The sequence below is a fragment of the Jaculus jaculus genome, chromosome 10 (assembly GCF_020740685.1).
Source record: "Jaculus jaculus isolate mJacJac1 chromosome 10, mJacJac1.mat.Y.cur, whole genome shotgun sequence".
Lineage (NCBI taxonomy): Eukaryota > Metazoa > Chordata > Mammalia > Rodentia > Dipodidae > Jaculus > Jaculus jaculus.
In genome coordinates, this window is record NC_059111.1 from 29,214,735 (window position 1) to 29,348,932 (window position 134,198).

The 134,198-nt window shown below is 41.0% G+C and overlaps 2 protein-coding genes, 2 long non-coding RNA genes and 1 other non-coding gene across 6 annotated transcripts; 2 read left to right on the top strand and 3 right to left on the bottom strand.

The window, feature by feature from the left end:
- Positions 1-18,202: 18,202 nt before the first annotated feature.
- Positions 18,203-94,338, bottom strand: LOC101595545 (cytochrome b5 reductase 4). 2 transcript variants are annotated; one of them, XM_004660464.2, is made up of 16 exons: positions 94,131-94,338; positions 88,290-88,443; positions 75,531-75,631; positions 70,622-70,703; positions 65,940-65,969; positions 63,906-63,966; positions 62,530-62,587; positions 60,640-60,733; positions 56,054-56,086; positions 54,062-54,184; positions 42,692-42,832; positions 41,228-41,380; positions 38,368-38,518; positions 37,974-38,060; positions 28,422-28,586; positions 18,203-18,672 (listed from the first exon to the last, which is right to left on the bottom strand). In XM_004660464.2, exons 1-16 carry the CDS (start codon positions 94,203-94,205, stop codon positions 18,618-18,620), a joined length of 1,563 nt encoding a protein of 520 aa, XP_004660521.2. In that variant the 5' UTR covers positions 94,206-94,338; the 3' UTR covers positions 18,203-18,617. The 2 variants fall into 2 exon arrangements, with proteins under 2 accessions (XP_004660521.2, XP_045016742.1); XM_045160807.1 differs by lacking the exon at positions 65,940-65,969.
- On the bottom strand, positions 45,273-45,436 carry LOC123464313. The gene has a single exon (XR_006639539.1). It is a non-coding gene; the product is annotated as a U1 spliceosomal RNA (small nuclear RNA).
- On the top strand, positions 66,089-73,629 carry LOC123464088. The gene is made up of 2 exons (XR_006639346.1): positions 66,089-66,134; positions 73,458-73,629. It is a non-coding gene; the product is annotated as an uncharacterized LOC123464088 (long non-coding RNA).
- A 2,259-nt stretch (positions 94,339-96,597) lies between the features above and the next one.
- Ripply2 (ripply transcriptional repressor 2) lies at positions 96,598-101,873 on the bottom strand. Its single transcript, XM_012949192.2, has 3 exons — positions 101,664-101,873; positions 101,322-101,386; positions 96,598-96,810 (listed from the first exon to the last, which is right to left on the bottom strand). The coding sequence occupies exons 1-3, from the start codon at positions 101,871-101,873 to the stop codon at positions 96,654-96,656; spliced, it is 432 nt and encodes a 143-aa protein (XP_012804646.2). The 3' UTR covers positions 96,598-96,653.
- A 1,795-nt stretch (positions 101,874-103,668) lies between these two features.
- LOC123464087 lies at positions 103,669-108,136 on the top strand. Its single transcript, XR_006639345.1, has 2 exons — positions 103,669-104,436; positions 107,364-108,136. It is a non-coding gene; the product is annotated as an uncharacterized LOC123464087 (long non-coding RNA).
- The last annotated feature ends 26,062 nt before the right edge of the window (positions 108,137-134,198 follow it).

A 134,198-nucleotide genomic window follows, 5' to 3' on the forward strand; every position in this document is an offset into this window, starting at 1 on the left:
GAGTTTGTTTGCAATGGCTGGAGGCCCTGGGGTGCCCGGTCTCTCTCTATCTGTAATAAGCAAATAATTAAATAAAGACTATGCTAAAGTGATAAGAAGAGTTAAAATAACATGTCAGTCACATTTATGTACACTGATAAAAGAAAGCTTAAGTATTCGCAAACAAGTCAAGCATTAAAACACTGACACCAGGGGAGGAGAGAGAGCTCAGCAGTTAGGTGCATTTCCTGCAGAAGCACGAGGGCCTCCAGGCAACTTATGCCTGTACCCCCAGTGCAAACAGCCAATAATCTTCAGAGTTCTCCAAGCTCCAGAAGAAGTAAAAAGAGACTCTGGGGTCTGAGAGCGGGCTCAGTGGCTAATGGTACTTTTTTGCAAAGCTTGATGTCCAGAGTTCAATTTCCCAGCGTCCATGTAAAGCCAGATGTACAAAGTGGTCTGGAGTACATTTGCAGTAACAAGTGTCCCTGGTGTGCCCATTCTTTCTCTCCTTATTCTCGTTCTTGCTATTTCTCTCTCTTCCTCTCTCTCATCTTGCTCTTTCGCAAATAAATATTTAGAAAAGAAACTCTGGCTCAAAATAATGCCAGGTGGAAAAGCAATGGAGCAGACACTCCACATTGCACTTGGGTTTCTTATGAGGAGCTGGGATTCAGTAATAGTCCTGAACCCCAGACCTTGAGCTCGTGTCTGTTACTTACCCAAAAACTTGGATAAAATCAGACTAAGAAGAATGATTCTTTAAACCACCACATCTTTATTCAAAAATATCAGGGATAAGAGGAGTAAGGAAAGTGGCTTGGTAGAGGGAGAATAATTCAACATGTGGCCTGACAGCCCATGTAGGAGAACAGACATGGACCCTGGAGACAACAATGTGAAAGGTGGTTTTTTTTTTTTTTTCCCTAAAAGTTGTGCATTTCCAAAGTAATTAAAAGTCCATAAAAACAGTAACAAAGAAATCAGACATAGTCTTACTGGTATGAGGGGCCCAGGTGTGGAGTTGTGAGCAGCCCAAGAGCCAGAGGGAGAAGTTCCCCTCCATGAGCCCAAGTGAGATATTTGGTGTCAGCGCTTGGAAGAGATTGGCAAAATTGTGTCAGATGTGTCAGCCAGTTGACCTAGGCTCAGAGTAAAGGTCTCCAGGTCTGACTGGGTGAAACTGAGATGAGCAGATGCTGAGGATGTCAAGGAAGGCTGGTGAGGATCCGACATAAGGTTCCTCCCTCAGGAGCCTATTCCCTAACTCCCGGAACCAAAAGCTATCTGCCAAGTCCCTCTCAGGCCACAAGTGCGCAACCTCCACTACAGTAGGGCTCAGCAAAGGTGCACACACATGCATACACCACACAAACTATGCCACACTACACACACACAAGCAAAACACTGAACCATACTTGAAACCTATCCGAGTTTACAATGTTGTCATTATTTTCTCACTGCTTGGCAAAAACATCTGACCCAAAGCAGCCAATAGGAGGAAATGATTTTGACTTACAGTCTCAAGGGGAAGCTCCGTGATGGCAGGGACCAGCACAGCAAGAGCACAGGCTGGACGTCACCTCTGCCACAGAAGGTGAACAACAGCAGCAGGAGAGTGAGCCAACTCACACTGGCAACCCCAGCTGTGCACCTCCTCCAGCAAGGCTCCACCTCTCAAATTTCCAGTGTCTGGGAGCCAAGCATTTAAAACACATGAGCTTAGGGGAGACACATAATTCAAACCACCACATCCCAGCATACAAGTATGAGTTAAGTTTAAGACAATCAATTGTATCCCATATATGTTTCACCTATTTCAACATTAACTAATTAGAGGAGAAAACTCCTAGTAGATAGAGAAAAACAAGCTCAGGGGTAGGCTTGGGATGGAGCTCAACTGGAAGAGTGCCTGACTAGCACTGGGAAAGCCCTGGGTTTGATCGTCAGCACTGCGTACAACCCGATGTGCTAGCACATGCCCGTAATCAAAGCACTAGGGAAGTGGTGGCAGAAGGATGACAAGCTCAAGGTCACCCTGGCTGCAGAGTGAATTTGAGCCCAGCCTGGTTACCTGAAGTCCCGCCTCAGAAACAAAAGGTCCTAAACCAAAATTCAGTAGTTCCAAAAACACATCATATTTATTTGATAATTTAGGACTAAAGAAAATTTTCTCAAATTAAAAGTTTTACTACTGCAGTAAAATTGTATTTGGTGGACAAATAGAATAAAGGAAAACACAAATAAAATAAGAAAAGTCAGCAACCTTGCTATTAGAGGGCACAGCTCAGTGATAGAACTCTTGCCTCACATGTTATAAGCCTGGACTTGACCTGTTGCACCAGGGAAGAAAGAAAAACCAATACTGGCAATAATTTAAAATCCCTTGCAAATCACAAGTAAAAATGAGCTTTCCTAAAAGTTACAAAATTAGTAAAACTATTATAGTAAACATAGTATTTAATAGGAAAACATTTATTTAAAATTTGATATAAGCTAAGGACTTTCCTCTGTCACTGTTTTTGGTTAGTTGGTCAACTTCTAATATAGAAAGAAGAAATAAATTCTAGATAGAACTTTCAAGAAGGAAATTATATCATTTTTAATCACAGATGGCATTATTGTATAAATAGAAAGCTAAGGAAAAAATAGAACATAGAACATTTGCTAGAATAATTGAGGTCCCTGAGAGGGGAAGAAGAGATAGAGCTTAAGGGACAGGGGAAAGAGAAAATAGAGGGTAATGGATGCATGTAACATGAACACAGAATGGGGACTGTTAGGGTAAGGAGGATGGGTACCAGGGAAAGGAGTTAGGGGAATGGGAGGGCAGCGGAAGAGGGGGACAAATAATAATAAAGTATGTATGAAAATGTCATAATGAAGCCTAGTACTTTGTATGGTAACTTGAAACAATAATTAAAAAATAGAAAAAAGATTGTCCTCAAAAGGTAGAATTGCTCACTGCCTTTTAAATTATTTATTTTTTTTTTAATTTATTTTTATTAGATATGGATATATTTACTATGTAAACAACAATTGTTGGTACCATCCTTTCTCTCTTCCTTGCCCCTTTTCTAAAGAGGCCTTCCTCTTTGGGGATGCAGGTCAATGCCATGGGGATTGTGGGTCATGCATTGTGGGGGCAGCAGTCAGTTATGGGGGAGAGGCAATGTCTCTGGCTCACTTTCTTTTGTGTGGCTCCAATCAACCCTCAGTCAGTAGAGTTCTGATACAGTACAAAAACATCATTATCTCAATATTTCTTTGTATTTCTATCTCTGACTAGTTAATCCACTAAAGGGATCAGGATCCTCATCCTGGTGGGTATGCAGACTTCCCTAAGGCAAAGAAAGAAGCAACCAGTGATGCCACACAGGGCCTGGGTGGGTTCAGAGAACTACGGACAGAACAAAGAACCCACGTAGTGCGTTTGCATGCAAAAACTAACACAGATCTGGAAGGGAAAAACAACCTAGTCCAGGTTTTTTACATTTTGTTTTTTACCAAGAACCCAAAATAAGCCTGCATTTATGTTGCAATACAAAAACACTGAAAATGTGGGCAATGCATTTTGGTATATTCTATTCAGACACATTTTCTTAAAAAATACTATTGTGCCTTATAAAAATTGATATCATAATTACTATAGAGTTGTGACCTTCAACTTTTTCCCGATGTACCACATCTTAAGAGTGGTGTGTGTGTGTATGTGTGTGTGTGTGTGTGTGTGTGTGTGTGTGTGTGTGTGTGATGTTGGAGATCAAAACTAGGTCCTCATGCTTGATGTACTCTACCACTGATCTGCAGCCCCAGCTCACAACAAAATTCTCAACAGAGAGTTCTGGTTTGTTAGAGAGTTGGCTCTCTGGGTTGAAGAGGGAGTTAATTTGTAGTGTTGGCTAACTCATTTCTGCAACTTAAAGTATTCCTACCGTGGCTGACAGAAACTGCTAATGTTTTCACAACCAGCTCTCAAAATCCTCAAAATGTAACAATGGACTCTCGTGAGCTGGTGTGAGGCAACCCGAACACATTGCTGATTCTGAGATAATTAGCTACCTACCTGGAAGAACTCACCCTCAGACTTCTACATCACATCATATGTTAAAGTTAAGTTCAAGGCTGGAGAGATGGCTCAGTGGTTAAAGGCATTTGTTTGCAAAGCCTGACAGCCTGGGTTTGATTCCCTAGTACCTACAGAAAGCCAGATGTACAAAGTGACACATGTGTCTGGAGTTCATTTGCAGTGGCAAGAGGCTCTTTCTCTTTGCAAATAAATAAATAACAAAATATTTCAATATTTAAATTTAGATGTACTGAGCACTGAGCTGTGTCCAGTAAATTTAGCTGTGAATGTAAAGTGTGAAAAGCATTACTTGAAAAGTTAAAAATTAAGCAAAAGAAAAAACTGGATGATTTCATTTATTTGTGTGTGAGTGCATGTGCATGTGTGTGTGTGCGCACATGTACACATGCCTTGTGCTCCAGGGCCTCTTACAGCTGCAAATGAATGTTAGATGCTTGTGGCACTATTTATGTCTGGCTTACATGGGCAGCTTGGAGATTGAACTCAGGCTGTAGTCTTGGCAAACATGCTCCTTTAACCACTGAGCCATCTTCCCAGCCTTGAATTTTAAAATGGAAGAACAAGCCACAAAACAGTTAGTATATTTAATTTGAATAATTTATCTTGCCCATTAAAACATATTTTATTTGTTTGTTTTATTTGACAGAGCATGTGGAGCAAGGGTGGGGAAGAATGGGAGCTGGGGAGTGTAAGAGAGGAAGCTCTGAGGGGAGCATTTCTGAAGTAGGCAAGGAGAGAGCCTTTAACTTCTCCCTGCAGTCTCCTTCCTGTGCCTCCACTTAGGGGAATGTAAATGGGAGCTACTGGCAAGGGCCCCAGGTGATACACAAGGATCAGAAAGGGTGGGAGGGCAAATAACTGCCCAGTTCATGGGGGTGAAGGAGGAGAGGAATTAAAGTTACAGAGACTAATTCACCTCCAGTAAACCTGGAAGGTTTCTAAAATCAGTGGGAAGCATTTTCAAGGTATAAGTTGGTAAGGTTTGCACATAATGTAGTGAGAAGGAAGATTGATAAATATGACCAGTTGTGAAAAGTAGGGATGTTATTTCCATAGTAAAATTAAAGATTCACGTATCTTTCATGACCTGGAAATTCTATTCCTAGGGATGAGTTCCAGAGAAAATTCTCACATATATTCCCAAGGTGACATGTAGAGAGTAGAATTCTACTGTTGTGGAGTGATAAACCACTTGAAACAATTCAAATACCAATAGGAAAATTTCTAAAAAATAGCCTGGCGTGGTGGTACGTGCCTTTAATCCCAGCACTCAGGAGGCAGAGGTAGGAGGATCACTGTGAGTTTGAGGCCACCCTAAGACTACATAATGAATTCTAGGTCAATCTGGGCTAGAGTGAGACCCTAACTCAAAAAACAACAACAAAAAAATTCTAAAAATTGTTGTGGAATTGGGGGGGGGGTCCTCATTGATGAAGAGCTTGCCTAGCATATACAGGCCCTAGGTTCAGTTCTCACCATTAAATACAATTGTCATATAGTGCTTTAGTAATAGAATATTAAGTGATAGTCAAAATGGATGAACGTGGTTTAATCCCCAAATCCACATTATTAAAAAATAATAGCATATCATATGAAATATAAACCATGTAAAATTTAAAAATTAAAAGGCAGTGCTAGAGAGATGGCTTAGTGGTTAAGCTGCATGCCTGCAAAACCAAAGGACCTAGGTTTGATTCCCTAGTACCCATGTAAGGCCAGATGCACAAAGTGGCACATGCAACTGGAGTTCATTTGCAGTGGCTAGAAGCCCTGCTGTGCCTCTTATCTATCTGTCTGTCTCTCTCTCATATAAATAAATAAATATTAAAAAAATTAAAAGGCAATTCCATATCTTGCATGGGGTTTATATCAGTTACTGTTTTGCTGCTGGGACTAAATACTGGTGAAAGCTGTTTCAGGAAGGAAAGGGTTTGTTTTCCATTTACCATATCCAGGGGTAATCCACCGTGGTGGGGGAAGCATGGCAGGAGCAGGAAGCCACTGTCACACTGTCACATCAACTTGGAGGAAGTAGAGGACAGTGATCCCCAGTGACACACTTCCTCAAGCAAGTGTCCACCCCCTAAAGGTTTTACAATTTTCCTAAACAGCACCACCAACTGGGGATGAAATACTCGAACACATGAGTCTATGGGGGACATTTTACATTCAAATCACCACTGGAATATAGTTTAGCAGCAAAAGTAAAATAGATGTAGAAATGATAAACGTAAAATTCACTTCCCAGGGGGTAGTCCTGGGGAATGAAATCCTTCCTGGAGGAGTCTTTAACACTTACAATGCTCTATTTCTCAGGCTGTGTGAGTGGTACTTCCCAGCCTCCTGCATTTTCTCTTAACCTTTCTCTGTGCCTGACAGAGTTGGCTTTTATTGAAAAGATAAGGGTGTGTGACATGTTAAATGATCACTCATGAAGAATGTCAACCCTGTTTGTCAAATCTCTGAAAATTTGTTAGATCTCATCCCACACAGTTGGTGTTAAGACACAACAATATTGATCACTGTCTGTTCATCATCCATGTGTATCTTAATTGCCAAATAACTTATGAGTTTCCTGAATGGAGCTCACTTTCTTTGTTTCATCAAACATGAAAAGCCAGATTGTTTTTGGAGATAGCACTGGGGAATTATCAAGGAGTAGTCTGGGAAAAATGCAGGTCACCCTAATGTATAAACAGAAAACATGACATCAAGAGGCAAGTACTTACCCAGGTCACAGCAAACTAGGAAGAGCAGGCTCAGAGCCGTCTTTGAACTTCTGCTTCTCCCAGAATAGCCATTGCTTTGCTGTCTCTCTCCCAGCTACTTCCAATCAAGTGTGGATGAATACCAGTGCTCTGACTGTATTTGGACATGATCATGACATATAGCATGGACCGGAAGCATGTTGGCGGCGGGGGGGGGGAGGGGAGGCTGCCAGGGGAGAGGTGAGGCCACCAGTAGGACATTTGGCTCTGAAGCCTCCTTGCTGGAGCTATCCCAGGTGTGTGCAGCCAGGCACTTTCTCCAGACAGAATTCCAACCTTGGCTGGACCATGCTCTAACCTGGGATTTGGCTTCTTCAAAGTCACTGTCAAAAGAGATAACAAAACCTTCCTCGTCCGGTTTGTCAGAGGGAGTTCATGAAAACATGGAAGATGCCCTTGGTGGGATCTGGCCTGGAACCTCTATGAGACTATCACCCACCTAGCACCACCAGCGGTGCCGATCTCCCCACACCACACTCACTCACTTCATGTGGGGTCCACAGTGGCAGAAATATTTACACCAGGAAAACTGGCAAATGACAAATCAGACTTGTCTTTCTTGTCCTCCCTCCCTCCTTCCCACCTTTCCTTCCTCCCTCTTTTCATCAGTTGCTGAACCAGCACACCATGGAAATCTTGTTAAAAGCTGTTTTGCCATTTGGAAAGTATTATACAAATATGAGTTATTATTATTTAAGGTTTCATGATCAAGAGAGTGGAAACTTTTGGAGTAGAAACTCCTCTCATGAGACCATTGTCTTACATTTCATGGAACATCTTGTACACACATTGAAGGCCCTCTCTGGAAGCCCAGATTTGTATATTTGTGCTTAGGAAAGCTCTAGTTTTTGTTTTCTTGGGATATGGAGATTCAAACCCAATGTCTATGCTAGGCAAGCACTCTCTGGTTCAGTACCTTCTCCAGAAAGCCTAGCACACTGGTGGTATCTTCATGTGACGTGGTATCTGGAATAAGGGCTTCCCCAGCAATGCAGGAGCTTTGCTTTGGGTTCCTTGTCACTTCCCCACTGGGCCAGGGAGAGTGCTGCTTCTTCTCATGGTTTATGTGCAGGGCTCCCACCCTGCAGCAGGTTTGGAGTAACAAATGCAAGATGCTAACCTAGAGGTGGATATATTAAGAGTACATAGTGAAACCCATGATTGTCTGCACATTTCCTGATTACATATATATATATATATGTATGTATATACATACATACATACATATATATATATATATATGTATGTATGTATGTATGTATATTGCAATATTAAATTGCTCAGAAAGTGGGAAGTCTTCCTTACACATAATAAACACCTAAATGTACTTCCCTGAAAATCCTAGGAGCCCTTTCCTGTGACTCACTTTGACAGCAGCCGTGGAGCACCAATGACTGCTGTGGTCAGCGTGCCATCAATGGGCAGAAGTGGAACTGAGCAGTCTGCACAGCAAACACTAAAGAAAAGATACTCCCTTGCTCTCTGATCTCCACGGGCTAAATGGCATTAGAAAATACAAACTCAGAATATAAATTCTGTGATCAGGAGACGGAAAGTTGTCGGTTCTTGTTCAGATTTACCTCCAAGTGCCCAGTAGCTACAAAGCAAAGGACAAAATGTAAGTGGATTGTCCTGTGGGGTCTTTGTTTGACTCCATGGTGACAGTTATGACTTCAGTTACTTAACGTGTGTTGCATTGAACCAAAATTGGAAGTGTCTCGTGGTTGTGTTTGCCACCTTCTGCCTGCCTCTCTCACTCTGTCCCTGGCGTGCCCTTCCTCCATCATGTCCACAATCGCTGCCTGTGTTATTCTATCAGTTTTAGATCGGCTGAATCAAAATTGTCTTATATCTCTAAGCTTATTTTTGCCCCAAGACTTAAAACCTGTGAAAGCGCACGTGATTTGCTGTCACAAGTTGAAAGAAAATATTCACAAAATATATGTGACAAAGTGCTTGAACCCGGAATATATAAACAACACCTAAAATTCAATAAACAATAATAACAAACTTAAATGGATAAAAGATTTAATGAGATACTATATAAAAGACAACATATTGAGGGCCAATGAGCCTGTGGTCATTTATCTAACATTAATAGAAATCAGGCAAATTCAAATTAAAACCACAATGAGGGTTGGAGAGATGGCTTAGCAGTTAAGGCACTTGCCTGTGTAGCCTGAGGATCCATGTTCGACTCTCTGGGTCCCGTGTAAGCCAGACACCTAAGATGACAGAGGTGAGCAAGGCCACACATGTGCACAAGATGGGACCTGTCTGGAGTTTGATTGCAGGGGCTGGAGGCCCAGGCATACCAATTCTCTCCTCTCTCTCTCTCATAAAAACACAATAAAATATATACAAAAATATAAAGCATTAACTGCTCAGAGATGAGGACACAAAGTAACTAAACGTTTCTAATGGGGCAGGTGGGAATGTGAAAGAGTACAACCAGCTGGGAAAAATATTGAGTTTCTTCAAAGTTACAGCTGTCGGGGGAGAGAGGGAATTACCATGGGATATTTTTTTATAATCATAGAAAATGCTAATAAAAATTAAAAAAAATTAAAAAGTAAGAAAAAAAAGTTACAGCTGTCAAATGACACATTAATTGTACTTTTAGTTGTTTATTGAAGGGAAAATAAAAATTTATGTGCACCAGTTATAGACATGAGTGTTCTTAGCATTTTTAATCAGATTAGCTCAAAATTGTAAACAACTTAAATGTCCACCAACAGTTGAAATGACAAAAAAATCATGGTTAGTGAAACGCTGAAATATTAATGAGTAAAGAAAAGGAATTAATTACTGTTACATGCATTCAAACAATATGTATGAATCTTAAAAGTACTACACCAAACAAAACGAGCTAGACACAAATGTGTGTATATTAGATGATTCCTCTTTTACAAACTGTAAGACTATACTTATAAAAAAAAAATCTAACCTGTAGTAACTCAAAATTGATCCATAATTTTATGAAGCCAGAGATGGAAAGAATGGCTCAGTATAGATCCCACTGAACTTTTTTTTAAAGTTTTTGTTTTGTTTATTTATTTATTTGACAGCGACAGAGAGAGGAAGAGACAGAGAGAGAGAGAGAGAGAGAGAATGGGCGCGAAAAGGGCCTCCAGCCACTGCAAACAAACTCCAGACGTGTGCCACCCCTTGTGCATCTGGCTAACATAGGTCCTGGAGAATCGAGCCTCCAACCAGGGTCGTTAGGCTTCACAGGCAAGCGCTTAACTGCCAAGCCATCTCTCCAGCCCCCCACTGAACTTTTGGGTGATGGAAATGTCCATTATTTTGCTATTTAGTTGTGGCTACAAAGGTATGTAACAAAGACTGAGTGAATGAAGCAAGGAGGATTAAGTGAAAGAGAAAGATCTCTGTGGCCAAGGGGAGACTTAAAAGTGGGCTGATGATGAAGGACTGTGTGTGGGGTTTTTATAGGCTTAAGTGGGTTTTGATTGGTTTGTGTGTATGCAAATTATGTAAGATGCAAGGACCAATCAGGGGTGAGCCCACCAGGAAGGGTTCTCAATTAGGTGCATGTTGTGATCTCCCTGTCCCTTGATATAGGAGATATGCAGATATTAGGGAGGAAGTGGTCAGTTGTCTTTAGAGTGCATCTCTTCTGTTAACTGGCTGAATCACTCACTTACTTTCCCATTGCTGGGAACAAATACCCAACCAGAAACAACTTATGGAAGGAAAAGGGCTCCATTCAGCTTACATATAGTTCCACAGGATAGAATCCATTCTGGCATGAAAGGTGTGGCAGCTTGGAAAGGGTAGCCTTAGTCACCTTAGGATACTGGAATCAGAGGAAGAATACCAATTAGGGCTGAACTTTTTTTTTTTTTTGAGAGAACGAGACAGAGAGAATTGGCAATTGAACTCGACATCTGCACCAAGTAGTGGGCATATGCGACCTTGCACTTGCCTCACCTTTGTGCCTCTGGCTAACATAGGATCCAGAGAGTAGAACATTGGTCCTTAGGCTTCACAGGAATACATCTTAACCCCTAAGCTATCTCTTGGGTTGGACTTCTTAATAAAACTTCAGGACCCACCTCCAGTGACCTACTTTCTCCAGCAAGACTCTATCTCCTAAGGGTTCCACAATCTTCCCAAACAGTGCCACCAAGGAGCAAGAATTCAAACCCATGCGGCAATAGGGAGCATTTAAAAAATTATTTATTTGAGAGAGAGAGAGAGAGAGAGAAAATGAATATGAATGGGCATGCCAGGATATCCAGCCACTGTAAACAAACTCCAGAAGCACTCATCACTTTATGCGTCTGGCTTATGCGGGTACTGGGGAATCAAACCTGAGTCCTTAGGCTTCACAGGCAAGTGCCTTACTGCTAAGCCACCTCTCCAGCCCTAGGGATCATTACACATTCAAACTGCCACATGCTATCCCTTACCCCTTATGCTCTATGGCCAAATCATGATTCAAAATGCATTCAGTCACCCTTTAAAAGTTCCTATAATCTTTTAGTCGTTTTACAATGTTCAAAAGTCCAGTCTCATCTGAGACCCAAGGCAATCATTTAACTGTGAGACCTGTAAAATCAAAATACAAGTTACATACTTCCAACATATAATGGCACAGAAAAAAAAAAAATCTCACTCCAAAAAGGGAAACTAGGGTCATAGCAACAACAGATTGGACCAAAGTTAGATTAAAACCTAACAGATCCAACGTGAGATCTTGCAACTCCACATCCAGTTATCTTTGACACGTGATGAAATCATTTGGGCTTCAAAAGGCTTCCGTAGCCCTGTCCCTCCAGCTTTGCTGTACCCTTTCTCGTGGGCTGGATCCATGCTGTGACTACAGGTTTCACTGGGAGAAATCCCATGGAGCGGGTATCTCCAATGTCCTGGAAAGTCCTGTGCAACTCAGGGTTCACCTTGACAGCTTCATCAAGCTTCATCATGTGTCCTCACACTCTGCAGGGACTCTGACCCTGCCTCGTGTTGCTTGGCCACAGCAGCTCTCTGGAACTGCAGTGAAATGTTCCGTAACACCCTGATTCCCAGGTCCCCATTTTGCATTTATGCTCCAAAACCAGTGTCCTGTGGGCCATGATGCTAAGTTCTGCTGCCAGGTAGGGATGAAGCTTGGTGCCCAGGGAACATAGCTGTAGCAGCTTCTGTATAGATATGTGGTAGATATGCACAGATGTCTATCTCTGATAGAATGTGGTAGTTTGGATGCAAAATGCTCCCTAGGGAAAGAGAGGCAGACATTGGGGAGCAGAGACCTCCTTCAGAATTCTTCTTTTAGGCCTTTTCCTTTCAAAAGAATTTGCATTCTTACTCGTGTTGTAGTCACTTCCTCATTGAAAACGCACAACCAAAGCAACTGATAGGAGGAAAGTTTTTATTTTGGCTTACAATCTTGAGGTGAAGCTTCATGATGGCAAGGAAAAGATGGTAGAACAGAGGCTGGACATCACCTCTTTGCTAACAGCAAATGGAAAACAGCAGCAGGAGAGTGAACTCTGGCAAGGGACACCTGGCAATAATATCTCTAATTTCACTCCAGAAATACACCTCCTCCAGCAAGGCTCCACCTCCCAGATTGCCTGTAGGTAATTTTTAGCCTGTCTTAGTAAAAGATTTCCTTTGCAGAAGAGTTTGTGATTCTGCTGACTCTGTTTTGAGAAAAGGATGCCTGTGTTGGATCCTGAAATGCTGGGAACAATGTTTGAGGTGTCTACACTACAGCTTTTAGGGAGGTTTAATATTCATCTACAGTTTCAAGCTAGCCAGAATGTCTCCTGCTTCTGAGAAAGGGAACTTGCCATCTACTTTGTTTTGTTTTGTTTAAGCCATTACCTGCATAAGCTCTGCATGAACCCTTTACACAGAGCTGTTCTAATAAAAGTTCTGCAAGTTGTTGCCCTGGAGCTCCTGTGCAGAAGAAATCACCTGGAGTCTCCTGGTTCTGTTGAGTCACCCCAGTCTCAGCTCAATTCTTTGGCACAGGTTAGTCAGGACCTGGAAACAAGTTCAGTTGGTGGCAGAAGGTGATGACAACTACTGTTATCAGTTGGAGACTAAGCATTCAGAACACATGAGTTTATGGAGGACCACTGACTCAAACCATCACAAATAGCTTGAACCTTCAATGGGTTGTATCTTGGCTTTGGGAATCTATAACGTTATCCCAATGCAGAGCAGCAGGCTTCTCTTTAATGACAATCTCATTAACAACTGCAGCCAAAGTGGCTATGATTCCTGCGCCTGTGACTTTAAACTCGCTCCCATTTCTTTCTGTGCCAAACCACAGTTCTTCATGCTGCCTTTTGATCCTTTTTTGTAGATCTGCATGAGAGCAGCTAACAAACCATTCCACAGACTCAATGCTATTCTGCCTTGATATTTCTTCTGCAAAACACATTAATTAGTCTATTACTTTAAAATTCAACCACACTCAAGTTCACAGGACATGAAGAGCAGAATGCTGCCAGATTCTTTGCCAGAATTTATCACGAATTTCCTCTAACCCTGCTCCCAATAGTCTCTGTTCTCCTTTGAAACCTCCTAAGCCAAGCCTCCACAGTCCACTTCTCTCTCAGCCTTCTGGGCTTTCAAACTCTCATCAGAGTAACCCATTAGCCTCTGCTTAGAGCACTGTAGGGCTTATAAGTCCTACGTTCCAGTCTTCTACGTTCTTTCTATTATCTAGTTTCCAAAAATGAAAAACTGCATGGTCAGTTTTATCATAACAATAGCCCCATCTCTTGGTACCAACTTTCTGAATCAGTTACCTTATTATTGGTGGGAACAAATATGCAACCAGAAGCTACTCAGGGAAAGAAGGATTTAATCTGGCTTATAGTTAGTTCCAGAGGACAGAGCCCATCATCATGGTGGTAGAGGCAGGGCTGGCTGTAGCAGCAAACCTTAGTCACCCCACTAGACAGGATACAAAGGAAGAACAGTAAGTGGGGCTGGACTATGAGACCTCACGGCCCTAACATGTCCCCTACCAGCTTGAAGCAGTTTTAAGTGGTCATAGTCTTATCTCCCTAACAGTAGTTAGGGTGACTTCTGAAATGGGGAGGATTGAAACACTGAAGGAGACAGGTGTCCGGGTTAAGTAGATTAGGTAAAGAGCCCTTGGTAATACAACACAGCAAAAAGAGGTAATCTTTTCTCCTTCTTCGGGCTTGGAGGCCTGATGAGCTTCTTAAGACCTGGGCATTACTGGATGCTCCATAAACCAATCAGCACCTCTCACCTTCACTCAAGCCAACCAATCACACAAGAATACACATGAAAAAGTTCCTTCTGGGGCTGGAGAGATAGCTTAGCAGTTAAGTGCTTGCCTGTGAAGCCTAAGGACCCTGGTTCGAGGCTCGGTTCCCCAGGACCCACGTTAGCCAGATGCACAGAGGGGCACATGCATCTGGAGTTTGTTTGCAGTGGCTAGAGGCACTGGCGTGCCCATTCTCTCTCTCTCTCCCTCTCTTTCTCTGTCTGTCACTTTCAAATAAATAAATAAACATAAAACAAAAACAAAACTTAAAAAAAAAGTTCCTTCTGGAAAAATGTATATACTATGCTTATCAAACTGCCCAGTAAGCACTTCTCTTAATATTTATACCCTTATATTAACGCTACTTTCACTTTGGGTAGAGAATCTTCTCTTTTCAGATGGCAGTGACTTTGAGATGACTCAGAAGGTATCACAGTGCTGGAAAGAAGTGACTGGAGTACTGAGTAACATTTCGATCACACCTTCCAAGGCTTAGGGTCTAATGCGGAAGAGGTGGTGGAAAGAATGTAAGAGCCAAAGGAAGGGTAGGACTCCTTACAATGTGCTCCCTCCAGACATAAAATGGCCTGGATATCCATGACCTCATAGTGCCTGACACTACGTACACAAGACCATCATAAGAGGAGGAAAAAATGATGACATCAAAATAAAAGAGAGACTGATTGAGATGGGGAGTGGATATGATGGAGAATGGAATCTCAAAGGGGAAAGTGGGGCGGGGGGGGAGGGAGGATATTACCATGGGATACTTTTTATAATCATGGAAAATGTTAATAAAAATTGAGAAAAAAAAGTCTTATTTTGCCTCATAGGGAATAAGTTGAAAGTAAGCATGGTCCAGGAACACTGATTTAGGTTACCCCAAATTCCATGTCCCAAAAGTGGTAACAGCTTGTTTCATGAAGTTTTTATAGTAAAAGAACAAAGTGCCCCAAAGCAACAAACAAAAAATAGCCTCCTCATCAAGTGTACTAGGAAAACTGGGTGTCTACAGGTAGAAAAATGAAACTAGATCCCTATCTCATCCTGCACAAAAATCAATCTCAAATGGACCAAAGATCCCAATGTAAGACCTGCAACTACTAGAGGAAAATACATGGACAACACTAGATGTAGTGATAAGCAACAACTTTCTGGATAGGACTTCCAAAATTCAGGAAATAACAGCAAGAATTGACAAATAGGATGGCACAGCAAACAAAAGGAGTAAAGTGGCAGCCTATCACATGGGAGTAAGCTCACTGGCAGCTATTCATCTGACAGAGGATTCACGTCCATAACAGAGAGAGAGTTGAAACAATTAAACACCAGCAAAGCAAATTATTCAATCGCTCAATGCAAATAAGCAGCGCAGGCACTTTTCAAGGGAAGTGCAAATGGCTAACAGCTATGTTAAAATAAGAAAACAAAACATCACAAACACTGGCAAGGTGCATGGGAAAAGGCAACCCTAAAACACTACAGTGGTGGAACATAAATCTAGTTGTAGCTGTGAGAACCTCTGTGGCCCATAAGCTTACCTTGAATGAGGGTTTTTATGTTTCATTAGATTTGTGTCCTCAATGCCTCAGCTGAGGTTTGCATTCAGTATATTTTATTTTTAAAAATATTTTATTATATTTTTGAGACAGGGAAAGAGGGGGATAAAGAGAGAGTGTGAAGAGTGGGAGGGAAAGAATGGGTGCACCATGGCTTCAGCCACTGCAAACAAACTCCAGATGCATGTGCCCCCTTGTGTATCTGGCTTACATGGGTACTGGGGAATTGAACTGAGGTCCTTTGGCTTTGCAGGCAAGCACCTTAACTGCTAAGCCATCTCTCCAGCCCTGCACTCAGTATATTATGAACATCAGAACCTTCATAACTTTGTTTTTCTGAGCTGTCATGAGTGGCACTGCAACTAGTTTCTGAAAAAAAATTACACTATTTCCAATAGTTGCTTTAGAAATGTATGACCGATGATGCAGTAAGCTGTGCCAAGCACTGATGCCAACCATTAATTTTCTTGATGAATTAAGGGAAATTTGGGAAACCAGGTTCCAAGTTAACACCAGGTTGTGGGACAGGTAGCATGTCACAATAAGGTGTAGGACTTGAACTCAGGCTTGAACAAAGGCCATTGACTCACCAAAACCTGGTCAGCTGCTTCAAATGGCAGCTTGAGGCAGTTTCTAGTTGGAATTTATGGACTGGTTTACCAAGTACAGCCAGCGTAGTCACCCTCCACTCCACCCTAAGCAGGAACAGGATTGCAAAAGGCAAACGTGGCTACCACGCATGCTCACACTACTCTCCCGTGCTCCCATCCTTTGCCCTGGGCGCCACTGTGGTAACTTTCCCAGACGACATTGGAACATCTCCCACCCACCGTGAAGTGAAGTCACCGGCGGATGCCTTTCCGTTCCTCCCTGCGAAGCGGACATCCTGCCCTTCCTACAGCCTTCCGACTTAGAAGCCAACAACACGTGCCTCCGATGCTCTGGGACTCGAACAGAGTTTTGCCAGTTGTCAATATGGCTGCTGACAACCTGCTTTTCTTTACTTTTGCATAAAACTTCTTTGAATAAGATGCCAAGAACCCTGACACACTGGTCCAGACAAGACCACTAGTAATAGTTACTTTCAAGAGGAGACATAAGCTTGCGGAGAGCTGAGCCCAGTGAAGTTGACTTTTGGTGGCTGTGAGGCGCATACAGATGGTTTTCAGGAAGTAACAGGATAGAAAGCTGAAGTTCAACGGATTCTCAAATTAGAGACTCCAACTTGGGAATTATTGATGTTTAAACTGCTAAAATCATGGTAGAACGTATCCAAAAGATATACTTGAGTTTTCTTTTGCTCTAAAATACAATCCAAAGAGGACTACAGAAAAGATATACAGTGAAAATAATAGGAGAATCTGTTTGCTTAAGGTAACTGGAAAAGGACTAGAGGAGAAGAAAAAGTTAGAAAAGTTGAGAAAGACTTTGACTGAGGTAATATTAACGACATATTCCTAATGAACTACCACAAGGCAGGAAAAGAAATATGGTGCATATAACCTTTAAAGGTAGAAGAGAAAATGGCGGACATGGAGCTATGGAAAATTCCTGTCAGCATCAGGGGACACCCGTGGTGGAAGGAAGATGAGAAGGGGTGGCCACAGAGGGGAGAGCACAGGAGGAGGGATGGGCCACCAGCCCTCTGCAGAGTGCTTCACAAGCTGTGTTTGTCCTGTGGGAACTGTTAATACTGTGTTCCTTTTGAACATCACTCATTTAGTGAAGAAACTGAGGACTTCTCACCCCACATCTGTGAGAACTTTGCTGCTGTGTGGCTCAGGATGGAATAATCAGAGGCAGCCTGTGCAGTGGCCACTTATGCATTCAGGAGACATCCCCCCGAAAGGCTCGTGATGTCTTCTGCTGAATCCCGGCCGGTCTGAGAACGGATTTTAAAGCTGTCCACACACCAGAAACTGCTGCTCCCAGCTGACCAGCCAGGAAAGAATGATTCAGGACAGAACATTCCCCCTCCTCCCGGCTGCTTTTGATGTGCTCACATGGAATTAGTGGTTATTTAGGCTGCAAACTAAACTCACTCTTTCCTCAGGTCTTTGGTTCTCCCTGGGAACAGTAGTTGTCAGGGATCTCATCAGCTCTCTAACACACCTGGTCCAAAGCTACACGAGTAAAGTATAACCAAGAGTTTTGCTTTTTTTAAATTGGTGCCTTTAAAAATTAGTCTTTAAAGTGTAGTGGTGCATACCTGTGAACACAGCCCTCAGAAGCAGAGGCAGAAGAATCACCACAAGTTAAGAAGGATGGGCTGGTGTACAGAGCTAAGTCAAAGCCAACTAAGGCTACATGATAAGACGCTTGCTGAAAAACTTTTAAATAAAATTAAATCAAATTCCCTTTAGGACAGCCATTCAATATTGTCGCATTCAACAACATTTCTACCACAAGGATTAAAAAGTACTTAAGTATAATTTTATTCTACTCTGCATCAGTACCATATATACCCACAAAGATGTTTAGATTGCTTAATAAGTTGTTTTTGTATTAATAACAAAGACATAAATCATTTCCTGAGCAAACAGTGCAATGTAATTTTAATCTGTATTGCTAATAAGAAGACATTTTACAGCATAGAAACGTGATCCAAATGATCATTTACGTTATCTTCTCATAAAATACAAGTGCTCGTGTACAACACTGATACAGTTTCAATGATGAGGAAATCTGTCATTCGTAACAGAGAGTCATGGAGGGACTTGCTGCCATGACTGGTTTTCCAGGGCAAATATCAGTAGTAAAATAAGTTAAGGTACAAAATAAAACCAAGAAATTACCTAAACTGCAGGAACATATGATTTCATTTAAGAAACTGAAGCCTGGGTTCTAGTTAACCTTTTAGTCCATACAAAAGTGTTCTCTTAAAAAACCCCAAGCAACTACAGATTCAGATAAGCTGGTGGAATAAAAACGACAGCTCTCCACTATGCCGTGAAGCCGTGGATCTCGTCTCTGGAAATGTGAAGATCATGCAGCATCCTGAAAAACACACATTCACATTTCATTGCAGATACAGAAGTAAGATCAAATTTACTCACACACTGTATTGTCTCTGTATTTTCTCACTTTCATATAGATAGATAGACAGATAGACAGACAGACAGACAGATATACATACATACATACATATATATATATATATATATTTTTAAATAGGACTGGAGAAATGGCTTAGTGGTTAAGATGCTTACCTGCAAAACCTAAGGGCCAATGTTCAATTCCCCAGGACCCACATAAAGTGAGATGTATAAGGTGCAGCATGTGCCTGGAGTTCACTTGCAGTGGCTGGGGGCCTTGCTGTACCCAATCTCTATCTGCCTCTCTCTCTCTCTCAATAACACACACACACACACACACAAACAAACACACACCACACATTGAAAAATCAAAAAACAAACAAACCCACAAATTTATTACATCTGGACAAGGTGACAATTATCACATGAGGTCTAGTCAGCATTCAAACCTTCAGTGATTTTGTAATGGCCATGAATTTTCAGTTGCTTGAGTCTGGATCCAATGAAAACTTATTCATTATAATGGGCTGATGGTCTTTTAGATATATTTTGATCTTTTGGTACCTTCTGCTCCCCACTCCCATTAGGCCTGCAACTTATTTGTTGAAAAAAGTCAAGTTTTTAAAAAATTTGTTGAGTCTCACATAGTCCTAACTTTGATGCATATTATTTCTATATAACATATTTCTACAGTTTAATAACTATACATCAAGGCTTCATCAGAGACAGGCTTAATTCTTTATGACAAGGCTATTTCATAGCTAGTGTTCTTCCTGCGAGAGGCATATAATAAAAAGACACAGATGTCTTTCTTATTAGATGCTCACAATCATTGTAGATCTATGAAATTGGTGAGATTCAACTTCTATCATTCTTTTCTTATTAATCATTTGAGGGGTTCTATAAAGAAAACTTGGTTCATTAGTCATGTGGCTGTGTAGTAAGAGAGCTCACACTAAGAAGGCAAAATAGAGACTTGATTCCTAGCATCCTACCTTCATTCTCCTTCGCTGAACAGGAAAAGCAGACAGAAAAAAACTGAATGGACTTCCAGGTAAGATGGTGGCATAGGAGTCATGCCAAACCAGCCTAGGGAGGGATTTAAGCAAAACCACAGCAAAATACACTCTTCTACCAAAAAGTGAAGGTGTATAGGTTATTACCAGCCACAGCAGAGAAGGAGGGAGACCAAGGTCTGCTAGAAAAGAAGAAACCTGCCAGAATCCCACCGAGGTGCTTGCGGCAGCGAGCTACAGGAGCAGAGACCAAAGGAGAGGGTTTTCCAATCGCATCGACATCCTCGCAAAGTCAACAAACATGAAGAAAAGAGAGCAGAGACCGGCTGAGGAGCTGCTGAAGGGGACACAGGCAGGACCAGCTGAGCAGTTGCAGTACAACTCCAGGCTTCCTGCACTCTCCCTTCTCCCAGCCATCAGAACCACAAACCTCTGGAAAACTCAGTCCCTGGTGGCAGTGCATCCAACACAGCTGATCAGATCCACAGTGCAATACAGACGGACTGAGAAGGGCACTCAGCATTGGTGAGATTGGAAGCCACCAGAAAAGGTAAGGAGGCCAATTGACAAAAAGGCAGGTACACAGCCTGCGCTAAAACAAAAATAGGCTAAAGGAATTTATGACAACTAAGCCAGCTCTACCGAAAATACTTGAGGAAATCGTTCATGCTGAAGAAAAAGCAAAGCACACATACGAGGAAACAGGAAAAAGTAAACCACACTCAAGAGAGTAAAGAGAAAACAGGATGCAGTACAAAACAAGAAGAATGGTAAGAATAAACACATACCTTTCAATAATAACTCTTAATATCAGTGGCCTCAATGCCCCAACCAAAAGACACAGGCTTGTAGACTGTATTAAAAGGCAGGATCCTGCTGTTTGTTACCACCAGAAAACTTATCTCTCAATAAAAGATACACATGGTCTTGGGGTGAAAGGACAGAAAATGGTATTTCAAGCAAATGGGCCTAGTAAACAAGCAGGGGTTGCTATATCTGACAGGATAGACTTCAAACCTACATTAGAGAGGAAAGATAAAGAAGGTCACTTTGTACTGATCAAAGGAATGCTCCAACAAGAGGACATTACAATCTTAAACTTATATGCACGTAACATGGGGGCTCCCAATTTCATCAAACAAACACTATTAGACTTAAGGTCCCAGGTAATACCAAAGACAATTGTAGTGGGTGATTTCAATACCCAACTCTCATCAATTGACAGGTCATCCTGTCAAAAAATAGAGAGAGAGATAGAGACATCTGGATTAAAAGATGCCATGCATCAAATGGACTTAACAGGTATCTACAGAACATTCTAACCAAATGCTGCAGAAAATACATTTTTCTCAGCAGCAAATGGAATCTTCTGTAAACAGACCATATATTAGAACACAAAGCAAATCTTAACAAATACAAGAATACTGAAATAATCCCTTGTACTTTATCTGACCACAATGGGATTCAACTACAAATCAGCAACAGGAAAAACTACAGAGCACACAGATGTTCATGGAGACTAAACAGTACATTATTGAATGATGAGTGGGTCATTGAAGAAACCAATAAATTCATAGAATCAAATGATGATGAGAATACAAAACCTTTGGGACACAATGAAGGCAGTCCTAAGAGAGAAATGTATAGCTCTGAGTGCCTATATTAAGAAATTACAGAGTTCACACTAAGCAATTTAGTGCTTTATCGTAAGGCCTTGGAAAAATAAGAACAAGCAGAATAATCATTTGACAAAATCCAACATCCCTTCATGGTAAAAGTCCTATAGAAACTTGGAATAGAAAGAACATATCTCAACATATTAAAGGCTAGTTATGAGAAACCTACAGCAGGCAACATAATACTAAATGGGGAAAAACCTGAAGCTTTTCCACTAAAACCAGGAACAGGACAAGGGTGTTCACTGTCCCCACTGTTATTTAATACAGTACTGGAAGTCTTAGCTATAGCAATAAGACAAGATACATTCATAAAAGGGATACAAATTGGAAAGGAAGAGATCAAATTATCATTATTTGCAGATGATATGCTTCTGTTCGTAAAGGACCCTAAAGACTACCTGCAAACTGTTAGAGCTGATAAACAATTTTAGCAATGTAGCAGGATACAAAATAAATACACAGAAACCAGTAGCTTTTCTATATACTAACAACAAACATGCAGAAAATGAAATCCAGGAATCACATTCACAAATGCCTCAAAAAAAAAAAAAAAAAGTACTTTGGAATAAATCTAACCAAGGAAGTGAAGGATCTCTACAATGAAAACTTTAGAACACTCATGTGAGATACTGCAGAAGACACTAGGAAATGGAAAGACACACCTTGTTCTTGGATTGGAAGAACCAATATTGTGAAATGTCAGTCTTACTAAAAGCAATCTATACATATAATGCAATCCCCATTAAAATTCCAATGGCATTGTTCATAGAAATAAAAAATCTTAAAATCATTTGGAAGTACAAAAAAACCTTAAATAGCTAAAACAATTTTAAGCAACAAAAATAAGGCTGTTGGTATCACCATATCCAATTTTAAGCTATATTACAAATTCATAGTAACAAAAACAGCATTGTACTGGCACAAAGACAGACAGAGATCAATGGAACAAAACAGAGGACCTGGATGTAAATTCAGGCTGCTGCAGCCATTTGATTTTTGACAAATATGCCAAAAATATGCATTGGCAAAAAGACAGCCTCTTTAACAAATGATACTGGGAAAACGGGATATCTATATGTAGAAGGATAAAAAACAGATCCTTATCTCTCTCCGTGCATAAGAATCAAGTCCAAATGGATAAATACCTTAATATCAGATCTGAAAATGTGGAACTGCTAGAGGAGAAAGAAGAAACTCTTCAACATACTGGTAAGGCAATGACTCTTTGAATATAACTCCAGTTGCTCAGGACATAAAACCAGTAATTAACCAATGGGATCTCATGAAATTACAAAGCCTTTGTACAGCAAAGGACACTGAATACAGCAAAGAGGCAACCTACAGAGTGGGAGAAAATCTTTGCCTGCTATACATCTGATGGAGGATTAATACCTAGGATATACAAAGAACTTAGAAAACAAAATAATAAGAAATCAAATAACCAAATTAAAAAATGGGCTAAGGGGACTGGGGAAATGGCTTATCGCTTAAGGAGCTTGCCTGTGAAGCCTAAGGACCCATATAAGCCAGATGCACAAGGGGGAGTATGTGTCTGGAGTTCGTCTGCAGTGGCTGGAGGCCCTGGTGTGCCCATTCTCTCTTTCCTCTGCCTCTTCCTCTCTCTCTCTCAAATAAACAAATAAATAAAATATTTTTAAAAATGAGCTAAGAAACTAAATAGAGAATTCTCAAAAGAAGAATTACAGATGACATAAATATCTAAAAAAAAAGTTTACATCCTTAGCCATTAGGGAAATGCAAGTTAAAACTACTGAGATTTCATCTCACTCCTGTCATCCTACCATCAAGAAAAAAAGACAATAAATGCTGGTGAGGATGCAGAATAAGAGGAACTCTTCTACATGTTGGTGGGAATGTAGTCTTGTACCATTATGGAAATCAGTGTGGAGGCTCCTGAGATAGCTAAAAATAGATTTACCATATGATCCAGCTATAGCACTTCTAGGCATATATCCTAAGGACTCTTCTCACTACCTTACTGATAACTTGCACAACCATGTTTATTGCTGCTCTATTCACAGTAGCTAAGAAATGGAACCAGCCTAGATATCCCTGATGAGTGGATAATGAAGATGTGGTATATTTATACAATGGAATTCTATTCAGTAGTAAAGAAAAATGAAATTATGAAATTTGCAGGGAAAAGGATAGATCTGGAAAGGATTATACTAACTGAGACAACCCAAATGTCACATGATTTCTGTCATATGTGGATCTGTTGCAGTCAGGTTCTCATTGCTGGTAGAAATCACTCAACCAAGAACAACTTGTGGGAAAAAAAGAAGTTTATTTTGGCTTATAGTCTCGAGGGGGAAACTCCATGATGGCAGGGAAAACAATGGCATGAGCACAGGGTGGACATCACCCCCTGGCCAACATAAGATGGACCATAGCAACAGTAGAGTATGCCAAACACTGGCATGGGGAAATTGGCTATAACACCCATAAGCCTGCCCCTAACAATAAACCGCTTCCAGGAGGCTTTAATTTCCAGTTGCCATCAGCTAGGGAACCTAGCATTCAGAACACATAAGTTTATGGGGGACACCTGAATCAAACCACCACAGGATCCTAATTACTAATCCTAGTTACAAGTGTTCAGACTTGTGTGTGAGTTGGAGTAAAAATCAGTAACAGAGGCCAGTAAGCAGAAAAAGGCTATAAGGGAGGGAGGAGAGGGGTGGACTTAAGGGGATGGTACTGTACATATGTAAGTAGATGGACAGATTACTGAGAGTGGAATGGCCTAAATGAGGTCAGGAAAAGAGACTAAGCAAAAGGTATGTGTGGGGGGGAGGGTTAATCAAAATTCAGGATACTGTGAATAAGCCACATGATAGCCTACTTTTTTGGATAATGGCACACCCAGAAGCCATAGACTGTTAGTAGAAAAATTCCAGTGCCAGGGATGGGATGCCTTCCAGTGAATTGTTGGCCAGGGAGGTCCCTGTTGCCTCCAAAACATTACAGGCTATTGCCAAGGCTCTTGGTTTCCCACCAGGAATAAATGATAAGACCCTATTGCTGAAGACTCCACATACCTGAGCTACAAGGTTACTGAGAAATCAAAGTGGGGCTGAGCTGAAGATCTCCTCTTGGTAGACCAGCTAACAGAAAGCTGGGAAAAGCTGCACTGCATGTAGCCTTATGGGAGACAGAAGGCATCAGTGGTGAAAACAGTGGACACTGCAAGCCTCAAGTTTGGCTAGCCAGGCCAAATGAGCCAATGTGTGCAACAGTAGCATGTCTGTTATGAGAGAAACCAACTGTTCTCTATTTGCAATGGAGACCTGCTTGATGGGAGGGAAGACATGCCTGGTACTGAAAACCTAATCAAAAGCCTATGGTGGGGGAGGTCATGAGCATTAGGAGTGTCATGCCTGCTCTTGTCTGGTTAAATGCATATATTATGCTCACCAACTGCTCTGTAAGCACCTTAATGATCATACCCATATATTACTGCCATTCTCACTTTGGGTGAGAAAAGCTTCTTTTTTCAGATAGTGGTGACTACTAGGATGACCAAAAAGGAACCATAGAGCTGAGAAGACATGATGGAGGAACGTTCTGCACTGAAACATCTCTACCACACCTTCCAAGGCTCAGGGTCCACTGTGAAAAAGGTGGTGGAAAGAATGGAAGAGCCAGGGGAAGGGTAGGACTGCTTACAATGCAATTGATCAGACAGAAACTGGCCTTGAATATCTGTGACCTCACAGTGCCTAGCACTATCTTCACAAGATCCTCATAATAGGAGGAAAAGATAATGACATCAAAATAAGAGAGACTAATGGAGGGAGGGGATATGATGGAGTGTAGATTTGTGAAAGGGAAAGTGGGGGAAGGGGAGGGAGTTATCATGGTTTATTGTAAGTGTGGAAACTGTTAATAAAAAGGAAAAAAAAAACTGAATGAAGGAAAGTGGACACAAGAGTCCAAGAGAATTCTCTTGGCAGTTAAGCCCCTGAACTTTTATTTCTCATTAACTCTTCCCTCTTGCAATGATCCAGTAAAATGAGCAACAAATTATCTCACTAATTACAAAAAAAAAAAAAAGCAGACAGACTGCTGAAATATCCTTCCACAAGGAAAGCATCATAACTAATGCTGAAACCGCAGAAGTAATTCCAATTAAAATGCTGCTGAAAATAATTACCATTTGCTGAGTGCAGTCTGTTGTATGTGGTCACTGTGCCAAGCACTTTACAAGCTTGGTTAAGTACTGCAGTCTACCCCTGTTTACAGGCAAAGTTTAACAGCCAGCAAAGGACTGTAAGATGATTTTGAGTGGGAAGCGCTGGGACTGAAAACCCCAGTGGCAGCTTCTAGGATACACACTCACACAAAAGGCCTGGAGGGTGCAGCTGTTAGGGCGCAGCAGTCAAGCTTCTCTGTGAATCCACTCTACTCTTCCAGCCTGCATTCTGTCTCCCCCAGGCACAGGCCCTCAGGGGCCTATGTGTCTCCGGAATGCTGGGACTATAGTCATGTGCCACTATATCCAGTTCTGGTTGGTGACACATCAGTCATTACTTGAGGCACTGGTCTTTTCTGACATGATTCCTGTCTTCCCAGCACACACACGTGTGCACACACACACACACAAACACACCTCTAGGTAAAGTAGCTCTCTTTTCCTGAATTGCAGAAACTCTTTGATTTCCCTCTACTAAGAGCATTTGAGCTGCTCAGCATCACATTCCAATGACTACTGTGCGTACTTGTCTCCACCGTAGGACCGTGTGGTCCTCTGAAGCACATGAAAGGATTATTATTGGCCATAGAATTCTAAGCTATTTGTATGTTTTTAAACAAACAGGCTCTAAATCTTTTTCTATTGTATAAATTAACAACTATTCACCAAATGCAGAGGGTATGCTTTGGATGGTTATACAGCTTGGTTGTGATACTGAGGGGGACTGGTTTCCTGATGCACCTATGAACACCAAAAGTTTTGGATGCTCAAGTCTAATAACAAATATTGTATATAAGTACATACTCCAAGATCTTTTAAATTCTCTCTAGATTATTTACAATATCTCAAACAATGTGAATGCTCTATCAACAGTGTTTATGCAATACTGTTTAGGACTAGTGAAAAAGTGTGTCCAGTGTAATATTTTTGACTATTTTTGATCCAGAGTTGGTTGAATTCACAGATGTGATAGTCATGGACAACTGATGTTCGCAGCATGTATTAGATATGAGATTAACTCTGGATGGCATAGGAATGAGTCTGTCAAAGGATGAATCATTTTACAGGACAACAAAACTATAATGAATTAGATCCTCTTGTCATTGTTAAGATAGTTACACTACATTAATCAAGATGGCGAGGAAAAGAAAATTAAGAAAATGAGTCCTGAAATGAACGTCACAAGGGCAGACACTATGAATTCCACATAGTGACCTGACCCAAGCCACTTTGAAAGGCAGCTTTATGCAGCATATCAGGATAAGTAATCTCAAGGAGCATGTGCAATGACTACTTGACTCCTGAGCTTCTGGGTAAGCCAGTCAGCAGTAGATTAGACATGAGGCAAAACTGAAAAAAAGGGGAGCTACAGAGATTAGTTTATTTACAACAGGAAAAACACTCGGGTCATGAAAACATTCTATTTAATGCACATATCCAGAGGCTCCAGGATGTGAGGAGTTGCAAAGAAGACAACATTCTTGTGGAAAAAGAATGGGATCTTCCAGGATGCTCCACATAACAGCCTTCTATATCTGCTCTAAGGGCTGACTTTCTTTTTCTTTTTAATATTTTTACTTGTTTTCAAGAACAAAGGGAGAGAGGGAGGGAGGGAGGGAGGGAAGGAAGAGGGGAGAAGAGAAGGAGGGAGGAAGGGAATGGACATGCAAAGACCTCTCAGCCCCTGCAAACGAACATCAGACAAATGATTCACTTTGTGCATCTGGCTTAATGTGGGAACTAGGGAGTCAAACCCAGGTTAATAAGCTTTGCAGGCAAGCATCTTAACTGTTGAGTCATCTCTCCAGGGCTTCTGAGTATCAATACAGTGAACGATAGTGTGCTGCTTAGCCCTTTCCTCCATAAAATTAAATGTGTTTCCTTTTTTAAATTGAGAGCTAGTTTTTCATAATTGTAATTTTTTGTTCATTTTTATTTGTTTATTTGAGAGCAATAGACACAGTGAGAAAGAGGCAGATAGAGAGAGAAAGAGAATGGGTGCACCAGGGCCTCCAGCCACTGCAAATGAACTCCAGATGCATGCGTCCCCTTGTACATCTGCCTAACATGGGTCCTGGGAAATCGAGCCTCGAACTGGGATCCTTAGGCTTCAAAGGCCAAGCACTAAGTCATCTCTCCATCCCTTCATAGTTATAACTTAAAATAAAACAGTAAGATGAAAGCTATTTAGAAAAATGTTAAATTGATTCACATTCCAAACAGAGAAAAAAAAAAAACAACATTCAAAGAGCTATAACTTAAAACTCATTTAGAAACCCAGTAGTAGCTGTATTTGACCAAATAATTTAAAGCGTTTTCAAGGAAATTCCTATCAAGGTGAATTTCAGACAGAAGGTATCCCGGCACTGACTTTTCATTATTTAGGGTCTGCCTATTAGTCTTGCTTTCTTATGTTTTGTCGTCATCTTTTTATCCCTTTGCCTGGCTTTGGATGACTATTATTTAACAAGTACTACCCACTGCAGAGAAGAAAGAAGCTACCATGAGACAAAAATTGCTTACTCACTATAGTTAAAAAAGCTTTGGTGGAAGAAGAGATTGGGTCCCAGCAGGGCTGCAGAATCAATCTTGTGTGTATTCACACATGCTTCTATGTCCATACTGAACACTAGGCATGGTCGCAATACTGCTGTTTTCATAAGCTACAACAGATGCCCAGGAATAGGTTTTTATGGCAGACAGAGCTATAGAGATGTCAAATGGTTAGATGGAAGGCCTTCATTCCAGGATTCTGTTTCTACCACACTGCTCTCACCTGATCCTATTCACTGTTGCTCACCTTATTCCCTGTTCTGTAAAAGGTGTTGGTCCACAGATGCAAAGGAAGACGCTAGATTCTTCTTGACCTCTTTTCAAAAATTCAGAAAGAAGAGCTGGTGATATGTGTCCCTGTTTGCCATTCCATTCTGAAGTAGGTGCTGAGAGAATAAATTCAACATCAAATCTAGGTGTAAAAAAAAAAAAGAAACTCATTTTAAATTCCATTATTTTGAACATATTACTAGTATGTTTCTAGTTCACTAAGACACCTTCCCTTAAGAGCAATTTAATATATCAAGACTGAACTACTTGCTAGAAAACCACTGAAATAAGTTCTAAGTAAAGATTTAACAAAACACAGCCAAATCCAAATTTACTAAGGATTAGTTTTTGCTATAGGAAAAGGAAAGTAAGTTGACTTTTTTTATTTCCGTTAAAACCCACCAAAAAGGGAACTCTAAGGGCTCTTAGAAAATTCCACACTTTAATTACCTGCTAGTGTAAGTCACAGTCAGGAGGCATTTTCAGAGATGCGTATTTTAATCTCTGGCTCAAACTTCTCTGCTGATTTTAGACCCCTTGGGCCAATCTGACTAGGAAGCCTATTTGTCCTCTCACCTTGGATAGACTGAATGAAGGCCTTCAGCCAGACTTGTGACCTGCCTGCCCAGTATCCAATGTTGACTCTGTGAAAGGCACCAGTTCACTGCTCGCATAAGCCTGAACGCAGAGATGTATCATGGCATCACTGTGCTCCATACTCAAGGCCTCACTCCTTGCTGTTTTCACTACCCATTCTTCTTTGTGCACTGCTTCTAAAACTGCCGCCTCCTGTTCTTGTTCAAACGTCATGTCCACAGGCAAGCACTATGGACCTAGATTAGATTCCTTTATTAGACATTTAAAGAAATGTTTGCCTTTCTTCATAGCTTACTTTGGGTTGCAAGTGTGCACTACCAACATGGCTGTCAGACTGAAAACCCATGACAGGGGGTCATGTCAGCTTTGGCTATCACTGCATCTTTAGTAGCCAACAGAGAAGCACTCAATACATGATCAACCATAGAATGAAAACAGGAAGAATGCGAACTGGGCCTCACAAGGTAATTACAGATCACATCTTCCCACAGGCTCACTGAGCTACAAAGTAAATTGCTAGCAAAAACATTACAGAAAATACAAAATTCATTGCTGTACCTGTTCTGTTTGTTTCACTTTAGCAAATAAAATTATTCCTTACAATTTTTAATAGCATAGATCGAATGCATTTCCACCTGCTCTATTAACTAACAGAGATTTTCTTAAATGTACAAAGCACTGGTCATACATTAACCTAAGCTTTGAGGAAAAGTTTAAGTGAACAGCTTCTTGAGTAACTTAACTGTGCTAGGGAAACAAACAAGAGAACCGACACAAAATGTGGCTGAGGGAGTTGCCTACAAGTCTGTTTCACCAGGGCTCACATTCCCAAGTGGGTCTGGCGCAGCAGCAGACCAACTCAGAGGATAGCTGGGACCCCAGGGCCAGTCCCAGGTGCACACAGGCCAGTCCCAAACCTGCACACAGGCGCCGCCTTGAATACAGTCTTTGCCATTCCATTTATGTAATGAGTGGGGCACTTCCAGACCACTCAATGCTAATGTGTTGTGGTGTTATACTTTAACACCTGCCGAACTGTTGTATTTCTTACCTTTAGACGTTCCTTTTAGTATCATCAGCAATTCTAGCCCAGCCTACTTAGAACTCCTCCCCAAATACAAGAAAAGCACCTTCAATGTAAAAATCCAAGATCCAAAATGCTCAAAATTCAAAGCGTTTTAAAAAATATTTAAATATTTACTTTCAAGCAGAGAGATAGACACAGAAGGGGAGGGCAAGAGGGTGAGAGAGTATGGGTGTGCCAGGGCACAAAGGAACTTAAATGCATGTGCTACTTTGTGCATCTGGCTTTATGTGGGTACTGGGGAATCAAACCTAGGTCATTAGGCTTTGCAGGCAAGCACCTTAACCACTGATCCATCTCTGTAGCCCAAAATTCAAATCATTTTGGGCACCAACATGGTGCTCAAAAACTATCAAATTCTGGAGTATTTAAGATTTTATATTTTCACTCTAGAGGAGCTCAATCAGTAAAGTCTATTAAAATATTCTCCAATAAAGCCGGGCGTGGTGGCGCAGAGGTAGGAGGATTGCCATGAGTTCGAGGCCACCCTGAGAGTCCATAGTGAGTTCCAGGTCACCCTGGGCTTGAGTGAGACCCTACCTTGAAAAACCAAAATAAATACATAAATAAATAAATAATAAAATAAAATATAATCCAATATCCAAAACTTCAAAATTTGAAGTATTTTCTGTTCCAAGCATTTTGAATAAGGGATACTTAGCATATTCTTTGTTTCACTAACCTATTATTATTATTACTTACTGTTTTCCTAGCAAGCAAGAGTGTGTTAATTTCAGAATGTGGTATTTGCTTATTACTTTATTAAGGGCATACAAAGTCCCCTGTCTAAGTTGTTAAGTGCTGCACACAATCCTGTCTCAACATAAGTGCCTCTAAAAAATGTTGATTGACTAAAGAAATTCTTCATAAAGGAGCTACAATAATGACCTGCCAGGTAAGGCGTGTCCACTGGTGCAATTGTGGAGTTAACCATCCACTTTCGGATTGGGGTTGAGACCTGCTTCAAAGGAGTTCATGCCTGATTAGGTAAACCTGGTCAAATCCATTGGTTGGTATATGAGTTACTTTCTCATTGAAGGGACAAATGCCTGACCTGAGCTACTGAGGGGAAGGAAAGGATTTGTTTTAGCTTACAGTTACAGAGGGTAGAGTCCACCATGACAGCGAAGGATGGTGGCAGGAGCTTGTCACATTTAGTCCAGCCACGAGGAAGTGGAGCAGAGGAATGGACATTGCTTCTTAGTCAGATCTCTCCTTTTATATAGTCCATGAGACAATGCCACCCACATCTAGGGTGGGTCTTTCCACCTCAACTAACATAATCTAAAAAGTCCCTCAGAGACATGACCAGAGATTTGTTCCTATGATGATTCTAAATTCTGACAACCAGAGATTAACCATCACATCTGGGGAGGTCATACTGCTGTTGCTTTCCGACATGGCCATCGTGTCAAACTGCCTTCTGACTATTTATGTTCATATCCACAGACTGGGGCTCTTTCAGCCTTGGTCACAGAAGCTGCTTTTTGCAGTGAGCAGTAGTTAATATATACTTACAAAGTACTGACAAATAAAATGTGCTCATTAACCAGCACATTTATACCTTCCTCTAAAGTTCAAAGAACATTGCAGAAGAGTAGATGGAAAGAATGTAAAAGCTGGAGGACAGGAGGAGTGCTGTGAAACCATTTGCTGGATATGACACAGCCACTGCACTCATGAACTCATGGCAGCTCTGGCTACTGGCATTAAGACCAGGATTATCAACATTATATCACTGATTAGGGAGAGGAGCATAAGGCTTCACCTATTGCTGAAGAGTCACTGGCAGTTACTTGTTGCTGGGGGTGTTATAATCAGTTATATTGGTAAATTGCCCATGTTCCAGTAAATAATTTTCCAGCCACTTTAATTCGGGCAAGCAGCCCGAATTAAACTCAGTGGGACAAACACACACACAATAGTAAGATGAGAACCTCTTGGGAAGAACAAAGTTTTCAGTGGGAGGGAGATCAGTTAGTAAGGGTGAATATGATCAAAATGTATTATATATACATGTAAAATTGTCAAAAAATAAAAATATGTATTTTTAAAAAAGAAAAAAGATTGATCAGTAGCATATTTTCCACAGGTATCTCTGATGAGAAAATACTAAGTTCTTTAAACAGAAGTATAAACTTCTGAGGACTCTTGTGTTCATTCCCCCAGTGGTTCTTTGGTTATAACTTTGGGTACTCAGTGGACAAAGTGAGCATGCAGCTCAGACACAACTTCAGGACCCTATGAAGATGCAGCTGTCCCTTCACAGTACAAGAGCATTGTTTTAACTACAGCAGGAGCAAGTCTGAGTTCAGATCAAAAACTAATGAAGAGGTAGTGCCTGTGAATCATCTCAGAGTTTTCTGAACAAAAGCAGTGATGGTTCATCTTGGTTAATCTGTCAGCCTGATTGGATCTAGTCTCTAGCATGTCTGAGAGGGAGTGTAAAGATTAGGGTAATTGAGGTGAGAAGACCTGCCCTAACAGCAAGCAGCACCATTCCATGGGCTGTGGTACCAGACTGAACACAAAAGAGAGTGAGCAGATCACTAGTCTTTCTCATCTGTTTCCTGACTGCACACTCACTGTGGTCAGCTTTGCTTCAAGATCCTGCTGCCATGCTGTGGCAGTTTGAATGTCCCCCAACAGACTCAGGTGTTCTTATTAAAAAGCTTGTTACTTGGGCTGGAGAGGTGGCTTAGACATTAAGGCATTTGCCTGAAAAGTCAAAGGACTCTGGTTCAACTCTCCAGGACCCATGTAAGCCAGACGCACAAGGTGGCACATATGTCTAGAGTTCGTTTGCAGTGCCTGGAGGCCTTGGCATGCCCATTCTCTCTCTCTCTCTCTCTGCCCTTTTTTTTTTTAATATTTATTTATTTATTTGACAGAGAAGAGAGGGAGGGAGGGAGAAAGAGAGAAAGAGAGAGGGGGAGAGAATGGGTGCACCAGGGCCTCCTGCCACTGAAAACAAACTCCAGACGCATGCAGCCCCTTGTACATCTGACTAACGTGGGCCCTGGGGAATCGAATCTGGGTCCTTCGGCTTTGCAGGAAAACGCCTTAACTGCTAAACCATCCCTCCAGCCCTCTCTGCCTCTTTCCCAAATAAATAAACAAAAATTATATTTTTTAACAAAAGCTTGTTACTTGGATTTCCAGCTGTCTGGCTGAAAGAGGTGTCACTGTGGGATGATCCTGGGACACAGCCCTAAGGTGTCACTGGGGGTAGCTATGGTTTCTAGCCTAACAGTATGCAGAGTGCTTGGGCTCTGCCTGGGCTCCTGCTGTTTGTTCCTGAGTGTGCTTGCTTTTGCTTGTGCTGGTGATGTTTTTTGTATTTTTTTTTTTTTTTTCCCCTCTGCTTGGATCTGTGAAAGGGGGCCAATCTCTTCCACCATTTTGGAACTTCCCTGGATCTGTATGCCTGAAATAAATCCCATTTGTCCCACAAATTGTGTCTGTTGGGAAGTTTATCATCTCTAACTGTGATTACAAATAAGCTCTTCCTTCCTTAAGTTGTGCTTCTGAGGTATTTTGTTATAGCAATGAGGAAAGTCAAAAGGCAACTCACTGAGCCAATAATAGCACTGGTTGTTAAGAGGCCTGACAATAGCCATCATGAAATTCCTCTCTGCCCTGAAAGAACCAGAAAGAATTAAGATTCTTGAAAAGGCTACCTGAGAATTAATTTAGATAACCCATAAAATTTAATGAAACATGGAAAGAGATTTGCATGTTGTCTAAAATGTCAATGAAAGTAAATAAGTGCATTAATTTTATTCCAAAATGAATCAACAGTGAGGAGGTGAGGTCTTGAAAAATAAGTACTCATTCTACTTCATACACATCCTTCATAGCCCAACAACTTATTTCCTCTTTCTTGACTGCTTTCAAAACATAGCTCCTTCTTCCTAATCTCTTACATGTCCCTACTTCCTCCTTCTACCTCCTCAGCCACAGCCCACTTAAACACTTTGTCTAAAATGGCCTTCCTCTTAGCCTGTCTGAAACTCCACTGCTTCACTGACTCCGGGAAACTTTTTTGCTCAAAAACAGTAGTTATCACTGCCCATAGGTTAGCATTCCTCAGTACAGGCCTCAGGCACTTGCCTACAAAGCCCAAGAACTTTAATTAAATCCCAGTAACCATGTAAAGCCAGATATATAAGGTGGCACATGTGTCTTAAGTTTGTCTGCAGTGGCTGGAGGCTCTGGTATGCCCATTCTCTCTCTGTATCTGCCTCTTTCTTTCTCAAATAATTGAATAAAATATTTTTTAAAAGTCAGCTGCAAAAGCAGAAAAAGAATTCCCAGAGCTGCTGTGTTCCACTCCTGATAGGCAGCAATGCCTAAGGCTCAGAAACGTGAGCACACAATACTGTTTATTACCTGAGAGAGGGACAGTGAAATTTCACTAAATTTCAGATTACTCAACTGTTGGTTAGTTCTGTACCTGCTCATTTTTTTTTTTTTTTTTTTTTTTGTCTACCATTTTCTCTCATTTTTTTTTTTTTCTTAACACAAAGGTGCAGAGTCTTGCTAGGCTTAGCATATTATTAACTGAATCCTGGTTACTGAAGCTACCATTTTAGTGTGATCACACATGTGGATAACATCTGGGCAAGCCAATATTTTTTAAAATTTTATACTTAATCACATGAAATATAAAAAATATACTAAATATTACTTTGGAATATTTATTTTAATTCCACTGAATGTAGCAACAAGGGAAAATGATGAGATGTATTTCCTGAACTGCATGAAACATGAAAAAGCAAGCTAATGCAACACCCGCATACTGTCTACAGGCACACAGCAGATACTGATACGCATTTCATGAAGAAATGAATGTCTGTTATCAGCACGCTACTTCCGGAATCAGCAATTCCATATGCTAGATCCTCTGATGTAGGTATTGATGTCTCCATTCTACAGGTGGAAAACCTAAGGCCCAGTCAGGTAAGTAACGTATGCCAAGTGAGCAGGTTAACAAGTTTCCATTTTACAATGCTATGTTAGAGAGAGACGTCCCTGGTCAGTGATGACAGCTAGACAAACCCTGACAGAGAGCATGCCTGCTGCAGAGGAAGCATCAGGCCATTTACCAGCCTCAGTGTCCATGCCTGTTCCACAACACTGAAAGGAAGGGGGACATCTAATTTTTGGGAGCCTTTCAATTTCAGGGAATTTTAAAAATATGTCTAATTCAATAAGAATTTAACCAAAGTAATGCATTCAGGTAACATATTCTGCTCTTAGAAGCTTTATTAGTAAAACTACAAGTGACACAGGAGAGTCAACAGGTGGGGAAGAGTGGCTTACTGATTAACCTGAACTTCACTTTCCGTTTCTGTACTGTTCACACCATCATGTTTGGGTTGAACAGGACTAGCAAAACCCACTGAGAAGCCTTGAAGCTGAAAGGTCCCCTATTTCTACATAAAGCTTCAGACCATAGTAAAAGTTCTGACAAATTCCCCAAATCCACCTATACAGTATGGCCATTGTGTTCTCCTGGGACAGCTTGACCCGGCCACACTAAAATAAAAAAATAAAAAAGAGGTCACAAGTCTGTCTAGAGACCCTAACTCAAACAATGTTGGATGTCAGTGCCAAGAGAATATTTCAAGCACCTCTTAAAACAGGAAGCAGAGACCATGAAGGACAGGGAGTGAGCACACATGTGCAGGAGCCAGTGAGGGGAGCAAGAGAACGAATGGAAGTTTTTATTGACAGACTAAATTATAATATCTACTCACTAAAATGGCATTATTTCTTTAAAAAATTTCTCTTTAAGACCTATCTTAACACTGGGCTAAAAGTGACATCCTACCTCAAAAAAACCGACATAACAAATCCACTAGACATATAAAAAAAAAAAAAACACCAACTTTTGTTTAAAAAAAAAAAGCTGGGGCTGGAGGGATGGCTTAGCGGTTAAGCACTTGCCTGTGAAGCCTAAGGACCCCAGTTTGGGGCTGGATTCTCCAGGACCCATGTAAGCCAGATGCACAAGGGGGCACACGCATCTGGAGGTAGGTTGCAGTGGCTGGAAGCCCTGGCTAGCCCATTCTCTCTCTCTCTCTCCCCCTCTTTCTCTCTCTGTCACTCTCAAATAAATAAATAAAAATGCACAAAAATTTTTTTTTAAAAAGCTGGCTACCTACATTGGTTTAATATTTTTTAAACGTCTGAGAAAACAGGAGCTCTCAAGGCCAAGAAAGAAACCACACCCATGTTTATGGAGAGCCTCTATAGCCCAATGTCAACACTCTACAGAGTTCCAAAAGCAATCACTATGTCTTATCCAAACTCCATAAAGGCTAATGAGGCAAGTAGGACACGTACCATTGTTTCATTCAGGAGATATATGATTTATGTCTTTAGGCATCTTGATAAGGGCTTCCAAGCATAAAAGAAGCATGAAAACTATGAATTTTACTTCTTAAATCATTGTCTAGTTGCCATACAACTGTCAAAGTACAGAAATATCCCGAGGGTTAATGCTTTAGCAGGTCTTCATCTGCTTGAACAGGACTGCTCAAGGACAAACATTCATTCACCTTGAAAGTTACTTAATAAAAGAGAAAAGGAGGTGGTGATGGGAGGTAACAAGAGAAACTAGATGGGACCACAGATTACCTTATGATAGAAAATACTCAAAAGAACCTGGAATCCCTCAGGCAGGTAAGTTTATAAGAACTTAACATTTAGGACTGAGGATGCAGACATGTTGGTAGAGTGCTTACAGAGCATGTATATAGCCCTGGGTTTAATCCTCAGCACGGTATAATCCAGTTGTGGTGGTGCATACCTATAATCCCAGCATTTAGGAGGTTGAGGCAAGAGGAACAGAGGTTCAAGGCCATCTTTGGCTACATAGCAAGTTTGAGGACAAACTGGGCTACCTAAGTCCTAACTCAAGAATAGAATTTTATTGGCTAGAGAGATGGCTTAGTAGTTAAGTGCTTGCCTGTGAAGTCTAACAACCCTGGTTCAAGGCTCAATTCCCCAGGACCCACGTTAGTCAGATGCACAAGGGGCGCATGCATCTGGAGTTCATTTGCAGTGGCTGGGGACCCTGGCACACCCATTCTCTCTCTATCTGCCTCTTTCTTTCTGTCACTCTCAAATAAATAACAAAAAAAAAATTGTAAAAACAGAATAGAATTTTATCTATATCAGACTATCATAAAGTTAATAAATATTTGCCTTGAGATTTGGTGCAACTTATCAAGTTTGGATGTTCTTAAAAATAGCTTCTAATGGCTGCTTTAATACCAGAAATGCTCTAGAAAATATGACAGCTTGTTCAGTTTGATGTTTTTATAACAATATGTTCTGAATTGCTTTCTATTGACAACACCAGCATTTCCCACAGTGTATAACAAGAATACCAGGGATAGGGCTACTAATAAGTAAGTAAGCAAAAATAAAGACAATCTTGCTAAACAACAGAAATCTTTCCCCAAGAGAGCCATAACAGACATAGCTTATTAAGGGCTCTAAGAAACCCTATAACATACTTAATTTTGCTTAATATATCCTCATCAAATTTATTTTACCTGCCTCCATTACACAAGAAAATCCCGAATTAGCAAACTGACCATAATGAACATTTATGGTGAAACCCAACTCAGTATATACCATATTTTTCAATGACAAATCTAGATCTTATCACACGCAGTTTCTTTGGGGTGGGGGAAATTAATACTATTTATATCAAAAGAACTACTACTAGTACATTTTTTCTTGAAAAGCTTCCTTGCCATAGCTTCAAGCATAGCAGATAAGATCTAGACTAACAATGCAAGACTAGATATCTCAATTTCTAGAGTGCAATACCTTTTATCTTTAAATGCTAATTTCTCCAGTTGGCTTCTCCAAATTATATCTTCCTCTGTTTTATTGAAGAACATCAACTTCACCTTCCTTAAGAGAAAAAATAATAACTTCATTAAATATAGCTTATTAATTACATTTAAAAAATGCACAAATGGTAAGTCTCAAATGAACTTGGTAAATACTTTTGGACCCCAATTATAAAAAAATAAAATGAGACAAAAAGAACCAAGTTAGTATGTACAGTAGCTAGGAGGTAAAGCAGAAGGATGAATGAAGATCAAGAGGATGAGGAAGAAATCTATGAAGGGCCAGTGAATCATGCACTTAGAATACTTTACATTAAAACAAGAGCCTCATAAGCAATAGCAAACAGAAACAGAATGACATAACATACCTGAGTCTGGGTACATAGGTCAAAGCGTAGTTCAGTACTTTAACCATTGGTGTGAAGCCTGTTCCAGCTGCCAATAAAAAGAGCTCTTCTAATTCCTGGAGTTTGGAGATTTTAAAACTGCCCTCAGGACTGCTTAGAGAAACAAAATCTCCTAAAAAATGAAATACAGACCAAGTCAGAAACAGAGCAAAAAAAAAAAAAAAATACTCCAGCAGGGGACCCAAGAGGGCTAGGAAGTAGCTGGATATAGAGCACTGATGATGAGTGTCAGGATGAGTATTTAGCCTTGGACAACACAGCAGGCTGCAGGGTGTGAACGGGGTTTGAGAGAAGCAGCAATAAGCCTCCAAGAATGTCTGGTCTAGATGAGACCATAACCCAAACAAATGGTGAGGTCAATTGTAAGCACTTCAAAGGCAAAGTCCATGTACACTTGTCTTGCACAATGCAAGGTAGAGTATAGATATTTGTTATTTACATGTCTATTTTCAATCACAATGACAGGATTAACAGGAAAGAAAATTCAGATGGAATAAAATGTACTCTAAATCCTGACATTAGAAAATATGGTCCTTAGGCTTCACAGGCAAGCTCTTAACCACTAAGCTATCTCTCCAGCCCCCATCAATTTTTTTGAAAAGACCTATAATTAGAACAAGCAGAACCACTCTGAACTCCATTCCTACAAAATCAAAAGGCAGCTGACTGTACTTGGAGAAGGGGAGACATTAGTGCCATTTCCACAGTGCACATGCCTATGACCAGCATGTGCCACTCATTTAAGAAAACTGTCATCACGGCTACCTCCAGAAAACTCAACTAACTTTAGAGATAACACTGCCCATTATTTTTAAATTTCAAGTATTCTATTTCACTATGCTTCGGTAGTCATAATTTCTCCTTTGCTTTCTACCACAGGATAGTAAGAGCCTTGCAGTACTGGAAAGTATACAAATCCCTTACTACAGTTCAAAGGACAAGATTATAATGTCCTTAGAACAAGCCAAATAGCTGTTTATTTAAGAAGCCTCAGAGAAGATTAACTTGGTATCATAAACCCATCTATTTATTTACTTTTTTATGTATCTATCTTTAAACAAGGTCTCACTATGCAGCCTAGGCTGGTGGTCTCCAAATTGGGGTTCTGCCTCAGTGTTCTGCACACTGGGATTACCAGGTGTGTGTGGTCACTACACCCAGCTCAACCTGGTAAGTTGAATCCAAAGTCCAAGCTTTCCAATGTCACAACACTGAATTAGACTGAGTAAGGGTAACTTATACTAAGCAACATTCCATGAGATTGAAATATACATGCTAACATGCAAGTGATTAACTGTTGTTATCTTGTACCCTAAATACAGTGTATGTATCTAGTGACCTGAGCATCTTGTTCTAGATGTCAGAACATTTGAAAAGGTAAGTTAATCATATAAAGGTTGTCTGGAGAACACAGGGTTAAAACAGAGAGGTAAACACTTTCAGAGTGGATCATTAGGCTAACATGAGGCTTTATGAGTTGTCCCCAGCATGTAAGTGCACAACTCTCGAAGTGACAGGTGTCTGCACCATTTCTCGATTACCTCAATGGAGATGAAGCAGCACTTCATCCTTCCTTTTCTGTGGACTAATTCTCCTCCCTACTATGTCCACGAAACGTCTACAAACAGGTAATGAAACAATGGTAAGGCTTCCATCACTTGTGTATTTAATCATGTTCAGTCCACCCTTTGCAGACAGACAATTTCTTCATAAGATTGGTGGCTATTTCAAAATACTTAGGTTCACATTTACACTGAAAACTCTAATTTATATGTACAGAAATGACTATGCTAACTTTCAGAAAGTGATCTAATTTTCTTATTTTCAGACCTCCCTGGGAAGTTCCCTAGAAAGAGGAAGCATACCTGTGATTATTTTAAAAAAATCAAAAAAGGATGAACAAAAACAAGAAAACACACAGAAAGGATTAGAAGCAAGAAGGGAGGCTTTGAAATCTTAATAGATACCATTGCAATCTTAATAATCCCACCTGTCAAGGTTCTTTCTGACAGTCTTTTATGTATGTACCAATTGCCATGCTAGGAATTGGAAACACAAAGATAAGGAAGACACTTCTGCCCTTACACACTAGAACCTTATAAAGAAGAAATGTTCTTAAATCACAGCTCTGAACAAACAAAAAATAAACTACTGAGTGATGAGAAGAGGAGGAGGAATTCATCATGAAAGTGGTATTCGTCTGAGTCTTAAAGAAGGGCATTTAGCAAGCAAGGGCTGATGGGCAATCTTGGAGAGGCGGCTACATGTACTGGAGAACAAAGATGACAACTGGTGATCTGTGAGGAGGGCAAGCATTTCTGAATAGCAAGAGAAAGCTGGAAAGACCACCATGGTCTGCAGGCCTTGCAGAACCGCTAACCAGGAAGTAACACAGACCCACTGGAGGCTTCAAATTCACAGGGCAACAGGATCATTTATTCTCCAGCAAGCTCAGAGGAAGAACTTGAAAAATGCAGATAAACAGATACCAGTGAGAGACAGGAAGGATGAGGGTCTGCTCTTACAGTGTGGCAATGAATTAGGGAGGAGATATACATTTCAGAGAGAGAGAGACTGAGACTCTGACTCAATAAAACTTACTGGCTGACTAGATGAAGTCTCCAGACAGGAGCAAGGATGAGCAGAGATGCTGCAAAAAACCAAGACAGGGTGTGCAGAACAGAGGACAAAGAGAGCATGACTCTAGCTGCAGACACGCTGAATTTAGTTAAGGTATTCAGCAGACTCCCTTGAGTAGATAACCAGACGGCATCTGGTCTAATCTGGAACATAAACATGGCTAGACATCAGTATTACTCACCAATCTGCAAACGATCAAGCTCTGGTGTGAAGAGCCCATTAGGATAGATTTTGATCAAAAAGTAGATCCACTTTTTGTTGGGAAGAACTGGTTCTTTAAATTCTGAGAGTAAGAAGTCAGATACAGGTGTATATGGCTTTACAATTTCTGCACCTAGAAAAATAAATCAAAACAAAGAAATGAAAGTCTAAAGTTCTAAAAAGCCTTTACTGAAGATGGCATATGCCAATTTAATACTTCCTATATGCTTAAATATAATGTGTATATAATCTAACTATATGCTCTATGTCCATGTAGCAAACAAGTTTACATATATGTCAGGCCTATAAGTTTAACAATTCAATGTTTATATATGATATAGACAATACATTTTTATTAAGTATGGCATAAAACAATAAGGCTTCAGGTTAGTAAGTTTAGACAGTCATATATACCTTCTAATGAGCCACAACTTTGGCATCAAAAGTTTTCCATGGAGATGTAATAATAATTAGATTAAAAAATTGCTACACATCAAATACTTAGCAAATGTTAGTGGTGTCCAATGAAATCATTTGGAGAAAGGTAGAAATTTCATCTTTTATTTTATGTACTTAAATTGTTTAAATATATATTACTTTGGTAAATGAACTAAAACAGTGATAATCCAATTATCTCAAAGAATGTATTTTTTTTTTTTTAAAAGATGAAATTAAAGACCATGATCTAGGTTCTGCCAAGTTCCAAAGAAAAGAGTCACCAAACATGTGAAAAAACAAAATTGTCGACATGGCTCTTTGGCACATACAACACTAGTTCATATGCAAATTAAAACATATTAGTTAAAAACTGTACAGAGGGAGACACCAGCTCCTTCATGATGATTGGTACTAGTTGTGAGGAAGAGAAGCATTTTATATTGTTGTCATCATAGGACACAACTGACAAATCTCAGCAGCTGTCAATCAGACCGAGTGCTAGAAAAACGGACTGAACTGAGAATTTTGCATTTTGTAGCTTCAAAGAGCCAAGAGAAATGTTGGATGTCAATGAGAAGGGTAATTAAAATAAGTACAGGAAGGATTTTAGAGTGAAATACGGAACACATTCTTAAGAGCTTTTTAGGCTGGTAGCACAAATAAGGAAATTATGCATAATCATCCACTTGCTTTGAATTTTATAAATTTAGCTTTCTAAGTGGTATGGCTCCTAGAAGCTACCAAGAGATTTGTGTATGTGCTTCCAGTTTCAATCTATGAGGACGATCACTGCGCCCTCTCTCTCGTCTTTCCAACTAGAGGCGATATGTTCCACATGGTGACAAAATCCTCACAGTTCCAACCCAAAGAAGGCTGTGCCTCCACAAACCTACATGCTCATTGCTGCTAAGTCCAGCTGCCAGGAATGCCAGTAACTTAGACTGCTTCCTATGGAGACCAGCACTACTTTGGATCCCTATGTGGAAAGAGCCTCTGTTTGCCTTACCTTTGACAGTGAGCTTGAGGTAAACATGTTGCCCGATTGGCACCTGAAGATGAGAACTTGCTGGCAGCATAAAACAGAAAAGCTTCGTATCATGAGTAACATCTTCCTTGGACACTAACTGGCATTTTCTATAGCGCAGACCTAGAAAGCAATACATCTTCTCTTACATATCTCAGTAAAATTCATACTTCACCTCTCTTCTCTAGAAGCTTCACTTTCCCTACAATGCCTGCATATATTTTTAGAGAGAGAGAGGGAGAGAGAGAGAATTAGTGTGCCAGGGCCTCAGCCACTGCAATCGAACTCTAGATGCTTGTGCCACCCAGTGTGCATGTGCAACCTTCTTCGACACCTTTGTGTATCTGGCTTATATGGGTCCTGGAGAGAGATTGAACCTGGGTTCTATGGCTTCACAAGCAAGCACCTTAACTGCTAAGCCACCTCTCTAGCCCATCTGCATATTTTAAAATTCAATTTCATTTCATTTCCAAGCTACTACGTATTTTATCAGATCCACAATTACTTTTACAATTTGGAAAATGGTTTTAATAAAAATTAGTATAGCTGGGCTGGAGAGATGGCTTAGTGGTTAAGTGCAAGTGCTTGCCTATGAAGACTAAGGACCCCGGTTCAAGGCTCGGTTCCCCAGGACCCACGTTAGCCAGAAGCACAAGGGGGCGCACGTCTGGAATGCGTTTGCAGCAGCTGAAAGCCCATTCTCTCTCTCTCTCTTTCTCTCTCTCTCTCTCTCTGCTGCCTTCTCTTTGTCTGTCACTCTCAAATAAACAAAAATAAAAAATATTTTTAAAAAATGAGTATAGCCAACAGAACAGAGAAATTAAAACTAAATTTACTTTTTTTTACAATTAATTATACATTGTACATGTGAAAAATATTTGCTAAAGTATTTTACATTCTAAAATCTTTTCTTGTACAGTGGTAAAGTTTTAAAATTCATGCATTAAAGGTTCAACAACACTAGCATAATTAAGCACTTTTAGAAATACATTTAAAAAATAACTTTACTTGAGAGAAAGAGGCAAAGAAAGAGTGCATATAGTGCACCAAGGCCTCCTGGCATTGCAAATGAACTCCTGACACATACACCACTACGTGCATCTGGCTGTATGTGAGTGCTGGAGAACAGAACCCACAGTACCTTTCACTGCTGAGCCATCCCTCCAGCTCCAATTGAAATACATCTATTTATTTATGAGAGATTGAGCGAGATCAAGAAAGACTGAAAGAGAGAGAGCAAGAGGGAGGGAATGGGTACACCAGGATCTCCAGCAATCAAACTCCAGACGCATGTGCCACGTTGTGCATCTGGCTTATGTGGGCACTGAGGAACAGACCCAGGTCATTGGGCTTTGCCAACAAGCACCTTAACTGCTAAGCCATAACTATAGCCAAGAAATGCATTTTTGATAAAATAAAAATATATATCTTACGCCTTTGTATTGGTATAGGTATATGAATTAGAGACATTTTAATTGTCAAAATGATGAAAGTAAAAAAATAAACCTTTAAGGTTTATGTTTAAGGTTATATATTTCTGGAATGCAGAAAATTAATTGAAGTGAAACTTGAAAATGCTAGCATGAGAATATACTGATTTCAGTAAAATGGATCTAGTATTTCTATAAATAATGGAAATATTTACAATTAATGACCTAAGCACACAGAATGCTATGTATATGCTGAATAAAATAATAACATTTATGTTAGAGGAATTTTTTATTGAAGTTCTGAAAACATTGATATTTTCAGTTATAAAATCTCTTTTGGACACATAATAAATCAGAACAGTTATTTCCTTCCTCACAAAACAGTATTTAACAGATGCAAAGGAACTGATTAATAATGCATTTGTCCTATTCTCTTTTTCTCTTTCATTTAAAAATATTTAACTTGCTGGCTAGAGAGACAGCTCAGCAGTTAAGGTACCTGCCTGCAAAGCCTAATGACCTGAGTTTGACCTGGTACCCATGTAAAGCCAGATGCACAAAGTGGCACATGCATCTGGAGTTCCTTTGCAGTTGCTGAAGATCCTGGCATGCCAATTCTCTCTGTATTTCTACTATCTCTCTCTGCTTGCAAATACATAAATAAAAATACTTTAAAAAAATAATGAACTTGGCACTCCAGATTATAAGATGTGAGGGCCCAAAAGCTAACAAACAGTAGTCAGTGAAAAACTAGAATTCACACATAATCTGATCACTTTGGCCATGGTTTAATGGGATTCTCCTTTTACTATAGTTCCCAAAGACAGAAGACACAGATTACCACGGTACACTTCGGAAGTATGCATGCTTGGGGTCATCTCATGCTGGTGACAGGGCATAGGTACAGACCCTATTACAGTTAGGAGCACCACCCTATAACTCTCCTGGAAGGCCTATACTTACTTCTGAACTAGTCACAGCATCAAAGGCCTCCTTATTACTTTCTTCAGACCTTTCCTAGGCCCTAAAATGAGAATACAACCAAAGACTCACATGTCTTATGTCTAAGGAGTAAAAAGTGATAAACCAGACAGAAAACTGTCATAATGTTTTCTCTCTTTTTTTTTTTTTTCCAGGGGAGAGCGCGAACGCAGTCCCCCACTACCACAAATTATGCAGTCGAGTTTCCCGCATTTGGGGAAATCGCAGGGGTCAGCACATCCGGAGTGCAATGGATAAGCCTTGCCCTGGGAAAACCACCTTCGTGATCATGGTATCTCCCCTTCCAGGTAAGTATATAATGTTTTCTCTTATATCTTAAAATATAAACCTTCCTAATGTCACAGAGGGCTGGGCTCAAATTCAGCTTTTTTTTTTTTTTTTCTTTTTTGGTTTTCCGAGGTAGGGTTTCACTCTAGCTCAGGCTCTCCTGGAATTTACTATGGAGTCTCAGGGTGGCCTTGAACTCACGGTGATCCTCCTACCTCTGCCTCCTGAGTGCTGGGATTAAAGGCATACGCCACCACACCCGGCAAATTCAGCATTGTTAAACTCCTGGGATCATGACACAATGAGATGGCAGGGGAGATACGAGCTCCCATGCTTGCTTTCTTCTTCTCTTACTCACCCCTGACTGCCTGTCAGGGTGGGGCTCTACCCAAGGGTGGACACATGAACCTATCTATGCTCAAGCTCCCCTTGGGCCACTTCTTGGATAGAATTGTACTTGAAGTATCAGATCCTGGGACTATGGTGTTGAAGAAAAGAGGATAAAGCCTAGGTCGGTACATCTTGGCCTTACATACTCCTCACCTGTAGGAAAGATGTGGCTGGAAAACAGCCTTATGGGCTTCCCAAGAGTGGATGCTCAAGGAGGTACCCCTTCTGTTCTTCTTCTCCCTCCCCTTCTTTCCCTCAGACTGTCTTTTCTGTGTGTGTGTGTGTGTGTGTGTGTGTGTGTGTGTGTGTTATATGCATATTGGTACACAGATGCCTGTGTTCTAAATGAGTATGTACAGAGGCCATAGGAAGATGTTGGATGTTCTTCTAAATTGCTCCTCAGTCTTGTTTTTCTGAGACTAAGTTTCTCCCTGAACCTGGGGTGCCCTGTTTTTCACTTAGACTGGCTGACCAGTGAACCCCAGCAAGGGGTTATAGGCATGCACGACCATGCCTGGTTTTTTATGTAGCTTCTAGGGAATGAATTCAGGTGCTCATGCTTGCCCAGCAAGTGCTCTGTCCTAATGAGCCATTTCCCCAGCCTCCTGGTGCCCGTCTTTTCTTGCCCAGAACTAAGGGCTGCAGGGCTTCCTTCTTTTTTTAAAATATTTTATTTATTTGACAGAGAAATAGGGAGGGAGGGAGGGAGGGAGACAGCGAGAGAGAAAGAGAGAGAGAGAGAGAGAGAGAGAGAGAGAATATGGGTGTGCCAAAGCCTCCAGCAAAAGACCCGTGCGCTCCCTTGTGCATCTGGCTAACATGGGTCCTGAGGAACTGAACCTGGATCCTTTGGCTTTGCAGGCAAACGCCTTAACTGTTAAGCCATTCCTCCAGCCTGAGTGCTTCCTTCTTAATCACTCACTGCACCAGCCATCCTGGCTTTACTGCTAGATTTTTTTTGACTTGACAATTTCTATTCCAGACTTGTCACAGTAAGTAAGCATCCGACTTGTCACAAAGGACTTGTCACAGTAAGCATCTCTATAACTACACTTAGCTTATGAGGAAATCTTGGCTCACAGTGACTTCCAGTGTTCAGACAGAAGACACAGCATTCTTGCCAGTGAACACTACTGAGATAATTTCATTTGTTTACCTTAAAAACAGCAGTCAATTTCACAGGAACTTTCTAAGTACAGGTTCTAAAACTTTAAGAACAAGGTACGCGTTTTCATCTTCCAGTTGCATCAAAGAGTAAGAGAGAGCAGACAGTGGGGAGCATGGGTATATGAGGAAAGCCCACGTAAAGAGAGCGGGGAGCTTTGGTGTATGAGGAAAACCGACTGCAACGCAGATGGCACGGCTATTGTTGGACAATACCATTACGTACCTGTCAGGCAGTGGAACTTTCTGCTGCAGGAGCACATACACCACAGAGAGTCTGAGATCAGTAATGTTTATCATGTGCCAACAAGCACAGACTCCACTGTGTGTGCACATGTGGGGCAGTAGCTACAAAGGAAAGCTGAGGCCAAACAGCAATTTCACATTGTTCAACTTGAAAGTAAGAGATGGTTACAGATTACATGTGTGTACTGACCTAAAGGCTTATACATGACTGTGATGTACTGAAGTTTATGACATAATTTTAAACCATCTCCTCTCCCAAGATTAAGTTAGTGGTTTGTTGGCAAATCTTTTTTTTTTAAATTTTTATTATTATTTATTTATTTGAGAGCGACAGACACAGAGAGAAAGACAGATAGAGGGAGAGAGAGAGAGAATGGGCACGCCAGGGCTTCCAGCCACTGCAAACAACCTCCAGACGCGTGCGCCCCCTTGTGCATCTGGCTAACGTGGGACCTGGGGAACCGAGCCTCAAACCAGGGCCCTTAGGCTTCACAGGCAAGCGCTTAACCGCTAAGCCATCTCTCCAGCCCAGTTGGCAAATCTTTAAAACTACCTTTGTCTAGTGATCAAAAACCCTATAGTACAGGCAGCAACAAATAAAATATTTGTTTTGCATTAAGTACAGAAATACAAACCTATTTTGACTGGTTTTGAGCCTCTGACAGTTTCCTCAACCACCTCATACTCTTATCACTATCTCCCTTCCTTCCTCCTTCCCTTCCCCTCACACATATATAACTATTCATTCATAATCGTCTTTGGGGAGAAAAATATAATTAGAAGCATTACAAATGGTCCCACCACAATTTAAAATATTGCCTACTACACTTGAATTAATGACATTAATGAAAAAAATGATATTTTCATTCCTCATGTTTGCACAACAAACACTTATTGATACAGCCATCTTCTCAGGCTTCAAACTAAAATTCCTGAGCTAAGAAACTTTAGTGAAGAGAAACCAGGATGCTAATCTTAAAACGTCAAAGATTTTATCAATATGTATTGAAAACCTAGGAAATGTATGTGTGCTATAAATGTCTGAGGTTACTAATAGCAAGTTCATCATAGCACACTGATGAGGTAAGTATTCAGCTTTGCTGGTCAATAAAATGACCCATAGTTTTTGGCATGATTTAAGAAAGGGACAAGAGAAGGCAGAAAGTACCTATGACAGAGTCAAATAAAAATACTACCTGACAAACATACTATAAGAAAATATTTGACAGCTATACAACTGACAGAGGCATAATTTCTATAATCTACAAAGAACTCAAAAACCTACAAAAAAAAAAAAAAAAGCAAACAACCCACTCCAAAAGTAGGGCAGAGAACTGAATAGAGAATTCTCAGAGGAAGAAATACAAATAGCTAACACACACTTACAAAAATGTTCAACATCTCTAACCATCAGCGAAATGCAAATTAAAACAACTATGAGATTCCACCTTACCCCAGTAAGGATAGCAAACATTAAAAAATCAAATGAAAACAAATGTTGGCAAAGATGAGGAGAAATAGGGACCTTCATTCACTATTGGTGGGAGTGTAAGCTGGTACAATCACTATGGAAAGCAATATGGAGACTCCTAAAAGGGTTGACTACAGAGTTACCAAAGACCCAGCTATTCCTTTACTGGGCATTTACCCTAAAAGCTCCATGTCTCACCTCAGAGAGGTTCATTCAACCATGTTTACAGTTGCTCAAATCATAATAACTAAGAACTGGAATCAACTCAGGTGCCCATCATTGGATGACTGGATAACCAAGATTTGGTATATTGCTGACTGAATTCTTCTCAGCAGTTAGAAAAAAAATGACAAAATGGTATCTGTAGAAAAATGGTCAAAATTGGAACAGATCATACTCAGCAAATTCACACAACCACAGAAAGACAGTTGTCACACAGTCTCACTCATTTGCAGCTCCTAACCTGGATCAGCCCGAGATGCTGACACACCTGAGAGGCGTCTGGAGGCCTGGACAATAGGGAGGGTGGGGCTTGAGGGGAAGGCAAGGGTGGGGTAGGGGACACAAAACTGAACCCAAATGGAACTGGTACCATAGAATACTATATCCTGGAAGATAGACTTAAAGGCTGAACCCTTAACAGAACCTTCGGGGGAGCACCTGAATCGAAGGGCCTTGGAGAGGAATCTGTTTCTCTTTTTTAGATGGAAGTGGGACCTGAGGAGAGAAGTGAGCCACTGCACTTCACCATGGCCCCTGCTGCAACCACAGAGGAATTGGGGAAATGAGCAAGAGTACTGCTTTCTTAGTGAACCTCATATCTGCACAAGGGTGAAGGAGAGAGACACTGAGGACACTCAACACCTACCAAGCCAGAGATCCAGAGGCTCCTAAGAGCCCATCACTGAAGTAGATTTAAAACACACCCAACATGGCTCAGAGAATTTCATGCAAGAGGGGTGAAAAGATTGTCAGAGCCACTAGTTCGAACATTATGCACAGAGACATTTGCCTGTTCCCCATAACTGACTGCTGCCCCTACAATCCCCATGGGGATGATGGGAATCCCCAATGAGGAGGGTCACTTTGGGGGGCCAGGCAGGGATGAGAGAAAGGATGGTACCAACATGTGCAGTTTACATACTGAGTATGTCCATAACCAATTAAAAAAAAATACTATCTGAGCCAGGCGTGGTGGCTCATGCCTTTAATCCCAGCCCTTGGGAGGCAGAAGTAGGAGGATTGCTGTGAGTTCAAGATCACCCTGAGAATACAGAATGAATTCCAGGTCAGCCTGAGTTAGAGCTAGACCCTACCTCGAAATCCCGACCCCCCCCCCCCATACTAGCTGAACAGTGAGCCACTTTCCAAGCAGACAGCTTACCTCCGCCATCCTCAGCTCCACCCCAAAAAGAAGCCAAAGCTCTCTACTGCTCTTCCCTCCTTTTCATTTTTTAAACAATGGTAGTTTAGGACTAAAAGAAATTTATTGCAGGGAGAAGAGTTCAGGGAAAGCCTCAGGAAATTACAGGGAAGAATTCTTGAGCAATGGTCATTCTGTCTCCAAATGGAGGTCAGCCTGGGCTTTCAGTGACATTTATTTTTTAACTTGGCCTTTATCTGGTCTGCTAGGATTTTCAATCACTAGACAAGTCTTATAGTCTCAGGGCAGCAGGCTTCATTCTATTAGCACCTCTTTTCTTTCTCAGCACCCCTTCTTTCCTGTCCTTGTCCTCTGTGCTGTGTCATCTCTTCCTAATGCCACATGATTCATACCCTCTGCTTTGAAAACTCGTCTACTTGAATTGTTCTACACACTACCTACATTTTTCTTTCTCTGAAACCTATACAATGCCTGGCACAAAATACCTAGTAATGCTATCTAGCTGTACCTGGAAAGTTCTTCATATAACTGATTTTTTTTTGAAAGCCACAGACCCCACTTGAAAAACAGCTCAAGTTTACTTCCTTCATGCAAATTCATCTGTTTGCTCACTTGAGGTTACCTCAAAATGTATCCAGTTTGAACTATATAACTTGCCCTGTTGGCTTGTTTTTTCAGAAAAATATACATCATCTCATGTTTATAAGGTTCTCTTTTTCCCAGGAACATAATGGCCTTTAACACCAGATGCATACTAAAATAAGGATGCCTGATACAAATATCTGCAAATTGCCTATTAATGTATTTTAATAATTGTAGAAAAATAAAAGTACATACTGGTCTCTAACTCCAGACATAGAACTCTTAAAGCAATAGCAGATAATGGCCAAGAGAATCTTTTCTTCTAATATTTAATTTTTGACCCTAGTTGCAAACACTGGAATGTTCTGAGTGACAGGAGTTTTTTGTCTTTTGTTCTGATAAGGCAACTCAGTAGACTATGGGATCACCTGTGGATGGGAAACTGTTACCAGGGGAACCAGCTATGTGATAAGAGGAGCTGAAAGTTGAGCCATCACTAACAGTCAATGATGTATGTAAGGAAGCCTCTGTGGAAACACAAAGGCAGAATGTGGAGCCTGCAGACTGCTGGACACATGGGTTGCCAGGAGGAAGCGCAGCTGCAGACATAAGGAAACGCCACAACTCTCCCTAAAAACCTGTCCTATGAACGTCTTCAGCCTTCCTCGCCTGCATCCTTTCATCCTTTAAGGTAAATAGGTGAGCATAAATGTTTCCTTGACTTCCCTGGCTATAGGCAGTCAGTCAGGAGCACAGGCAGAACCCGGGGCCTACAACTGGTATCTTGGTATATTGGGGAGATCTGCAGGACTGAGGTCTTACCCCATGGGGTTGGGACTAGTTACAGTTAGCACCAGAATTGAGTTACACTACAGAATACTCAGTTGGTTTAACTAGATATAACTGGTTGTTGTGGGGAAAAATCTCCCTACATTCTGTTGAGTAGAAGTGTTTGATATTGAGTAATTAAGAGTGAGAGAGAAATGTAATTTGGTGTTCTCTAGTTCATACAATAATAATTATTATTATTTTGGTTTTCCGAGGTAAAGATTTCACTCTAGCCCAAACTAACCTAGAATTCACTATGTAGTCTCAGGATGGCCTCGATTCACAGTGATCCCCCTACCTCTGCCTCCCAAGTGCTGGGATTAAAGACATGCGCCACCACTCCCGGCTACATACAATAATTTTAATATTTATGTTAATTTCAAATCCTTAAAGATGGCAAGCTGAGTGAATGAAGTTATCTAAATCACTAAAGAACCAGGCTGTGCATGTGTGCTTGGCTGCTTTTCTGTCTTAGCATAAGCCCCCAGGACAGAAAGAAGAGATGAAGTAATAAATGCTGGAAGCCACCAAGGCTATAGATAACTGGCAACTCACTCAGTAGAACCAAGAAAGCCAAATCCTAAGCATGGACAATACTGACCCAGCATAATACAAAATCCCATTCTGCTGGACTCAGAAGCTGGATGGATCAGCACTTCTGGAATCAGAGCCAGAGTGCAGTGAAAACCATTTTCTGTTTGAAAGTTGGTGGAAGCAGCTTGGATGCTCCCGCTTTCCCAACTCCTAAAGTCCTTTTCTACTTAGCACAGCCATATGACTGATTCGCTCTCATCTGGGCAAATATTCTAAGTCTGCTCTCTAGAGAAGCAGCACAGGTCTTTGGGTCAGGCATGTGTTATGGACTGAACTATACCTACTCTCAGTTATTACACTGAAGTTTTAATACCCAGAGATACACAGAGCAGGACTGTGTTTGGAGACAAGGTCTTTGGGAACACTGCAGAGGTGGTAAGTGATAAGTATGAGTGCTGCTCTCACTGCTAGGTAGAGATTTTCTTTAAGGAGATAGTGGTAGACAGTGAGGAGACTCAAAATTTATTAAAGTAGAAAATAAGAGGTATCTGAGAGCTTAATACCTAAGGAGGTTTCTACCTTCTCCAACTCTCACAGAACACTACAGAAGAGGAGACAGAAAGAATGTACAGGATGTATAGGGACCCTGTGCGGGACTGTCCTCCTACATGAACTGACTGGTACATTCATGACCTTAGAGTGGTTTCCAAAACCCCACAAGACCAGCATAGTTCTGAGCCCATCAACATTTTGACACAGAGGACAAAATGAATGAGACAACAATACAGAGGAAGGACTGCCTTGAAAGAAGAGGGTTCTCAGGGGATGTTGGGTAGAGAATGAGAACAAAAAAAGACAAGGCATGGGAACATGATCAAATGATTGTATGTTCACATTGTAAAGCTCTCAATAAAATAAGTGAAAAAAATTAAAAAAAAAACAGGTAATTAAGTAAAGTGCTGTCAATAGGATGGTCCCAATACAATGTGACTAGTGTGCTATCAACAAGCAGGAGTTAGGACATAGACATAGAAAGGGAAGATCACACTGGCCAAGGAGAGAGGCCTTAAGAAGAGACTAATCCCACCAATACCTTGACTGGGCCTCTAACTTCCAGAACTAAGAAAACCAACTTCTGTTCTTATGCCAATTAGTCAGTCAGTAGTAGTTAGTATGCTAAGACAGTATTCTGGGGGGCGGAAACATAAAAAGGAAGAGGATAAAGCTAAGTAAATATACACTCTAGCATTTTCGTTGTTGTTGTTCCACACAAGGTTTCCAAAGACTGGTAGAAGGGAGAAGACTGCCCACTCTAGGGACCTTGATGAATATCAGACTCAGACTTTTCTCACAGAAACTATGCGCTGCACAAATGATATTGCTGGCCATGACTGCACCTACATGTGGTTTCTAGTCAGCTGCAATATAAGCAGATCCCTGAGGATCAGAGCATTCAAAGGAAGCACCAAATATGAAAAACATAAAAACAAACAGCAAAGAAAACTGGGAGACAGAGAGGGTACAAAGGAAGAAGGAAACTGTAAAACACTATTGGCAATTCTTAAAAAAGATAAAAGACATGAAGAACAGTACATGAAAAACCAATGGACAGAAATTGAAAGAGTTCTTATAAGCTAAAAATGAGGTAGAAACCAGGCATGGTAGCATACACCTGTAATTCCGGCAACTGGGAGGCAGAAGCAGAAAGACCACAAGTTTAGGGCCAGCAGGGCTACACAGGAGGTTCCAGGCCACCCTGAGCTACATCTCAAGTCTATGTTACAAAACAACAAACAAAATAAATAAGCGAACCAAAATTAGTGACACAATCAAAGAGCTGGAAGACCTAACAATTTTGTCATACCTAAACATTATATAGTCCAGGCTAAAATGTATCCACTATGGAAACAATACAAAGAGGCTTCGGAGTGAAAGCTCCGATATGGAGACACAGCTCATCGCATCACACCTCCCAGGCTCTCCTACAATTCTGCCACTAGCACCATCATTTCACAAGCATGCAGCTGATGTAATAAAATAAATGCACAGCATACCTGAGTCTTTCTTTGGAGTAAATGAATTATGCTTCTCCAAGGGCTGACCGAGACATTTCCAAGAAGTGCTTTGTCTTTTTTTCAGGGTGATCTCTATTTTTCCCACATTCTCAACAGCTCGCACTGGAAAAAAAAAAAAAAAGATAAATATCAGTTATAGCTTTGATACTAAATGTAAAAAATGAAAACCAACATTTTCACCAGCCATGGTGGTGCACACCTGTAGTACCAGCACTTGGGAGGTGAAGGCAGGAAGCTCAAGAGTTCAAGACTACATGGAGGACTTAAGATGGGTTCCAAAAGATCCTAACTCAAAAATCAAACAAAGAAAAAAACAAAACAAAACAAAACAAAAAACTCAACCAACCAATAACAAAACAACCATTCTCAATCAAAATATCCTGATCTTAAATAATGGCACCAATAACTACTGGGAAAATAAGATTTTGTTTACTTACCAAAATTGTTTATGCTTTATATGATGCTAATTCCAGCTTAATGTATTTTAGATACAGATTAGCTTCTTTCAAACCAAATTATCCAGGGCCAAACTAACACTAATATTTATTCTGGTTTCACATGAACACCAATATAGCTATGGCAACTAGAAATAACTTAAAAGAGGAGGTGATGCATACATGTTACAACTGAATAGACCCCCCCCAATAAATTTTTTCCTCCATTTTAATATTTAGTAAGGATTGGGTAGGGCTTTATTAGTTAATTTAGTAGAACAACACAGTTTCTACAAATACCAGAACAGCCTCAGAAGAGTAAGTGCCTAGTAAGTGTAGAATGAATAAAATACACATGAATCTTTGCTGGGGAGTACAGAATGAATAAAGTATGCATGAATATTTGCTGACTATAAACCTTTTATAGTGTGAACAATGAAACCAGTTTAGACTATATGGGATAATATTGAAGTTCTGTATATTGATTTAAATTTGATGAGTTAAAAATGCTTTCAAAGGTCTTAAATACATTTCATTTTTCTTTAGACACAATGCATTTGCTTCCTCTTAATGTAAACTGAGGACCTAGGAACAATCTAACAACCTTTTAAAACAAAACAAGCCAAATTAACCCAACTGAATGATCACTCATTTGAAATTTCACCAAAATAAAAAGCCAGTTCTTGGATTTTGTGAGCTACTGTGGTACGTGGTGAAGGGAGAGCCCGCACTGGTGTGAGAGCACCTGGAAGCAGAACTGATGAGGGGCCTCCTGCCGTCAAACAGCTGTGTGAAATCCGCATCGCACAAGTGCTCGTGGCAACATTCAAACCTGAGTGTGTCTGTTGACATTACCCACTTGAATGCATCCTATGAAACGTCTGCCTGGCTTAGTGTGTGTCTACAAGCTACATGTCAGATATCAGGGCAGGGATTAGGCAAAGGGGAAGGAAAAAGAAGGCATAGGAGGGTTTTTTTTTTTTTTTTTTGCATGTGTATGTATGCATGCATGCATGTAACATCAGGTGTCTCCCCCAATACTATTTAGACACGGTCACTTTCAGAGCTCATGGATCTGGCTAGACTGGCTAGCCAGCAAGCCCTAGGGCTCTCCTTGTCTCTGCCTCCCCAGAACTGGGCTTGCAGGCATGCATCACTGCTCCTCCTGTTTGAGTGTCAACTACCTTGGAGACTGGGCCATCTCCTGAGTCCTAGAAATTTTTTTTAAGGGAGGGAAAGAGGAAAGAGGTACATGGAGAAGGGAAAAAGGACAGAAATCAGAAAGAGTGTATTTTATTTTACTTTTATTTTGTAGGTAAGGTTTCACTCTAGCCCAGGCGAACCTGGAATTCACTATGTAGTCTCAGGGTGGCCTCATGGCAATCTTCCTACCTTTACCTCCAAATTGCTGGGATTAAAGGTGTGTACCTCCATGGCTGGTTAAGAGTGTATTTGAAAATTAATATAACTTTATATATAAAATATCACAGCTTGGTATAGGTATATACATATTTTATTGTTGTTTTGAGGAACTTACCAGAAAATTCTTCTTGTACTTCATGGCACAGCCCTGGTATTCAAAGAAAATGTATTTAGTTAAAACCAAAAATCAATTCATAAGATATGTGAGCACCATGTAAGATCATTTTAAATGTCCTATTTCAAATTTCTAGACTAGACGTACTCTGAGAGACTAAAAGACACACATGATCAAAAAGAGTCAAATCATTGATACACACGCTTACTCAATTTCTCTGTAGCCACAGAGGAGTAAACAGCCAGCTGCCCATAAGCTGAGAGCCGGACTGACAGCACTGGGGAAGGACCAGAGAGAGCAGGTGGGGTGAGGGGGTGGGGAGGACGGCACCTGAGGATGGCCCAGCGCAGGCTGTGAGCCTCGTGCACACAGGCTGGCTGAAGTCTGCCTTAGCCTTTTTCTTACTGTTTTCTCTATTGCTGAAGACCCATTCAGGAAACAAAGTTCTTGAGAATCTGTAAGCAACCAGGTACTTTCTAGGGATTACGATATAACAGCTACTATAAGAGAACAGTTTGTCCTTATATAATAGGAAGGGGGAATTAAAAGAGAGAAGTTTTATAAGCACCTGCTTTAAATTTCACTGGCACTCTGAATTCTGCATTATTTCAGTCTTTCTAATATAACACTGGTACCTCAGAGGTACACTGCTTTCTTTCCCTCCCTCCCACTCTCCCTTCCTTCCTTCCTATCACCCTTCCTCCCTCTCTTCCCTTCCTTCCTTCTTTTTTACCTTCCTCCTTTGCTCCCTCCCTCTCTTCATTCCTGTCTTTCTTTCTTTAGGGGAGGGATGTGTATGATGCACACATGGAGGTCAACGGACAACTAAGCGGTGCCCATACTCCACCTTCTTTGCATCAGTTTCTTGCCACCACAAACTGCCAGACCGCAAAGGAATACCAGACTCGCTGGTCCTCGAGCTTTGGGTTCTCTGAGCTCTAGGGAACCACAGATGCACGTACCACTTCACTTTACACGAGTGCTGGAGTACTGAACAATCGTCTAGTAGGCTGTGCAAGCAAACATCTTTAACTACGGAGCCCTCTCTACACCTCAAGAATTACATATTTTTAAAAATAGTTTTTAAGGGCTGGAGAGATAGCTTAGCAGTTAAGCGCTTGCCTGTGAAGCCTAAGGACCCCGGTTCGAGGCTCGGTTCCCCAGGTCCCACGTTAGCCAGATGCACAAGGGGGCGCATGCGTCAGGAGTTCGTTTGCAGAGGCTGGAAGCCCTGGCGTGCCCATTCTCTCTCTCTCCCTCTATCTGTCTTTCTCTCTGTGTCTGTCACTCTCAAATAAAATAAATAAATAAAAATTTAAAAAAAAAATAGTTTTTAAGCCAGGCATGGTAGCTCATGCCTTTAATCCCAGCACTTGGGAGGCAGAGGTAGGAGGATCACCATGAGTTTGTCACCACCCTGAGACTACATAGTGAATTCCAGGTCAGCCGGGGCTAGAGTGAGACCCTACCTCAAAAAAACAAAATTTAAAAAAAAAGGTTTAAAAATATTTTTATTTATTTGAGAGAGAGAGACAAGAGAGAAAGAGATAGATGGGCACTGCAAATGAAACCAGATACATGCACCATGTAGAACATGGGTGGTTAGGCTTTGCAAGCAAGTGCCTTAACCACTCAGCCATCTCTCCAGCCCAAGACTTACATATTCTTGAATGGAACATTAGATATACACATACATGCATACATATGTACTTGTGTGTGTGTGTGTGTGTGTGTGTGTGTGTGCGCGCGTGCGCGCATGCATACGCTGGTGGAGCCTCTCTCAGCCCCCAAGTCTTCCCAACTTTATCTGTTCTAAGAAATACAAAGCACCTTGGCTTCTGTGTGACCAAGCCAGATTACAAGTTTCCTCTGCAGACTTGAACCTGGTCAGGTGCTACTGAGTATTCCCAGTCACTGAAAAAGGGATGTGGTTCAAATACTCACAACCCTGTGAGAAAACAGCTGCAGTTTGGAGCCAAATTCCTCAAGTTCTTATATGAACTCTAATGCCTGACACCTCCCTGCAGACAATTTATCCCGAAGCATAAAGTGCTGACCTCTGTGACAGGCTGCAGCCCCTCTGAACTATACTCCCCAGCTTGGGTGGAATGTGCTCACTGGCAGTAGTGACTCCTTGTTAGAATACCAAGTGGGATGGGATACTCCTGTCCTGCCACATTGCTTTTGGGACAAGTCCAATTAGAGCTTTTGCTCAAAGAAAAGCAAGATATACTTACTGCTAGCTACCGTGATGACAAAATTAGTTATAAAGTATTTGAAAACATAACTGATATGCACAAAGGGCACTCAGACCTGCAGTCAGGCCATGTGAGACGGGCAGTGAGGGGCGCTCAGACCTGCAGACAGGCCACATGAGACGGGCAGTGAGAGGCCCTCAGACCTGCAGACAGGCCACGTGAGACGGGCGGGCAGTGAGGGACACTCAGACCTGCAGACAGGCCACGTGAGACGGGCAGTGAGGGGCCCTCAGACCTGCAGTCAGGCCCCATGAGTTGGGCAGTGAGGGGCACTCAGACCTGCAGTCAGGCCACGTGAGACGGGCAGTGAGGGACGCTGAGACCTGCAGTCAGGCCACGTGAGACGGGCAGTGAGGGACACTGAGACCTGCAGTCAGGCCACGTGAGATGGGCAGTGAGGGGCACTCAGACCTGCAGACAGGCCACGTGAGACGGGCAGTGAGGGGCCCTCAGACCTGCAGTCAGGCCACGTGAGACGGGCAGTGAGGGGCACTCAGACCTGCAGACAGGCCACGTGAGACGGGTGGGCAGTGAGGGACACTCAGACCTGCAGACAGGCCACGTGACATGGGCAGTGAGGGGCACTCAGACCTGCAGTCAGGCCACGTGAGACGGGCAGTGAGGGACGCTCAGACCTGGAGTCAGGCCACGTGAGACGGGCAGTGAAGGACACTGAGACCTGCAGTCAGGCCACATGAGACGGGCAGTGAGGGACACTGAGACCTGCAGTCAGGCCACGTGAGATGGGCAGTGAGGGACACTGAGACCTGCAGTCAGGCCACGTGAGATGGGCAGTGAGGGGCACTCAGACCTCCAGTCAGGCCACATGAGACGGGCAGTGAGGGGCACTCAGACCTCCAGTCAGGCCACATGAGACGGGCAGTGAGGGGCACTCAGACCTCCAGTCAGGCCACGTGAGACGGGCAGTGAGGGACACTCAGACCTGCAGTCAGGCCATGTGAGACGGGCAGTGAGGGACACTGAGACCTGCAGACAGGCCACGTGAGACGGGCAGTGAGGGGCACTGAGACCTGCAGTCAGGCCACGTGAGATGGGCAGTGAGGGGCACTCAGACCTCCAGTCAGGCCACGTGAGACGGGCAGTGAGGGACTCTCAGACCTGCAGTCAGGCCACGTGAGACGGGCAGTGAGGGGCCCTCAGACCTGTAGTCAGGCCACGTGAGACGGGCAGTGAGGGACACTCAGACCTGCAGTCAGGCCACGTGAGACGGGCAGTGAGGGACACTCAGACCTGCAGTCAGGCCACATCAGACGGGCAGTGAGGGGCCCTTAGACCTGCAGTCAGGCCACGTGAGACGGGCAGTGAGGGACGCTCAGACCTGCAGTCAGGCCACGTGAGACGGGCAGTGAGGGGCACTACGGTCAGGTTATCTGGTGCAGTGCTGACTCCCATGGCAGAGACAGCATGGAAACGTGTAATGAATCTCCTAGTAAGCTAGGCCCAGCCGAGTCCTGGACCATCAAGCCTCCAAGTATTTTCTCATAGATGTCAATTACAAGAAATTTTAAAAAGGCAGTGAAAAGTTTGGAAAATGGCTTAGTGGTAAGGTGCTTGCTTGCTAAGCCTTTATACTCTTGTTTGACTCTCCAGGTCCCACATAAGGCAGACACACAGGGATGCAAGACTGCAATGTTACACAAGCGCACAAGGGGGCACATGCATTTGGCGTTCATTTGCAGGGGCTTGAGGCCCTGGCATGCTAATTCATTCTCATTTTCTCTCTCTCCCTTCTTTCCTCCCTCCCTCCCCCCTCTCTTTCTCTCACATAAAAGAAAAGGCCAGTCTGTTGGGCTTGCCTTAAAAAAAAAGTGGGGAGGAAATAGTGTTATTACTTCTGATCACATCTAAGTGCTTTGATTTGGCAAGGCTACAGCACACTGTCTTTTGCACCACTTCCATGACTAAAGAAAAAACAAAAACAATTGCTTGGCTATGACAAGCTAAAACAGTAACAGCTTTTAAAATAAGACAATTAGGGCTGTAGAGATACCTTAGCAGTTAAGGTGCTTGCCTGAAAAGCCTAAGGACTCAATATCTGACTCTTCATGTGCCACGTAAGCTAGATGCACGGTGACACAAGCAAGATCAAAAAAAAAAAAGACAACTAAAGGAAAAAAGCTGTTCCAATTAATAAATATACGGTATGCACCAGATATGGTGGTGCACACCTTTAATCACTCAGGAGGCAGAAGTAGGAGGATCCCTGTGAGTTCGAGGCCACCCTGTAACTACATAGTGAATTCCAGGTCAGTCTGAGCTAGTGTGAGACAGTACCTTGGAAAACAAAAACAAAAATAAAGTACTCACCCATATGTAAGAGATAAGCATAATCCTTGATAATTGTTTCTGCTCTGAGGGAACCATCTTGGTAGTCAACTATGATTGAATCTAAACTGATATCCTTAAACAGAAGCAAAAATAGAAAGAATAAAAAGTATTTCCCCAAAACTTCTATAACTCCATTTTTATGGCAGTCAACGTTAGTTTCTGCGGTGCTCTTTACAGACCTCCGAGCTATACAAATGGTTTTCTGTTTTCTCCCTACCCCAGTCCCTACCCAGTTCTTCAAAGCACATTATTACAAATGTGATTACACATTACCTCTATAATACCTCCTTCCTCAGTAATCTCTAATCGTAAGCTTACAACATGATATTTAGAGCACTGCTTGATCCATTAGATATATTTGCTGAAGAAACGGTATAGTAAACAGTTAGAATCAGAACCAGAAATTGACATATTTGTGTGCATTATAGTTTTTCCACTATTAATTACATGATGCTGGGCAATGTTCATAACCTCTTGATATCAGCTCACCCAAAGAAATGCACTAGCAAAAAAAATTCTTAGACGTCTTTAATCTCTTAATAGAATTAATGTAAGGTACTTGGTAGCTACTATTTATACCACACACAGGCTGGGGAAATGGCTTAGTGATTAAAGGCACTTGCTCGCAAAGCCTGCTGTCCCATGTTCAATTCCCCAGTACCCACATAAAGCCAAATGCACAAAATGGTGCATGTGTCTGGAGTTCATTTGTAGCACTAAGAGGCCCTGGCACACCCATTCTCATTCTCTCTCTCTCTCTCTCTCTCTCCCCTCCTAAATAAACAAACAAACAAACAATATTTATACCACACATGGAAGACATTATTTCATGTAGAAATCTTTCTCCTTCCCTTCTCCATCTGCATTCTATGTCTCAGTGGTATTACTGTAGGAATAGATGCTACCTTCCCTGGGGCCTGCCCTTTTGGTCTTACACTGTGGAATGAAAAAACAATAGCAAAGGGGAGCTACAAGTGTCTGTGGCCGTCTTGGCTGCCTTGTGCAGAGCTAGCCATTCCTGCGTAAGGGTCACTTCACACTGCCGAGAACGACAGGAACCATGTGGCTGAGAGGAGGTTCTACAACCACTTAAGTAATTGAACTCCCTAAAATCCCTAGCAGTCAGAATGTACCTCTAAGTCCACATAGCTCCTCAAACACAGACCCTTTATAGCTCTCAGAGCATGTACCCAGATGCCCGAGATGCATGCTCATCATTCTAGCCACTGGAGCCTTTCAGCTGACAGGGCATGTACTCAGATGTGTAAGCTAGATGCTTAACCCTCTAGCCTTCCAGCTGACTGCAAGCCTTGTGAAAGCCAAGTCACTATGGACCTGGCCCATGATTTAGACCCCTATCATCCAAACCAGTGTCTTACATAAAAACAGTGCCAAGAAAGACTCAAGGAATGGATGATCTCCCCAGCTTTTCTTTCAAAGGGGCTTCTTAACTCCATTAGGGTTCAAGCACACTCAGACACACACAGCAGTCAAGTCTTGCTAACCCCAGAATATTTATTATTATGGAAAGTTCACTATGATTCACTTTTGTTGTTAACACTTTTAAAAAAGATCACAGAAAAGCACACAAAATGCTTTTTGGTCTGTTTTTTTTTTTTTAAGGCTACAGCATGTATGCTTTTCAGGCAACAGCTAGACCACCTGGGTTCCAGTCAGTGAACTGCTACCTACTATGTGATTCTAGGTAAGTTAATGTTTCTCTGTAAAATAGGATGAACAGCAGTAACTGCCTGATTGGCTTGTTATGAAGAGTAAATAAGTCAATATACAAAAAAATTAAGGACCTGTTACATGACCAACATTTATTATTTGCTTGTTTTCTTCCTCATTTGTTAATGGCAGGCTTACCTTCTGTTTAGTGTATATGACAATGGTGACTAAAGAGGCTGTCTGGAACCAGTCATAGCTGTGAAATAGAAAAAAGGGAATCAGTATTGACAACAATGTGCAGTCACATATATTAAATTATTCAATGTTGGAAATTCACATTGAACAAATATTTTTCTAGGTTAAAACATTTTTTCTAAATAAATGGTGGTCTTAACATGTTATATTCTTTATTATGTAGCCGACAGGTATTTAGTTTAAAATTTAAAAATCTGTCATTTCAAGAATTGAAATAAAAATATAAAATAACATGCATAAAATAAAGGTTCCAAGTCTTCCTGCTTACAATTTTCTCTATTAGAGTAACAACAGGATATATTTTGTTAAGGAGGAAGACTATTTTCTTTCTGGCCCCATTGTAAAAATATTGCTATTAAAGAAATGAACCTGAGGTTAATGTGTAGTAATTGAACTTATGGTAAAATTAAGTCTGTTTTGCTGTAGCTATTGGTCCAGTCAAGACTGTTTTGCACTGATTACCTACTGAGTCTAGAGGAGGCAAACTCGGTCCCTTAACAAAACTGTCCATAAAACAGTGTCACAGGGATAGCAGGGTGCTGCTGTAAGATGAACACAGGTTTGCAAGGGGACAGAAGATAACAGAGGGCACAGAGAACCCTGAGAGCCATGGATGAGCCTTAGCAGAAATATGGATTGCTTAATTTGGTGTTAACTATTTAAGACCATCAGTGTCTAATAAATTATAAAGGATTTCCATTAAGACTGATAAAAAGCCAACTAGTTATAGAAATACTGAATATTCAAATGGTTTATGGTATGATCAGAAGATGGAATACAAAAAACATATGCTTCCACAGAATACTTACTGACATAGGACTTTGCTCACAGAATAGACACCAATATTATAGAGCAGGATAACTTTCACATATGTATGATATGAATCAAACTACAAAGAGTAAGTCAATTGTTAGGGCTATGTATCTAAGGTTAGTGGGATTACACGTTTTTTGACACTTGACTTTAAATTTTTCTATAAATGTATATTTTTATAATCAGAAAATTTTAAATAATGTTTTAAAATATTAGTGTTCAAAATGAATTAAACATCAATCAAATTTATGTTTAACATTCATATGGATGGTAGAATTCGTTCTGCAAGCACCTGATGACTGAGGCACTGCAGCTTGTGTACAAGTATGACTGATCACATGCAGTAATTACATTTGGAGTGCTGACTGCTTTAAAAATGTTAGCATATTCTGCATACGTAGAACTGATTTAAAAACAAGGGTGTATATACAGACACACATGTGGGCCGCCCCCCAAACATGGATACCACCCATATACACATGTCAAAAAAAGAAAAGAATGTATACCTTGGGGAAATAGGATCTTCTGTGGGCACTGGATCTGACACAGGGCTCTTGGGAAGCATGCCTTCACAAAGAAAATCAGTTCACTTACCTATGCAGCACTTAATAGTTTTAGTCTTTTCAGTAACTTATCATGATAATCACATATATCTATTATAAAAGTACTAAATGTCTCTTCATAAAACAGACCCTGTGCCAGCATGTTTTTTATGATCTTTCCTATCATTGCCCCTCTTCCAAGGGCAGCCACTATTGTGACTGTTTTTTAAAATATTTATCTATGAGAGAGTCACACACACAAAGTGAGAGAGAATGGATGAAGCAATGCCTCCTTCTGCTACAAACTTGAGACTCATGCACCACTTTGTGCATCTAGAGAATCGAACCCAGACCATCAGGCTTTGCAAGCAAACACCTTTAAGTGATGAGACCATCTCCCTAGGCCCTATTGCTACTCTTGAAACCATGATTTTTTTAAAGTTACTAACTTGTGTTAACAGTATACCAGGATTAGATTTTGCCCATGCTTGGCTGTCACACAAAGGGAATCACAGATGTGTTCTTTCGGTAATCACAGCTCCTGGGGCAAGCAGGCACAGCTGACAGGAACAAGTCAAATCTCGAGCTTTCTGAGACTTTATTCTGTTGAATATATCATTCATGAGATCCTTGCTACTGAACAGTTTTCCGCTGTATGGATATATCACAGCTTATATATTCTCCTGTGATGGACATTTTAGCTGCTTCCAGTTTAGGACTATTACAGACAGTACTAAATAAAATCCTTTAAAAAACTGTTTATTTATTTGCATATTCTGCATTTATGGAACTGATTTAAAAATGGAAAACAAGAGTGTATACACACACACCGGGGTCTCAGTGTGAAAATGGACAGATGTATTCACCATTTCTGCATTTGGCTTTATGTGGGTACTGGAGAACTGAACTGGGACTGGCAGGCTTTCCAAGCAAGTGCCTTTAACTGCTAAGCCATCACCCCAGCACATACCTACATGCACACTGTTAAAGGGCATGCATCTATGTTTCATGTTGGCTTTAGGAGATACTCCTGAGGAACTTTTTGAAGTGGCTGCACTAGTTATGTTTTTACCACAGTCTTGAGAGTTGGAATCACTCTACTACCTCACCAACATGTGATACTAATTTTCCAACTTACTCATGTGGGTCACATCAACACAACCATTCACAGGGTGTGGACACTGTGGTCTCCAAAACACTTCAGAAAGTTCTGAGACATGGAAGAACTCTGGAGATCTGGAAGCACTGAGCATTTTTCTCCCACCAAAGGAGTGTGTTGTTTATACAATTGAGTTCTGGGGGGGGGGGGGGGAGAAGACTATGGCTAATAGTGACTTTTGAAAATAACTATGAAATATATCAGTATTTTCAAACTAAGCAGGAAAAACTTAAGAGTCTCCGAGTTGTCAAGATATAAGTCACAGTAATTACATAACATTAAAGTTGGAAAGCACCTTGGACACAAGCTAGCTTGTTAAGTTTTCAAAATTCTGCTTATACACAAGCTTAAGATGCCAAACAGATGGTCTTCCAGAATGAGGCTGCTGAGTAGGTCCAAGGCAGGTGGCTTGCTCACTTCCCACACGATTCTGCAGAACACACTACATGTTTAGGCCAGGGAAGTCTTTGCTGTGATAGCAAGGCCAAAGTTTTGGATATATATCCAAAGTAAAGTGATTAGTAATGGACCCTAGAGTGCTTACTACAAAAGTATAGGTGTAAGAAAAGCCAGGTCTGTAAGAATTTTTTATTTCTAAACTGAAAAAAGCAGGAAAAGATCATATTTAAGCTTAATGCAGATGGTGTCATAGAAACACCTATTTTAAGAGTGATAGAATGAGGTGCCCATGAATTTCTAGTAAATCCTCTAAGTTTGGGCAAGTAGAGACTTTTTTGGCATTAAAAATAATTTATATACTCCCAGACAATTTTGTGAATCAAGCCTGGATACAGCATGTGAATAAGATCCATTTTTTATTATAAACTTATGTGACTTACCATTTAAGATTCTCTTTTCCTCATGACAGTCTGCATGATGATTTGGGGAAAACAGAATCAGTTAAGAGTACAATCATGTCAAAGAGAGTATCAGGACATGTTACTGCTTTAAGCATAACAGACCTTTCTAAAAAGGCTTTCTTCTCAGACCTGAAGACAGAAATGAGGCTGGTAAATGGAGGGCCTTTGTTTCAGGTAAGTCAGTCTCACCTCTAAGATCACCAGGCAATTTCTCTAGATGTTGTCTCTCATCTCAAAGGTCTTTATTACTTCCTTGCTAACTTTTCTCCTAGTATCTTGGTTAATTTCTTCACCACCAATCCCAAAGTGCCAGAGAATTCAACCTGAGGACCTTGGGATTGTTAAGCACAGACTCAACTACTGAGCTACAACCCCATTCCCCAGGAAATTCCCCAGAGAGCACACTGACCAGGATATCCCATTCAAAACCAGTCCAAAGTAAACAAGTTATAGGATTATACTCTGGTAAAATACAGGACAATAACCTGAAGAAAGTGATTTTTTTTCTTGCTTACCAATCCTAGCACTTAACTTGGAAAAAATTTAACAGTATTTTCTTCAGGATAGAAACCAACTCACAAGGCTGAAACTTAAAATAAAAATATTTTAAAAGAGAAAGAGATTAAGAGATAGTAGAGATTGGCAGTGTGGAAGAGAAAAAACAGGTATGCCAGGGCCTCTTCCTACTGCAAGCAAACTCCAGATGTATATGTCACTTTACATGGGTACCTGGGCTGGCAGCCTTTGCAAGCAGGCATCTCTAACTGCTAGGCCATCTTGTCAGCCCAGAAAATTATAATATATCTCATTAACTAAGTGTTATGCAATTATGGTAAAAATAAAGCCCACAGCAAATTGCTAAGAACCTAATTTTTTTTTTTTTTACAGGATAATTAAACTAAGACAAGATGACAAATTGAAAGATATCACTTTGTATTACGGGGGAAGGGGGTGTCAGGGTCTCACTATGTAGCCCAGGCTAGCCCCATGGTCCCACAAATTGGTGACCTTTCTACCTCAACATCCTGGAGTGCTGTGTTCCACCATGCTCATCCATGTGCACTCAGCCTGCTTTCCTTCCTTCTTCACTCTCTCCCACCCTTCGCTTTCCCTCCCTCATCCCTTCCTTCATTTGTCTTCCAACTTCTTTTCACCAGACGTTCTATAAATACCTCTATTTCATTCAACTACCCAAAACACAGATCTAGACTAAGTAGACAGATCACCATCCTTTCCATTTTACCAAAATTATGTTATGAAATCAGTGAGATGAGCCTGCAGTGGTTACAGCACTGCACGAGGCTGAACCAAGCCCAGGTCCTTCTCCCACAGGGCCGTCAGAGTGCTTCCTCAGAGGGTGCCCAACGGAGTGCCATGAGCCCCCCCCCCAAGAGAAGCAGGCCAGCCCTCGGGCTGTTCGCACTCAACTGCCACTTATTCTTACAGACTGGTTTCCTGGGATGTTCTCAGAGTTTTTGCTGAACACTAACACCTGTCTCAACTGTGCCTGTGGGAATTTCGAGTGTGTCCTGCTGATAGCAAAATCCTACACTAAAACCCCTGCACACACATTCGCCAGATCGTGTAGGAAACCAGCCGGGAAGGATTTTATTGCCTGGCTTGAGGTTTGAATTCCAAACTTATTTCAAAGTGCTAAGTGGCAAATATAAGTACATAGGTGGGCAAAACTGAAATGGGATAAGGCCTGGCAATACTATGAGATATGAAATGCATATGAAATATGCTACAATAACAAGGGGCTTAAGTTGTTTCAGGAGAAGCCCCTAGCATCAATGCAAGCATGGTTTGAAGGTGGCTTTCAAGCACAGATGTATGTAGAAGCAGTTAGCTCCTCTAGTCGATGACCTTTCAACATTACAAGGTCAAAAATCCTTCATTTGGAGCTACAGAGATGGCTCAGCAGTTAAGATGCATGCCTGCAGAGCCTAAGGACCTGAGTTTATTGCTCAGTACCCATGAAAAGCCCGATGCACAAGTTAGCACTTGCATCTGGAGTTTGTTTCAGGAACTAGAGGCCCTGGCACACCCATTCTCTCTCTCTCTCTCTCCCTCTGCTACTCTCTCTCACACTCTGTGTCTCAAATAAGTAAATAATGTAATCTTAAAAATCCTCCACTCAGAACATGACATAAAATGCAAGTGCTATGGCTACAGCTTGCAGGTAGAGTGCTTGTCCAGCACAGACAAGACCCTGGGTTCAACTGCAGCACTCCAGTAAAACACAGTAAACAAATGGTAGTCTGTATAGTCAGGTATAGTGCAGCACTTGGGGGCAGAGCCAGAAGGATCACTGCAAGTCTGAGGCAAGCCTGGTGTACACTGCAAGAACCTATCTGTACAAGAAACCAATAAAAGATGAAAAAAAAAAGTGCAAGCTGCGAAGAAGCATGGTGCTCTCCCATGCCTGCACTAAAGGCCTCCCAAGCTTCCCCTCCCCAACCATCCTGCTTCTCCCCTGTTCCTCCCTATAAATTAGCCAGGTGCCAACTGACAGGGAACAGAAACCCTGTGTGAAGAACTCCCAGCCTCCTGGCTACATTGGCAGAGCAGCAGGATTTTTCTTTTTGTAAAAACCCAGTGCCATCACATTGGCTTCTCTGTGCACTGGCAGCAAGCCCTTGGTACTATCAAAAGTGTTAGAAGTTGTGAGAGGAAATTTATCTTTCCTCTCCTTTATAACTGTCAAGAAAGTGAAGACACCCCAATAGCACTCTTTTTTTGTGAAAGACTTTTGCCACCGAAAATGTAGCTCTTTAGACTATATACAGGAGCTCAGTTCCAACAGCCTGCATTTTATGGACTCAAACCCCTGTCTTCCATCCCTGGGTGACCTTTAACATTTCTGTGTGGCTCCAGGCTCTCAGTATCTACATGGGAGTTGGAGACACAGGGGCTTCAGAGCTAGTTTACCATTCTGGACTCCTACTCCACTTGACTTTTTTTTTTTTTTTTCCAATCTGGCAACTGTCTGCCAATTAACCCATTCTTTTGAAACAGAAATGTTTTATGTGATGAAGCATTTGGAGGATTATTTCTCTCTTTTTAGAGAGGAAGAGTCCTTTTTCTGATTTCATACCTGCTATGGGACAGACAGAAGGATCTGATCACCCTGCAGGACACCACAGAGCACATAAAGATTCCAACACTGACCATCGATGAAGTTAGTCATCTAGGAATTTTAGCTAGGATCCTATTCTTGCTAGCACTGGGGCAGTGAACATAAAAACTAATATGATGTTTAGAAGTTTCCAAACACCAGAGTTCAAATGTTTACATCCGCACATACACACATTACTTATTTTGTTGCAGTAAGCAGGAAAAGAAACCACCCTCAGTGATGGCCTGCTACACGTCTTATGCCAGGAGCTGTACCCTGATTCCAAGCAAGATGCAGCACTATAGATCAGAAAATGAAAGCTCGCAGGTACACCAACTAGTTGCACGGCTAATAAGCCATGGTGTTAGGTTCAAATATAAGTACATGGCAACAAAGTCTCTCACTGAACTAAGTAGTGAAAGACTGCTTGAGCAGAACAATTTATTATCTATTGTTGTAGATGCAGCAGACTGCCATGGCTAATAGTAAGGTAAGCAGAAGTACATAAATGCCTCTTTTAAACTTTTTCACTGAGAATTTTCATACATGAGCATAATACAATTTGGTTATAATCTCCCATTACCTGGTGCCCCTTCCTCAGACAAAACAATTTATTTTTAATTTGAACATCAAAGTTAGTAGTGACTATCATCTTTCATAGAAAGAGATTATACAAAGTTTTCCTGCTACTCCAATTCCAAGTCTAACACTCTTAGGGGTGCGCATCTACAAGAAGGCCAGGAGGAAAAGAGATGACTGTGAACAAGCTCAGAGAGCAGCTCCAGCTCAGAAGGAGGTAATGTTTTTAAGGAAGTTTAAAAATTGAGTTATACAAGGCAAAGTGGCAAGGACTAGAAGAGACAAATATGGAAGGAAAAATTGTACTTTTTGTGTTTTATGAATGATAAAAGTTATACCATAAGTCAAACATGGAGCACACAATCCCAACCTTTCAGAGGCTGAGAAAAATAGGATCTCTAGCTTGAGACTGGCCTGAGATACACAGAAAGTTACAAAAAGATCTCTCCCCAAAATACTCATTCCAAAAATACTAGTCTAAAAAAATGATCCCACCACCCCTAATCAGGTATTGGAGGTAATCTGCCTGCTGAGCAATGGAGTAAGAGAGTAATGTAAACCAAAGACAAATACTGCTTCTGTGATACTTACTCTTCTCTCTACAAACTTTCTCTACAAAACATGTCAAGTTTTCAAGGAAAAGTCACTGTCATTCTTAAGACCTAAAGCAAAAACCTTTCCAGCAGCTATAGCAAGAGAACAGTGAAAATGGGGAAAATATAGGGACTTTTTTCATCTATTTCTTTTTTTTTTTTCTTTTTTAATGAACTCCAGACGCATGCACCCCCTTGTGCATCTGGCTAACGTGGGTCCTGGGGAATCAAGCCTCGAACTGGCGTCCTTAGGCTTCTTAGGCAAGCGATTAACCACTAAGCCATCTCTCCAGCCCATCACCTATTTCTTGAAATCAAAGTTTACTTTGAAAGCGCACACCAGTAATACCAGCTGTGTCGGCATCACTTACCTTTGGCAACAGCAGGCTTCACAGCCATTCTTCCAACCAGGCACTCCTTCAGCATGGACTCATAGTTGACCCAGCGATGAACCTGAAGGAGGTGGCAGCAGACAAGCAGAGTGATAGCTTTGCAGCAGCAGAGCAGGAGCAGTATGACAGCTCTGCAGCAGCAGAGAAGCAGCAGTGTGATAGCTCTGCTGCAGCAGACAAGCAGTGTGACAGCTTTGTAATCATGTTTGTAATCAACACAGACAAAACCTTCTTAAACTGTTCTGACTGAAGCAGATTCCACTAGTCAACCATAGATACTATTTAGAACAGCATTTTGGAAATGTGGTCTACAGGCCTCTGGGGGTTTCTGACAACCTGCCAGGTTTCCACTGTTCTAACTGGTGTCAAGCGAATATTCAAAAGGTTACTCATCTTTTTCACTGCTTTGACATTTGCACGGGTGGGGAAAACTGCTGTCATTTCACCACTAATAAAGGCAGTGGCTCAAACCTGTACTAGGGGCTAGGGAGATGGCTCAGTAGTTAAAGGTGCTTGCTAGCAAGGCTGCCAGGCAAAGTTCGATTCCCCAGCACCCACATGAAGCCAGCGTCAAAATGGCACATGCATTTGTGATTTCAATGCAAAGGAAAACAAGAGACCCTGTCTTAAAAGAAGGTGGACAGTGAGGACAAGGACCCAGAAGTTGTCCTCTGATCTCTAAATGCTTGCTGACGAGCACATGTCCTTACACACACAGACACACACACACACAGTGACACACAGCTACATATATACATAAACACACTACATACATGTACCTCCCCTGCACTATCTACCTATCTACCTACACACATGCACACACACCTAAGTAAATAGACAAACTGTACTAGGAATCTCAATTCTCTTCACCACCACACACATGTGGATGGCATCTAAAAATATCTTTCACAATGTATAGAATTATTAATCTACTTAAATGTGAGTGAGCCCTTTAGCAGGTGTCTTCTTCCTATTCTTCCTGTGTGATAAAACAGAAGTTCTCAAAAAAACACTTCTACCATAAAGTATGTCTGTCACCACCCTGAGGAAAAGTACACAGGCACAGGCAATGGCTTGACTTGCCAATCAACTGAGGCTTTGCAAATGAGGAACTGTTTACACATGGGAAGCATGACTGATAAGCAAGCTGGTTATTATGATTCAGGTATGTAACTGACATGATCAAACTCAAACTGCTACTTCGGTTGTACAATAATCAGTAAAGAAAAATAAAAACCTTCTATTATTCAAAAAGGTAAGTAAAGAAAAATAATTTGTATTAGTATTATTCATCAAATCATAATATATTGTTCTAACATTAAAATACTTAGGTCAGGCTGGAGGGATGGCTTCACGGTTAAGGCATTTGCCTCCGAAGCCAAAGGACCCAGGTTTGATCCCCAGGGGCCATGTTAGCCAGCTGCACAAGGCGGCGCACACATCTGGAGTTCGTTTGTAGTGGCTGAAGGCCCTGGTGAGCCCATTCTCTCTCTTCCCCCTCCCTCTTTATCTGTCAAATACATAAATAAAATAAATATTTTAAAATATTTAGGTCAAATAATATTGGTACCAGAATTTAAAAAAAATAACACTAAAATAACAAATATATATTTATCAGTGGGCACTAACTTATTAACATTGAATTTCATTTGCCAAATATTAAGGAGCATACATGACTGCAAATACCTGTCTCCAGGAGGTGAGAATGGGTAGAAGATAAGGCAGATGAAGGAAACAGATTCCAGGAAGAAACAGTATAGGACTTGTGAATCATGGAACTTTACAACAGCAGGCAATTGAGTTTACACTAAGAAGAACACTGACTTGATACTCTCAAATACCAGCCAAACAGCTAACTTCATCCCATTGTCAGCAGTGAGCCACTGAGAGTTATGAAGCAGGGCAGGAAGAAAGTAAATCAAGCCGTCCTGTTAACTGAATCGGTACTGATGATAAAAGCTATCTGGACAGTATTGAAGCAGCAGGGCCAAAGACCTGAGCAAAGGCAGTGGGAGAAAGTGCAATGTTGATGAGGGAATCTGACCAGGACTGGACTCTGGAGCCTAACGAGAGAAGGAAAAACTACTCAGTGGCTTCAAGTTCCTCTTGCCAGAACTAGGCAACAGGGAAAATGAGGCAAGGTGGTAAGTTGGTATGATATAAGGGTATACTGCATCAAGTACCAACAGCTATCAAACTATCCATCAGTGACTTGGACATGCAAGGCAAGAGGTCAGCAATAGGATCAAAATTAGGAAAGAAAATGACAAAGTTTAGTTCATATACTTACTTAGTACAACTCAAATATGGGGCACCCTGAAAGATCCCAGAAGCTTCACCAGTTTTTGGAATATAAAGTTGAACTGGGCATGGTGGCACATGCCTAGGGAGGCTGTGAGTTCGAGGCCAGCCAGAGATTACATAGTGAACTCCAGGTCAGCCTGAGATAGAGTGAAACCCTACCTCAAAAAAACAAAACAAAACAAAAAATACAAAGTTGCTCTGTTTCACAGTGAATTAAAGTGGTATAATTAAAGCTTTAGCAATCTCAGTAAAATCAAGCAGGACGCAACAGCTTGTTCACCAAGAACTGCTCAGGAACAGGCAGCTCCTGACACTCCCAACAAGCCTTCTTCCAGTGAGGTCCAGATAAACTCACAATGCCAAGGAATGTGAGAAAGACTGGATTTATTGAGAATTCTTTTATAGAAGAATATATTCAACCTCAAGTGTTATGGGGTGATCCAGGAGAAAAATATAGCAGAAAAGTGTTTAAGCAAATGTCCCTAATCTTTTCTTTTGCTTATTTTGCTAGATTACGAACAGCAAATAGCCATGGAGAAAAGCACAAAGAAACTTCCAAGGAGACTGCTACTACAAGTAATGGGCAAACAGGACTTTTCTTAAATCCAGAAGAACATTTCAGCAAATGAGATCCAGCCATTTAAGTAGATAGAACTAAGTGCTTAAAAAAAAAAAAAAAATTTGCAGGGCTAGAGAGATGGCCCAGCAGTCAAGGCACTTGTCTGTAAAACCTAACCTGGGTTTGATTCTCCAGCACCCACATAAAGCCAGATGCACAAAGTGGTACATGTGTCTAGACTATGTTCTCAGTGGATAGAGGCCCTGGCTCATCCATTCTCGATCTCTCTCTCTCTGTCTTTCTATGCTTGTAAATACACAAACACATACACACCAGGATCTCTTGCCACTGTGAAGAAACACCACTGACTTGCAGCACTTTTTGCATCTGGCTTTATGTGGGTAGCTGGTGAATTGAACCTGGGGTGGCAGGCTTTGCAAGCAAGCAACTTTAACTGCTGAACCATCTCCACAGTCCCACATCTAAGTACTTTTAAACATAAAACAAATAATCTTTCTGGCAATCTGGTCAAAAAACAATTACTAATGTATTAGAATCAAATTGTGTTTGATCAAAAGCAACTGAATAACTCAATCTGATTTCAGTATCTGGAACAATAACAGCCCAACTTGATATAACATGGCTAATTACTATAAAATATAAAATAAACTGTGAGCAAAGATACATCTCTATACTGTTAAAGACTGTGACCTCGGAATAACAATTCAGTGAATTGATAACATTCTATACTAATTTTAACTAGTATAAGAGCTAATGTTTATGTAAATGGAGGGATACTAACTTAACTACCTTTTGAAATACAGAACCTTTGTTGTCATTGTCAGCTTCACATGGTGGCATGAACCCCAAACCAGACAGTTCATGGAAGGAATGATATTTATTTGAAGCTTACAGATGCAGGAGAAGTTCCATAATGGCAGAAGAAGCTGGCTCCCTTTGACAGGTCCACACACAGAAAGAAATACCAACAGCAGCACCAAAAGCAAGCACACTACAGGAACCCCAGGCAGATTACTCTGCATACCTTACACTGAATTTCAGATCTACCCCCAAACGTACCTTAGGGCTGGACCCTAGAACCTGCTCACAATGACACCTCCTCCATCCAGGCAGCTGAAGATCTAAAGCTTTAATATGCTCCTGCATGTATTGGGGGACAGCCATTCAATCTACCACACTATCCTTCTAGGAAAAATCAGTTTCCTACTCATGAGTCAGCCTCATGTACCTTGTGTTGCAGTCAGGTTTGTATTGCTGGCAGAAATGACCCAACTAAGAGCAGCTTGTGGGGAAAAAAAGGATATGTTTTGGCTTATAGACTCGGGAAGCTTCACGATGGCAGGGAAAATGATGGCATGAGAAGAGGGTGGACATCACCCCCTGACCAACATAAGGTGGACAATAACAACAGGAGAATGTGCCAAACACTGGCATGTGGAAACTGGCTATAACACCCATAAACCTGCCTCCAACAATACACTCCCCCCTAGGAGGCGTTAATTCCCAAATCCACCAACTGGGAATCTAGCATTTAGAATGGGGACACCTGAATCAAACCACTGCACCTGGCCTGAAATAAAGATCCAACCATAGTAAAGAGGACTGGCTGTGTGCAATCTCTACATGAGGAAGAAGCAAAAGCACAGAAACCAATGGCGTGTCTAACGAAGTGCAGAGTGAGGAGCAGATCATGGTGGTTCTCCTTCTGACAATCACTGCACTCCCATGGCCAATTAACATCATCTCTAAAACTGAAACTGAGTAAGCATTTGCCAGCAGAAGAGGCAGAAAAAATGCCACAGATGTGAAGCCATCTCTAACAAGTTAATAAGATGATTTAAAACAAATTAAACGAGCAGCTGCTACTTGTGAGCACCTGCCTACATTTCAAAATACAAGCCAACCTCAAATTTGATCTCAAATGTATACCAGCATTTTTTCTTTCTTTCCACAAATGTCATCTGCTAAATCCATGTGACTCTCCCATCGTGATGCTCTGATTACCTGATCAAAAAGGTCAGTGCCATCTGATCCTGCTGCTCTCATTAGTTCCTCTTCCCCTCCAGGATGGTACTCCATGTATGGGCTGACATTATACACGAGCCCTGTATGAAAGCAAGAAGAAAGGGCATCCTGAACACTGTAAAACCTGTACATACATGTACATTTCAATCAAACTTGACCAATCCACCCCATCTTACAATTCAGTATTTCCAAGTACAAAGAACTGAATTCATTGTTTCAAAGAATCAAGATTTGAAATTCCACTGTTCTTGCAACCTAAAAATTTAAGCTGCCAGTTTTCTGGCCTTTCACAGATAACATGGGACTTTTAAGTCAGAGACAAAGAAATCTAGCACCCACATCAATACCAGTCAGTAGAGTATCAGTATTTGCGTCAGGAGAGGAATGTGTTCTTTAGGGAACTCAGATCTTTCACAAAGATCAAAGTAAACCTGCACCTTCTTCTGGAGGGAGGGATTATCTGTGTGTGTGTGGGGGGGAACATGCATGTGCAACTATGCGTGCTTTATGCATACACATGTGGAACCCAGAATAGGATGTCAGGTGCCCCTCTCTTATGGCTCTTCCACATCATTTCCCTGAGATAGTCTCTTTCTGAAGCTGGAGTAGCCTGTTTTATGGTTAGTCTGCTGACCACAGAGTACTTGTGGTCCATCCCCCTCAGTGCTGGGCTTATAGGCTTGCACAGCTATGCCAAGCTTTTTAATGTAGGTGCTGAGTATGGAACTCAGGTCATCATACTTGTGCAACAAGCCCTTAGCTAGTGAGCCATCTTCCCAGCCCCAGAAAACAAGATCTTTATTAAGCTGTACTGTAAGTAAGCCTGTCCTTTGCTCTGGAGACATTCTGTTCTCCAAGGTTGTTCAACACATAGGCTTCCTTGAAAGAACTGTCCAGAACAAGGGCAGTATCTCTGTTCACAATCTTTACTGAAGTGCGAAAGACCAAAACTGACTCAATAGAAAGAAAAGACCAACACTGGCATGTCATTTCTGAATGTAGATACAGACTACACAACAACAGTATTTCCATTCCCTCACATGCTGCCCTGAGGGCAATCTGGTGAATAAGTCTAATCTTCAGCAGAGACTAAGCCAGGGTGACCCCTCAGGCCTGCTCCATGGAAGAAAGCTCATTCCTTCTCCATGACTGCCCAAGGAATAGAAGTATTCAGACCTTCATCTTTTGATCTTTGTTAAATATTTACTTAATCCAGTCATACTTTCAACTACATTTCAATCTCTTTAGAAGAGATGGGAAACAAAGCAGGATACACTGATGAAGACTTTCCCAAGTGAGATACTTTCTTACATCTTTGCTTGAAAACTGAACAGTAGACAAAGCCCTAAACAGACTTCAAAGTATAAGAACTGGGGTGTCTGTGTGTGTATACACACACACACACACAGAGAGAGAGGGAGAGAGGGAGAGAGGGAGAGGGAGAGAGGGAGAGGGGGGAAGAGAGAGAGAAAGACAGAGAGAGAGAGAGAGAGAGAGAGAGCGCATATGAATTGGCATGACAGGACCGCCAGCCACTGCAATCAAACTCCAGATCCATACCCCAAATTGTGCATCTGGCTTTTGTGGGATCTGGAGACTCGAGCATGGGTCCTTAGGCTTCACAGCCTTAACCACTAAGCCATCTCTCCAGCCCAAGAACTGGGTTTTTTAAATATTCAAGACAGTTCCTCACTCTATAAAAGACTTTCATAAATGTAGCCTGAGGTAACTTAAAATGTTCATTTGAGACATAATCTTGGAAGGAGAAAGGAGACTAGATTCAAGACCCAGGAAAGACCATGTGGCTGAAACCAGCATTTATTTTTTTGTCTGTGTTGTATTGTTTTTTGACATTCTCATGTTTGTATATTACATTCTGATCATATGTACCCTACTACCCTTTGTGTAATTGTGTATGTAAATGCTTTTAAAATATATAAAAATATGCAGAATAAAACATATCAATGATCCACCTGCCTTACAGTACGAATGCAAGCACCTCATACAGTCCTGAACTCCTAGCAGCCATGACCAAAAGAGAGCCATGGATCAAAACAGTAGTCTCATCTGATCATAAAAACCACTGAGATAAATCAAAGAAAAACCAGGACATTCCTCAGCCTAAAATGGAGAAACCTGATTTTCAAGAATTAGGAGTTGTGGTGGTTTGAATACAAAATGTCCATCCCACCCAGTCTCATGTTGTATGTGATTGAGTCACAAATTCAACCCCCAGCTGGTGGAGCCTTCGGAGACACAGCAGAGCCTTGCTGGAGGTGGTGTGTTACTGGGAGCTGGCCATGGGATTCTAGAAACCAGTCCTCTTGCCAGTAATAGCTAGCACTCTTGTTACTTCCTCTCTGCCGATGAAGAAGATGGGATGCCTGGCCTCCTGCTCCTGCCATGCCATCTCTGCCAGAATGAAGCTTCCCTTGAAACTGTAAGCCAGAAATAACCCTTTCTTTCCATCCGTTGCTTCTGGTAGGGTGTTCTGTCCCAGCAACTGCTACAGAAGTCCCTAGAAAGGGAACATGTTAACCAAATAATACATACTACAATTAACAATATACAGATACATTGTTTTGTACTATGGCCCCATTCTCAATTTTAGGTAATATTAACTTCTTATTCTGGACATTTCATATAGGTAGCATTATGTAACATGGTTTTTAATAACTGCCTTTATTTCACTTAGAATGTCCTCAAGGTTCATACACAATGCTACAGGTCTTAATGTTTTTCATTGTATGGTTAGATGATAGCTAATATATGGATATATAATGTTTTGCTCATCCATAAGTGGATGGATGTTTGGATTTTTGTACAAATTCTTGTGTGGACACATATGATTTCATTTCTCTTGGGCATATACACCCTCGAGTAATTTAGGGTCTTATGGTGTTCTATTTGGATCCTAAATGATTTCATTTCTTTGGGGCATATACATCCAGGAGTAAATTCAGGGTCCCATCATGTTTTATTTGGATTCTGAACTCACATTTCATTTCTCTTGGGCATATACAGCCAGGAGTAATTTAGGGTTCCATGGTGTTCTATTTGGATCCTGAATGGCAGTTTCATTTCTCTTGGGCATATACACCTAGGAGTAAATTTAGGGTCCTACTGTGTTATATTTAGATCCTAAATGTCCCCTAAAGGTCCATGTGTTGAAAGCTTGGTCATTAGCCCATGTGCTATTGTTTATTGATTAGCAAGTAGTGGAACATTCCTTCAGTTGGTTGGGCCTTGCCAAAGAAGTTAAGTCCTTAGGGGTATGCCCTTAAGGGGGGTTCTGGGACCCCTACCCTTCCTGTCTCTTTTTACCTCCTGGCATGAGGTGTGCAGTTTCCTTCCTACATGTTCCCACCATGATGATAATATGCCTAAAAGCTAAAGAGCAAAATGACCATGGACTGAAACTTTTGAAAACATGAGCTAAAATAAAGCCTTCCTCATAGTGACAGAAAGTTGAGTAATATACAGCTTTCTATGTTTAACTTTTGAGAACTGCCAGACTTTTCCTTCTTAGCAGCAAAGTATGACTGCTCCAATTTCCAAGAGCTTGTTTTTAAGCCATTCTTCCCACTCCCCACAGAGAACTTGAATCAGACAACTAGATTCAGAATTGCAGCACACTCCACCATGATCTACACCCAGCTCTATGGACAATGCTGAGCAACAAAACAATGTAAGACTCAGGTGACATACTATCATTCAATCTCTCAGGTGAAGCTACCACAATATTTCAAGCTAATCAACCATAATGGTTCACACGAATGAGCCTGATTATCATGTTCAGGCCAAACAATCACAGCCTATAATTTTTCATTTATTTTTTTCTCTTCAATAAAGTTAGTCTCACAGTACGGCCCAAGGACTCCAAAGGAGCTCAAGACACTTTTAGCAGTACAAACTCAAACTTTTTCACAACAGGACTAAGATTTTTACCTACCTTTTTATTCTCATTCTTTCCTAAGTGCAGTATTTTCCAGAACATGTGATACTGGACTGGAGGAGGTGACACCACAATATAGTGTCAGCTATTAAACCATTAGAGACATTTGCCAATATGCAAAATGACAAACTTGTCATTTGTTTTACAACTTATTTTATATAAACACAGGTACTGTGTATATGTATATATGTCTATGTATGCATATATGCATATATGTGTGTGTATATATGTGTTTGTTCATATATATAAATTTTTTTAAATTTGACAGGGGCAGACAGAAAGAGAATAGGCACTCCAGGGCGTCTAGCCACTGTAAACTAACTCCAGACACATGTGCCACCCTGTGCCTCTGGCTTATGTGGGTACTGGGAAATTGAACCCGACTCCTTAGGCTTCACAGGCAAGCACCTAACCTCTAAGCCATCTCTCTAGCCCCACAGGTACTACTGGTAAGTAAACTTTAAAATATTTGTAATTTTTAAAATTTTAATTCAAAAAGGCAAACGCTAATAGATACAACTGTAAGTCTGGGGATTCTCAATAATTTTTAAAAAGTAGTCTTCTTAAGACAGAACAGTCTAAGTCCACTCATATCAGTAAAAGTTACTTTTGCACTCATATTTAAATATATTTTTTATTTTAAAATTCAAATACTGAACTCTAAAGTTCCATATTATATTCACTCAACATAATTTATTTAAAGCCTGTCGTGGATTATTATTTCATTATACTGGTGATTCCTGTTTAATTTCTCATCACTGTTCATTTTGTTGGCTCCAAAATAAATAAGGGAAAAAGATACATGTACAGATTGATTTAAGTATTGGAACTACTTTGCCATCTTGTGTTCAGTAAAGAAACTACACAATTAGTTTCACTGTTTTTTTATTTGCTGGACAATTTCATTCATATATATTGCATTTTGATCACAGACAACCAATGTTCCCTCCCACTGCTATTGAACCTCTTCTTCCCCCTACTTTCTAGTAGATGCAGCTCTGAACAGAAAGACTACTCCAGCAACCAAGAAGTGGCAACAGTTCCTCAGGGGTGGAGGGAACCTCATGAGAACTCTTTCCTATCTATGGCAATGTTGATTGGCAAGAAAGATCCACAGCAATCTTCTTATCCTTCTAATATTCCAGCCCTGCCATACTTTCTACCTCCATTTCTGAGATGTCCCCTGAGCCTTGAGGTTAGGGGAACATCAGATATGCAGATACCCACACAGGCTTGAGCACTCAGCAGTCACTTATTTTCAGCACTTTGACCAGTTATGAGTTTCTACATTAAATAATGGCCACTGCAAAAAGAAGCTTCACTGACCAAGGCTGAGAGCAGCACCAATCAATGGGTAAAAACATAAACATGTAAAAGGTAGGTTGACAATATACCAGTTTAGCAAAACATTAATATGTTCCCCCCTAGGGCTTATAGGCCTCCCAGCCATGGGCTTTTGACCCGGTTAAAAGTATCAGGCATAAATTCCCTTTTTTTTCCTTTTTTTTTTTTTTTTCCTTTTGCAGAGTGGGACTCAAATGCAATCTGAAAGTGGTGAAAGTGGTTGGTTACTCCCATAGAAAACATGGCACTATTGTACCATGGGCACATCTTGCCTGGCAAGTCAGTATTGTAGCAATGCAGGGTGAGATTAATGATGACTATTCTAACAGCCTGCATACCTATCCTCCAGTATTATGAAAGCTGGTTGGAAGGAGGCTACTAGTTCACTTACAGCTTGATTTTCTTACCTTCCACAACTTAAGGGCATGGAGTCTTCAACATCAGGGTCTTACTGTTCAGTTCCAGTGGGCAACTAAGAACAACAGCAACAGCCTGCCCTATTTTGGCAGGGAGGGCTCTGGGGCTTCCCTGACCAGCAACTCATAGGGAAGCATTGCATACATGGCACTGTAGTTTGTGTTTAATAATGCATCATTATTCCTGTGCAGGGCATCTCTGTCCATTCTCTTCTTTTTAATTAGTTTATAAGGTATGTTGAAAGAACAAAGTGGTAAGAGTGTTAAACTTATTTTCCTTATTTTATGTCTATAATTTTCTCTAGTTCTGACAATTTCCAAGAGGTATTAAAATTTGTAAATAAATACAAATTTCAATTTTATGCCTCAAGTTTACTAATGCCCCACTCAATTTTGAAGCTTTGTCCCTGCACAAACATAGTCATCCTAGTGAACTGATTCTTTTTAGCACTATGAAGTGTTTCTCTCTTGTATGGGTCTTTGTTTCTTTCTGGCAAATACTTCTTATCTGAAAATAACATAGTCCAATCAATAAGGCCAAACCAATAATGCTGCCTACTGCTTAGACAGTATACTTGTTTCCCTATACACTTACTTTCATCTTGTGCCCTTAAAATACCCTTAAAATATATTTCTTGTAGACATCATGTAGATAGGTCTTGATACCATATATATATACACACACACACAAACATATATATACACACACACATACATACATACATATACACACACACACACATACACACACACATGTATACACATAATCTCTACCTTTTATTTGTAGTGTTTGGTCAATTCACATATACATTAATTACTGTAGCTAAAGTTAGATATACTTTTTCATTAGTTCCCCAAATCCCATGTCTTTATTTCCTTTGCTCTGCCTTTTGGAAAAAAAAAAATTTTATTTATTTATTTGATAGTATGGCTCTCAGGGCCTCTAGCCACGACAAATTAACTCCAAATGCATGTGCCAGCTTGTGCATCTGGCTTTAAGTGGGTATTAGGGAATCAAATCTCGGTCCTTTGGCTTTGCAGGTAAGCGCCTTAACCACCAAACCATCTCTCCAACCTCTTGAGTTTTACCTTCCCTTTAGGGCACCGATACCTATGCATGACTTCAAGTTAAAAGGCTGAAAATAGTGATCATGGACATGTAGGCGGTCCTCCCTCTAGTCTGTCTGGTTTTGGTTGCTTGTCATCTTCACTTGTTGTTTCCTTTATCTGTTGTGGGTGTTTAAAAACAGGTCTTGCTATGTAGCCCAGGCTGGCCTCAAACTTTTGACTGGATCCTCCTTGCATCTGCATGCTAAGTTCTGAGATTACAAGCAAGAGAGACCACACAGGTTAGGCCAGTTTTTCTTTGTGCATTCTACCCCAAGTTTACATTTGGTACTTGCTGGAGTATTGGTTCAATAGTTGGAACTCTGCATATTATTTTGGAAAACTAAACAAAACTTTGAGAATGTCAGTAGAAACAAAAGGAAGAGGAACTAGTGAAAAGTGAACTTCATAATGGCTTAAAGTAAATGTGGCCTTGAAGTTTTCAAGAACACCAACAGGGGGCAGGCTTGGGAATGGTGTATATAGTGGATGAACAGCATTCACTTGTTCTCATACTCCCCAAAACTTTCCAAAATAAATGTAAAAGATATTTAAGAGGCTGTTTAACGATTCTCTTCTAGATTGCTTCTATAATACTGATGTTTTTCTGTCATTAATTCAACACACAAATTAAGTACTCCTACCTGTCCTGGAGATCATTCCAGGCCAATATGTATAGTTTATAGCTACATGTTTTAATGCTTGCTCCCAGCCAAGTGCGCTTTTTAAAAAAAATTATTAATTTGTGTGTGTGTGAGAGGAAGAGAGAGACAGAAAGGTGTGTAGGGGCTGAGAACAGGCATACCAGGGCCTCTAGCAAGTACAAACGAGCTCCAGATGCACGTGTCACCTTGTGCAGATGGCTTACATGGGTTCTGGGGAATTGAACCTGAGTCCTTTGGCTTTGCAGGCAAATGTCTTAATCGCTAAGCCATCTCACCAGCCTCAAGAGCCTTTTTTATCATCATTAGGAATGTGACTAGCTTCAGCACCCAATCATAAAGCACAAAGAGAACAGTCACCGTGTTGGCTTGCATTACGGTAATGAAATACATGAGGCAACTGAATTCTAAACAGTTATCACTGCTTTGTCCCTCTACCTGGTAGCAATGGCTGAGAATATGTGGTGCATTATACAGCTCACACCATCAGCCAAGAAGCACAGACAAACTATAGGCAGTGTCCCACAGTCTTCAACAGTGACTAATAGGACCCATCTTTTAAAGCTCCTTGGCACTTCCAATATCAACATCTGGGGAGCAAATGTTTTAACACAAGGATCTTTGGAGGCCACTAGCCATATCAAACTACAACAATCCCCAAATATCAGCCACAGAAGTTCAAATCATCAAACATTTTCTATGACTTCTTGAAGAGATTATGTCATCTCCCCTTCATGCTGATCAGCTGGATTCTGATGTAAGTTAAAAATTAGTTGATTGCCAAAAGTAGTAAAAAATGAAAATCAAGATACTAGGAAACCATGCTTCCTTGTCTGTGTAGTTTTCATTAAATTTTGCCCAAACATCACTATTTGAGGCTACTGTGGCATACAATTCTCCCTTTAGAAGCTACTGTGTTATTCTAAATGAGAATAGTCAAACACAATTACATCTAATGACAAGCCTTCTTCTTTCATGAGGTCATGACAAAGGTTTCCTGCAATCATTTTGTCTCCCACACATTCTGCTTCCCATCACCATTATTAACACCCTGGTTTACCTCCTATTACCTCCTGTGAACTTCTACAATGAGCTGCACATGCCTGCATGCTTTTCCTGCTCCATGTAAGCTCAGTGTACCTACCAGCACGTTAGTATTTCCAAAGCACACTCTAACATATTGTCCCCATGGTCACATCCTTTCAACAGCTCACACTGTCAGCTAATGGAGAACACATTTCTCAGTTTGGCTTTCAAGACCTCCTCCCACCTGACCTAGCCTATCCTTCTAGTCTTATGTCTTAGGGTTCTCCAACAGTGAGTCAAGTTTCAAAATGCCTCAAGTGTTCTGTGCCTTGAGCCTTGGTTAGGCTTCTCCCTCCACTTGGAAGCACTCCTGACTTCTTCCAGGTTTATCTCAACCTCAGTAGCACCTTTGGTCAGTTGGTCTCTCTCTCTCTCTCTCTCTCTCTCTCTCTCTCTGTATACGTGTGTGTGTGTGTGTGTGTGTGTGTGTGTGTGTGTGTGTGTGTATGTATGTTTGTGTGTGCGCTCATGTGCCTACATACCATGTGTGGAGGTTAGAGGACAATCTTGGCAAGTGCTGATCCTCTCCTTCCTCTTTTATTTTATTATTTTATTTGAGACAGTCTCTCTTGTTGTTTGCCACTGGCAAAACCAGACCAGATGGCCCAAGCTTTGGGATTCTGCTAGCTCTGTCCCCACTGCCACAGATGTGCTGGGATTATAGACGCACAATTCACTTTTCGTCCAACTTTAGGGCTGTAGGGCTCCATACTCTGGACGACAGGTTTGGGTAGTAGCAAATACTTTTAACCACTAAGCCAACTTTCCAGTCTCACCCACCTGTCTGTCTTAACCCTGAGTCTCCTGCCCTTGACCTGATCAGCCACTGTCTTCATCTCTCTCTACAGTACTTCACTCAGCCATTTATCATTGCACCAATAGAAGGGTCTAAATTTAATGTTTCTTGAGAAAATAAAAAATGAAATTCTGTCTTAAAGAAAAAGATAACTTTTGGAAAAGAGGGAAAAACGTTATTACTGGTAGAATATCACATTTTCTGACTGAAATTTCTCAAAGCTTATGATTATACCAGCAGGCTTACCAGAAGAGGTGCCAATATTCAAGTTATTTCAGGAGATACTTCACTAGGAGCAATGTGTACTTTTAAACATAGCAATCCATCCCTCATCTCCATTGATATACTAAATGAATAATAAAGTATAAGTCTAATCTAATAATCTCCCTGCTGTCTTATATCCTAGGACGTAAAACACAAGTTTCCATAGGTGGCATCCACTAAGGAACAAAGTTCAGGCATGCTTGTAGCCTGGCCATGCAAGGGTGCTCCTGGGGAGCTGACTTCCAATTCTCCCAGCTGAGCAGGGCACACAGACCCAGGGGAGTGGCCACTGAGTACCAGCCACTGCACCTAGTAAATGTGCGGGCAGCATGGAGAGCGTGGGAGGAGGGTATAAATTCTGTAAACAGACAAAAGGCAGAATCCTCAGTCAGGTTGTTGGTACTCCCCATATTTCTAAGTTCCTGAGGAACTTTGGGGAGTTGAGTATCATGGCTTGGGGTAAGCAATATTGTTACCTGATGAAGTTTCCATACCCTTGCCATTGAAAACTTCACATTATAACTGTGTAGATACATATGAGTTGAATTGTAATGCCCTCAAAAATGTTGTAGAGATGCTTGCAAGACCTAATGTCCTGGGTTCAATTCCCAGGTTCTAATATAAACCCAAATGCAGAGTAGCATATGTATCTGGTTTGGTTGCTGAGGTGCTGTCTCTGTCTGCCTGTCTGTCTCTCTCTCTCTCTCCTTGCAAGTAAAAATAATAAATAAATGAATGAATAAATAAATAAACAAAACTGGGGCTGGAGAGATGGCTTAACGGTTAAGCGCTTGCCTATGAAGCCTACGGACCCCAGTCCAAGGCTCAACTCCCCAGGACCCACATAAGTCAGATGCACAAGGTGGGGCATGCATCTGGTATTCATTTGTAGTGGCTGGAGGACCGGGTGCACCCGTTCTCTCTCTTGCTGCCTCTTTCTCTCTCTGTCCGTCACTCTCAAATAAATAAATAAATATAAAAATAAATAATTTGAGCTAGGTGTGGTGCTACATGCTTTAAGCCTAGCACTTGTGAGGCAGAGGTAGGAGGTCCACTGTGAGTTCGAGGCCAGACTGGGAGCGCATTTCAGGTCAGCCTGAGCTAGAGTGAGACCTTTTCTCAAAACAAATCCAAAAAAAATAAAAACATTGGAAAGTCTTAACTACCAGTAACTTAGAATACCATGGGTTACTGCCAATAGAACCTAACACAGGAGGGCAGCCCCTGATCCACTATGACTGGTGTCTGTAGGAAAATGGGAAATTTGGAAACAGATAGACACATAAGGAGACTATCAGGAAGAACGCAGACTCTGGGACCCCACTGTACAGGGCCAGGTCTCCAAAGATTGCCAAAAAAAATAACAGAACACTCATTGGAAGGTGCAAAACAGAGGCTTGTTCATAGTTCCCAGAAGGACACAACCCTGCTGATGCCTCAACCTTAAATTTCCAGCAGAACTGAGAGGCACCAGATGGCTCCTTTAAGTCACCTAGTCTGTGGTACTTGATAATGACATCTGTAGGAAACTATAGAGTATGTACTGGTATCTTTCTATTACATATCGCCACTACACTGTGACAACCACATACCTCTTTTAAGTAACCAAAACTTCTTAAGACAGAACAGTAAGACAGACCAGTGAGGTTTCTGCCATTGTGCAGGTTCCAGTGCAATCAGGTTAACAAACAACAAATTAAAATTATATGATAAAGTCATCATGATAAGCTGAGTCAGACCTGACTTAAAAATGAGTTAATTGTCAAAAACTGAGTTGTGCATGGTGGTTCACACAAGGAATCACAGCACCCCATAGGCTGAGACCAAGGATTGCCATGACTGCCCTATATACAAAGTGAGTTCCTGTTCCCCTGCCAGCAGCCATGGCCAGACATGATGCCCAGCCCTGCTCTGCCTTGCTTTTCTCCACCATAATGAAGCTTCCCCTTGAGATGAAATAAATCTTTTCCCCAAATCAGCTGCTGTCAGCCAGGTGTTTGTTCTAGCAATGACAAAGAAACGACAACAGGCATCTAGCCTGGTGAACATCAAGAGAGCCTGCCTCAACTGAGGTGGAAAGTGAGAACTGGCACCTGAAGTTGTCCTCTGACCTTTACATGCATGCCATGACACAGGTGTGCCCACACAACACATTTATCCACCCCAAAACAAAAAGAAAAACAAAAGAAAAGAAAACAACAACCACAAAAAGAAACAGAAAGGAAAATAAGTATTTATAAAAGAAAAACTGATGCTATGCCTTGCTTCTTTGTGGTACACAGTTTTGGTTAAAACTTGGGTCCAAACTGACCTCAAGGCTATCAATGCACTGGAACATGCACAATGGCAGAAACCTCATTGGTCTGTCTTACTGTTCTGTCTCAAGAAGTTTTGGTTACTTAAACATATCAGTATATGTTCCCCTTCAATAGGTCATCAGTAATATTTTAAATGAGAAGAACTATGACAAAAAGAGACAACTATATTTAGTCCTATTTTCTTCTTCTCTGATCATTTTAGACATTATCAGCACTCCTGTCCTGTGTAAGAGAGGCACTGGTAGAAGGGATAACCATGTCCGGATGACCAGAGAACACCACCCCTGTACCCCCTGAGGCCTGCCTTCCTCAGCTACCCCTGGGTGCTCACTTCTTCCAGTGCTCCAGAGCTTGTATGACATAGGTAAGAAACACAGTAAATAAAACTCACTGTGACAACTGCTGATCCAGCCCTGATGCAGGATTTCTGGTTTCTTACCTTTCCAGAGACATTTTTCCCCCAAAAGAGTCAATTACATGGCTGTAAGATGGAAAGTTATTCTGCTCACACTGGCATGCTACTAGCATGCTTCCTTAACTTTCCTGGGGAGCTCTTTTTTCCTTCCAGAGGGATGCAGCTCAGGAGTAATTTCCCTCCCCAAAGTTCAGTTTTCTGGATCACAAAGGCAGAAGCTGGTGACGTAAGGAAGAAACACTGTCCAAAGGCATAGCGACATTATGTAGGTACAGCAAGGAAGTTTTGTTATTTAAGTCCAAATCACAAGACCATGGCATCACTAATGGAAAGCCCAGGCAACAGCCTCTGAAATGCTTAATAAATGCCACCTACCTCTGATGCATATCCAGCAATCATCCTTCCTGTTGTGTTTTCTGAGTTCTTCTTCGGTGACTTCAACTAACCTGCCTTTTAATCCTGTTAGGTCCTTTCCACTTTTGGTCAGTCGGATCCAATCCATAAGACTTCTGCCCTGTTTTAAAGGTACCTAAGGAAGAAGAGACATGAAACACTAGCTTCTTCAAGGCAGTTCTTTCCCTTCTTCCTGTTGCTTGTCTTCCAGTTACTTCACTGATTTTTATCCCCATTTACAATGACAGCCTGGGAGGCTGAGGTGGGAGGACTGCAAGTTCTAAAAGCCAGACTGTGCTACGTAGGAAGAGCTTATCTCAAAATTAAGTTAAATTCATAGATAAAACTATGGGCTGGAAAGATGGCTTAGCAGTTAAGGCGCTTGCCTACAAAGCCAAAGAGCCAGGTTTGATTCCCCAGGACCTATGTAAGCCAGATGCATAATGTGGCACTTGCATCTGGAATTCATTTGTAGTGGCTAGAGGTCCTGGCATGCCCATTTTGTTTCTTTCTCTCTCTCCCCCGCCCCTCAAATAAATAAATAAATAAATAATTTTAAAAAATCTTTTTTAAAGAAAGATAAAACTAGGGGTTGGGGAGATGACTCCACAGATAAATCTCTAGCCATGCTATCATGAATACCAGAGTTCACATCCTCAGCACCCAGGCAATGCTCGGCACTCAAGAAGCAGAGACAGGGCATGTCCAGGGCTAGCTGGCTAGCCAAACTAGCCAAAACAGCAAGGTCTGCTTTCAACTGAGAGAACTGCTTCAATAAATAATGTGGAAAGTGATTGTTGGAAAGACATCAACCTCTGGCTTCCACACTCACACATGTGTACACATACATACACATTTAATGAAGAAGATAAAAACTCAAATGTGACACTTCTACAAATCCTCCTAACTTTAGGAGAGTGTCAAAATTATTTTTGCCTATTAAAATTTTCATTTTTTATTTTATTTATTTTTCTTTAACCATCTTTGTATTTTTACCTTTTTCTTTCTTCCCTTTTTTCCTCTCTTCCTCCTCTTTTCCCTTTTATTTCTCTTTTTTCTTCTTCCTTCCTTTCTTTTTCTTCTTTTCTTTTCCTTTCTTTCCCTCTTCAACAGAGAAGGGTATACTAAGGATCTCAGGCTGGCCACAAACTGGCAGCAATCCCCCTGCCTCTACCTCCCAAGTACAAGGTTTACAAGTGTGGACCACCACACTTGGCCTTTGTTCCCCTTTTGTTTCATTTCCTTTTTCTTTAATTCTTTTATTAGTAATTATAATGAATTTATTTTTGTTTCTTTTCTGACAGGCTTGGCTATCTAGCTCAGACTAGCTAGGAATTCCTAGAATTTTAAAATAGCATGATTTAAGAGCTAGAGTGAGGCATGAGTCCTGTGAGGCAGGACTTCAAAATTCTGCCCTAGAAATTTATATTACAATAGTATTATGGTATAACAGACATAGTATTGAAAGTACAGTCAGATAATGTGTCTAAGTCCTGACTGTGTCACTGTGTCACCAATATGTTAAGGTCACCAACTTGGACAAAAATGTATCTTCCTAAAAATCAAAAGATTTGAAAGAACTATTGGCTTTTTCTAAATTTTCAGCATAAGCAGAACACTCAAATTCACTGTGCAGCACTGTATTTTCAAAGAATCAGAGGAAAAATACTGAAATATAATAGCACTCTAAGGAAGGGGTTGGCAAAGTAGCTGGACAACCTTGCCATATTCTCAGATTGCAAATGTCTGGAACTGAAACCACAGGGCATGAAATCATGATAAAGGATAAAGGGAATCTGCTTGCAGTTACCATGAGACCCCTTGCAGGACATCCCTGATGCTACTTCTGAATCCAACAAGGTGCTCAAACACTGGAAACTGTGATCACCCTACCTGTACAGACCAAGTTTCAAGACCCCCACTGCATACTTGAAACCAAAGATAACCCCAAATCTGGTATCTGTTCCACACGTACAGTACATTTCCTTTTCGTCTGCACATACATGGAAGATGGTTTAGATCTTAGCAACCTTGGCAGTACCCTTTTTTTTCTTTCCTAATTAAGAATTGTCACATTTGCACTTGAAAAAAGTACACTGTGGCCTATCCCGGCATTTGAGAACTGCTGGCTTTCATGCTTCCAAGCACAGGAGCAACTGTTAAGTAAACAATTACTTCAAGTCAAGCGCTTACATACTATGACCATCAAACTGGTCATGGGACTCATGTGTCAGGCAGGATATAGCGGGCCAACACCAAATTTCATCATGCTACTTAGAAAAACATAACCATTAGAAATTTATGAATTGTTTATTTCTAGAATTTTTCTTTATGTATTTGCAGACTTCAATTGCCTATGGGTAAATGAAACCACAGGCCATGAAATCATGTATAAAAAGGAGTCTACTTATAATTACTATGAGACTCTTTGCAGAAAATATCTGCCCACTCTGCCTAAAGGGTTTAGTTCTGCTTTATGCTACAAAATACATGTTCAAGGATTTTAGATTAGGGGTGGGTATGATATGAATTTGTCTCCCAAAATCACATGTAAACTTATAACCTAAGGTAACTATGGGGAAAGTATGGGCCTAATGGGAGGTGTGTAGGTCCTGAGAATCCCTCCTTCATAAATATATTATAAACTAAACAGGGTTAAAGCAGCAATTTCTCTCTTGTTATCTGTTGCCATAGGAACCCTACAGTACTTTGCCAAATGTGGGCCTACTGACAACACCTCCTTTAAAATAAACAAAGCTGCTCTTAATCCTTATTCAGTCTCAGATACTATCTTACAGTAACACAAAATGGACCAACACAGAGGTAGAATTGGTATTAATTAGATAAGACATTCTAGTGGAAAATGACCAAGATATCGCCATTGAACAGAGCTCCATTTGTTTAACTAGTATGTAACAAGGTGCCACAAGCATGTTAAATGCAAAAGCATGCACATTCAAGGATGCTTGTATAACTCACTTTCCTGACTCATAATCTTGGGCAACCATTTGTCCCAAAAGAAATAGGTTAATGAGTATGTGGTACATTTCCAGTCTCATTCTGTCCTTGACACTCTGCAGTTGTCTTAATCTAGCCATCAGGAAAATTCTTCAGATCTTTTGATTCTAACAAATGAATAAAGTGTGAGGAAAGGAGAGAAGAGAGGGAGGGAAGCAGAGAGGGAGAGTGATGGGTTAGAGGAGAGAGGAGGAGAGGGAAGAAGACAGGACAGAAAGAAGGGCAGGGGAAGGATAGGGTGTAGGGTAGAGAGGACAGGAAAGGAAAAAAAGAAAACAAATCACTGGATAGTAAATCTTCAGAGAATGCAATTCAAATCATGGCCCTCCTTTCTTCAGTGGCTCCCACATTACCGTATAGTAATGTTTCCAAGTTCCCTAGTGTTCTCAGACCCTTCCTACTCTGGTCATAATCTGGTTTACTAGCTCCATGCTGTAACTTTTGCTGCTTTCCATTAAATGCTTTCTCCAAGTGGGAACAGATTCTCTGTGACTCCCAAGCACTAGCTCACAAGAATTGCTTTCTTGGCCTCATTTTTCCAGAAGCCTTCTTCTGACTCCAACTTCTCCTTGGGGTATCACACTATGAAGCACTTACAGCATTGTAACTGCCTACTTACTAATCTGTGCACTCTGTGAGACTAAGCTTGAAATCAGAGACCATGACATCAGCATGACATATGCTCTCAATAAAAACTGGTCTACAAAAGTGCTAGGAGAAATAATAACTACTGCTGCACAATGAATGCATTCTCCATATCAGATTCAAATTGATGTTTTAGTGCTTACCAAAGCTGTGCTAAGAAAAGCATTATCTCATTTAATCATAAGGATCATATGACAAGATTGGCATTGTATTTACACCTGAGGAAGTAGAGTGGTAGAAGTAAGGAAAGGAATGAAGGAATGCCTTTCTCATTCAAAGTATAAGTTTTTAACAATTATGGCATGCAACTTTTCCAACTATACTCCTTTCTCTCACCTGACAATTTCAGCCAATCCTTATTCAGCTCCTAACAGGCTTAAAATTGCCTCATTTCATAATGAATAAAACAGAACTTCAGTTTTTCTGTGAGTTACACAAAAATCCTATTTTGTTCTCTTTTGGACCCCAAACTCACTTTTGGCATTGCATTTATGTAACTTTGCCTCTAAGTTTCTTTTTTTAAAAAATCTTTAAATGACTGTTGAAATACTGCTGACAGTTTTAATATAGAAAATTAACACCTCATTTTCTAATTCTGGGAAGACTACACTGTTCAGTCATGCATTTAGTTCAAGGAGAGAAACATGGAGGAGGAAGGGACACATGACTGGATGTCTGGATATCTGGATAACATAATATTTATTTATTTGAGAAACAGAGGTGGGAGAGAGAGAGCATGCACACACACACATGCACACACATGCAGGGCCTTTTATGTGGGTAGTGGGGAATTGAATCTGGGCAGTCAGGTTTTGCATGCTAAGCCATCGCATTAGTTCAAATAAACCAGATTATTAACGAAATGTCACAAACAGAACTGTACCACAGGCATGACAATGATTCTTGTACAATTTCCTTTTAGGTGGAATGAGGACAATAAAAGCTCCCACTTTATAGGGCTACTGTGAAGATGGAATGAATTCAGGAAAAGCACTTATTCATGGGCATCAGCACGCAATAAACAGTACACAGTAAGAAAAGTAAATGTAAATTTATATATATATATGCATATATATACATATAAATACATATATACATATTCATTTAAAAAATAAATGTAAACATAAACTTTTTTTAAATCTAAAGTCAGAAATCCAGGCTAAGAGGAAAAAAACTAAGCCAGTGGGGGGAGGGGTGTCCCAAGAGATGTGAAATAAGAATTTACAAAAGAGCAGAGTGAGCCAGGATGATTACAAAGTCTCAAAACATGAAGCTTTGGTGACAGAACAAGGAACTACCAAATAGCAGAAGCAAGCAGCACTCCTGTTGCAGTGAACACAGGGAAGGGGGCAGGGTTTTTGTTGTTGTTGTTTTTAATTTGTATTTATTTACTGGACTGAGAGAGAGAGAGAGAGAAAAAAAATGGGCACATCAGGGCCTTTGACTGCTGGAAAGGATCTCCAGACGCAAGGGCCACCTCGTGCATATGGCTTATGTGAATCCTGGGACATCAAATCTGGGTCCTCTTGCAAGCGCCTTAACCGCTAAGCCATCTCTCCATCCCAGGGGATCATTTTTATTAAGTTCTACAAATATATTTTGATATCCCACCTGTTGATAACAGCAAACACATTCAACAAATACACACGGGAACTGTATTAGATTCGAACTCAGCAAGTGACAGCAGTAGAAACGAGTGTTGGGACAACGGGTCTCCGGGATAGTATGACTTGGAGGGAGCTAAGTTTCCTTAACCCAGATGGGAGACATCATCAGCCTGCCTTTCTCCACGTTGCAGGGAGGTCTCTGGTCTCCACCGCTCGGCCCTTTGCATCGGGGACGGAGCCCCCATCACTCACTCCTCTGGAGAGTATGAACAAGATGGGAGGAGAGCTGGAAGGCAGCTCGCTGTGTGCTCCTGCCCCTCAACAGTGACTTGAGCAGCACCAGAAGACGTGGAGGACAGCAGGGACGGCCGGGTAAAAAAAACAAGGGGGTGCGGGAGGAAGGAGAGTCGGGGGGCCGGGGCCGGCGTGGGCCACGCCGCGGCCCCGGAAGCGCGGGCAGGGACGCAGCCCGGCGAAGGGGGTCCGGGCGGGAGCACGGGCGGAAGCAGAGGAGTCCGTGCCCGGGCGCGGCACGCCCGCTGTCACCGCTTACCTTGCTACGCCCCCCGGAGGCGACACGCTGCTGGGAGCCGGGGGCCGGGAAAGCCTGGGAAGGGACGTTCAGCATCCTGGCCCCTGGTCCGGGGGAGGGGCGGTACCCGGGGTCGCCCCCAGACCCGCTCGCCGGCCCGGACCCCCGGGGAGATATTTCCCTCCCGCTCCGGCTCTGCGGCCGGGCAGAGGCCAGGCCCCCGACCCACTTCCGGGGTCGCCAGGGGTGAGGCGCGTCATGACGCAACGCGCCTGCGAGGGGCGGAGCCGGAGGGACGCAGCGGCACGGGGTGCGCATGCGCAGAGAGAACCCGGGCCTACACTTCAGCACCAGAAGGAAGTGACAGCTTTTTTTTTTTTTTTTTTTTTTTCCCCATGAATGATTAGAGTGAAGCTGTTCCCTAGCCCTGGTGCTGATCGGCCCCAACTACGAAATCTTGTAGAGATCCGTCCCTGAATAAACACTACCATCACATTGCTTGAAATATGGAATAAAATCGCATTATCAAAGAGAGATGATTTCCGAAAATTTCCTTCCTGTAAGGCACGAGGGCTGTACAGGAAAGAGAACCTTCTTTCATTTCAATCTAAAGAGCTAAAAAGTCACATGCAAGTAACCTCTGCAGGTGAAGAAGAAAAAACCTTCCAGCATCCCGCAGATGACTAGCGAGTCTCCTGCTCTATGCACGCACTCACATATTCTCCCTCCTGTAACGTCTCATCTTCCCTGACATATGCAGGGATTTGGGTGCTGAGGAAGTTCACACCAACCTTGGTACACAACAGCTATGGTTTTGGTGCCATCCCTGCACCTAAGGGCATAACAGATTCATGCAAGTTACTGCAGTTTCTCAAACCCAAATTTTCTCCATCTGCATAGTGGGTTTGCATTTCAGTAAGAAATAAATGGGCATGTCTGAGCTATATAGTGCATGTATAGTTACTAATGAGCATTCAGCAAAAGATAAGGGTGCTTTTGAATTCATACACACACACACACACACACACACACACACACACATATATATATGTTCTATCACAATATATTAACATAAACTGCATGTGAAGACCACACACCAATGTTAAAGTTCCAAATAGGTGACTTGCTAGGTCTTTGCAATCTTTTGGGGAACACACAATTCTTGAGAGTAGAATCAAAAGAAAAATAACAACTTCGAAAGAAAGAGTTTCAAGTAACCTACCCATCTTCCTTTTAATTATTAGTTACCCCTGACTCTAAATATGTAATTTATTCTGCAGTCAAATGCTCTAGCCCTGAGCTATACCCCTTCTATGGAATCTATTCTAATTAGCTAACAGATGCTTGGAAATCACTTAAGCTACTATGTCATATTAGCAGAAAAATGTATGAGTATGTGTAGTCATTCAAATAAGAGGTGTTTCTTAGCTAACTACTTCTCATTTTCATTCATTATCATTCTGGAGTATTATAGAAAAAATGATATAAGATCATGCTAAGTTGCCCAGGCAAGCCTTGAACTTGTAACCCTTCTACTTCAATTTTACAAGTAGCTTAGATTTCAGGTAAATAATATTTTTACTTGTAGTTAAACTGTTTCTTATGAGATGACTATATATGACATAAAAGAATTTCATGGCCATAGGTTGCTATATTACCCGAAGCGCTGCAAACTGCTCATTTTCTGCTCTCATTACGGTGAAGTATTTATCTGTGAGTGTATGTAAGAAAATCAATCACTGAGAGATCATTTTACTCTCCATAAAACTTTTTACATACAACATCATAAGGAAGGAACTAAGTGAAAGGAAAATAGATAGCATTGAGTTTCATGTCTTCCAGATATCTTAGTTCTCCCTTCGACAAAAATTGAAAGAAATACTTTCATGACTTTGTCTTTAGGGTCCACTTTTAAAGACTCTAAACAAATAAAATCCCAATTAAACATTCTGTTTTAATTATAGGGATCCCGCAACATATAATAGGAATTCCTGAATAACCATGCCATATGACTACTAAATTTAGGGGCAACAGACGAGTGTTAAGGTGAGACATTTCACTCATTACTTGTTTATAATCCTTAAAATTTAAGAGCTCTAAGATCAGTTTGCTTTATCAATTATTTATAATGATAAAAAGTATTTTCAGCATCAGATAGCCAACACATTCTAACACATGTGATTGGAAATACAAGATTATTTTCCTCATTAACAAACAAAATAATTTCCTCTGTAATTACAACCTCAATAGGAAATGACAGATGTTGAAATATTCACTCTTAAAAAAATTAAATTGAAAAATAACAAAAGACAAAAGTATCCCAGATATTTGTAATACAATCCAGACATTTGTATATGATGCTTTTCTTAAATTCTAACATTTAATTTTAGTGTAGGGATACAAAAATGGTCAAACTACCATAATAATTACAAAATATATTTCTTTTATTAATAATTTATATACAAATAAATTAGTTTTAAAATGGTATGATACATTTATACACTGAATTTAAATCCTACAAGCTGTGGTTATCATCAGAAGTAACTAATTGTATTGATGTTCACAGGCCAGTTCCTCACTTTCATCTTCACTATCAGAATCTTCATAAAAGGAAATTGTAGCTTGAACTGGGAAATTTTTCAGAAGAGTTTCTGCTTCTTGATATAAGTAATCATAGCACTTTGATTTGGGCCAAAATAGTCTGAAAGAAGCAGACAACAGAGTAAGCTTATTTTTCATATTCAGGACTCATGTATTCATGAAATGATCTAATGTCAAGAGCTCTATATACTTAACAATTCATACATGTTAGATACATCCTTAAGATGGAGAGTTTAAATTTTTATGGTAGCATTTTTCCCATGGTTGATTAATTGTTCCTGGTTCATTATTTTTCATGTAAATTAGATCAAGCAAATTCATACTACACCTTCTATAAGCATAAGTTCAATGTTTAGCTTACTTCAAGCATTTCATATATAAATATTTCAAAATTCAGGAGTTTTGACTTCCAGTTTCAAAACTCCTTTCAGAGAAGACAATTTCTAAAAAGTGGAGACTGGATGTTTCAGGAGTTTAAAAGTGCTTGCTTGCTAAGCTTCCCAGGCCAAATTTGATTTTCCAGCACCCACATAAAACCAGATGCCAAAAATATGGTACAAACATTTTTCACTCAATTTCAGTGGCAAGAGACCCTGGAACACACACGCGAGCGCGTGCGCGCGCGCACACACACACACACACACACACACACACACACACACAATATTTTTAAAGGGGATGACAGCTGTGGTACTTTGAATTGATGGCCTCAATATATTCAGTGTTTTATTACAGCTTGTAATTTAGGTCTACAGCCATCTGGCTGGAGGTGGTGCCACTGGGCTGGATCCAACCCTAAGGTGTGGTAGTATATTTAAAATTCTAATCTATAGATATACAAAGTGTGCATAACTGGAGTTCCTAAAGTGTGCTGTGTGGTGTGGCTTTTGGCTTCTGGCTTCTCTCTGTGTGTTTGGACCTGTGAAAATAGGCCAGCTTCTTCTGGGTCTATAAGCGTCAATAAATATCCCTTCCTCCATAACTGTGCCTGGTCCAAAAGTTCATCTCAAAAAAAGCTGTCTGCTACAACAGCCAACATTTCAAAGATGATAAAATGTGTAGACCTTAAACAAAGGTAGTCATCACCCACTGTTCTGATTAGAACTCACAGAGTTTTCTCTTAGGTATAGATGAAACAAATGTATTTATTTGGAAAAATATAAAATGGTACTTTTTTAAGTTTTAGCATTCAAAACTTGAGACCCCCCAATCTGGATCCCCACTCCCTCTTATCCACACCACCCCCATTCAACCAAATTTGGGAATGGTTAGCTTAATCGGGTTGGAGAGATGGCTTAGCGGTTAAGTGCTTGCCTGTGAAGCCTAAGGACCCCGGTTCAAGGCTCCATTCCCCAGGACCCACGTTAGCCAGATGCATAAGGGGGCGCACACGTCTGGAGTTCATTTGCAGTGGCTGGAGGCCCTGGCACGCCAATTCCTCTCTCTCTCTCCCTGCATCTTTCTCTCTCTGTCTGTCACTCTCAAATAAATTAATTAATTAAAAAATTAAAAAAAAGAAATGTATATACTGCGTACAAATAATTTGCATGTAATCATGATTATCTCAGAATTTCTTTTAAGACAAGTTTTACTCTGGCCATTCTGTCTTGTTTTGTTTTTCATACAAGGAAAATGAATACACAGGGATGAATTATCTACTGTAGTGCAGCAATTTAAGTTTTGGGCAAATGGCCTTGTGTACATTTAATTGAGTGAGTCTAGAGGCTGGGGTGATGGCTTAGTGGTTAAAAGCATCTTTTTTATTTTTTTAACAAAGCCTGATTGCATCCTGGGTTCAATTCTCTTGTACCCACATAAAGCCAGATACATAAAGTGGCATGTGCAGCTGCAGTTTGTTTGCACCTGTAAGAGAGTCTACCATGCACATATTCTCTCTCTTTCCCGCTCCCCTTTTTTCTCTCTCAAATAAAAATTAAATAAATAAAAATAAGTATCTGAGTAAGTCTAACCAAGGAAAGATTGCATTTTGTTCAATTTGCTTAAAGAGCAGAATGAACTAAGAGAATCTATGTTTCTAGTACACCTTACAAGCTTACAATTCTGATGCTTAAATAAGTAACTCAATTGTCTATTCATTAAATATGGTAACAATCTTTTATGTCCACATAAATAATAATTCAAAAATGAGTAGATTATGGTCACTGTCCTCAAGAAGTTGATAGCTGAGTAAAAAGAATGAGGCATATAATATTAGTCCAGACAGAATTAATGAAAAAAGTAAAATAAGTATAATTAGATTGTTCAGAAAAGAAGTGACTGTTTATGAAGTTAACAGTTTATTTTGTAGTATGTAACTGGAGCTGCTAAGCCTGACGAATGATGTTGGCCTGTGCCCATCACCACACTCAAAATTTCTGACTGTGGACTGAGCCTTTTCCAGGATCCCATCCTCCTGAATTCCTCTCTGTTCTGTTTCTTCTGCCTCCTTTGTGGTCCTCTCTTCCCTGTGCACTGATTGGATGCTGGCCTGAACTAAGGTTTCTTAGAGAATGATCTCTCTCTTCTGCACTTCCTAGGATGACCTCAACACTGTCATGACTTCCCCAGCTATCCATGTTCCTAGAACCCCCACTCCTCTACTTAGACTTTAATCCTGGCCCCTTACAGATATGTAGCTATCTCTATGACAACTCATTTGGACGTGTCAAAGTACATTCAGAATGATAAATGAAAAGTCAGACTCATTTCCTTGCTCCCTAAATGTCCATCTCAGTGCAGCACTCAGCTGAATGGAAGGCATTCTAGTTTCTTACCTGTTCTTCTCCTACCATATTCAATACATTGATTATGAAGCCTGTCACCTAAATACTTCCCATGTTCAGAGTCCCCTCCTCATATTCAATGCTATGTTTCTTTTAAAATATTAATTAAAATAATTTTCAAATATTATTTATTTCCAAGGGGGAAAGAGAGGATGAGAATGGGTGTGCCAGAGATTCTGGCCACTGCAAACAAACTCCAGATGCATGCACCACCTTACATGGGTACTGGGGAATTGAACCCGGGTCATTAGGCTTTGCAGGCAAGTGTCTTAACCTCTGAGCCATCTCCACAGTCCCTTCATGCCATATTTCTTTTGCCTCACAGCTTGAATAACCTACAGTCTCATTTGTGGGGCCCCGACTCTATGTATCATACCACTTATTCAGGAATTGTTCTGAAACAAATCTGATGACATGATTCTTCTAGTTAAAAGACCATGGAAGGGGCTGGAGAGATGGCTTAGCCGCTAAGGCACTTGCCTACAAAGCCCAAGAACTCATGTTTGACCTTCCAGTTCCCACCTAAGCCAGACACACAGCGATGCAAGTTCACAACGTTGCACAGGCGCACAAGGGAGCACACACATCTGCCATTCACAGGGGCTGAAGGCCTGAAGGTGTGCCCATTCTCTCTCTCTTTCTCTCTCTCTCCGTGTGTGTGTGTGTGTGTGTGTGTGTGTGTGTGTGTCTGCTTCTCTCTCGTTCTCAAAATAAAAAAAGAAAAGACCATGGAAGAACCACCAACACTACCTACATGGATTCTAGTCAGACTCCTTTTGCAGGTATATACTTTCTGAACTGTGGCTACACCACTGCTAATGACAGCTCCATACTCCCAAATTCCAGCTTCTGGCACAACCCTGCGTCTCCTTTCCTATGTTCTTTCTTCTGCTTCAATTGCCCACCTTTCTAGCAACGTCTTCTACACTCAGGCCAATAACCATAACCTATGTCACACCCATCCATGATCCTTCCTCCTCCCCTCAAAACTGACCAAACTCCGACTCCTGCCATGTGCTCTCAATGTTCTTTAAGTTGCTTTACCATACGGTAGGAAATGAATCAACCCTGCTGACTACAGTGTGCTATGAATAAACACATAAACTCACACACACTATACCAAAGTCACTCTGAGAAGCAATACTAATAATAATAATGCATGATTGCTAACCTTTTTCCTCAACAAAAGCTACAAAGAACCTTATAGAATAGCTGGCTTCCTGTGGCAAACAAACAAACAAAACCAAAAAGCAGTAAACAACTTGCCACTATTGCTGGGTAGCTCGCTCTGTTTAGCCTCACCCTTGGTAACCTGTCCACTGTTCCTGACATAGCTGCTTTTCCTGAACTGTTAGTCTTCAGTTGTTGCATCCCCGCAGCTGTTCACCTCTTTCTTTTTCCTTCCTTCCTTCCTTTCTTTTAATTTGCAATAAATAGTATGACATAATACTCTCCTTGTAGTGCCTTTTAGGGTTCAAAATAAAATAAAAGCCCAAGCAGTCTTTCAAGCACAAGATGTCACCATTCTACAAAGCAGCGCCAGCGCCTCCTGTCTGACAGGCGAGCACCCTGCTTTTTCCGCGAGCCTTCTCTTCCCAGCATAGTCCTTAAGCATTCACGGATCCACGCAAGCTCACTGGCGACGAACTGGCAAGCGGTTCTTCGAAGTGGGAGCTGGAGGGATATTTTCCAGATATATTTCGGAGTGGGAAGACATTTTCCGAGAGAGAGAAGCTAGGGGTCAGCCACTGGGCTGGGCTGTGTGAGGGGCCCAGGTCCTGCTCGGGGGTGGAGGAGCAGGGGACCTTCGGCGAGGCCTGTCACTCACCTGACTGGGTGTCGGTATTGGGGAAACTTTCCCGGGGCTTCTGTCCTTGCGGGACCACGGGGCATCTGGGGAGGGAAGAAGAGGAGCGCAGTTACAGCGCATCTCCGCATAGAGACTGGAAACCGCATCCCTGGCCCAGGCAGGAGATTTGACCCGGGGCCGCTCTGCAACCCGGTTCTCTGGATACGTGTGGCCGGGTCGCCGCAGAAGGCACGGCACCCGCGAAGACACCGCGGGGCCACCGGCAAAACCACGGGCAGGCGGCGCGCGCGGGCCCCTCCGCCCCCGGGTCCCCATCCCCGGTGGACCCCGGGCTTCCTGCGGACACTGGAGGTCACTCACCGCCTGGGCCGCGTGGCGCGGCGCCCGCTCCTCCCTCGGTCCCGGGACCGGAAGCCACGGTCTCCAAAAGCCCCCGGCGCCGCGGGACTGCACGCGCCGGCCGCGCCCGGTGGACCCGAGCCCGCTCCCGCTGGCCAGAGCGGCCGGGGCGCGGGCGCGGGGCGCGGGCGCGGGGCGCTGCGCGGGTTCCGCACGCTCCGCGGTTGCCATGGCGAGCGCGCTCCGCGGACCCAGCGGCCGGCTCCCGAGCATCCTTTATCTGGCCGCCCGCGGCCACCGCGCGCCCGGAGCCTCGCGCTCATCGCGGCCGCCCCCCGCGTCCGCAAAACGGCGGCGCGTGAAGGCGCCGCGGGCTGTGCGCGGGTGTGAACGCGTGCAGCTCCCAAATGGCCGGGCAGTGTTAATGGCCCGCTGACACATGGCCTGGCAAAAAAACAACATTCGCCCAGGGCGGCCAGTTTCCACGTGAAGAGGTTAGGAGGGAAGGGAATTAAGCGATTCTACACGTTTTGTCTATTTGCAAAAAAAAAAAAAAAAAAAAAAAATTGTCAGGCGACTTGTAGTTGCCTGATTTTTCTCGCAGAAGTTTAACCTTAGGTTTCTGCAGCAGCCTGTGTTCTAAGAGCTCGGCTGAACAGGAATTGCTTTAACCCTCTCCACCCCGTGTAAGTCATGTGATGATCTGGGCATATACTGTCTCAGGCTGTCTTCTCACATCTCTGTGATTTTTCTCCAACATCTTGTCAGCACCCCCTACAGTAACTCCTCAGGTCACCACTAGAAATGCTGTCACTCTGTCACTGGAGGGAGAGTAGAAGGTTCTTGTGTGGGCTGGGGAGAAATGTCCAATGGTAATGCAGTCTTGGAAGGTTATGGTGTAACCAGTCCTTCTTCTTGAACCCATTGCTCTAATTCATAAGTTACCCTTCACCTTATCTATCTACAGAGGTTCGCTGAAGCTAATTTTAAAAAATGCTATGCTTAAAAGGAAAAATGACATGTTATCATTTTCCCCAACATGTTTAAAATAATACAGCCGAATTTTTTCTTACAAACTGTAAAAGCCTTGCGCATAAGCTGTAGTGTCATCTGCTATGCAGCTGCTCCATGAGAAAGGAATCCATTTAATCAGCATTTAGGGGGCGATTATGGGGTGCCTGCCGGGCGGATGAACTGTTTGTCTTCAGATAATGAGATGCGTGAAGATGGATTCCTACTGCTTGTCTCAGAGGCCTAGAGTAAGAGCTCCTTGAATGCTTGCTGATGCCTGACATAGTGAACCCTCAGCAGATTATAAACACTTTAAAAATATTCAGACCTTGGGCTACAGAAATAGCTTAGTGGTTGGGACACTTGCTAGCAAGCCTCAGCGGCTCAGGTTCAAATCCCCAGTATCTACATAAGGCCAGAAGCACCAAGTGGCAGATACATATAGAGTTCATTTGCAGTGGCAAGAGGCGCTGGCATGCATGCCCATTCCCTCCCAGCCCTTTCCTGCTTGCAAACAAATAAATTCAAAAATATTAAGACATTTACAGATGTTAGGGTATCTTTGGAAAAGTCTTATTCTCATTCCATAAAGATTCTAGATCTTTCTGCAATGTGTTAACTACTGTACTTTTTAGATCTAATGGCAAACAACTTACTCCCTCATTTCTCAAGACGATTGTAATAATTATAATCTATGGCCATGCTGGGTATGGTGGTGCACGCCTTTAATCCCAACACTCGGGAGGCAGAGGTAGGAGGATGGCTGTGAGTTCAAGGCCACCCGGAGACTACAGAGTGAATTCCAGGTCAGCCTGAGCTAGAGTGAGACCCTACCTCGAAAAATCAAAAAAAAAAAAAAAAAAAAATCTATGGCCACTACTGTAGCTACAGAAACAGAGTTTTGTTTGCTTGTTTGTTTGTTTGCTTGCTTGCTTGCTTGTTTGTCTGTCTGTCTGTTTGTTTGTTTTAGAACATATTCAGTAGCCAAAGTTATTCTATGCAGAGAAGGGGCACAGGGAGCACTTGATGTACCTGTTAGGAACAATCAGGAAAGCCTGATGCTTACAGCAAATGAACCCCAAGTTCGGATTTCTAGAAAGAACACTTAATTGATAAGTTTGCCAGTCTGTGTGGTAGTGGAATAGGAGACGGGATGACATATTGCTAACAGAGTGCTATGGCTGAGGAGCCAGAAAGGACTTGGTTTATTCAGCTGAGCATGCTGTGCTCAAGCATTCTTTGCTCTTTAAGCAATAGTTGAAGATTAAGAATGGAATATCCAGAATTTGCAACTTATTTTTTGTATATTTTTAATTTTCATTGTTTCATTTAGTGACCTTGCACTTGTCTCCCCTTTGCACATCTGGCTAACATGGTATCTGGAGAGTCGAACATGTGTCCTTAGGCTGTACTGTCAAGCGTCTTAACCGCTAAGCCATCTTTCCAGCCCAAGTTTGCAATTTATTAAAGATCTTTGGCAAGGCCATGGAAAATGGAGTTAGAAGAAGATGGTACTGAAAGAAAGAAGCCATGGAAAAGATCACAGTCTGAGGAGAAAACAAGAGGACACACATACACGCACACATGCACACACACATGCACATATGCATGCACACGCAGTGGAGATGAAAGGATGGATTTAAAGAGGACTTGGGAAATCTCATCTGCAGGTGAACCTGGGGTTGGAGCTGAGCTGAGCTGTCCCTGTCCAGCCTAATTAACAGGCATAGGTAATGAGGGCTCAGACGAAGAAAGGTCATACAGGATACAAAGAATAAAGCAGGTAAGATGCTTTTATTTTATTTTTAATGGCCTACAGGGGGAAAATGAATTCGATTTTCTATTTTCAGCCAATCAGAGTAGGTGGGTTATATGGCAATAAGAAATGACTCAAAAACTCTCACAGGCTAAAAATAGTAAAGCCATTCTTCTCCCTCATCCTATACATGTGTTTTGGTTAGTGGAAGATTGACTCTGTGATGCAAACTGATGGAACCTGTTATCTTTGGACTGCTGCCAGTTCTTTTCCCAAGGAGAAGGGAGTAAAATTATGTACTCAAAGTGACACATACCACTTCCAACATATTTCACCAGCCAGGGCAAACTAGTCACATGACACAGTAATCCCAAAAGAGCAGGGAAGTGCACTTCTACCACATTCCTCCAAAGAGAAAATGTAGAAATAGACAGCATAGGAGAGTACTGTAATTTCCCTGGTAAACACTGAATGGATATCCAGTTCATTGTCTTTCCCACATGCAAAATACAATCACCCCAAGAAAAGCCACCCCTGATGGCTCCTGAGCAGGTTTCATAATACATTGCGAAGATGTCCAGGGAGCAGCCAGTGGTATGAGGGCTCAATAGACAGTTTATGGGTAAAGATTTAAATGTGAAGCATTAGTGAAATAGTGTTTTATTTACACAAAACAAACAATAAGTTGTTTAGTTTTCTCAGGAAATTTTGCAGCTTGAGAAGAGGACCAAGGACAGAACTCAGGAGTCCAAACCCTGTTGGATAAAGCATATTCCCCACGACCTCCCAAAAATGTCACCGAAGAGGAATAGTGGTGGCAGAAGATGAGTCAGTAGGGCAGGTGTGACAGGCAGGTGTGACAGGAGAATTATGACATGGAATGAGAGGTCTAAACACTAAGTGCTACCAAGAAGCCAAATGAAGTAAGGATGGATGTTCATTGGATTTGGCAACTCAAGTTCCTAAGTGACAGTGGAATAGCATTACTTGAAAGGGAGGGGACAGACACAGACAGCAAGTTGATTTGTAGATTTAAGATGAAGAAGTGAAAACAAGTTGAGAAGAAAAGAGAGTCAAGAAGTCTGAGGGGTCCGTAAGGTATGGTTGGAAGATTGGGACATGAGGGTGCTCTGGAGAAAGGAGACTGGGTGATGGCTTATGGTCCCAAAGGAGAAAGGAATAAAATGAAGTCAATAGCCCTGAGAATGACCCTCATGAGCTTGGAAAGCAGGGGTTAGTGCTGACAGCAAATCAGGTCTGGAAACACCTAGAAGTAATTTTAATAAAGGTGACTACATCTGGCATGGGGAAGAATGGTGACAGTGTAGGGTGACATATATCTGAGGGATTATCATTTGTCCCAATTCTGTGATACAAGGAACATCATGAGAAGGAAAAACAAGAAAAGAATTAAGAAAAACACAGCCAGAGTAATAATTAATCAAATTAGTGGCAAACTGAAAAATAGCGATATGGATGACTAGAACTAAAAAAATTCTAAGCCTTTCATTAATAGTATAAATAGGATATATTTTTATGTAAATATCATATATTAATTCCATTTATGTCAGCTAATGGTACAGTTTGAAACTGATTTCCCATGGAACAAAGAACAAAGCACTATTTTTCTTTCTGTTTGTAATATGTTTTTTTTTTTGGCGTCACTTATTTTTATCAAAGATAAGATTGCTTAGCTAAATCATGAAGGGCAACACTGATTTTAAGCTGTACCAAAAGACCAGAGCAACCAGTTAATTTTCAGGGACATTATAATTAGCATTTTAGAATGACTATACATACTTTTTTAAAAAAATTATTTATTTTTATTTATTTATTTGAGAATGGCAGACAGAGAGAAAGAGAGAGGCAGAGAGAGACAGAGAGAGAGAGTGAGGCAGAGAGAGTGAGGCAGATAAGAGAGACAAAAAGAGAGAGAAAGAATGGGAGCGCCAGGGACTCCAGCCACTGTAAACAAACTCCAGACAAGTGCGCCCCCTTGTGCATCTGGCTAACGTGGGTCCTGGTGCCTCAAACAGGGCCCTTAGGCTTCACAGACAAGCACTTAACCGCTAAGCCATCTCTCCAGCCTATACATACTTCTTAAGCATGCTTGATTCTGCATGAAGATATAAAGCATTATAAAATAAAGATAGAGAAATATAGCTACATAATACAACCTGATGTTCATGCTGTAAAGTTTATTTTCAAATTTTATATCAAGTTACACTCATGAATTTAAAATATGTATTTTCCCAGCTGGCTTAGCATTTAAGGCACTTGCCTGTGAAGCCTAAGGACCCAGATTCTATCCCCCAGCATTCACACAAGCCAGATGCACAAGGTGGAACATGCATCTGGAATTCTTTTGCAGTGGCTGGAGGCCCTGGCACACCCATTCTCTCTCCCTTTCTCTCAAATAAGTAAATAAACAAAAATTTAAAAATATATATTTACTTTCCGTATCAACATTTTTCATAACATACTAATGAGTAAGTCTGACCTTACATAATATGGTAAGACTGAAATTTGAAATACTCCATTTAAGCAGACATTTATTTAATACCTACTATGTAATAGACATTGTTTCCAGACCTTAGGAAAAGCAAACCAAAGCAAACATAACCCCCATACAGTCTAGCAGACAACTAAATCATCATGGTATATATCCTGCTAAGAAAAAATATTGTAAGTTTGCCTTGAATATGCTACATGTACTCCTAGCATATTTTTGTCTTTGAGTTAATTAATTAATTTATTTATGAGAAAGAGAAAGTATATGGGTGCATCAGGCCCTCCTGCTGTTGCAAATGAACTTGGGACACATGTGCTACTTCCTGAGTCTGGCTGCATGTAGGCCTTAGAGAATTAAACCCAGGCCATCATGCTTTATAAATCAAGCAACTTTGACCACCAAGCCATCTCATCAACCCTGATATTTGATTTTTTTTTTTCAGGACTCTAAAATCAGAGAAAGCAACTGCATCCCAGAGGAGAAGGACTAGGCAATGGTTCTGAGGAGGAAACTGCAAAGAAAGAAAGACCACATTGCATGAGATGGATTGAACATATAGAGTACATGGAAAACAACAACCAGAATACAGGAGAGAGAAAGACTGTGTCCTGGTGTATCCAACACTTTCACTTGGACAGGATGACCTCAGCTAGGGTATGACTTATTCTCCACTTAGAACCTGAGGTGAAAACAGGAGTGTGAAGAATGCAGGGGGAGGGGCGGAATATCATTTGACTCACAGCTGCTGGGGCCATCATGTGCCTCCTGATAGTGCCAGCTTCACTTGTCATAAGAGCACAGTCCAAACACAGCCCCCCTTCTTCATGATTCTCTGAATATAACTTAAGGAATACTGTCTATCTGTCTAAGTAGCTGATAAAAAAATTATACAAAGTGTGTTTTTTTTCCAGGCAATTTATTAATCTATACCAGAATAGCAAAGGAGTCAGATTTTCTATTTCAATTGTGTAATAATGTTTTCCTGGTAAAGTTATAACAAATTGAAGGCAGAACCCTAAAAATGATGTACAGGGGGAATATTTGTAGGATGCTATAAATAACACTGAATTGTGATGATTGCAAATGTCTGTGAATCTACTCAATGCTGTTAACTTGCATAGTTAAAACAGATGGATTTTACTGTATGCAAAGTATATAGCCACATATAAAAACTTTCAGCATTCCATTAAAGGATTAATGCTTGATTGCTGTCCAGTTGAGCTTGATAAATTGAATGCTTCATTCTGAATCCAGTCTCTTTAAAATGTTTCTGATTTTCAGGTTTTTAAAACATATGTCTGATGGAGAGTATGAGTTTAATTATGACTTAGGGCTTGTTTCAAAGCCTAGACTGTGTTTGTGCTGGTCTTTGGGCAGGGCTGGGTAGCTTTGCTGCAGGGCAATTTCCTGGAATCTCCACACAGATACCACAGCAAGTCCTTCAGAACTGTCTTCAGACCTTGGTTTCCAAGCTGTGCTGCACATCATTTTCTGCCAGGTGTTGCCAGACAGTTAAACCTCCTCCGTTACTGATTTGCTAATCCAGGATGCCACGCAGAAGCCGCTGCTGTGAAAGGAGAATTCGAGGAGAACTTGAGGTTGAACTAAGGAGCAGGTAGGTGAGCTCAAGTGATGGAGTTTCACTTCGGCTTTGTAGGAGGTTTAACACATACAGATGATTGAAACTTACTTGTTAATCAATATATTTATTTTTTTCCCTTACAAATGGGTTGGAATTTCTGTCATCAACATTTTATGGACATAAAATTTATTTGAGATCACTGATTTAACAGGAATCTTTTTTTCAATTTGAAGCTCATATTTTCAAAGTGACATCTTCAAGCTTCAGGCACTGGAGAATGTTCCCAGGTTTAAGGTGAAGATAACAGTTGTGGCATAAACTGGTTTAGGAGGAGCAGAACTGGTGTGTGTTGTTTTAAAGCAAAGAAGGTGCTCACAGATGGCTCAGAGAGAGATTTAGCGAGTCTGTGTTAATCACACGCAGGCATGAGAACATCACGGCTGCAAATAGTCACACTTCCCAGGCTCCTCCTGGACCTTCTTTACTTGGTTAATAACTACCAGAAAGAACAATATTTGAAGGCCTGATATTTAAAACTTCAAATTAGACTTACAACTGAATATGTGTTGCTCAAAGCACAAAGAGAGTGAGTCACCTCATGAGCAGTAGCTCTGATCCAAAGCCTATGAAGATAGAAAATATATATTTTTTTTCAGAAGTTCAGCTTTGAACAAATGAAATATTGAAGATTTTTGATAGCTGTATTTCCAGACATTTAAAAATTCCTTGTCATTTCAAGTTTGTTAATTTACCCTGACATATTACGATAAAAATGCACCATGTAAAATTGTATCTGCCTGACCTAAAAAGAAACTGATTTTTCCCATGATAATCTATTTTACTATGTTCTACCACACCTGACATTTTATATTCAATGTATCTTAATGATAATATTTAATTTGTTATGTTACTAACCACCAGCAGCCAAAATATGATAAACACCATGATTTATTTATTTAAAATCTTTATTTTATTAAGTAGAAACTTTGTATGGACACATCATGTGTTGGGACCATCATTTCCCTCGGTCCTGTCCCCACTCCATTGAGAGCCTTCCTCAGCGACATTGCTGGTATCCACTTTGGGTTATGGTTGTGAGTTGTGAGAGTATTAGTCAGTTAATGTGGCAGGGGGAAGGAAGGCCAGGGCAATGCCTCTGGATATTCACCCCAACCCTGTGGCTCTTATAATATTTCCTCCTCCTCTTTCACAAAATTTCCTGAGCCTTGGTGGGTATGTTTTAAATATACTATACTGTTGAGCTCTCAGAATCTTCTGGATTTCTGCTTCTGTATGTTTTGAGTATCCTCAGTGTCTATTTGTTATCAGCCATATTGAGTGTGACACTGAGTAAACTTTCATTCAGAATGGAGGAAGGCCAACATGTTGTCTAGCTGTCACCATGCTCATATTGTGGGGAGATGGGAGATAAACACATGCCTGGAAGCAACGACAGACCTGCAAGAATTCTACAGACAGAAGCAGAAGAGTTCTAATAGGAAGTAATTGGAGAAACCCTCTTCTATTATGGAAGACCCCAAGAGGGATTGTAGCGGAGATCTAAAGAAAACTGATTACAGACCACTTCCTTCATAATCTGTGCATCACTGCTTCTGTAGCACAGTCCTAGCAGAAAGCAGTTTCCTGCTTTGGTTGTTTCCTAATATCAGCAGGAGACCAGACAGATGGTGTGTGGGTTGTGCCAGGGAAAGGAGGCCATACTGGATAATATATTTCTGTATTTGTTTTTGACTTTTATTAAAGAGTTAGGTTAGAGAATTATTTAGGTTGTAGAATTAAATTTATATTATTTAAATGCCAGTTTCAGAAGAGAACAAATGTTTAATGGAAAGCACTAAATTCAAAGATGAGTTGTTAGCTATTAGCAAGACAAGTACATGATAAGTTAGGAGACAAAAAAATGAGGCAGAATGCAACTGCTTTCTGTTACTGAATAAAATGTAAGTGGGGATTTATAGAAAACTACAAGCTCAGAAATGAATTATCAATAAGGTTTAAGAAAACAAGACCACATGTGCCAGCTTCTTGGGAATTCTATAGGTGGTCAGAAACTACTACTCAACAGACAGAAAACATGAACATTGCATCTAGATAACAATTCTCTGTAATTTTGTCCAATATGCTGTAGTAGTCACTGCAATGAGACATTTCATTTTCCGCAGCTGAATATAGCATAAGGCTTTCCTGTCAGCTATGCCATTACTATTCCCCTACCCATTCTTGCTTAAAAAAAAAAAAGTGCAAGAAATTGAGTGTTTTTGGAAAAACTGATTCATTCCTCAACCACAAAGAGGATCATGGTTGGTTACTTATGATGCCAGGATTGGGGCTCAGAAAAAAGCCAGGCTACCTGAGCCAACATGCTGAGGCTAGCAGCCTGGAAGGATGTGAAGTCTGGAGAGGATGTGGACGGACACTGGTGAGCCTGTGGAAAAGCCATCTGTGGGATTCAACATCTGTGCTTCTTGTTAGGTGAGAGTACAAATTCGCTTACTTTCATTTTAGAATCTGCCATGAATTAGTTATTTGCTGCTGCATATATCTCCAATCAGTGACTAGTTCTATTCAAGCATTATTGAAAGGACTAACTGAACATGCTTTCTTATAATCAAAAAATGCAGTTGACTTAGTAATTCCTTATAGACAGTCAAATCAAACCCTCTTTCTCAACAATGGGGTGATTTTTTGTAATGCTCTTTGGACCACAAAAACAAATTGTTTTTTAATCTCATGGATAACATTGCCACAAAGAAAATGTTATCAAAAGTTTTCTCCTTTAAAAGATCAAGTTGAGCCAGGCGTGGTGGCACACTCCTTTAATCTCAGCACTCAGGAGGCAGAGGTAGGAGGATCGCTATGAGTTCAAGGCCACCCTGAGACTACAGAGTAAATTCCAGGTCAGCCTGAGCTAGAGTGAGACTCTACCTCGAAAAAAAAAAAAAATCAAGTTGAGAAAACAAGAATGTTATTTAATACAGTGGTTCCCAAACCTTTTGGTCTTAGGAGCCCTTTAAACTCCTAAGAAATAGTCAGGGCTTTTGATCTTAGGAACCCTCTGAACTCCTAAGAAATAATGAAGATAATTATTTCCATGTTAAAAAATAAAACAAAAATTACTGAAGATATCCAAAATGTAAGAACTTATATTAATTATTTAATTAAAACCAAGAAAATTTATAATTTTACTAATTTCTTTTAAGTAACAACTATTAATCATATGTTAACATACATACTTATATGGACATACTATATAAATATATATATATATATATATATATATATATATATATATATATATTTACATAACTGGATTTTCATGTCTACTCTGTATGAAGGACATGGAGAATATCTGTTCTGAAACAAATATGTCTGTGAAAGAAATGATTTGTAGGGATCCTTAACTGCCTTCTGGAGATTTTCTGAGTGCTGCACACTGATTTATAATAAGTCAGACTAAAAATGATACTGTGAGATGTTGGATTAACTTGATTTTAATATCAGGCAATCACAAACTAATACAGCAGATTAGGAGAGTTAGATTTAATCCTCTGTCACCTTAAGAACTGTTCCCCTTCTATAATCATAATGATTTGGGCTAATTCTACTAATTGAGAGAATTGTTATCTTTAACAAGAAACTAAAGAAAATTCAGAAGATTAAAATTAGAAAATATGAGTTTATAATTTATTATGAAATTCTGTAGTAGGTAGTAACCCATTCTTGAGGAATTCTAAGAAGTTCTTCCTATGTACACAGTAGGTTATACTTCTGATCTCTTCAGGTTAGGTGTGTGGCCAGCTAAATTTAACTACTAAAATATGATCAGAAGTGTTATGTCCCCTCCTGAACAAAATCCTGAAGAACCCATGGGTAGAGCTGGAGAGTTAGCTTAGTGGTCAAGACATTTGCCTGCAAAGACTAACAACCCAGGTTCAAATTCCCAGTACCCACGTAAAACCAGATGCACAAAGTGACACATTCATCTGGAGCTCACTTACAGCAGCTAGAGGCCCTGGAAAGCCTATTCTCTCTGTCTCTGCTTTCAAATAAATGAATAAAATATTTATAACAAATATGTAAAATTAGAATATTATATAGATATTAGAATTTTATAGAAAAATATAATAGAAAGAGCCAATGGGCAACGTGTATTCCATTCCTTGTTGTCTGGATAGAGGAGATTCCCTCAGCCTCAATAAGGGTGATGTGGAGCACAGCATTTTACTAACCCAAAAAATTCATTTTCTTTGATTTTTAGAGAGATCAAGAGAGAGAGAGAGAGAGAGAGAGAGAGAGAGAGAGAGAGAGAGAGAGAGAAATTGTCACACTAGGGCCTTAGCCACTGAAATCAAACTCTACATGCTTCTGCCACTAGTGAGCATGTGTGACCTTGCGCTTGCCTCACCTTTGTGCATCTGGCTTACATGGGAGCTGGAGAGTTGAACCTGGGTCTTTAGGCTTTGCAGGCAAACACCTTAACTGCTAAGCCATCTCTCCAGCCATGTTTCTTTTTTTTTTTAATGTAATCAGATTTGAGATTTATTCTGGCACAACTCTGCCTATCTTATTTGACTTGTTACTTCATCATTTTTTTAATGAACACATGGAAGCAAACAATATAATAAAAATATGATTTTAACTAACTGGAAGGTGAAATAAAGAGTGCAATTCTTTCTATCAGAGATCCACATTGAATTTGATCTTCTCAGCAAAGCATAATAAGTAAAACAGGATTAGTTTCTACAGTGTTATAGGCAACATTCTAAAGTTTTCAACACAAAGGTCTTCAAATATTCTAAAAATTATCTTTATGCATTCTAAAAATATTCCTCAACTGAAACTACATGTGACCTGTTGGGTTCTGGAAGGCACAGCTATGGAATCTTCTAACAGGGAGGGAACCAATTCCTCAAACCTTTGCAGAAAATATTATTCTAAATAAGGTCTTTTAATTTAAGTTTTACTTGTTTAGTGATAAATAATATACCTGAAATCAACAATGACCAGAAAAATCGAAGTTTCTTTTTCTCTCATGTGAACTTGTTAGTCCACATTTGCAGGAAGATAGATGGAACTAGAAGTCATTATGTTAAGCAAAACTGACTAAACTCAGAAAGACAAATACGAAGAACTTAGATTTACAATTGTGTGTGTGTGTGCATGTGCAGGCACGTGTGTGTGTGAGAGACAGAGAGAGATAAAACAGGGATCATGAGAGAGAGAAAGAGATCTTAAGAGAGGGAAACAAAGAGGATAATGGAATACATACGACATGAAAACAGTAGGAAGGAGTATCTGTGGTAAAGAAGAGAACTGGCCAGTGGGGGATAGAAGGCATAAGGGAGAGGGATGAATTAGAACAAAGTATAATGACATATGTATTAAAGTTCCTTAATTCAACCCATTACTGTAAATATAAATGACCAATAATAAATAGATAGTAAATAAAATAAGATTACCATTCCAAGTGGCTGTTCAAGGGATTGTATGATAGCCCTTTTCAATCAGATTCTTCAATTTGTATATTAGTGGACTTTCCCTGGGGCATGGATCTTACCTTAGTTGTTAATATAGTTGGTAGAGACCTGGACATCACATCTAAATTCTGGGTAACATTATGGTAGAAGAGAAACACAAAAATTTTATGTGAAAAGACCTTTGTCTAATGTCTTTAAGGAGAAATCTCTTCTGGTTTTAGTTTCTTTGAGGTTAATTCAGCTACATGGCCACATTTAAGCGTAAAGGAAGCAATCATATACCTACCTAAAAAGGTTTGTTCTGAAGAGAGAAAGAATGATGGCATGACTATCATGGTGGAACTCTCGTATGCTATCCTAGAGCAGGTACTACAGAACACCTCCTTGTAAAACTTTTGTCAGATTTAATTCATATGATAGTTGATCCCCTACCTTAGTACTCAGCTTCAGTGGGCTCTGGGAGTCTGGACTATCTTGCCTTTGATTACAGCACTGGCCATAATTACAGCAGGGTTTCTCTAAGCTTGGAAATGTGAGATGACAGAATATTTGATCTAAAGTGATTACTCAGCCTCTCGGTCATCCAATGCTACTTGCAGAATATTTTATTTTATATTTTATGAGGAAATTTTGGGGGCATTGCATATTTATTTTTATAACTTTTAATATTGTATAATTATAAATTTATGAAAAGCTACAAAGACTCTGATATGCTTTACACGTGGGTTCATTAATTGTCAAACATTTACCCACCTAGAACAATTCTATTAACACACTTTTTCCCAACTATTGAGGGTAAGTTAGACATCATACTCCTTTAGCCCTAAAGACTTTATTGCCTATATTCCGAAAATGAAGGACAATCTCATAATCACAACACAATTGATGACACTGATATAATGTCATCTAATCCTCAGTCAATATTCAAATATTCACTAACTATTCCAATAGTGTGAATATATATATATATATACCTATATGATATATAAGCATTATATATTATATTATAATATAATTTACACACACACATGCACACACACACACACACACACACACACACACACACACACATATATACCTAGATTCAATATAAGATCATGAATTTTATTGTTTATCTTATTTCCTTTGAGATTAATTTCTTTAATCATTGATACTTCCTTTCTTTGCTTTTCATAACAGCATTTTCTTTTTTTTTTTTTTTGGTTTTTTGATGTAGGGCACTGCTCTAGCCCAGACTGACTCATTATATAGTTTCAGTGTGGCCTTGAACACATGGCGATCCTCCTACCTCTGCCTCCCAAGTGCTGGGATTAAAGGCATGCACCATTACACCCAGTTCTTAACAGCAGTTTTTAAAATGTGTTTTTATTTATTTATTTGAGAGAGAAAAAAAGGGATAGAGAGAGAATGAGTGCACCAGAGCCTCCAACCCTGGTGTGCCCAGGCAAATGAACTCCAGATGCATTAACCCCCTTGTGCATCTGGCTAACATGGGACTTGGAAGGGGATCCTTTGGCTTTGCAGGCAAATGCCTTAATAGCTAAGCCATCTATCCAGCCCCTTAACAGCATTTTTAAGAGTGCTGATGAATTATTTTGTAGAATGAGATTAAGGTTAAGAAAATTTTGAGGTTATAGCTAAACAGTGACATTGCATGCTATGCAATGCATTCTAGCATGTGACACATGATGTGTATTTGTCTCATTATGGTTGTATTGACCATCATCGCTGGTTTAGCTTAGTGTCTGCCTGGTTTATCCAATGTGAAGTTATTTTTCATTTATAGTTAATAAGCAAGTATGGGGCGATAACTTGAGACTATATACTCTATGTCTCATTAAACTTGTTACCTATAGTTTTAGTATTCATGGGTAATTCTTGCCTGAATATTTTACTATGAGGATGGTTTATAAATGATGAATTTCCAGCCCCATCACTCCTTCTAGTACATTAGTTGGCACTGTGGGCCACTAGTATTTAGGTTACAAAACAATCCAGTGAGCCAACTCCGAATCACTGTTTTCTGAGTCACAGAATTCTGTTTGTGGGTGTTATGGTTTGAAAGTAAAGTCATCCCCCACCCCAACCCACTGGCTCATGTGTTTGGAGAACTGATGGCACCATTCTGGAGAATAGTGGAACCTTTAAGATGATGGCTTAGCTAGCAGAAGTGGGCTGTTTGGGGTGAGCCTTGAAGGTGATATCACTTGTTCTGGCCCAAGCTCACTGGATTATGGCCTGTCAGTATGTGAGGAGCGTACCAAGCTTCCACTGCGCTGGCCTGAGCCATGTCTCCATGCCTTCTCCACCATGATGGGCTGTTTTCTCTGAAACTATATACCAAAATAAATCCCTCCTCCATAAGTTGTTTCTGTCAGATGTTTTAGGTCAGGGCATAAAGAAAAGTAACTAACACTGTGGGCATAAGAAAAAGCTAGATTATTCTGTTTGTAAATTAATCTCTTGAAATTCTGCATTTGAGAGTAACATGTGGGGTTCTCCAGAGGATGAGAGCTGACAAGATATATTATGTGATAAAATGGAATTTTTTACAGTGGATTGCCTGACAGGGACTGAGTAGTCCAATAATGGACTTCCTGTTCTCTGGAGAGGCTAAGAATCCAGTAGCTGCTCAGTACACAAAGCTAGATGCTGAAGGCTTGGAAAATTCTTGGAGAGTCATTGGAATTCAGTGTACCTTTAAGGACCAAAGAGCCTGGTGTCTGATGTCAGCAGCAGCGGTAGCAGCAGGGATAGCTCAATGAGAAAGGAAGGCAGGACAAGAACAAGCTGTTTCCTCTGACCTTTCTGTGACTAGGCCATGGATTAGAATATGCTGCCTGCTCTACTCGGCAGGAGGGTTCCCCCCTGCAGGTAATCTATTTTGGAAAGAACCTCACAGACATACCCAAAAACATCGCTTAGGTGTTTCTGGATCTGGTCAGGTTGACAACAAGATTAACCATCATAGCTGGGAGTGGTGGCAGATGCCTTTAATCCCAGCAGGGAGGCAGAAGTAGGAGGATCACCGTGAGTTCAAGGCCACCCTGAGACTACATAGTGAATTCCAGGTCAGCCTGGACCAGAGTGAAACCCTACCTTGGAAAACAAAAACAAAACAACAACAACAAAAAGATTAACCATCATAGAGAGCAATAAATTTTGGATGAGTTTTTAAAATAACAAACTGAAGTAAACTATAGGCATATCATAGTTACAAAAATTTAGCAGAATTTAAACTTTTATTTAACAAAGTTAATGTAAGGCATGGGGAAGAAATTTGCTCCAGCTAAAAATTTTGGACTCAAGCAACTTGGCCTCTGGACTGTGCTTTTTTTTAAAATTAATTTTATTTATCTATTTGCGAGGAGAGAGGGAGGGAGGGAATGAGAGAAAGATAATGAGAATGGGTATGCCAGGCATGTTGTCGCTGCAAACGAACTCCAGACACATGTGCCACGCCTTGTACATCTGGCTTTACGTGGTTACTGGGGAATTGAACCCAGGCTGTCAGGCTTTGCAGGCAAGCACCTTAATCTCTGAGCCATCTCTCCAGCCTAGGACCGTGCTTTATAATAATTATGTTGTAAATAAGCAATGGCCTGGATTGAGCATTGTAATACAGTGTGTGGAGAATGGGGCTCTTTTCCTGGCCTGAGATTCATGGTCATGTATTCTTCTAGTTCCAAGAACAGAAGATTTTTGGTTTTGGCTCTAAGAGACCCTTTTTTCTAATGTTATTTATTAGCAAGGGGAGAGAGAGAAAGACAATGCAAATGGGCACACTTTGTGCATCTGGCCTTTTGTGGGTACTGAGAAAGTGAACCTGGGCTATCAGGCTTTGTAAGCAAGCTCCTTTAACCACTGAGCAATCTCTCCAGCCTAACTTCTATTATAATTGATAGCTAAGAATAGGTTTACTGAAGACCCTACCTAGTCTAGTTACATTTCTGTCACCATGACAAAATACCTGCGACAACCAATGTACAAGGAGGAAAGCTTTATGTTGGCTCATAGCTTTCAAGTTGCAATCTATGCCAGTGGGTGTTGTGGCAAAGCAGTGCGTGTATCATGGTAGACAGAAGTGCATGGTGCAGGAAGTTGCTCCCCTTATGGAGTCATGAACCAGAGTGCGAAGGGGTGGGACCAGGGTCCCAAAGTTCACTTCAAGGATACACACCCTGGTGACCTAACTTCCTGCTACTAGGTCTTGCCTCTTAAGAGATTTATCACATCCCAACACTACACAACCTGGTGGCCAGTCCTTCAAAATATCAACTTTGGGGAGATATCCAAAACCCTAACTATAGTACTTAGGTACTGGAAATTGTGACGTTTACATGGCAATTGATTGTGTCCAGTATATCTGCAGTAGGAGTGTAAGCTGCTTGCTTGCAGTGGGCATAATGTCCCCAGCACTTTAGGACAGTATCTCCCCTCCACTTCAGCTGTGCCCTGTTCTTTAATTCACAGCTTGTCAGCCAGGGTTCACTTCCCCAGTGTGGAGGGCAGAATAGGCATTTCTCTGGTTTGCATGCTGGGGAAAGGGATCTAATTGCTGAAAATATACAATTTCGGTTAATTCTGTTTCAGTCCCTCCCCACATCTCATCTTCCAAGATAGCTGGTGCCTCTCAATTCTTCAGCCTTCCCAGAATTCCTCAGCAGCATGAGTCAGCTTGATTCCGGCTGTTCTGTTCCCACTGCTGGCTCAGGTGCCCGCTTTCTTCAGACTGATGATTCAGTCACAATCCTCCACCTCCTCCCTCCTCTTGGTTCCTTGCTATTCTGTTACAGCCATTTTAACAGGATTTAAGAGGAAATTATGTCTGTTCAATCCACATTTCTAGATATCTTTTTCATGATGTTATTAACGTTAAGTTAGACTGAGGTACAATTGAGAAAACTTCTATATCAGTATAAATCAGAAGTGTATACTTTTATTCTAATCAGAAGTATAGCCTTTTATTCTAATCACATTGTCTCAGCAGAAATTAGCAGGCTTTTCCTCTTTAATAACAGTACTCTAGCAAGATGACACAAGAACTGGTTTGTATACAAAATTATTTGTGATTACAAAACTATCATAATTAACCCAAGGCATCCAGGCACACAGGACATACCTAATGCCCACAAGATGTTGGACCCACTGATTTCTGACACAGAATATGGGAGATCACAGGATTTGCTCAATGCTGATTGATGTGAGAGGTTGAGAATATTACTTCCCTCCCCTGACTTACTCCTAACCCTTTTCCTATCTTGTCAGTAACTTTTCCATTAGAGTCTGGCTATGGCTAGCTTACAAAAAGGGAATTTACTGGAAGGATATCAGGGTTCAGAGATTCAAAGGAAGGCCATCACCTCAAAAGTCAGAATGCTGCTGCTGAGGGCCCCACCATGTAAAACTGGCTGTCAGATTGCCCCATGCTGGCTATAGTCTCTCAAGATTCAATGTCTAGGGAAGTAAATCCTATAAAGTCAAATAAACCACTACAGGGGGATGTGACCAACTTGTGCGCTACTGTAGAGAAAAAAGGACTTGATCCTACCAGTACCTTCTGAGATGTACACAGCCAGACTCTAAGAATCAACCACTCACCAATGCCATGTGCTCAGGTCAGGTCAGGAACAGATTTGTAACCTTTAGTTTCAACTTCAGGGAAATGGGAGATCAGAACCAGAAATTCCCACTTCCAAGAATTCCTCATGAAGAGATCAAGGTGCCACCAGGAGGGAGGCTGAGTAACACTCACTCACAAGGTCCTGCTTCACATACATATCAGGTCACAGCACTGCTTGGAGCCTTGATTTTGGCAAGTGAGATAGATTATCTGGGTTAAGCTTAGTTACCGGGATAAGCTATGGTGTATTCACAAATAAACCCCAAAGCCTAGTAGCTTAACACAATGCAGGTTTGTTTCTCATGTAGAATCTAGTACAGATGCTCCTCATGGGATAGATGCCCACGACTGTTTTCCTGCATTCCAAAATGGTATAGCTTGACAATCTCTATACTGATCATCCTTGAGGTAGTGTGCAGTGCAAGAGAAAACAAGATCAGGCAAAGGCTGACTTCTACTCCAGGTCTGGAAGTGGCCCTCATTACTTCTACACAGGGACCTTTGACTTGAATCAGTCACAGTAGCCAGCAGAGATCCTCAGAGCTAGAAAGTCTTGTGTGCCCAAAAGGAAAGCAACATGAGTTCTGATGAGTACAGGATATTTGCACTGTGTAGTATGAGGCTCTTGCTCAGTAAGAACAGAGTCATTGCAAGAGAAGACATCCTCCTGGCCCACTCTCCTGGAACTGGGCATTTTTCTCTCTGGGCCCACATCCCAAAAGCAATTCTACAGCTTCTGGGCTCCCAACTGGTATTGAATATGCCTTTCTCCTGTCTCATTAATATTCCATAAACTCTCTACCTCCCTATCCCTCTCCACGCCCTGAGTTCTCTCATGACGGACCTCAATGACTCCATCATTCTGGAGCCTAAGATCAAAAGCTATAGACATGGCCAGTTCCCTTTCTTCCAGGGCACAGAGGGCTCTGCCTTTGAGACTTCCTGGGGAGTGAGAGGAAATAATTACAGTCCAACTCTCTAATTCAGCGCAGAAAGAAGAAAGATAGAATAAAATGCATTTCTAGGTCAAAATGACCGAATGTCTACATCCTGCCATGTTTGCTGAAGGTAGCTCCTTCCCATCCTTCTTGCCTTCTGTCCAACATGCTTACCACCTCCTACCGAGCTAGGCTCTTCCTCCACCCTTCAGATGTTGCATCCCAAAATGAAAATCAGACCCAAGTATTGTGTAGTGTAGAAATCTATGGTCCAAAAATCCTGTAGAGACACTTATTCTCAACAGTATGAAGCCCATGTGGAAAAACGTCACTCCTTAGAAGATCTATAAACCCGAATCCCCAAAATCTGTGACTGTTGCCACACATGGTGAAATGGACTTCACAGGTGTCTAAGGATGGGAGTGGGAAGATGAGCCTGAGTTACCTGGGTGTGTTATTGCAACCATGAGTTCTTAGACATGAAGATAAAAGTCAGTAGTAGAAGATGTAACAATAGAAGGAAGAGGAAGGATGAAGTGAGGAAAATTGCACAAACCAAGAAAGAGTGTTAGCTATTTCTAATATAATTAAAAAATGAATCGGGGCTACATTTCTAACAATTTTGTTTTCATGCCTCTTACAGAAGTATATGTGACTAAAACTAGAGTTGGAGGATTTTTTTTTTAATCAATGAGCATGAATTCGAGTCAAAGGATGTGGAAATTAAATCACAATCTGAGTTTTGTATTGGAGATGACTGAAGGTTTCTATGGCCAGCATGACAACCTCCTACCACCAAAGCTCATATGTTAAAGGAATGTCCCTTGGATTGGGAAAGGGTGGTACTTTTAGGAGATGGGACTTAAAGAGCTCCTCAAGTCACTGGAGACATGCCCTTGAAGGGAACGATGGGTTAATGGCATTCATGAACCCATGCTCTTCACCCCATGAAGTGAGAGATTTTTGCTTCACCATGTGTTCCTGCAGTGAAGAGCTACCACTGAGCCAAACCAACTGAACCACCTGATCATGGTCCTAAACATGAAAACTGTGATCACCATAAACCTTGTGTTCTGACAGACATCTGCTATAGTTGCAGAAAGATGGCTGAGTTTGTTTAGAAATACTTGTTTAGAAATGGGTCTTTCTTTTAAGTACTAGAAATGCTACTGTATCCACTATATAACGTTTGTCACATACTGTACAGGTATAAAGGGGATAAATTTTAATGCTAAGCAGATTAGTTTCCCACTATCACACTCATTTCCATGGTGACACAAGAACTTTGGCCCGTTTTAGAATCAAACTCCAGTATGTGCTGTAAACAGTCACTGCTTCCTCTAGATCAAGAACTGATAGTTAACTTCAAAATTTTAGACAGATGGCCATTAGTAGCTTGAACTTCACAAGGGTGGGCTGTTTATACCATGAAAACCAATCGATTCTACAAATCAGGATTTCTGTCTCTCTATGCCCCACTCTTTACTGCTAAAACAAACCTTTTCCCGGCACAGCAGTGAAAAATCTCACTTCTGTTGTATTCTGTCCCGCAGAGCCCTCAGATACTCTTAGCTTTATCTCTCTGTGGTGTACAACTAGCAAAAACCAACTTTCATAATGGTTCGGTTGAAAAATGTGTGAGGGCTAATGCCACGTCATCACAGATGACTGTAATCATACAACTGGAGTCTTGAGACTCTGATTCAAAAGGTAGAGTTCAGATTATTTTAAAGTAACAGAAATTTTATAGAACTTCTCTGTCCATTTACAGTGATATAATAATGCCACACACATATGTGTATATTATGATTGAATATATAATACATTTATGTAAAATATCTATTTTAAAGTCATAATTCAGCATTAGAATTTTGGTGGAATTTTGGCTAGAGAGATGGCTTAGCAATTAAGGGATTTGCCTCGTGAAGCCTAAGGACTCAGGTTTGACTACCCCAGACACACAAGGTGTTGCACGTACACAAGGTCATGCATGCACACAAGGTGGTACATGAGTTTGGAGCTTGATTACAGTGGTTAGAGGACCTGGAGTACCAATTCTCTCATAAAAAAATAATAAAATTTTTTAAAAATTAGTGGAATTTCTTAAATCTGAGCCATTTGCATCCAAGGTTCTAGTGCACACATCTCAATACCAAAAGATGCAGAGGCTCCAGCCCCTGCTAATGTTTCTGCCTTAACCACCACTGACTTCGAGCCTGGAGGTACCTGCCCTCAGACAGGCCAGTGTGGTGTTGTAGTGCTCATTCTGTAATAGCAGACCCCAGACTCCATGGCTTGTCTAGTCTATAATGCTTGGATTTAACTTGTTGGTAGATTTAAGTTAAGATTAAAACAGATTAATTTGAAAATAAAAATGAATTTTAATTAATGATTCAACTTAAAAAAATTTAGTGAGTATTGTAGTTATATTTGCAGTGTTGGGCCAAAATACCTGATCACAGCTGGGTATGAGCAGTGTTCTCCCCTCTGTACTCCTAATCTGAGAGAATTGAGTTAATGACACCAGAAAACTATCAACAATACATTTACTCCTCACTTTTATTTTCCTAGATATTAACTTTATCTTAGTGTCTCTTTGAAAAAAAAAAATAAAGAGAAAGAGAAAGCAAAACTCCACCCTTGGTTCAGGTCTACACTTTCCCTGAGGACTGGACCTTTGCTAAAGAAATGTTATGCTCCCAGCCCGGACCCACTGTTTCTGGTCTAACAAGCTGTCCACATAGGCTAGGTACTTACCTACCAAGCTGGACACCAGGATAGTCATGTTAGATACTCAGGCTATTAAGGCCTGGCTCTGAAGCCCCACATAATTTAAGGGATATAGGAAGGCAGTGCTCTGAAGGACCAGCAGACTTGGCTCTAACAGCATCTCCTCTAGACAGTCTCATTTAGTCTCCTTACTTCCCAAATAGGAATCAGTTATCTTCCCCTTTGTGCTTCCTCCACACTGTACACAGTACCAAGCATCGGTTTTTGTAATCACTTGTTTATGTAATAGGGAGAAGGGAAAATACCATGTGTTTTTCATCACTATGTTTCTGCCCAACAAGATGTCTGAAACCACAGACATTGTTGAGGCACTTAATGAACATATGATGTATGAATGATGAATGAATGGATTTGGGTAATTTCCTCCAAGAATCTTGAGCAGTCAGTATCTGTGAGTATCTGCACAGGAGCATGGTCCTCCATTCTGTTCCTTCAAAGCAGGCTGAGAGTGCTAGAAAATAGATGGCCCAGGGCTAGGCTGGACAGCTTCTGGCCTCCTCTGGTCTCTTGAGGATTTTTTGGTATGGAGCTGTTTCCTGGAAGCAGAAACCAAGAGCCTATTAGCAGAACAGGATCTTGGTGCTTCTTATACTAGCAACAGGAGCAGCCTAACCTGTGTGTGGCCAGTGTGAGCTGCCCATCAACCCCTAGTTGAGCAGAGGACAGGATGCAGGAAGAAGGTACCTTAGCCCTCTCCCCGCATCGTCAGTGTGATTACCCATACATATATTTCTGGATTCTGGAATGGGATAGGAGGAGAGAAAAGTGTCACATGTAAGTGGCTTTCTAGGAACCCTGCCATCATGCCATAGTGTAGAGTGGGACCTATTATAGCCCCTTTCCTGCCCTTGCTCTTCTAACTAGTTGGTAAGGACTGTGTTTTGTAGCACAGGGCCTATCCCATTTTTTGGGGCACAGCCCTGATTTAGGAAAGACTAACTTCTGGAACTTTCTTATCCAGAAGTGGGCAAACTGCTTCTAGGAGCAGAACCTGGGAGGTGAGAGAGCTGATTCCAGATATCCCCATCCCAGTAGTGGGAAAAATAAAAAATAAAGCTTGAGGGAAAAATGAACCGAAGAGAAGTTCAGTTTCAGCCATTAGTAAACCTGCTGCATCTACTGTCACCATGGTTCTGACATCACTGTGGCTGTGACTTCCTCTCTTCTCTCATACAGGGACTCACTGGCTTTTGTTTTCTTGACATAAGGTCTCATTCTAGGCAAAGCTAACCTGGAATTTCCTCTGTAGTCTCAGGCTGGCCTCAGACTTACAGCAATCCTCTTGCCTCTGCCTCCCATGTTCTGAGATTAAAGGTGTGTGTCACCATGCATGGGTCCCATTGGCCCTTTTACTGACTAGACAAAACCCAGCAACACATGAACAAGTAGTGCATTGCATGAGCAAAGTATAAGGAATTTTAGACTTTGGAAAATCAAACACTTGTTAAAGAATAGGATTTAGGTATGTGTCTTGCTGGACTCTTGTGATCCAGAACACACACACACACACACACACACACACACACTCACAGTCTGATCACAAGAGCAATCACACTAAGCCCACCTGTTACCTTAACCAGATCTGTGAGCCCATACTTACTGACCTCGTTGTCTTCAACACTATGATCAGCACTTCTTTTTTAAAATTAAATTTTGAGAGAGCAAGAGAGGGAAATAGGCAGAGAGAGAGAGAGAGAGAGAGAGAGAGAGAGAGAGAGAGAGAGAATGGGCACGTCAGGGCCTTCAGCCACTGCAAATAAACTCCAGACACATGTGCCACCTTGTGAAGCTGGCTTATGTGGGTCCTGAGGAATCAAACCGAGGTCCTTTGGCTTTGCAGGCAAACACCTTAACTGCAAAGCCATCTATCCAGCCCTGATCAGCACTTCTTATGCATGTATGTTTGTTCTGAGTCAAGAGTCCAACCAGGCCTCTGGGGAAAGGAGTGTAGAGCATATCTTAAGATCAGTCAGCATCTCTGTTGCAGTCAGGTTTGCATTGCTGGAAGAAATCACCTGACCAAGAGAAGTTTTTGGGACAAAAGGGTTTATTTTGGCTTACAGGCTCCAGGGGAAGCTCCATGATGGCAGGGGAAAATGATGGCATAAATACACAGTGGACATCACCCTCTGGCCAACATAAAGTGGACAATAGCAACAGGAGAGTGTGCCAAACACTATGCAGGGGACATTGGCTATAATACCCATAAGCCTGCCACCAACCATACCCTTCCTTCAGGAGGCATTAATTCCCAAATCTCCATCAGCTGGGAACCTAACATTCAGATCACCTAAGTTTATGCAGGACACCTGAATCAAATCACCACACTCTTTAAACATTGCTTGCCAATATTGGTCATCTGTGCTATTCAGGTCAAAGGTACACCAAGGCAGAGGAAACCTAGTCACATTGCTTTAAGTGGGTAGATTACACAGTTGTAAGAATAACTTTATACCAAGCTACAAGTAAGGAATTTAGCATCTCACAACAATAATATCATATAGCTATTTGTAAGATCCATAAGAAATATTCCTGGTTCTTTCTTATAGTTCATTCCCACAGTTTGTTCTTATGTTTCATCACCACAAGACCGTTTTTCCCTTAGAAAAAGACTAAGTGAACACTTATTCCCATATTTTACATTGAATTCTTAAAATAGATCAAAAAAGCATAAAATATGCGTACAAAGATTTATATAAATAAATGTCAAAACAATGTTATATGCAAATTTCAAAAATAGAGAGCTTTTTAAAAGAGTGAGAATTACCTATCAACTGACACTAAATAAACAATGTTCCTTTTTTTGTTTGTTTGTTAGAAATAGGGTCTTACTTAGCCCAGGCTGGCCTTGAAATGCTATGCGACCAAGGATGACCTTGAACCCCACGCCTGCTGCCTCTTCTTCTCAGGTGGTGAGATGGTATGCTGTTCTTAGTGAAATGTTTTAGAGAAATACGTTCTCTCCCAAAGCCAATCATGTCTTCTTCTACCCTTCTGTATGTTTTAATGTGGAATAACCTATGAGTTCTTTTGAACTTGGATTTCCATGGTTCAAATACACATACATTTCCAGTATCCATGGGCCTCAAGTGGATTTACCTGATGGCATCTCCTGCACCCCAGCAAGTCAGATAAATAAGATTCTGTTAGGAAAGACCTATGCCCCTGTGGGACATAATGTTGACTGACAGAATCCTGTCCAGTGTTTTGAGGCATCTGTAGCTTGAATCCTGGGAGTAAAGGAGCTCACGTTATCTCACCTCTCTCCAGGAACAAATGCTCCAGATACAGTCATGGCATCAGCAAATGTTTCCCAGTTGTCTTCACCAATGCCTTATTTTTGCACAAATGTGACTTGTGCCTTCAGGTTTTTTGTTTTGTTTTGTTTTTAAATGAAGAGAAAAAGATACTTAGGGCAAATGTGGGTTTTTTTTTTTTGTGTGTGGGTGGTGTGTGTGTTTTTAACTCACTTGTCTTCAAAAACATAACTAAGCAAAAAACTTGTTTTTATGAAACATATATATTTTTAAAAGAGCATCACACTGTGTACTTAAGACAGGTCCTCTCACAGTCACCATGCTTCATAGGGAAAATTCCTGCCAGTTTCCTCATTCTTTGGAAGGCAGAAATCATAGGAAAAAATTGATCCAAGTGAACTCACTTCTGCTCTGAATTTTTCTACTCACATGGAAAGATATTTAAGAAAATGATAGGAAGCACAGCCTCTCATTTGGAGACCAGGCTGTCTAGCCTAGGTTTGGTAAACATCTTTACTCTGCACTTCCTTTAAGGTAAACAGAAGTCTTGGTGTTGCTGGGGGATTTGCCAGAGTGCTAATAAAAACACCCTCACAGTGCAGGGCTGCGTGGCAGGCGAGGGAGTACTACTTACACAGTACCTGGGAAAGTGCAGTGGGGATTCCCACAGCACCACAGCAACAAGCTGTGCCCCAGTACTGGGTTCAAGGTTATGGACTCCAGTGAAAAGCTCCCAGTAGTGTTTTTCCAAAGGTGAGGCTACACTCATCAAAATCTCTCTAAATTAACAATGCCTATCCCCTTTGGCCTATCCTGACCTCACTCTCCATTGGTGATTCTGTTTTTTTTTTTTTTTTTTTTTTTTTTTTTTTTTTCAGAAAACAGTGAGAACCGAGGACAACCAAAATCTATCAGCAAGAAAAGAATAAACTCCCTGACAGGAGATTAACCACCCCTCGTGCAGTAGCTAGGACACAGGTGAAACCATAGAGGAACCGGCATGATGAACAACGTATTGCCTCCAAAGCGAGCCTGATAACCTGTGCCAGGGTGATAGAGACAGACACCAGCAATACTCAAAATGTGCCAAAGCAGGAATCCCAAAGCCGCTGAAAGCTCAACACTAAAGTAAACTCAAAGCACCCACCAAGGCACGGGGGATTTTGTGGAACAGGGGATGGAAAAATGTAAGAGCCATAGGGTGGGAGGGAATATCCAGAGGCATTGTGCCACCCCACCACAGCTGGTTGCTGCTCTCAAAACTCATAGCCCACAACTCCATGGTGAATACCAGCAATTTCACTAAGGAGGGTCCTCAGTGGAGTGGGGGGCAGGGAGGAGGGAACTGATGGTACCAACATATGATGTGTCCATACAAAGTTTCTACTTAATAAAAAAATGAAAAAAAAATCACCTGAATTTGAACCTTTGATTTCTCTGATGAATTCTCAGGTGTATTTTATTCTCTTTGTTTCTGACTTCCAGTGTACTATAGTTCATCGTTGTAATCTCACGAAGCATGAAAGATTATTCAGTGTTTGGGGTAAAAGAGAATGCAGTCTCAACTACCTCACATTTGACTCAGACCTAAGTGACTTGAGGCATCATCACATGGAAAGTTCTCCTTAGGCAGCACTGTACCAAGGGCACTGTGTAGGAGTTTTTATTTCTATCTCTCCATGAGGCAAGACAACTAACCAGGATAAGGTAAAGTCAGTATGCACTATAATAACAGTGTGACCATGGTAACACTGTGTAGCCTGTGAAGAGGTGATGTATGGGCATGAATAAGTGGGCAGATGCTCTCAGAGCCACTGGTAACACACTGGCTGCTGGCAAGTGCTCTGTACCCACTTGCATTATCTCAAACAGCTTTGAGTATCTCTGTTAGCAGGAGCTCTTTGAAGCAGTCTGGATTTTGCTCCCATTGGGCTATATGAGTCTAACTTCATCTTTTATATTCTGACCACAGGGTTCTAGCTATTCAAGTTAAAAGACACTTCATAGAAGACATTAGATCTTGGTGCAATTAGGATAGGCCCCTTCTCTTTAAAATAATGATAAACAATTCTGGTGACCCAATAGAGGCTTGCAAAAGCCTCCTGTGTGAAAGCTGAATGCTTCAGCAACCTGTTTAAACATGGGTGAGCGCAGACAGAGCCCTGCTGTGGCCTCTTTGCCAGAGCACACCTGACTTTCCAGCGAATGGCTGCCCATACACTCTCCCTGAAGGCTTGTCTTAAACCAAGAGGCCATGTCTTCAGTACCCCAGCCTCTCACTTTTCATGCCCATTCCCTCTATTTCCAGCATGTGAGTCTGATTCTGCCATGGCATCTGACAGGGTACTTATCTTACTTATACATATAAGCCTCAGTTCATTTATCTACAAAACATCTGTCAGGTATATGGCAAGGACTGAATGAAAAAATGGTATTTAAGATTATAGCACGAAGATTTCAATTCACCAACAAACATATGAAAAGTTGTTAGCAGTCAACAATCATTAAGGGAACGCAACTTAAAATCACGATTCAATTTTACTTCATACAACCTACCATGGCTAGAATATGGTAGGGTAAAATAGAAACTGAAAGCATGGTGGTTCCTCAGTAAGTTAAACAAAGAATTATATCTGACCCTGCAATTCTACTCCTGAATATGTAGCCAAAAGAATTAAAAACTGGCACCCAAATAAAACTAGTACAAAAATATTCAGATAAATGTTATTCATAACATCCAAAAGACAGAACCAATCCAAATGCCCACAGTTTATAAAAAACAAAGCAAAATGCAAAAGATGGAATATTATCCAGCCATAACAATTTTGAATATTATTCTAAGCAAAGGAAGTCAGGTCTAATAAAAACAGATATTGTGCAATTCAATTTACATGAAATACCTGGAATGACCAAACCCATGTAGACAGAAAGTTTTCAGGTACTAAATGGAAGGGGAGAGTGAGAGTGAAATGGTATGAGGTTCCCTCTGGATTGATGAAAAGATTCTGGTAGAAAAATGAGGGGGTGGAGAGATGGCTTACCAGTTAAGGCATTTGCCTTCAAAGCCTGACAACCCAGGTTCAATTCCCCATTACCCTCATAAAGCCAGATGTACAAATGGTGCATACATCTGAAATTAACTTGTAATGGCTGGAGGCCCTAGTGGGCCCATTCTAATTCTCTCTCTGTGTGTGTCTCTCTTTCTTTGCTTACAAATACACATACATACATACATACATACATACATACATACATACATACATACATACATACATAAAATACAAAAGGAAATATTCTGGAACTAGATAGTGGCAATCATTGCACAACATGACATATACACTAAGTGACACTAATAGTAATTTTTACATTACCTCTACTTTACCATAACAAGACTTTCTGTTATAATGTGTTCAACAAATGTTAGTTATTATTACCAAATAACTTGTCACATTCTTTTATGAGAGAGAGAGAGAGAGAGAGACAGAGAGAGAATTGGTGTGCCAGGGTTTCCAGCCACTGCAGTTGAACTCCAGATGCGTGTGCTACCTTACGCATGTGTCGCCTTGTGCATCTGCCTTATGTGAGATCTGAGTAGTTGAATATAGATCCTTGGGCTTCTCAGGCAAGTGCCTTAACCACTAAGCTATCTCTCCAGCCCAACTTGTGACATTTTTATGTGTTCTTAGAACATGCTGTCATGCACTGACTTTGTACTATCTTTAAACTATACATTTCTCTCTCCACCTAAACTGCATGCACCATCAATTCACTACACAGCACCTGAACATGTGTTGCCAGGCCATCTCTGCACATACACATCTGTGTGAATGAAGTTGAGAGGTGACAGACATCCTTTCTGTCCCAGGCTTTATCCCTTGGGCTACTCTTTGCTCTGAAATTCTAACATGAGCATGATTCCATTGGTCCAGACAGTGTCTCCAAGGGATAGTATTTGAAATATAGGTTTATTGTCAGAAAGGTTAATACAGTGTACCAACACAGCAGACAATGTAACTTAAGCCAGCCAAGCCATGCACGCACGTGCGTGCACGCACACACACACACACACAGTCTGAGGATTGCTGGGGAAATATGTAGTTGGTAAAGTGCCTGCTTTATCATGCAAGTATGAGGACCTGTTTGAATACAACCCACATGAAACCTGACATGGCAGCTTTTGCCTATAATCCCAGGTCTGTGGAGAAGTGTAAGAGAAGGCAAGATCCATGGGGCCTGGTGAGCTACAGGTTTAATGATAGACCCTGTGTCAAAAAATAAGGCAGATTGCAATTGAATCCGACATGGACCTCTGGCCTATACACAAATGCTCACGCGTATACACATACCTGTACACACACATGTCCATACAACACAAACACACATACACAAATGCTACACACATACATATATTCACAGAAGAAGAAGAAGAAAAATGCCTGAACAGATAGGACTTTGCACAGGACACAGTGAGGGAGAGTGGAGTGACAAAATGGTCTGCAAATGTGGGCTTGTGTAAGTGGCTTGGACCCCACAAGAGCAGGGAGAGGAAATGGCTCTGGAAGAGGGCAGATGAAAGGGAGTAACAAACTCTGAGAGGCCAGTTAACTCTGAGAATTTAACCAAGATCATGTGTGCTGCCCAGAGCAGCTATGCCCAGCTTACCGAGCGGGCTGTCAGTAAGACAGGCAGTGAAGAGATGAGTGAAGTGATGGAGTCTCCCTACCTATTTCCCTCTCTTCAAGAAATAAAGTAATAGTAAGAATTAACAGTTCTATAATAAAAGCGAACAGTTCTAGGTTCTTCCACGGGGCAAATATTTTCTGGGATTATTTTATACCTGTCCATAATCCTATGAGATAGTTATCCCCAATTGACAAAAATAAATAGAAAAAAATAGAGGAAGAGAGGGAGAGAGAGAATAGAGGGAGAGGAACATAGACACTAAACAATATGCACAAGCTCATAGAAGAAGTTCATAGAAGCCTCATAGAAGAAGTTCTGAGATTCCAGCCAAGCAGAGCCTCCCCCGCCCCCCACTACCAGAGCCCATTCTGGCACCCCTCTCTCTGTCAGCAGTGAACAGCAGTCTGGCTAAATAGGCTTAAGAGAATGGGCCAGAGCCAGTGGCAGCAAGTAGCAACTGGGATGTAGGACACCACTGACCATTTTTTTTTTTTCTCAATTTCTCATCCTTAGAACTTCCCACCCCAGCTTGGCAGCCATAATTAACATCACATAAGGTCACTATAGACCCTGGGAGGTGAGTATATCAGCTATTCACTTCAGTTTAGGCTTATAGTTTTTTCTTTATAAAAAAATAAACTAATGTAAAGGTTACATTAAAATAAGAACACATGGGCTGGAGAAATGGTTCAGAGGGTAAGGCACTTGCCTGCAAAGCCTAATAACCTGGGTTTGATTCTGCAGTACCCACATGAAGCCAGATGCACAAGGTAGTGTATGCATCTGGAGTTTCTTTATAGTGGCTAGAGGCCTTGGTGCACTCTCTCTGTTTTGTCTCTGTTTGCAAATAAATAATTTTTTTAAAGTAAAAAGAGATAAGAACATGTAAAGTTTGTAACTATCACAAACCTTACCACTGTTGCAACATTCATGTCAAGTGTTCTGTGTAATCTATAGAGATACATACAGCCAGTTTTATTTCCATATTTGTTTCAACACATGGATGGTTGTTCATGAGTCAAGATCATTTGCCTACTATGTCTTCTGCATTCCCTCAGTGGCTTCTAAGTATAGTTTCATGATCATAGCTTGAGACATTCAAAACCCCAGGTTGAATAGTTACTGGATTTGGCACTAAATATCCTACAAATTGTACTAGTTCTCCTTATGTCTATACACACTCCCTTCTCACACTGATGTACTTTCAGAGCCATTTGAAAGAAGATAAAGAGCAAGATTGAAAAGATCTGTAGCAGGATGCCATATAACCGAATCACTGGAAGATTTGGAAACTTCATGCTTTCTGCCCCATGTTTGGACAATGTATATGCGTGAATCTGCATGCGTATAGCTTGGAAATACAGATATTCATTCATTGCATATTTCACTATATTTTTCTGTGCATGTTTTTCTCCATTGGGTCAAAAACTCCTTGTGACTTTCATCTAGGATTACTATGATTTCCTCGATCTGTAGATTTTTTCTTTCACAGCCAGGCTCTAGCTTTCCACATAATTAATCACAAAACATTTATTTCTTATATACTGTGATACCCTCCAAAGACACCAGTTAGGAGATGTCTCAGTTTAAACCTGAGTGGTATGATCAGGCATTGCTGGTCTTTTCTGCTTGATAAAGGGATGGAGCAATTGGCTGAAGGTTAGAATCTGATCATGCACATGTGGTAAGGTGCTACTCCAGGCACCTAGCTGTCCTCTGCTGTCCCCTCACCCCTCACTCACATGCAGATCCACATGCTGGCAAATGGCAGAAATAATGGAGCCAGATGGGTGAGTGGCCTGAGAGTAGCCTGGACCATATGATGCAAGTGGATATTTTACTTGATGGAGATGTTAATTACTTTGTGTTGAGAAAAATGCTATGTGTGGGGAAAGAACTATTATTTGGAGTTAACTTGCGTTTTAAAGAAGCACGGGCTGTCAGGAGGCTGTTCTGGCTGGTAGCTTTTGATTCTACACTCTCAGCAAGGCTTCCTGAAAAGATAATTAAAGGACTCTCAGTTATGCTGAGCACAGAATGTTTATATCAAGTGGATAGTAACAACAACAACCAAACCTACTTCTTAAAATTTGTATGTTAGCTACTGAACTTCTATAGGAATTCATACAAAACACATTCAATCTGTGTGTTTGGTAGCTTTTAGTGTACTTATGAACTTTATTTTCAAAATAGTAGCTCATAAAAAGCCTGGCATGGTGGCACACAATCTTAACTCTAGCACTTTAAGTGTAAGTTCAGCCTGAGAGAGTTCCAGATCAGCCTAGGCTTGCGTGAGACCCTACCTCAAAAAAAAAAAAAAAATATATATATATATAGTAATGTATCATGGCTTGAGAACAGACATGCAGCAGAGACAGAGGTGGGGGTAAAGAATGCTCAGTCATAGCTAAAGTTTCAGCCATCAAATGAGTCCTTAATGGTGGCTGCTATGCATTTCAGAGCAATGGACACTGAAATATGAATGTCATTATTCTCTTCAGGGAATATGCACTGGAGAAAGAAAGTGCAGGAGAAGGGTAGACACTACCAGAAATATCTACTTGAGAGACTTTCTCTTTCACAATAAGATCCTAAATTTAAATAGGTGGCAGTATGCCATGGCTCAAGTGATGAATTGTCTAGGCCTATCATCCTGACCTTTGTCTCTTTTCTCAGACATTCCTTTTTCCTAGCCTGTCTAGTTAGGGATGACTCATTGATACTTCCTTCTATCTTGGGACAGTTATATGAAAATTCAATAGCTAGAATTATAACATCTCTCTTAAGATACTGAAGTGAAAACTATTTGAGTAGAAACTCCAACAGCCCGAGAATGGTTTAAAAAAAGGAGGAAAGAAAAGTATAAGAAGACATATAAAAACCTGAAAACATACAAATATCCCAAT

What these genes read in the sequence shown, in the direction of transcription:
- Ripply2 (XM_012949192.2), bottom strand. Translation starts at nt 101,873, where the DNA reads ATGGCAACCGCGGAGCGTGCGGAACCCGCGCAGCGCCCCGCGCCCGCG. An exon ending in CGCGCCACGCGGCCCAGGCG is followed by an intron (nt 101,387 to 101,663) that starts GTGAGTGACCTC and finishes TTCCCTCCCCAG; the next exon opens with ATGCCCCGTGGTCCCGCAAG. An exon ending in CAATACCGACACCCAGTCAG is followed by an intron (nt 96,811 to 101,321) that starts GTGAGTGACAGG and finishes TGCTTCTTTCAG; the next exon opens with ACTATTTTGGCCCAAATCAA.
- LOC101595545 (XM_004660464.2), bottom strand. Translation starts at nt 94,205, where the DNA reads ATGCTGAACGTCCCTTCCCAGGCTTTCCCGGCCCCCGGCTCCCAGCAG. An exon ending in GAAGCCTGCTGTTGCCAAAG is followed by an intron (nt 65,970 to 70,621) that starts GTAAGTGATGCC and finishes ATCATCATGCAG; the next exon opens with ACTGTCATGAGGAAAAGAGA. An exon ending in AGTACAAGAAGAATTTTCTG is followed by an intron (nt 54,185 to 56,053) that starts GTAAGTTCCTCA and finishes TTTTTTTTCCAG; the next exon opens with TGCGAGCTGTTGAGAATGTG.